At 45.4% G+C, this 121,896-nt stretch overlaps 1 protein-coding gene and 1 pseudogene across 2 annotated transcripts; both read left to right on the plus strand.

Moving 5' to 3' along the window:
• The first annotated feature begins 30,679 nt into the window (after window positions 1-30,679).
• Window positions 30,680-117,769, plus strand: LOC142365626 (LHFPL tetraspan subfamily member 2 protein-like). Of its 2 annotated transcripts, XM_075446605.1 has the most exons (3): window positions 30,680-31,537; window positions 49,736-50,464; window positions 117,513-117,769. In XM_075446605.1, the coding sequence occupies exons 2-3, from the start codon at window positions 50,038-50,040 to the stop codon at window positions 117,767-117,769; spliced, it is 684 nt and encodes a 227-aa protein (XP_075302720.1). In that variant the 5' UTR covers window positions 30,680-31,537; window positions 49,736-50,037. The 2 variants fall into 2 exon arrangements, with proteins under 2 accessions (XP_075302720.1, XP_075302719.1); XM_075446604.1 differs by lacking the exons at window positions 30,680-31,537; window positions 117,513-117,769 and adding an exon at window positions 58,095-60,240 and having other exon boundaries at window positions 50,376-50,464.
• Window positions 117,770-117,819: 50 nt separating this feature from the next.
• Window positions 117,820-121,066, plus strand: LOC104331105 (uncharacterized; annotated as a pseudogene).
• Window positions 121,067-121,896: the final 830 nt, after the last annotated feature.

Genomic DNA, 121,896 nt, shown 5'->3' on the forward strand with positions numbered 1-121,896 from the left:
ACCAGGTTTGCCAAGCTTGCGAGCCTAGTAGGTAAAATGTAATTCCAGCAGGGGGAGATTGTGACCACAGACTCACTGGCCCCCTACTCAAGTAATACCACCTACTCAAAAAGGAACAATAGAAGAGGGTGACTGAGTCTGCGCAATAATTTGCATAGGAAGCGAGAAAGTTTACACCAATTGCCAAAGAGAATAACATTGAATATACATAAATAAAATAAATATGTATATTTCTGATCTATATAAACTGCATGGAAAAAGTATGAGGTATGCATGTTCTGTGGAATTATTCCTCGTGCATCCAGCGCTGCAATAAAGAATGCCTGCCTTTTAACACTACATTGGTGTTACGAGGTTTTATTCCCGGATTTTCGGTGACAATGTTATCATATCGTAAGTCGATATTACACAGTACAGCAAAATCATAAACCTGGTCTTTTTCCCAGCGATGATGAACAGCAACACAGTGAACACATACTGCATGTAAGGGTTTACATACCACAACCATTTTACCAAAAAAGAGCAACATTTTTGACTGGCGACTATTTAAGTAACACAATAAATGCGTATAACAGATTATAACAAATTCTAAGAAAGTTGTTTTAACACACTCTGCTCAGCCCTGCCGTTATCCCCACCCCACGCCTGGGTGCCAAATTTAATGTTGCAGTTTGGCTGTGGCAGGCAGCAAAGGGCCACGTGATCACTCTACCACCCCTCCTCCTTCGGGGGTGGGGAGGAGAATCGAAAGAAAAAGGCAAAAACCTCATGGGTCGGGAAAACAGCAGTTTAACAGTACATCAAACAATGGGAATAGTAGCAACAACAATACAGATAAGGAGAAGATACAAAACAAACAGCAAAATGGACAGAGCAACTCTCATCGTCTGGTGCCCTGCACGCTCCTGAGCTATGGGTGCCTTTCCCCCTGGCCAGCTCCCCCCACCGGAATCCAGCATGACAGCACATGGTATCGAATACCCTGTTCTGTTTGGCCAGGTTGGGTCAGCCCGTTCAGCTGGGTCTCCTCCTGGCTTCTGGTGAAAATTAACCATGTCCTGGTCAAACCCAGGACAGATACCGTTACAGATAATATGACTTATTTTATAGTTATGTGACTTATTTTGTAGTCACGTGCCTTGGACCAGTTAAGAGCCCTATAATGCTTAGCAACATAACAAAAACACTCGCATGTGCATGCAGAGGGATCTGGACAGACTGGATTGATGGGCCGAGGCTAACTGTATGAGCTTCAACAAAGCCAAATTCTGGGTTCTGCACTTTGGTCACAACAATCCCATGCAATGCTACAGTCTTGGGGAGGAGTGGCTGGAAAGCTGCCTGGCAGGAAAGGACCTTGGGGTGTTGGTTGACAGCCGGCTGAACATGAGCCAGCAGTGTGCCCAGGTGGCCAAGAAGGCCAACGGCATCCTGGCTTGTATCAGTAATAGTGTGGCCAGCAGGAGTAGAGAGGTGATCGTGCCCCTGTACTCAGCACTGGATTACTGTGTTCACTTTTGGGCCCCTCACTACAAGAAGGGCACTGAGTTACTGGAGTGTGTCCAGACAAGGGGAACGAGGCTGGTGAGGGTCTAGAGAACAAGTCTTACGAGGAGTGACTGAAGGAACTGGGGCTGTTTAGCCTGGAGAAGAGGAGGCTGAGGGGGGATCTTATTGCTCTCTACAACTATCTGAAAGGAGGTTGTAGTGAGGCAGGTGTTGGTCTCTTCTCCCAGGTAACTAGTGACAGGATGAGAGGCAATGGCCTCAAGTTGCGTCAGGAGAGGTTTAGATTGGATATTAGGAAAAATTTCTTCACAGAAAGAGTGGTTAAGAATTGGAACAGGCTGACCAAGGAGGTGGTTGAGTCACCATCCCTGGAGGTGTTTAAAAAACATGTAGATGTGGCACTTGAGGATATGGCTTAGTATTGTAACCAAGGTGATGGAATCAGTTAACCATAAACATGAACAATGCTGCTAGCTATGTCCCTTGTACAGCCCTACCCGTCTGGACATTAGGTCTGGGAACAGAGGGTCTAGTCCCTAGGTAATCATTAATGTTAAACAATAGTGGTGGAGGGGGATTTTTAATAGAAATAGCATTACCTAATAGTTGCAGGTGCATTTGTGGTATCTATCTATTGTGTAAATTAACTGAAGCAGAGAGTCTTACATCTCCCACCAAAGAAGTTAGTTTTAATTAAAACTAGGAGTCGCCTAGAACCGGTCAGGACGACCCATGCCACAGGGACAAGAGCCAGAAGAGGACTGAGCTTACGCAGAAACAGGGGTCAATCAGCGGACACCGTGATGAAGAGGATGAGCCTTCATCTTGGGACCCCCGACGACCACCACTAGGAGGCACTGCGCAAGCACGGGTGGGAGGAGCATATGGAAATGGACTACATTTTACTATGAAAGGAATAGGTGATGTAACTTGATGAATATGTATATTTTGATCTATATAAACTGCATAGAAAGAGTACGAGGTATGCACGTTTGGTGGAATTATCCCCCGTGCATCCAGCGCTGCAATAAAGAATGCCTGCCTTTTAACACTACATTGGTGTTACGAGGTTTTATTCCCGGATTTTCGGTGACAGTAGTGTAACCACGGTGATGGAATTAGTTAATCATAAAGCACGAACAATGCTGCTATGTCCCTTGTACAGCCCTGCCCATCTGGACATTAGGTCTGGGAACAGAGGGTTTAGTCCCTAGGTAATCATTAATGTTAAACAATAATGGTGGAGGGGGATTTTTAATAGAAATAGCGTTAGCAAATAGTTGCAAGTGTATTTGTGGTACCTATCTATTGTGTGAATTAATTGAAGCAAAAAGTCATACATCTCCCCCCAAAGAAGTTAGCTTTAATTAAAACTAGCAGGTGCCTAGAACTGGTCAAGATGACCCGTGCCGCAGGGACAAGAGCCAGAAGAGGACTGAGTTTGCGCAGAAACTGTGATGAAGAGGATAAGCCTTCATCTTAGGACCCCCGACGACCACCACTAGGAGGCACTGCACAAGCGAGGGTGGGAGGAGTGTATGAAAATGGACTGATTTGACTATGAAAGAAAGGGCTTATGTAATCAAATGAATATGTATATTTTGATCTATATAAACTGCATGGAAAGGGTATGGGGTATGCACGTTCGGCGGAATTATCCCCCGTGCATCCGACGTCGCAATAAAGACTGCCTGCCTTTTAACACTACATTGGTGTTACGAGGTTTTATTCCCAGATTTTCAGTGACAGTAGGAATGGTAGTATTGGGTGGATGTTTGGACTCGATGATCTTAGAGGTCTTTTCCAACCTATGATTCTATGATTAAGAATGTGAAGCTAACTTGAATTACTTCCGCAACTATCTGTAGCAGTAGGTGGGAAGCCAATGTCGAGTGTTAAGTGTAGTGGTGATGGTAAAATTGCAAAGGTCAGATGCTGCGCTAGACATCAGTGTTCAACATTTCTGGAAGACAGCAGGTGTTAATGCGGTTGAGGAATGTTAGCATGGGCACTCTGGTGGTTGATAACGAGACTAACCTCTTAAAATTTGGAGGCTTGATCTTCTCTTTTAATAGCTGAAATTTCACCAGCCAATTGCCAGTATTTTTGCCACAGGTTGATACATGGGTGTAGTTATTGGACCATGGTCTTTTGTCATCCCAGCTACTCTGGAACCTGCCAGTTGATGTGAAATATATTCTGCTATGTTATATGTAAAGATAACTATGAAGATAAATGTTTTGACCAGCCAGTCTGTTTCCTCTTCAGGTTGCTAATACTTATCTAGCTTTCCTGCACAGTGTTCCAGCTGGCAGTGGAGGATGTGCTTCTGGCCTTGGGAAGAACTGGGAGAATATAAGGTGAAGGAAAGCAATCAGAGTGTCTTTCTGAAGGTCTTTCCTCATGTCCTGATGACCCGCAGAGAAGGAAAGCTGTGGTAAACTGGATACACTGGTAAAACCAGCGTTGCTGGTTTTCAATGTCTTTGTTAACAGTCACAGTAAATAGGAAGTTATGTATTTGTACTGCTTTTCCTTTATGAGCAACCTCTTTTCTGTGTCTTTGCCTTTTTTTTTCTATTTTGTATAACTTATCTGTGTATGTATGCTCATTCAGAGAATTTTAAGGCGATTTTTAAAGCACTAACTCAAAATTGCATCCCACTCCCATTTAACAGAAATAGCAGTGGACCTATTTTCACTTTCTTTCCTTTTGTCTATGATGCCGTGAAAAGCCAGAGTTGAAGACTCAATAGTCAGAAGGCTATTAAGGCACACAGGGGATCACTCCTTCAAACATGTGCACCGAAAAGACACAATTACTAGTTTATTTTCTGTATTAACATACATATTCATTACATTTCCAAGAAATGCTTATCATAGTAATGGTTTTTCGAAGAACTCATTAGTAGGTGTTAATGTCCTTCAATCCTTGGGGGTCTTGAGATCACCTTGCAGCCTCCTTATCTCTGTAGTTTGCATGACTGTTCTCCCAAGGCCGAGCCACCTAAAGGGATTATTCAGGAGTCTCTTATCTCACAACCGTCCCAATTATTCACAAAGAACCAAGACTTACTTTGGTTGTGCAATGATTCTGATGACCTGAAGTGATAAGTTTGTCTACATCCCCTACATGTTACATTTGTTACATTCACAGGTATCAATTGTGGCAGCATGCCACAATAAGTTACCGCAGTCAAAAAGCAAGCAAGCAAAGCAAAAGAAAGCAGACAGAAGCAGAAGCACTTTACTGGGTAATCATAACATTTTTATATCCCTTTGTCCCCCACCCCCAGAGTCTCATTGGTGAGGGTCTTTTGGCATGTGGCTCCTTTGTTGTTCTGATTGGTCATCATGCCTCTGTTCACTCGACCTTTACACTTATCAGAGAGTTGGATTTTCCCATCCTGTTTCTTTGTTCCTTTCCTCCTGTTTTTCAACCACAGGTGCACAATATAACTAGCTCAAGGATATAGCTCTAATCCATCAAGATCGTCAAGGCCGCCCTGGCCCAGCTGACTCCCACATCAATCCCTCCTTTTCTTTTGAGGATTTGTAGCTAGAAAGCTATGAATCCTCACTGTTGTGTTTTGTAGGTATTATTTTCAAATTTCTTCAGTCTTTCATTCCAAGGGTCCGGGAAAAGTATTTTCCGGTTTCTATTTGGTGCCTAATGATGTTCCTTTTCCAATCACTGTATGTCTCAACTGAATCCTGACAACACCAAAGGAAACATTTGAGAGATATGCAAAGAAGTATTCCTAAAACCATCAGTGTGATTGTTCCCATGAATAATTGTTTCAACCATTCTGAATTAGGGAGCCAAGATGTTACTTTATCCCATAAATCTTGAAACCCCAAGGAAGTATCATCCAAAGATACTTCATGGAATACTCGTGTTTTCCCCCAGAGCGTATTCAAATCTGCTTCTATCTGTCTGTCTGTATTGATATATGCACAGCAACTGGTATTAATGATCGTACATACTCCCCCTTCTTTGGCAGTCAATAAATCTAATGTCATTTGATTCTGTAGCACAACTTTACTAAGGGATGATATTTCTGTCTGTAAAATTTCCATAGTATTTATTGTTAGATTTTCCATATTTTTAAAACTGTGGAAATGTTTACTATGGCTTTCTCTAGTTCGCTCTACTCCTAGCCACGGTAAGAACCATCTGACAAAGCTATGAAATTTTGTTCCCCTACTTACAAGTGGGTTGTCTTCCTGTTTGGCTCGTCTCCATGATGTTCTTAATATGCCTCTAGGTATTTGGGACTGGTTATATATTTGTCCTGGCTGACTAGGTGACCTATGGTACACATTCCCTTCCAACCCGCAGGGAGTTGCTTTCTGTTAATGCCATCACTGCATAGCCACCAATACCCATTGGGTAATTTAGAGGGCCTGTCGCGTTAATTTGGCAGAAAATAAACCCCCTTGCTTTCTAACGCTCTTCACCGAAATGAGAGGCTAGGTGCGGCTAGGTTTAAATTCTGAGTGATGTCCAATTTGCCACTACCAGTCCAGTCGCGTTTAATACGTATATTAAACTACCACGATTCTGGATACACTAATAGCAGGTCTGCACCTTCAGTCCAGTCGTGCTCATGAACTAGCACGGCCGCATTCGGTCGCGTTCAGTGAGAAACTGTGACAACTGGCTACTGAAACAGGGCAGTTTTATTTGTGCAACAGGTATATAGGTTTTTTGAATTGCCGGTGATAGTGACTGTCTGCAAGAAAGCACGTGCAAATATAAAACGCGTGAAAAGGTTATAAATAATACAGCCTGGCTATAAACATTAGGGAGTAACTATTCCCGAGAAAAGCGCTTAGTTTAAGTCTCACCCAAGGCGTCCCAAGGGGGGGAGAAGCAAGGCTCAGCCCGTCGGCCAATCCTGGTTGTCGGAGGCAGTCTGAGGTGGAGTTTCCCTTGACTTGCTCACGGTGTTATCTTCTTTTCCTCCAAAGATCTTCTTCTCCGAAAATCTACGGTGTTATCTTCTTCTCCGAAAATCCCCCATTTCCCTGGCTATTTTTATATCCTTTCTACCTTTAAGGTGGAGTTTGAGTGACTGTAGTCATACATACCTTTTATCATGATTGGTATAAAATTCTCTCGCTTCACGTTTAAAGGTATAGTTTAAGAAAAATCGAGAGCGCAGACTCGAAGAGGGGTGGTCGCACCTCGGAGGCGGGTAGCCTTTGGGATGGAGGTGTGTTTTGGTATTAAAATGATATTAAAACGAGCATAGTTCACGAGAGGATAGCACTTTGGCAAGGTTTCGAAAACCTGTTGGCTCAGGGGGCCAGATGAGCTGCTTATCAGTTCTAGAGAACCATTTCTTCCCGCTTTATCATCACGGAGCAGGGCCACGGAGTCTCCACTCCGTTCCGTCCTCTATGGTACATTGCAGGGAGTTGCTGTGTGAGTGGATTCCTTGCATGCCTGCTGCAGCTGTGTCCCATCCTCAGAGCTCCTTTTGATTTCATGCTTTTCCTCAATGGGTGAACACTGCTATGTTTTTCATATAAACCTTAATTTTCAGATGTAAAACATTAATTTTACTAATAATTCCACAGGGCCCATCAGCGGCTGTGAGATTAGCTCTGTAAAATGTTCCGCACTTTACCCAGCCAACTGATACACTCCTAAAATAATCCCAGTTCGAGGGGCTATACGTTCCTAATTGGGTTCAGCTACAAAAATCATAACTATGTATCACACCTGTTCCTTTCAGATCCCAAGTTCCTACTTCTACTGTAGTTTTGTTGATCCAACAATCATTCCACCTGTCCCTTCAAGTACAATTTTTGTATATACAGAAGGGGGGTTCGGCACAAAAAAAGTGTTGGATCTTGCTTTCCATAAGCAACTATTATTGCTGACCAATATCTGGGTGTTTTTATCTAATATCTGTAGGTCAAATCTTGGTCCAGTCATGTAGGTCGAGTTGTCGTAATCGCAGTATCCTCCATCGTGTCGTCTCCAAAACTCAGGCCAAGTATTATTTTCCCAATTCCAATGAGTAGATCCTACCCCGTATAAAGGGAGTCTCATGTCACCTTTTGGTAAGGCAGTACAAATCCAACAATCTTTAGCTCCCGTGGCATTTGCTATCATCTGAATTGCATTGTAATAGAAGTTCTCACTCCAAGTGTTCACTAATAAGCCCAGGTTTAACAAAGTTACCGCCGTAATCGTAGTTTAAAACCACCAGCCTTTTCGACCATCCATCCTGGTTTAGGAGCCTTCTTCACATGAGAATAATGGATCCAGGCCGGTTGTTCTCGAATCTTGGTCACAGTGAAAGTACAAAAGTGAAAGTCAGCAATACCTGGTAAGGTCCATTCCACTTCTCTCTCAGTGGAGCACCTGAAAAATTCTCTTAATATAAACTTAATCTCCAGGGCTAAATGGATGGATCGAGTGATCTACCCCTTTAGCCCTGGTATCCAAAACATTTTTACTGATCTTTTCTAATTGTTTTCTTAAGGATATAATATAATTCTGTAGATACTGAATTCCCAACTGGTTCAAATCTTCCCTTTGATATTTAGCCTGATATGGTCTCCCATATAGTATCTCAAAAGGGCTCAAATTTTCTTTGGCCCTAGGTTTTACACGTATCCGAAGTAGTGCAATAGGCAATGCTTGGTCATCTTTCCTACTTGCCCACTGTCTTATGGTCTGTAGGGCATATGTAACTGCCAATCGATTCCTAATAGTTTGCTGACCTTTTGCACTACTTCTGCACAAAATGTGTCCCCCTATCTGAGAAGATAATTGTCGGTACCCCAAACCGAGGTATTATTTCATATAATAATACCTTAGTTACTTCCCTTGCTTTATTTGTTCTACAAGGGAATGCTTCTGGCCAACCTGAAAAGGTATCCGTAAGCACTAATAAGTACTTATACCCTCCTTTTCTTGGAAGTTCAGAGAAATCAATTTGCCAATGTTCTCCCGGTACACTTCCCTTCCCAATACTTCCTAATTGTACCCGGTTACCTGTATTGGGGTTATTTTTTAAACGTTTCACACTGTTGGGTTACTTGTCAGACTGTAGTATACTAATTTTCTCCCTATTAATTTCTGATTTAAAAATTTATACAGAGAGTCCGCTCCCCAATGTGTCCTATTGTGTTCTTCTTTAACCACCCCCCATATCTGTTTAGCAGGGATTATGATTCTGCCATCACTTGAGTAGGCCCATCCCTGGGATGGAACTTGTCCTCCTAATCCCTCTATTAATTCTTCATCATCTTTAGAATACTCAATATTTTTTGGTCATTCAGGTTTCTATTTCTGTTATCTGGAATTAAGGCCAAAATGTCTTGCATTCTCTCCTCTGCCTGTTTAGCTTCTCAGTCAGCCAACCTGTTACCTCTTTCCTGGTCAGTGTTACCCTTCAGGTATCCTCGGCAGTGCATGATGGCAACTATTGCTGGTAGTTGGACGGCTTCTAACAGGTGAAGGATTTCCTCAGCATATTTAATCTGCTTCCCTTATGCAGTTAGTAGTCCTCGCTCCTTCCAAATTGCCCCATGAGCGTGGACAACTCCAAAGGCATGTTTGGAATCTGTCCACATTTTTATCCTTTTTCCTTTTGCTAACCGCAGAGCCCTAGTTAGGGCAATAATTTCAGCCTTTTGAGCTGATGTTCCAGCAGGTAGTGACTGAGACTCAACTACTTCATCTGTTGTTCTCACTGCATACCTGGCCTTTCGAATACCTTGTCGGACAAAGCTGCTTCCATCTGTGAACCAGGAGTCCTGGGCATCCTCCAGGGGTTCTTCTTCCAAATCTGGTCTGCTGGAGTACACTGTCTCCATGGTTTCTAAGCAATCGTGTACCAATGGTTCAGAGATTGACCCACTGAGAAAAGAAGCTGGGTTCGTCACATTAGTTACTCAATATTAATATAATCTGATTCAATCAGAAAGGCCTGGTATTGTAGAAATCGGGACGGGGAAAGCCAGTGGTTCCCTTTTTGTTCCAGTACAGCTGATACTGTCTATGAGACCAGTAGTGTGCTCTTTTGGCCCAAGGTAAATTTTCGGGCTTCCTGAATATTCAAGACCGCCGCTGCCACAGCTCACAGATATCCTGGCCATCCTTTGCTTACTTCATGCACAGAATCACAGAATCACAGAATGGTAGGGGTTGGAAGGGACCTCTGTGGGTCATCTAGTCCAACCCCCAGCCGAAGCAGGGTCACCTACAGCAGGCTGCACAGGACCTTGTCCAGGCGGGTCTTGAATATCTCCAGAGAAGGAGACTCCACAACCTCCCTGGGCAGCCTGTTCCAGTGCTCCATCATCCTCAGAGGGAAGAAGTTCTTCCTCATGTTCAGACGGAACTTCCTGTGCCTCAGTTTGTGCCCATTGCCCCTTGTCATGTCGCTGGGCACTACTGAAAAGAGCTTGGCCCCATCCTCCTGACACCCACCCTTCAGATATTTGTAAGCATATATTAGGTCCCCTCGCAGCCTTCTCTTCTTCAGGCTGAACAAGCCCAGCTCCCTCAGCCTCCCCTCGTAGGAGAGATGTTCCAGTCCCCTCACCATCCTTGTAGTCCTCCGCTGGACTCTCTCCAGTAGCTCTTCATCTTTCTTGAACTGGGGAGCCCAGAACTGGACACAGTACTCCAGGTGGGGCCTCACCAGGGCAGAGTAGAGGGGAAGGAGAACCTCCCTCGTCCTGCTGGCCACACTCCTCCTAATGCACCCCAGGATCCCATTGGCTTTCTTGGCAGCCAGGGCACACTGCTGGCTCGTGGTTAACCTGTCGTCCACCAGGACAACCAGGTCCCTCTCTGCAGAGCTGCTCTCCAGCAGGTCCGTCCCAAGACTGTACTGATGCATGGGGTTGTTCCTCCCCAGGTGCAGGACCCTGCATTTGCCCTTAATCTAGCTGTTTAGACAAATAGGCCACAGCTCTTTTGTAGGGTCCCAGCTGTTGAGCTAGGATCCCCAGAGCTATGCCTTGTCTCTCATCAGAAAACAGCCAAAAGGGTCTAGTAACATCAGGCAGCCCAGAGCCAGGGCCTTCATTAGTTCTTTCTTAAGTGTCTGAAATGCATTCTGAGCTTCTTTGGAGCAGATCAGTCGGGTGGGTAACACTGTCCAGATAAGCTGGATATTTTTTCTACCTGTGGTAGGATTTTCCCACTCAAATGCAAATAAATTCTGACTTTCTTTGGCTAAAGGCAGACAGAACAATGCATCCTTTACATCCAATACTGTAAACCATACTTGCTACCACAGGGTGTATGTCCTCAACAATCTTAATCACTTCTCTAAATCCTGTACTATCCGATAAGTTCCATCTGTTTTTTGGTTGGGTTTTTGTTTTTTGGTTTGTTTTTTTTTGTTGTTGTTGTTGTTTTGGTTTTTTTTACCGTAATATAGGAGTATTGTATTCTGACTCACACTCCACTAGTAGTCCATACTGTAAAAAGTTACCTTGTTTTCCCCCCTTTTTCATTCCATCTTTCTGTCTCTTAACTTCTAGGAACTCTTTTGTTTTATTTTTTCTGTTTTCTTCATTTAGAGCAGCAGCTAGCAAAGCAACTTGTAACTTGATACCTTTCTGTCCTAATCAGTTTACACAACCCTTTGTAAAATCCAGAGGGGTTTTCCTTTGTTTTTTTTTTCTCAGTACCACGTTAAACTTTTCATCTCCTATACTTCTTAATTGTCTACAAAACCACATCAATTCTAACAGAGTATCATAATTTAATTGTTTGCTTGTGAGGGGATCACCTCCCTCCAAAGATCATGTTACAATAAAATAACTTCTCAACCGGTCAGTTAACACAACAAACACACACACACACATCCTAGAAGGGATCTTTTAAAATCCTTTTGTTTACAAACTGTGTATCACTTAAGTACAACAATATATACAGGCAAACTACTTCAGTTAACATGTTTATGTATATATATACATAGAGATCTTTGAAAACAATATATACAGTACATTTAATACATACCCCAAAATCAGAGTCCCTAAATGATCGATCAATGGCAATTAACTAGAGAACTTGTAACCCCACAGTATATACCAACTTGTAAGTATTTTAAAACCAATCCCCAAATTCCCAATTCAATTCCTAAATCATGCCGGTTTTCTTTAAGTAAACCAAACCCCATACATTATTAAGATGTTGTTGAGTGAGGGGTCTCCCCCTTCTTTTCCCAATGTTTCAATATACATCCTGGGAGAGACTCTCAAAATCCCCTCCCCTTGCGGGAATACCCTGCACTGATACTTAGGAAATCATAAATCATGGCCCCAATGAATCAGAGTTGAAATACAACAGTCCCAAGTAAAAAAACAGAAATAAGCAGAACGTACCAAACGTACATGGTTTTTTTCTTTTTTTTTTTTTTCCCCTCTCTGTTTTCACGGACACTCGTTTTTCCAGTGTCCCCTCTGCCTACACCACTCGCATTGGTCTCTTTCCAAGGGCCTCTCAGGTCCTTCACTTCTGAATCCTTCACTCTCTTGTAACGTCGCTACCAACATCCGCTTATCTTTCCTACAACTAAACGCCCTCCTCGCTTTCCAGATTCCTGCTGTCTGCCACTCTCAGTTTCTGCAACTTTCTCCGGCCCTCTTTTTATCCAGCTTAGTACATCTCTGCCCTATACTTCATGACATCTCTCTAACCTTCCTTTTCTACAGCTAACACTAGGGGGTCCCGTGGGACCCTCAATCCACAGTCCTCCTATATCCTTCCAACAACAACCAGAAGAGTTTAGTAATATCGGGGCAGACCCAGAGCCGGGGCCTTCATCAGTTCTTTCTTAAGTGTCTGAAAAGCGTTTTGAGCTTCTTTGGACCAGATCAATCGGGTGGGGTTGTTTTTCAAAAGTTCATGTAAGGGTCTCACTATTATTCCTTAATTATAAATGCATAACTGGCACCAACCTGTCAGTCCCAGAAAGGTCCTGAGCTCTTTTACCGTCTGAGGGAGGGGAGTCCTGCAGATGGCTTCTTTCTGTTCTGTTCCTAGTTCTCTTTGTCCTCCAGACAGCTTGTATCCAAGGTAGGTTACCTGTTGCCGCACCATCTGAGCTTTCTGTTGAGAGACTTGATACCCATTTAGTCCCAAAAAGTTTAACAAACTGATAGTCCACTGTATACAGTCAGGTTTTGTTTCTGCTGCTATTAATAAATCATCTACATACTGTAAAAGGGTTCCATCTCTGGGGGGAATGTTCCATGCTTCAATTTCTCATGCTAGCTGATTTCCAGAGATCGTTGGGCTGTTCTTAAAACCTTGGGGTAACACTGTCCAGGCAAGCTGGGCTTTTCTACCTGTGGTAGGATTTTCCCACTCAAATGCAAATAAATTCTAACTTTCTTTGGCTAAGGGCAGACAGAACAATGAATCCTTTAAATCCAATACTGTAAACCATACTTGATTATCTCATAATTTAGTGAGTAAAGTATAGGGATTAGCTACCACAGGGTGTATGTCCTTAACAGTCTTATTCACTTCTCTTAAATTCTGTACTAATTTCCATCTGGGTGTTTTGGGTTTTTTTGTTCATGTTTTTTTTTTTTTTTTCCCCCCACTGGTAATACAGGAGTATTGTATTCTGACTCACATTCCACTAGTAGTCCATACTGTAAAAAGTTATTAATTGGTTCTTCTATTCCTTTTTGGTCCTCTAATTTTTTTGTCCCTTTTTTGCTGGGGAAGACTACCTTGTTTCCCCCCCTTTTTCATTCCGTCTTTCTGTCTCTTGTAAGAACTCTTTTTCTTTTTTTTTTTTATTCAGAGCAGCAGCTAGAAAAGGAGCTTGTAACTTGATACCTTTCTGTTCTAATCACTTTACACAACCCTTTGTAAAATCCAGAGGGATTTTCCTTTGTTTGTTTTTTCAATACCGCGTTAATCATTTTCAGGTTCCATGATCCCTGCTCAGGGACTGGCTGCGAATCGGCCATCGGGTGGTGAGGAAAATTCTATTGTATATAGTTTGGTTTGCATGTTCATTATTATTGTTATTATTATCTTTAGTATTATTAGTATTAGTATTTCCTTTCTTGTCTTATTACACTGTCTTTATCTCAGCCCACAAGTTTTACCTTTTGTCCATTCCTCCTCCCCATCCTGCTGGGGGGGGGGGGGGGGGTGTGAGCGATCAGATGCCTAGTGCTTAGTTGCCAGCTGCCGGATTAAACTACAACAGTCTTGCAAATTGAGCTGACAAAAGCTGTGCTTTGTGTGATATATTCTGCAGACCTTGTATTAATAATTTCCCCTTTAAACTTTGTCAAGAAACTTCATTCTTCTTTGAAAATGACTTCTGTAATTGTAGTTGAGTGTTTGAAGAGCATTTTTCACCTACTGCCATTTCTCTTAAAAATGTATATATCAGTTTAGATTGGTTTCTTTCATCTTATTTTCTTTGTGAGTCTCATGTAATAAGAACTTCTGTTGAAGTGATTTGGGAAATTGACGTTTAGTTCGATTTTGCTTTAATTTTAGTTTGATTTTGTTATATAGCTTTGCAGCCATATCGAGAAGAGGATTAAACCTCTGACATTTAGTTTGGTCCTATTCTTTGTAATCTTGCTAACAAGGACTGCTGTGAGCTCAAATGTAGATAACAAGGACTGGTGCCAGACAGGTAAAAGAGACAGGGACTGATAAGGACTGATAGCCCTATTGTCTGTAAGAAGCCCCCCTCTAGCTGAAACTGGTTTGGCGGCTTGGAACTCAGCCAACACAGACAACTCAGCAGTTTTGGGCCAAAGGTGAAAAGTACACAGCGAGGAAGACTACGAGCCTTCATCCAGAAGGCCCCCACAGACGACCACCAGATGACATTGCACAAGTGCTAAAGAGGGGTGGAGTATGATGATGAATTCCTGGAAATAATTATAATAATCACACCTATTCCCAGAACTAATTGTAATAATCCAGCCCACTTAGATAAACTTGTAATAAATAGGTGCATGCTTTGTGACTCAGCGTGCAAGTTAGGAGGAGTGATCCCCCTTGCACCCCATGCCGTAATACAACATACCTGCTTTATAACTCTCCGTGAGTTGTGGAGTTTGCTTCTGCACATCAGAAGGACCTGTTTTTTCTTCCCTGCTCTCCCTAAGTGTCTATGAAATAGAGGGGTAAGTGGGAAGGAGGAAAGGAGAAGTGAAATGTTAAAATGATTTTGGAAAATGTAGTTACTAACTTTTGATTAAAGAGCCTTTACACACAGCTCACACATGTTTGCAAGGATGTGAATACTTCCTACTGATTGCATTCACGGCTGAGGTCGTGGAGTAAGTTCAGCTAAGCAAGGGGAACAGTTCAGCTGTTCAAAATGCAAGTGTGCCTCTGAGAATGCTGCAGCCTGACAGGGACCCTGGCTTTGAAGCCATCTGTATGACTGACCTAGTCAATGATGTTGCTGAAACTTCACATCTGTTATTTCTTACTGCCTACTTTTCTGGCAACAGTCAATCTTCATTTTTTCCATTATAGGCAGCTGCTGGATCTAAAAAGAACTTGAGCTTGTGTTCAGATGTGCTAAATTGTTTTACCTTTCTTTTTCCCCTCCTTCTTTCTACCATGTACTACAGCACACTGACTTCAAAAGTGTGGGATCTGTGTGTTGTGCTCTCTAGACGTGTCTGAAGATAAACGGATGTGTTAGTCTGTGCATGCAAATAATTTCTTAGAAGTGGGGCCATCATAAAGTCTGGGAAAAGAGATATTCTTAAGAATAAGCAGCAGTCAGTGAAAGACTGAGAAGGACTGATTGTCAGGAATCACCATCATTATCGTTAAAACCTGCTTTCTGCCCTGGCTGTGATTAGGGTTACCTTATGCAGAAAGTAGAGCAGTGCACAGAGCTCAACGGTGGAGCCTAGTACTTTATGTCCAAATAGAACTGAACTGTTTGAAAGAAATAGTTCCTTTTTCATTTCTTGAGACTGACTAACCCTTTGTCTCATGGAGGAATTCGTTTCTTATATCCTTCTGATCCTTTCTAGCTTAAGCTATTGGAGCTGTTACATTACTTTCTAAAGCTATTAAAAGGAGGGAGGTGTTAGGGCCTCTAAGCAAGCTTGCAAGTAACCTGCTGATGACTGTTCAAACCCATGTGTCTAAACACATTGTGGAATTGAAGCATATGAAAACAATATGGGGGTTTATTTCCATAATTTGTGCAGGCAGACCATGGAAAAACTATTCAATGAGAGTTATTAACTGAGAGTTATCCCTGCGGATAATTTATGTGTGTGTATGTGTGCATTGGAAAAATTGAGATTGAGAAGAACAAAAAGAAATTCTGTACTAGGGAGCTTAAAAATATCCATTGAAATCCAACTAGTTTTCCAGATTGTGTTGAGCATATTTCTCTCTGGAAATTGGATACAGTTCACATCCCTTCCTGAAACTGTCAAATCCTTTAGGGGTATGATAATAAAGTAGTCTTGCATGCATATATCTTGAGATTGCATTAAATATAATGTCATTAAAGCATTTTCTAGGTCTTCCTCCCTGGCATTCTCACCAGTCCACCCTCTGATGGTTGGTTATCAAGCTGGTTTTATTTGTTACTGAATTTTTTTTGATGACTGTTTTCCTGGCAGCTGGAGGGACTCCACCTCAGAGGTACTGCTAGCTTACTAATGCTTGTGAAATATAGAGGGGATGCTGCTTAGCATACAGATGTGATATCTAGGTGAACCAATAGAATTGACCAAATGTCATGATTCTCACTCGGAAAGTCCTTATCCCATTTATTTTTACTTCTTTTAATCACCAGTCTGTGTGTACACTTCCTTCTTATTAAAGCAAATCAGTGAACAGAAATAGCACACTTTAATTTTGTGCTACAGTTCAGCAAATGATTTAAAGAAATCATCACTTCTGTTTTAGGATCTAACAAAACAACTAACAATTTTTTTTAATAACTTTTTCTTGGATCTGGAACTAACTGTGAAATGCAGTCTGTGATAAACAGCAGTTTCCTGATCACAAGTCTTTCATGTAGGGTACAGGAAGGTCAATGGAAAGGGAGAAAAAGTGTAGCAAAGATGGAGGAAACAAATCTACATGAGACATCAGCTGTGGCAGTAACTCCTTTCATAGAATCATAGGTTGGAAAAGTCCTTTAAGATCATCAAGCCCCTTCCCCTATGTAGATTCTCTGCTTTATATAACACTTGTAACAGTGATACATGACTAATGTTGCTCTAGGTCTAAGCGTAGCTTGTTTTCATTCATGCCTGTCCTGTATTCTGATGGTCTTGCAGTGGTTGTCATTCACTGCTGTGCCTGTTGCAGCTCACCTGTCACTCATTAATGAACCATTGCAGACCTATGTACTGTGCAAGTGGGGAAGAAGGTGTTCATGGTGAATAGAGATCTTTTTCTGTTCCATCTTGGCTGTGCTATGGAAGTGTTCATTCTAGGCAGACCAGAAATGAAAATGAGATAAATAAGTAAATAAAAGCTCAGAAAAAATAGAGTAACTTCTTAAAAAAGTATTGGAGGTACTTGAGATGTTTGGCTTTATTAACCTGAAATAATATGAAATGACATTTCATGAGATGACGGTCTAGCAAGGCTAGAACTTAAAAGCTATTTCTGAGCCAAAATATGCATATAGATCCTTAGTGCTGTTTTCAAATGCACCTGGAGGCACAGCTTAGAATTTCATACCTACAGAAAGCCTGTCAGGAGTCTTGGGGTTTTCCAGATATTTGGATAGCCTTAAAAGAAAATCTGGTTACATTGGAGAACTTTTAATAATTTTACTCGTTACAGCATCAAATAGCTCTACATACCGGTAGCAATCTTGTAATGCTGATGGAGTTTGATTCAGAATGATTATAAAGTGTAATTAGGATATGTTTAAAGTGTTTTGCAGTCATTAGAGAAAAGGAATTATTTGACTGATAAATTCTTGGCTAACATTATGGAATGTAGTAATAGGTGTCCATAATTGTGATGGTCTAAGGAAACATCTAGAAAGAGAAGAGGTGACTTCAGATAATAGGCCTTCTTCAGTGATACTCTAGAAAAGGGAAGAGTTTCTGCATTCACTTATGAGTACCAGAGTCTCAACTTATCTGTTAGGAACATTTCTGTTTTAAAAGTTGACTTTGTAGAATGTCACAAAGCTTGGTGAAAATTATAGGAGCAGATGAAGAAAGGGATGAATAGCAAACAAAACAGTAAAAAAAAAAAAAAAAAGCCAGCAAATAAAGAGTTCTTAAAGAAACAAAGGTTGAAAGCTGTTAATTCCCTGGCTCCCACAAGGTAAATAACACTTGTTCCTCCCAACCCTTAAGATAGGAGCTAATAAACTCTCGGGTATCCAAGTGTGAGGCAGAGGGAGAAACATCCATAAGTGTCTGTGGAACTGGGATTGTTACCAAGCTGGGTATCACTTTGTTCCATTTTCACTGTTTCTTTTGGAAAAAAAAAAAAAGTTACTTCTAATTTAAATTCACTGAAGTATTCCGCATAAGTGAAGAGCTGATTTTGCTCAATTCTTGCAATACTTCCCTTTTCATAAAAATATTTTGTATCTGAACAGGGACTTTGATTTCAGTTTTTTTTACTACTTAAGGCTAAGCTCCCATCTTAAAGGGTGAGAGGAATAACAAGTGTTATTTACCTTGTGTACTGAGTCTGGCTGAGATGGAGTTAACTTTCCCCAGAGCAGCCCTCATACTGCTGTGCTGTGTATTGGTAGCTAGAAAGGTGTTGATAACACATCAGTGTTTTGGCTACTGCTGAGCAGTGTTCCCACAGCATCAAGGCTGTCTCTCCAACATTTCCCCCCCCTCACCCCCAAAGTCTAGTAGTCTGATGGTGGTCAAGATCTTGGGAGAGGACACAGCCAGGACAGCTGACCCAAACTGACCAAAGGGATATTCCATACCATATGATGTCTGCTCAGCAATAAAAGCTAAGAGAAGGGGGGTGGGGGCATTGGTTATTACAACGTTTGTCTTCCAGGGCAACCGCCAGGTATACTGAAGCCCTACTTCCTGGGAAGTGGCTGGACATCGCCTGCTGAGGGGAAGTAGAGAATAAATCTTTTGTTTTCCTTTCCTTCTGCATGCAACCTTTGCTTTTGCTTTATTAAACTGCTTTTTTTTTTTTTTTTCCATCTTATTTTCTCCCCCTCATCCTGCTGAGGAGGGGAGTGATAGAGCAGCTTGGTGGGCACCTGGCATGCAGCAACATCTTGTGAGAGCCAACTAAAAATTGCTGACTTTGTAATGTATCATACAAAAATTATGTTTTCACTTTAAATTAGCGATTCACTCCATATTTGCCATGATTGTAATCCTTCTACCTTCTTCCAGGATTGTTAAATTTGCTGACTAGAAAAAGTCTGAAGCCTTTGCCCCCTGCTTATGATTGCTGTTGTGACAGACCAGCTGATGAGTGCTTTGAGCTCAGCCCAGTTGCTGAGGCCACCAGCTTCATTTAGGGTTTGTTCTCACAGCTTAATAACTGGATTTTGGTGAGAGTCACTGAGTCAGATGCAGTCCATTTGTTCTGCTAACAGCCCAGCTGTGGGCAGAAATGTATATTTGCAAAATGTGTACATAAAATCCACTTTCCTGTCGTTCCTTGCAACAACAGGTTTAACTATTAAAGGCTCATAGGAACCAATTAGATAAACAGATGTGAAAGGGAGCCAGTTTCAGGTCTTGGTGGGAAGTGATAATTTGAGAGGACTTGTGTAAGGGCTTGCTGACACCTAAGTGATGGGTGTCTGGCTTTGAGGGTGTGGGTGCCATGGAAATTGCATCACTCTTCTCCCCTGTTTGTAGAAATAGCAGCCAGAGCACGATCTTACTTATTTTAGCAAATAACAGCATACTCTAGAAGCTCATACTTGGTCTTGGTTTTGTGGTTCCCTTTCTGCATTCAGCTCCATGCAACCCTTAAATTCATGCTTGCTTGAATCTGTCTTGTGGAGAGACTTTACTTTGGGATCTTTTTGGTTTTCCTTGTTAAATGACAAGTTAGATAAAATGTGGGACATCAAAACTTGATGTGACAGCGATCTGTTAGTTCATCTACTTAATCCATTGCTGAAATGGAATTGCTTCCTGCTGGGTACAACCTGAGAGTAAGTTTTAACACTTTCAGTGTTGGAAATGAGGAGAGGAGAAGCTTTTTTTTTTTCTTGTCTCTCTACTGACTTGAACTGTTTTGGTTATTGCTGGAATAGCCGTATATGCTTCAGACGATGGTTAGGATTTACAGAAGGTTATGTGAACGTTGAAAACATTGTAAACATTGTTTGCAGCAGTTGCTTTTCAAAAACTTAGTAAAAGTTTCGAGGATATTCAGAGGAGCTGAATTTTAAAATGTGTTAAGTATATTTGCACTGCAAGTACTTCTGTGCTTTCCCTCTCTCCTTCCTATTTAGACAATGTTGATTCTTACATGACCACTTGCATCTTGAATAGCATTTGAATGGTCTTGAAATCATGCAACAGAATAGCAGTTTTTAGCGACAGAGGCCCAGCCAGTGTTGTTTTCTTACTGATACTACTGCTAGCTTGAAACAGCATTTTTTCTACCACTAGAATACTACTTCTAACAAAATAGGAGATTATTTTCGTAATTTTACGACAATTTTTAGAGTCGTTACATGATCCACCTGGATTTAATGCTTGAAGTCAGAAACAGCTGTGGCTTTTCAAGAGCTATTCCTATGATGTTTCTGTGCATACAATTAAGTTTGAATGAAGGAAGAATATCTCTGTATCTGTAGTAATGTTGGTACACCTCTGTCCAGAGTCCACTGAAGGTAGGTGAAAAACTCCCATTGGCTTCAGTGAGCAGTGACTACACCCTTAGACATGGAGTATATGTTGAAACGCACCTCATTCTAAAAGACTCTTCTAGAACTTCACAGAATTTATCATGTTATTTGAAAAAGCCTGCAATGAGGTTGTTACTAGAACATTATTAAGTAGTTTTATTTCTTTCACCTCATTGCATTCGAAGCATTTTTTTTCGTCTCTAGAGTCTATAAATCACAGGGATAAAAGAGGCCCAGAGACAAATTTAACAAATATTAGCATCAGATGTTTTAGAAGTGCTTGGAGAAGAAGAGAGCAGAGAGAGAAAACAGTAGATAAAAAGTTGGATCTTTTGTCGTTGCCCTAATTATTTTTGGAACAAAAGCAGTGTGTTTTTTTTTTCTTTGGGACATGAGTGTATTTAGATAGAAAAATCTGTTGAATTGTGAGCTGCTCCAATTCTCCTTTTCTTTTTTCTTTTTTCTTTTTAATTTTTATATATTTTTTGGTAGTTTACAGCTTACAACTTCATTTTTTTAAATTCTGTGATTTGAGGAAGAAGAAATAGAGCTAGTCAGACTCAAATCTATTTCTAAAAGTCATAACAGTGTGATGTTTCTATGGCATAGTCTAGAACAAAGTCTGTTGTGTAAAACTTATAATTTGATCTAAATTTATGATAACAGAATAGATGTTTTTGCTATGGAAAATTATTTAAACAGTGATGGAATGGAGTTGGTTTGATGTTTGCTGAAGTGCAATGAAGTGCATACTGTAGTAAAGAACATATTATTTTAATTAAATGGATGAAAAAGTCTTTGTGATATCATTATTGTTATTATTATTATCGTCATCTTTTGGTAAAGGTCTAGATTGAGTTTTCCAGTTGCTAAAGCATTTTGCTGACTTGTGCATGATGGCTTACGGATGCACAATAAGGGTTGATGGCAGCTATGCTGATTAACATACTGCCTTTATAATTTTAACAAAATAAGAGGCATTGTCCCAGATCATTATCATCATCCGTAATTCTTAAATGTTAGCACTAGTGTTATCTAGTACTACTGTTAGCTGTTGCAGGACAGAATTGCCTGCTTGCTCCTTTTAAAAGCTGAATTGAATTGTATCCCTTTGTTCCAAAGGGGAGCACAGCTTTTGGAATAGAGCAATCCTTGGTAGCTGACTTGTCCTTTCTAAAGGATAAAAGGCTAAGGGGAAAGTATAGTTTTGCAGAAGGAAAAAACAACACCTTGGAACTCTAAATCACACAGACTTTTCAGAAGTTGTGTGCAGCCTATTAAATACTACTGAATCAAGTGCAGATTCCAGCCTTTTCTTTGCTGAGTGGAAAGACTTCCTGCAGCAGTATTAGAAAAAAAAAATCTGTGTTGTTCAGCTTCTGCATTTTTTCAGCCGTAGTAGGAATATCCTCTGGAGTTTGCAGTGTTGTAGAAGCTATAAATTATGTAGCTTCTGTCACTACACAATAGTACAGTATTTCCAGCATAGTATTTTGTTTACCTGTAGCTGCCACCTTTCAAGTGCAGAGTTGCTTCATGCAGTCCTTTGTTGTTCTGTTCTGTTCTAAGCTGACATTTACAGGTTACAAAAAATAATTAGTACCCAAACATTTAAAAGTTTGAATGATTTCTGTTTCCCATATAGACTAAGGCTTTTAGTTGTAGTGGAAAGGGTTTTTTTTTGTTTGTCTTGGGTATTTTGTTGCTTGGGGGGGGGGGGGGGGGGATTGTGTTTTTTCTTTTAAAGCAGAATTCCAAAATTTCTGAAGGAAGGAAGAAGAGCTCTCTGACAGACAAAAGTGTATTGTACGATGATGCTAAAAATTGCTAGAAATACTTCCAAAAATCTTCCTGCTATGTTGGTTAGAAAATTGGGTCATCTGTGTGCTTCATTACTTGGTTTGATTTATATTGCCTAATTGCAGCTAGATTTCCGGGGCTTTAGAATTGTTCATTCCATTAGAAAAAATAGTTTTTTGTTTAAAGAAGAACAATTTCTAGCAGGAGGCAAAGAAGGCTATATATACACCTTCATAAAATAGTCACTGAAAAATAAATGCCTGTATGCGTACTCAGAGGCCATTGTTGTGGGTTCCTGGCTGGAAGCAGAGTCCTTGAATAAAATACAGCAATCACTGAAGCTGGGTTCCTCAGTGTCGTGTTAAAAGGGGTAAGGGAGTCTGATAAGCGGCAAAAGGAGAGCCCTCCCATTGAGTCACGAGGTTCAGAGCAGACCCCCTTGCGTTCTAAACTTTCTCTCAGAGGAGAGTCTAGGTGTGGCTGGATTTGCTCCGAGTCACAGACTTGGTCAACGATTTATGTCTAAAGGGTTAAGTGTGTAGCCACTTATCAGATTCAACTTGCCTGCCAGAGCCCTTCCAAGGACTTTCGCTGAAACAGCTTCCCAAAGTTGAAACAATAGGTAATTTATTCAAGAGACAGGTATCACAGATTCGGAATTGCCATTGATAAATGCACTGTCTACAACAGTTGAGCTCAAAGTAATAGTTTAGTGCTTTAGTTAACAATGTGTTCCCCGAGATACATCTGACAAAGTAAGTCAGAGGCGCAACTCTTACCAAAAAGGCGTCCCTTCTTGGGGGGGGAAGAGAGGTTCAGGCCCGTCGACCTGTCCGTCAGGTGAAGTTCTTGCTTGGCTCCTCCTCCCAAAGAGAGTTTTCAAGTGCCAATTTTTATATGTTTGGAAATCTTTTTGCGAGGTGGGACTAAGTCAATTATTGTGTATCGATTGGCTCTTGGCATGGAATGTCGTGTCGTCAGAAGCGGGACTCAGCAGTGTGACACACCTATGGAGCAGACATCTTGATATGCGCTTCCGGGGGCCATCTGTTCTTTATCCGAAGCAACCTCTGGCTGTGCGGCCTCCACCGCACCCCACAGATCACTTGGTTTACAGTGATGGGCTATCCCCCCTTACTTTTGTCTGATAACATAAGCACAAGTTAATTGCCCCATTTGTTAACTCTTCGGATCTTGACACACAAGTCCGAGCATGTCTTTCATCTTGCATTGACAAGTCCAGCAAGACAATCAATTACACTCAGTACAATCTGTTTTGTTTGATTTTTTTTTTTTTTTTTTTAGTAAGAATAGAGTGGCTGCATTCTACCTCGACTTCAGCAAGGCTTCTGACACTGTCTCCCACAACATAACTCAGGAAGTGCGGGCTAGATCAGTGGTCAGTGAGGAGGACTGAGAACTAGCTGAATGGCAGAACTCAGAGGGTTGTCATCAGTGGCGCTGAGTCTAGTTGGAGGCCTGAAGCTAGCGGTGTTCCCCAGGGGTCAGTCTTGTTCAACTGCTTCATCAATGACCTGGATGAAGGGACATAGTATACCCTCAGCACGTTTGCAGATGACACAAAACTGGGAGGAGTGGCTGATACACCGGAAGGCTGTGCTGCCATTCAGCGAGACCTGGACAGGCTGGAGAGTTGGGTGCAGAGGAACCTGATGAAGTTCAACAAGGGCAAGTGCAGGTTCCTGCATGTCCTGGGTTTGTCCAGGACAGGGTTAATCTTCACCAGAGGCCATGAGGGGACACAGCTGGGTGGGCTGACCCAAACTAACCAGACAAAACAGGGTATTCAATACCATGTGATGTCATGCTGGGTTCAGGTTGGGGAGCTGGCCGGGGAGGAGGGGAGTCACAGCTCCAGAGTGCACAGGGCATCAGGCGATGAGAGTTGCTCTGTGCATTTCGCTGTTTTGTTTTGTATATTCTCCTTATCGGTATCATTGTTGTTCCTGTTTACTTCGTTTGCTGTTCTGTTAAACTGCCCTTATTCCAATCCACGAGTTTTTTGCCTTTTTCCTTCCATTCTTCTCCCCACCCCAGCAGGGGGAGGAGCGATAGAGCAACCACGTGGCCCTGTGTTGCTGGCCACGGCCAAAACTATAATAATGTGCAGGTTTATAAAAGTTAAAAAAATATGAGATATGCAAATGTTTGCTCTCTTTCTTTAATTCACAAGTGACAACTAATCAAAGCTTTGCCTTCTGTTTTTCAAGTAAAAACCTCTGTGCAACAAAAAAAAGGTTGCAGTGATGAAATCAATTGGACTTTTTCTTTTCTCCAATCTAGTTTCCTTTATTCTGAAGCCAAGTAAGCAAGTGAGCAAGCAAAAGGAGCGAGAAAGAGCAGAAGCAGCCCTTTTTAGCAGTAAAGAGCATATATTTACATCCACAGATATGGGTCTGAGCTATGAAGCCAAACAGGATGTTTCCCTCCTTTCTCACACTCCCTAATCAGAGAGTTATTTTTCTCACACAATCATCCCTCATGACTGTCTTCAGTCACAACCAATCATCCAGGTGCTTCAGGCCGTTTTCCAGCCTGACCCTTTCATGCATTCATGCATACAATAGCTATTAACCCGTGTGGCCTGCTCAGATCTCTGCATTACCGTGCTTATTCTTGATTAATCTTCCATAGGTTGTGTATAGCTCTGTCATCTCACCCTTTTTTGTTTAGGAACAATGGGTTCATTTTCAGGGTAGCAAATACCTTGGCTTTGGTCTTCTTTAGGTCTTGAATCATTCCCCAGAGGATTTGGAGGACTGCAAGATTAAAAACAGCACAAGCACATCCAAGTCCCACAAAGGCTCAATTTCTAAGATTAAGTCCTGAGAACCAATTTGTAGGATTTAGCCATTTTACACTATCTGAAATATCATCCATGACACTTTTATGAGTAAGTTCCTGCAATGCTGAAAATTGACCTTGCAGAGCTAATGTAAGGTCTTGAACCATACCATTTTCATTGGCTGAAAATGCTCCTTGAATATGAAGTTTGACTTGATCCCATCGATATAAGCTATCGTTCTGTTGTAATGGTGTAACACATAAATTTGTGTCCTTATATGCCCAATCACATTGTAATTTAAGTCGATTCGCTAAAGCCGCTTGCCTGTGTCCTAACTAAAAAATTGCAACTTCAAGAGCATCTAAACAAGCTAAAATTTGCTGATCAATTCCTGCTTGTAAAGCTAAATCTTGTTACATTACTTAGCACAGAAGCTACCTCATGTGCAGCATGAACAGACTCTGCTAAAGCCGATGTAGCAATTGCTGCTGAAGCTAATTATTGCTGATTTGATAAAAGCTATAAGCCATCCAATAAAACGACGCCATCATTGCCTAGGTTGCTTTAGAGCATTAGCTAATTGACTTAGACCAGAATCCCCTTTCCACGGTCTAGTCATGTTCACTGGGAGCCAAAGTTCACCTCTGCATCTCATTGGTAAGATAACTGTAAGATTATATGTTGTTACATTTTGATTCGTTATACAACTAAAATATAAAGGATTATTTAGGCTAACTACAAATGTATGATTCTTTTTACTAATGTTTGCATAAGAAGCGGCAGCAAACATATGAGGGTGTGATGTGCATTACTGAATCATTGTGAAACTGTGTTAAATTAAGACTATATACACCTCCATTCGTTCTCCTGTAATCTCCATGTGCTACATGTTGTATTTGAAATGGCAGTGCTAACTGCCAAATCCTAGTAAACAAGGGGCTGAGAGTGTAATTTATTTGTGCCTGAAAGACAGATCCCGAAAGACCACCCTCAGACCATTTTAAAGTTTCATTTGTTATAGTACTAAAGTTAATTGGTTTTGAAGAATTTGTGAGTAAGTGTCCTCATGGACCCCAATCCCAAAATAGTAAATCACTCGTCTGTTGTGATGCAGGGATGTCTAATCTGCATGGCGACCAATACAAATTTTGCACATCTCTTGTTGTGCCTCAAGGAATTTCGCACACTTGCTACAATGTGTGCCCAATATGTATATTGACCTTGCACAGCAACACACATAAATGAAAGAACACAAAATCCTCTTACAGTGCTGTTGCTGGAGATAATTGCCAAATATGCCAAAAATGTATTAATCGGAGTGGGTGGTGTGCCCAATGCAGCCATCATAGCACTTGCGTTTTGCTGTAATTTTTTCAGTTTTCCCCATGTAATAGGATCATCCAGGGTGGATCTCTTCCGCTTCCATGTCGGAGGTTGCTCCTTGAGTGTGAGCATGGTCATCTCTGGCATCGGATTCTGTGTTGCATTTTTCCAGCTCATGATATGGTTTCATGTATTTTGCTGGTAACCATTGAGGGCCTGTTCAGAGAAGAACACACGCATACCCCCTTCCCCACATTATCAGTTCTACAGGACCCTGCCACTGTCCTCCTGCCACTGGATCTCGGTACAGTACTTTAGATCGCTGAAGTAACAAATCAGGAATACGAAAATGTTTCTCAGTGGCTGTATGAGACAAGGGTGGAGCTGATCGATTAAAAAAATTGAGTGTATATATAGCATTATCTAATTGTTCTTGGGGTGCCATATTCCCCCTTTTTTTTTTCCGAAGCATGTTTTTCAGGGAGCTCTGCGCACGTTCAATAATGGCTTGACCTGTGGGGTTATGAGGGATACCAGTTATATGAGTAACTCCCCATTGTTGCAAAAATTGTTCTGCCGAATAAGACACATACCCAGGGCCATTGTCAGTCTTCATAGTTTTCGGGATTCCCATTATTGCAAAGCAACGTGTCCAGTGTCTATGTACATCTTTACTTTTTTCTCCGGTATGAGCTGAGGCACATAGCATACCAGAAAAGGTATCAATTGAAACATGTACATATTTGAGACGCACAAAGGGAGAGTAATGCGTTACATCAGATTGACAGATTTTGTTTGAACACAAACCACGGGGATTTACCCCAATGTCAGAGGGTAAAGAGACAAGTTGCTGACGTTCAGGGAAGGTACAGACAATGTCTTTAGCTTGTGACATAGTAAGATTAAATTATTTACTCAAAGCAGCTACATTTTGATGGAAAAATGAGTGTGATGCTCGGACATAATAAAATTGTAGAGAGGCCATTGTAAGAATCTGCCATGGCATTGCCTTCAGCAAGAGGACTAGGAAGATTAGCGTGTGATCGAATATGCACTATATATAGCAGATGTTTCTGGGACTCAATTACTCTTATTAGTTTTACAAACATCTGAAATAGAGATCTCTGCTGTACTTCCTTTGAAAAGGCATAGGGTATTTGTTTTGTTATTCCTACTACATATTCAAAATCGCTGACAATATTCAGAGGTTCGTTGCAAAAGTACTATGATGTTTGAGGTGGAATGAGAATCGGCTGAATGGCAGAACTCAGAGGGTTGTCATCAGCAGCACTGAGTCTAGTTGGAGGCCGGTAACTAGTGGTGTCCCCCAGGGGTCAGTACTCAGCCCAGTCTTGTTCAACTTCTTCATCAATGACCTGGATGAAGAGTTAGAATGTACCCTCAGCAAGTTTGCTGATGACACCAAACTGGGAGGGGTAGTAGACACACCAGAAGGCTGTGCTGCCATTCATCAAGATCTGGACAGGCTGGAGAGTTGGGTGCAGGGGAACCTGATGAAATTCATCAAGGGCAAGTGCAGGGTCCTGCACCTGGGGAGGAACAACCCCATGCACCAGTCCAGGCTTGGGGCGGACCTGCTGGAGAGCAGCTCTGCAGAGAGGGACCTGGGTGTCCTGGTGGATGACAAGTTGACCATGAGCCAGCAGTGTGCCCTTGTTGCCAAGAAGGCCAATGGCATTCTGGGGTGCATTAAGAGGAGTGTGGCCAACAGGTCGAGGGAGGTTCTCCTTCCCCTCTACTCTGCCCTGGTGAGGCCTCATCTGGAGTACTCTGTCCACTTCTGGGCTGCCCAGTTCAAGAAAAATGAGGAGCTACTGGAGAGAGTCCAGTGGAGGGCTACGAGGATGGTGAGGGGACTGGAGCATCTCTCCTATGAGGAAAGGCTGAGGGAGCTGGGCATTTTTAGCCTGAAGGAGAGAAGGCTGAGAAGGGACCTTATAAATGCTTATCAATATCTGAAGGGTGGGTGTCAAGAGGATGGGGCCAAACTCTTTTCAGTGGTGCCCAGCGACAGGACAAGGGGCAATGGGCACAAACTGAAGCACAGGCAGTTCCATCTGAACATGAGGAGGAACTTATTCACTTTTAGGATGACGGAGCACTGGAACAGGCTGCCCAGAGAGGTTGTGGAGTCTCCTTCTCTGGAGATATTCAAGACCCGCCTGGACAAGTTCCTGTGCAGCCTGCTGTAGGTGACCCTACTTCGGCTGGGGGTTGGACTAGATGACCCACAGAGGTCCCTTCCAATTCCTACCATTCTGTGATTCTGTATCATAGAATCGTAGAATCATAGGTTGGAAAATACATTCAAGATCATCAAGTTCAACCGTCAACCCAACACCACCATGCCTACTAAACCATATCCAGAAGTGCCACATATACACATTTTTTAAACACCTCCAGGGATGGTGACTCCACTGCTTCCCTGGGCAGCCTGTTCCAATGCCTGACCAGTCTTTCAGTAAAGAAATTTTTCCTAATATCCAATCTAAACCTCCCATGAGGCCATTGCTTCTCGTCCTATCTCTAGTTACCTGGGAGAAGAGACCAACATCTGCCTCACTACAACCTCCTTTCAGGTAGCTGTAGAGCGCATTAAGGTCCCCCCTCAGCCTCCTCTTCCCCAGGCTAAACAGCCCCAGCTCCCTCAGCTGCTCCTCATATGACTTGTTCTCTGGACCCCTCACCAGCTTTGTTGCCCTTGTCTAGACACGCTCCAGCAACTCAGTGCCCTTCTTGTAGTGAGAGGCCCAAAAGTGAACACAGTGTTCGAGGTGCGGCCTCACCAGTGCCGAGTACAGGGGCACGATCACCTCCCTACTCCTGCTGGCCACACTATTCCTGACACAAGCCAGGATGCTGTCGGCCTTCTTGGACACCTGGGCATGCTTCTGGCTCATGTTCAGCTGGCTGTCGACCAACACCCCAAGGTCCTTTTCCACTGGGTAGCTTTCCAGCCACTCCTCCCCAAGCCTGTAGTGTTGCATGGGGTTGTTGTGACCCGAGTACAGGACCTGGCACTTGCTCTTGTTGAACCTCACACAGTTGTCCTCGGCCCATTGATCCAGTCTGTCCAGATCCCTCTGCAGAGCCTTCCTACCCTCCAGCAGATCGACACTCCCACCCATCTTGGTGTCACCTGCAAACTTACTGAGGGAGCACTCAATCCCCTCATCAGAACATTGATAAAAAGATGTTTAACAAGACTGGCCCCAAAACTGAGCCCTGGGGAACACCACTCGTGACCGGCTGCCAACTGGATTTAACTCCATTCATTACCACTCTCTGGGCTCGGCCATTCAGCCACTTCTTTATCCAGTGAAGAGTACACCCATCCAAACCACGGGCAGCTAGTTTCTCCAGGAGGATGCTGTGGGGAACAGCGTCAAAGGCCTCACTAAAGTCCAGGCAGATGACATCCGCAGCCTTTCGCTCATCCACTAGGCGGGTCACCTGGTCATAGAAGGAGATCAGGTTGGTCAAGCAGGACCTGCCTTTCATGAACCCATGCTGGCTGGGCCTGATCCCCTGGTTGTCCTGCACATGCCCAGTGAGACTACTCAGGATGAATCACTCCATAATCTTGCCTGGAAGTGAGGTCAGGCTGACAGGCCTGTAGTTCCCAGGATCCTCCTTCTGGCCCTTCTTGTAGATGGGTGTTACACTGCCAAGCCTCCAGTCATCTGAGACCTCCCCTGTTAGCCAGGACTGCTGATAGATGATGGAGAGTGGCTCGGCCAGTTCCTCAGCCAGTTCCCTCAGCACTCTTGGGTGGATCCCATCCAGCCCCATAGACTTGTAAGTGTCTAGGTGGCATAACAGGTCATTATCTGCTTCCTCCTGGATTATGGGAGGTTTATTCTGCTCTCCGTCCCTGTCTTCCATCACTGGGGGCTGCCTACCCTGGGAATAACCAGTCGGACTATTAAAGACTGAGGCAAAGAAGGCTTTAATTACCTCAGCCTTCTCCTCATCCTTGTTGGCAGTATTCTTCCTCGCATCCAATAAGGGATGGAGATTCTCCTTGGCCCTCTTTTTGTTGTTAATGTATTTGTAAAAACATTTTTTGTTGTCCCTTACAACAGTGGCCAGCCTGATTTCTAGTTGGGCTTTGCCTTTCTAATTTTCTCACTGCTCAACCTAACGAGACCCCTGTACTCCTCTTGAGTCACTGGATCTTTCTTCCATAAGAGGTAGACCCTTCCTTTTTTTCCTGAGTCCCAGCAAGAGCTCCCTGTTCTGCCAGGCCGGTCGTCTTCCCCGTCGGTTCGTCTTGCGGCACATGGGGACAGCCTGCTCCTGTGCCTTTAAGACTTCCTTCTTGAAGAATGTCCTGCCTGCCTGGACCCCTTTGCCCTTCAGCACACTCTTCCAAGGGACCCTCTCAATCAGCATCCTAAACAGGCCAAAGTCTGCCCTCTGAAAGTCCATGGTGGTGGTTTTGCTGGCCCCCATCTTTACTTCACCAAGAATCGAGAACTCTATCATTTCATGGTCACTAAGCCCAAGATGGCCTCTGACCACCACATCTCCCACCAGTCCTTCTCTGTTAGTAAACAGCAGGTCAAGCGAGACACCTCCCCTGGTAGGCTCCCTTACCAGCTGCGTCAGGAAGTTATCTTCCACACACTCCAGGAACCTCCTAGACTGTTTCCTCTCTGCTGTGTTATATTGTGGAGGAATGGCTAGCGGAGCAAGGGCATTTCGACATAGAAAAGCTAAGTCATCAGGATCTCAAGAAGTATCGAAAACAACTAGTTTAGGAACCAATCAGGGACAAGGTCAGACTGTCCTTGTTTAGCAGACAGGCACGGTATCAGGAACTTGTGGTTACGAAGTTATGAGAAGAATCCGTTAGAACAGGATGTCGAGGCGGGACTTGACTTTTAGACTAACAGCCAATAAGGAGCTTAGCTTTTGCAATATGTATGAGCTAATTAAGACTGTTATAAATTGCGTAACCAAACTGTAATAAACGAAGCTTGCTGATCTCTCATATTGAGTGACTGCTTCTTCCCTCCGTTCCGGCAAATGGCACGACAAATTGGCGCCCGAACAGGGACACCGGCGACCCGATAGCGGAGTCCGGGAGCCACGGTCGGCGGAGAAGTTCCGTGCGGTCCTGTAAGCAGCGCAGGAAGCGAAAGGGATACCCTCCCCGCGCTCGGGAGCACCTAGAGAGGCTGTCCCGCCGCCACGCGCCGCCGGAGTCTTGCAAAGGCTGCAACAGCGCGCTGATTGAGGTATGAATAGACAAGCGGCGTATAATCTGCTCAAATGCTTCTTAGAGAAGCGGGGCATTGATAGAATAGATTTGAAAAAGGAACTTCCTGATCTGTTAGACTATGGCGTACTTAGGGGGGTCTTTACCGACCCCAATACGGTCTTCGAGGAGGAGGAGTGGCGAAAGCTAGGGAATAAGTTGTTTGATGCCGTTATTAACGAAGAAAAGGCAGCGAAAAAATTGATGAAACCATGGCGAGCAGTAACAAATACTCTCACCATGCATAAAGCTGAACAGCGGGTCGCTGCCGCTGCGGCCGAAAGGTGGAGTAGTGCGGCCCCTGCTGGAGTGTCCTCCACACAGCCAACGGCCCCTGATTGTCCCTTGCCCCCTTCGGTACGGACCGTAGTCGTCCCGCACAGCTCCTCCGCTGGGACTTGGGACTTGTCCCGTCTGGGCTCTGCGTTGGAGGGCAATTCAGCGGAGCCTCCGCCGTCAGAACGGGTGACCCAGGGGGAAATGGCTGCGGCGGACCTTCCTGCAGACACGAGCAGGGCGATGAAGCCAGGGCCGGATGCTGATACCCCGGTGTCCGAGCGTGGAAACAATCCTTTTTTGAGCCATAGGACAGCGGATTTAGTTTCTGAGCGCCAACGGTGTTGGCAAAAGGTTGCAGAGGCTGCTATGAGCGAGGGGGACCGAGAGGTTGCAATCAGCCTCATGAGTGAGGCAGGGGCGTTTCCCGTCATATATCAACCAAATGAACAGGGCAATTTAGTAGCCACCCTCCAGAATCTAGACTGGAAGTTACTCTCACAGCTACGTGCTACGGTTAACGAGTCAGGGGTAAAAGGGGAACCTACACAACAGATGCTAGACTATCTCTGGGGAACCAATATTTTACTCCCGGGGGATATACGGAGCATTATGAAATTAATCCTTACTCAGCATCAGCAGCTACTGTTTAATGCACATTGGCAAGCAGCTTGCATGAGGTCTGTGGCCACGGCTAGACAACCAGGTGACCCCTTACATGGAGTCACACTCGATGAGCTTATGGGTTTTGGCGCGTATCTCCGTTTAGAAGCTCAGGTATTAATAGGCCCAGATAAAGCCAAAGAAGCAATGTTGCTTGCGCGACAAGCTTTTAACCAGCTCAAAGAACCAGGGGGAATTCCTTCTTATATGGGAATTAAACAAGGTAGGGAGGAGCCTTTTGGGTTATTTATCGACAGAGTAGCTGGTGCCATACAGGCGGCAGGTGTTCCTGAATATTTGAAGGGTTCCATTCTAAAGCAGTGTGCAATTCAAAATTGCAATCCTGCCACCCGAAATATCCTAGCTACTCTTCCTGGAACTTGGACTATTGAAGAGGCCTTGGAGCGGATGGCACAGGTGCCAGTAGGCCCACAAGCCATGTTAGTAGAAGCAGTGAGAGAGTTAGGGAAAACTTTACAGGAGCATACCCAAGCATCGCACAGCCAAATTATGGCAGCCCTTGCACCTTTGCAAACTCCGGTGGCTCGTACGGCGCCCCGCCGACCAACCCGCCTCCGATGTTTCCGCTGTGGTTTGGCCGGACACTTGAGAAGAGAATGCAAGGCGGGACCGGTCTGGTGTAAGCGGTGCAATTCTGGCTCACACGCCGAGACAATCTGTCGACGAGGCGGATCGGGAAACGGGGTGAACAGCGGGAAGAGCCGCCCCGCGTCGACACAAAATGCGGCCACTTACCCAGTCGCCAACAACAACAACCCTTTCCTCTCCAACCCGCCACCAGCGGAAGCCTCGGGTTGGACTTGGCAACAGCAATAGACTGCACCCTTTTGGATTCCAAGCCCGCACAAGTTGCAACTGGTGTACAAGGACCCATCAGAGTGAACGACCAGGCCGTCGGAGCATTATTAATTGGTCGCTCCTCTGCTACAATGCTCGGTCTCACCGTATTGGTAGGCCTAATCGATAAAGACTATCATGGGGAAATACAAATAATGGTTCAAACGCTGTTTCCGCCCTTATTTGTTCCCAAAGGATCGAAGATTGCACAGTTGATCCCCATACCCCACTTAACTGAAAATGTTGCCCCCGTGCAAGTGACGCCGAGAGGCAGTGGGGCTTTCGGGTCAACGGACCAAATGGCTTTCTTAACCATCGGACTGAGACAACAACCCCGACGAACAATCACCGTGCAGTATGCGGGACAAACCATCACCCTCTTTGCGCTACTAGATACTGGTGCAGATGTCTCTATCATTAGTGAGCATCATTGGCCACCTAACTGGCCGTCCCGCACTACTGGAGCCACTGTAGCCGGAGTCGGAGGGCTTACTCTGGCTCGCAAATCACCCCTCCTTCGATGGACTATAGATGAAAAGGTTATCAGCTGTTGCGCCTCCATTATCCCGCTGCCCGAAGGAGTGCAAGCTCTGGTGGGGCGCGATATACTTGCTCAGATGGGAATGGTCCTAACTACCGAGACCCCAGCCCCTTTTTAGGTACGGCCATTGCTTGGACTTTCCCAATCCCACTGAAATGGAAGACCGATTCACCTTTGCATGGATCTAGAGGATAACTCCAGCTCCATACACAGAGAGATTAAACAGCTGATGGATCATTCACAAAAGATACAAAAAGATGTTGGGTTCTTTGGCCTAGAAGGCATAGCTAATTGGTTGGGGTTGGGAGGATGGCTCAAAGGGATAATTCAAAGTCTATTGTTGCTATTAATAATTGTTATAGTAGGGCTTGTTATATTTAGTTGTACAATATCGTGTGTTAAACGGATAATAATACAAACTACACACAATATTTGGCTTGCACAAAATAAAAACGGGGGAATTGTGGAGGAATGGCTAGCGGAGCAAGGGCATTTCGACATAGAAAAGCTAAGTCATCAGGATCTCAAGAAGTATCGAAAACAACTAGTTTAGGAACCAATCAGGGACAAGGTCAGACTGTCCTTGTTTAGCAGACAGGCACGGTATCAGGAACTTGTGGTTACGAAGTTATGAGAAGAATCCGTTAGAACAGGATGTCGAGGCGGGACTTGACTTTTAGACTAACAGCCAATAAGGAGCTTAGCTTTTGCAATATGTATGAGCTAATTAAGACTGTTATAAATTGCGTAACCAAACTGTAATAAACGAAGCTTGCTGATCTCTCATATTGAGCGACTGCTTCTTCCCTCCGTTCCGGCAAATGGCACGACATTATATTTCCATCAGATGTCTGGTAAGTTGAAGTCCCCCACGAGAACAAGGGCTAGCGATTGTGAGACTTCTGCCAGCCTCTTGTAGAAAACTTCATCTACCTCTTCATCCTGGTTGGGTGGTCTATAACAGACCCCCAGCAGGATGTCTGCCTTGTTGGCTTTCCCCCTCATCTTTACTCATAAGCATTTGACCTTGTCATCACAATCATTGAGCTCTATACAATCAAAGCAGTCCCTAACATACAGAGCCACCCCACCGCCTCTCTTTCATCGCCTATCCCTTCTGAAGAGCCTATAGCCATCCATCGCAGCACTCCAGTCATGAGAGTCATCCCACCACGTTTCTGTGATGGCGACCAAGTCATAGCTGTCCTGCTGTACAATGGCTTCTAGCTCCTCCTGTTTATTGCCCATGCTGCATGCATTGGTGTGGGTGTAACACTGCCCCTAGTTCCACAACCTGTGTTGAACCTTCTATGGTATGAACTTTGTGTTTCCACTCACCTTGTTCCTTCCACGCCAGTACTGCCTCCTGAGATTGTGGAATCGGCCCAAATGAAATAACTGACTTAGGATGAAAAGAAAATTGCTTTAAATTCTGTAACAATTTACAAGGTGGTAGTGTAAATAAAATCTGACCTAAAAAATCAGCCATGGCAATTTGCATTGAAAGGGAATTCATAAGACAAAAGTCATAATCTTGTTTTGAAATTGGCAGATATATGCAGTCAGGATCGTTTCCTGGTAAGGTTTGAACTCGTTCTCTTCCTTTCCTGATCAACAGAATAACAAGTTCAAGGAAAAGTGAGATCGTTTTTTGCATTGTATTTGGCAAAAATACCCATTCCAGATAGTAGACTCTTTTTTCATTTGTTTCAGTTTGTCCAATGACCCCCACTGGCTGAGTTTTGGTTTCTATAAGGAACAGACACGTTGGCAAATTAGGAGGAATGAGATCAGCCTGTAGATCAGCTATTTTATTAGCTACAAAATTCAACTCCTCCTTTGCTTCCGATGATAACGTGCGTGGGGATTGCAGGTCACTGTCTTCTTTTAATGTATTAAAGAGATGGGTCAGTTCATGATTAGCGATACCGAGCATAGGACGGACCCAGCTGATCATTCCTAAGAGTTTCTGTCATTCATTTAAAGTGCGCACATTAGTATTCAATTGCAATCTCTGTGGTTTTATACTTCTTTCAGTAAGAAACCAACTGAGATATTTCCAAGGCAATGAACACTGTATTTTTTCAGTCGCAATTTGCAGACCACAGGCCTCCAACAACTATAGTAAATGTGCTACTGTGTCATTCAAATAGTCAGTTTTCTCTGCACAAATCAAAATATCATCCATATAATGATAAATAATACTCCGACTAAACCTGTCTCTTGTTGGTTCTATTGCAGCAGCAACTACCATTTGAAATATTAAAGGCTTAAAGAATGGCCTAGTTTCAGCATTACCAGTCGCACCAACAACTTTGATTTTCTTGTTACTAAGTTCAAAACCTGTTTCATTCAAAACCGAGTAAGCAGCCCCAGTGTCTACTAAGAATTCTATTTCAGTTTGATCTTCCCCCAGCTGTATTTTAACCAGAGGTTGTGCTGGGGAAGATTCCTCTGGTCTCCTTCATTCCTCAGAGTTAACTGCATTTAGTGTTGTTAAAGCAGAGTCGGCTCTTTCTATTCCCTGTCAGGAAGGGCAGTTTGCTTTTCAATGTCCCTGCTTTTTACAGTAAGTGCATTGATTTCTCCCCACTACAGGATTAGGAAGACCTCTACTTTGTCCTCTTCCTCAGAGTCCATTTCTACTTTCTCGAAATTTTTTCTATTTACTTGCCCTTCTTTGCTGGGGAAGACTACCCTGTTCCCCTCCCCTTTTCATTCCGTCTTTCTGTCTCTTGACTTCTAAGTACTCCTCTGCCTTTTTTTCATTCTGAGCAGCAGCTAGCAAAGAAGCCTGTAACTTGACACCTTTCTGTCCTAATCACTTTACACAACCCCTCCTAAAATCCAGAGGGGTTTTCCTCTGTTTTTTTCAATACCGGGCTAAACCTTTCATCTCCTATACTTTTCTGTCTACAAAATGGCATCAATTGTAACAGCATATCATAATTTTAGTTCCCTTTTTAGGCTATTTCTCGCCATCGTCCAAATCATACATCATTCACTAAACATTACAGAACACATCAACATATGGTACTTCACTGGCCACCAATGAATACAATATTCGATTAATTGCTTCCTTGTGAGGCTATCACCTCCCTCCGAAGCTCATGTTACAATAAAATAACTTCTCAACTTCTCCACCGATCAGTTAACACAACACACACACACACACATGTCCTAGAGGGGACTTTTTTAAAATCCCTCTGTCTACAAACTGTGTATTACTTAAGTACAACAATATATACAGGCAAACTACTTCAGTTAACATGTTTATATATATATATATATATACATAGAGCTCATTCAAAACATTATATACAGTATATATAATATATACCCCAAAGCCAGAGTCCCAAAATGATTGATCAATGCCAAATAACCAGAGAACTTGTAACCCCACAATATGTATCAACTTGTAAGTACCCTAAAACCAATTCCCAAATTGCCAATTCAGTTCCTAAATCGTGCCAATTTCCCTTTAAACAAACCAAACCCCTTACATTATTAAGCTGTTTTCGAGTGAGGGGACCTCCCCTACTTTCTCAATGTTTCAGTATACATCCTGGGAGAGACTTTTTCAAAATTCCCCCATGGAGAAGATCTTGTACCCATACTTAAGAGATTATAAACTGCAGCCCCGATAAATCAGAGTCCAAATACAACAGTCTAAAGTCAAAAACCAGAAATAATATCTGCAGAACGTACCAAACCAAAAAGTGCAAAAGCAGTCACTTAAACCAGATAAATCTGTCAGATCACAGAAACCAGATCACACAGTTACAAACACTATGACAACAAACACACAAAACACACAATTATAGTCATGACACAACACACACTGGCACACTGAGTTTTTTAACATAAATCCAAATATTACAAACAGACAGAGACTTACAAACAGCAAAGGAACCTGTCCTTTGTCCGGTCTCCGGAACTTGTCTCCATGCTGAAACAGCTATTCGAAACGTTTGTTCTAAAACTCATCTGTCTAGTCCGACCTGGGCTTGTGGAGTAACAAACTGTCCTGTCCCTGTCAGCATATCTGGCCAAGAAAGGGTTATTAGGCAACATCAGAATAGGCACTTGGTTATGTGATAACAAAACAGGAGCTGTCTGTCGTATAGGACTTAACAGTGGAGGCAAGGAGGGGGGGGGGGCAGCGCCCGGCGTTGTGGTGGCTACCACAATCACTGTCTCAGGTTTTACAGGTATCTCTGGTAATGGGGGATACGTGTCAGGATCAGTTGGCCCTGGATCAAACAGATCATCTGGTTTATTTTCAGCAATGTGTTCATATACATTCCGTTCTTCCTCCTTATCTTTCTGTACATTCCGTTCTTCCTCCTTATCTTTCTGTATAACAGTCTCCGCTGGCTGTAAATGCACTAAAGCTGAGTATATAAATCGCAACATCACCATAATAGAATCTGGTAAATCAAAACCCAGTTTACTTCTAGTTTGTAAATGTTCTCTGACTCATTCCCATATTGTGCTATCATAGGTGCCTTCACTAGGAAACCAGTTACAATTCTCTTTAACCCATAGTAACAACTGAGCTATTTATTTTTCTGATAAACAATATCGTGAAGCACATAAAACTTGCTGCACAACTTTTAAATATAGCTTATGCTCTTGAGAACCTGTTTGTCCCATACTAACACAATCCCATAGTTATCTCGTTCAACGAGCACTACTGTCCCAGTATAGGGATGTGGCCACAAATAATTAAACTTTATTTACTCACCCATCAGATTGTGTGATCGCCATTTGTGTCTCACATGGGGGACCAAATGCTGTGAAAAAAAGGTTGCGGTGAAGAAATCAGTCAGACATTTTCTTTTCTCCAATCTAGTTTCCTTTATTCTGAAGCCAAGTAAGCAAGTGAGCAAGCAAGCAAGCAAGCAAAAGGGGTGAGAGAAAGCAGAAGCAGCCCTTTTTAGCAGTAAAGAGCATATATTTACATCCACAGATATGGGTCTGAGCTATGAGGCCAAACAGGATGTTTCCCTCCTTTCTCACACTCCCTAATCAGAGAGTTATGTTTTTCACACAGTCATCCCTCATGACTGTCTTCAGTCACAACCATCCAGGTGCTTCAGGCCGTTTTCCAGCCTGACCCTTTCATGCATTCATGCATACAGCTATTAACCCGTGTGGCCTGCTCAGATCTCTGCATTACCGTGCTTATTCTTGATTAATCTTCCATAGGTTGTGTATAGCTCTGTCAGCTCTGCTCTGGAATTTTGTTTTAGTAGGCAATAATTTGATAAAAACATGAAGGTGGATGGAGGGGAAGGGAATCCTTTGCTTATTCTCTGCTGTTTGAAGCTCTGCAACCACTGCAGTTTTAAAGTGTCTTCTCCTGTTTTGTTATCTGATTCTGAAGAGTTTTGATGACTCTGAAATGTGTTGCATTTGAAAAACAGAACAAAGACACACTGAAGTATCCAAGTGTCCTTCCCTCTTCTTGGTCCAGGTGCTTCCCCCGGTGAGTATGCACTGCTTGCCAAAAACCACTGCCATCAGAGCTTCTCGTGGTCTGCAGAGAAAGCTTACTCCTAACCTTTTAGGACAACTTGTCTTTCCTAAGTACCTAATCCTTGTCCCTGTTGTCTTGTGACTGGGTAATGTGATGAACGCACCTCTTCTTAGGCTTTCAAGTCATGTGTAAGTGTGTGGAGATAGAAATGCAGAGGTGCAGCTTTAGCAAGGTGGGTTGGTGTTCATGGTGGTACCTCCTGAGATACCTGCTTGGTGTCTGGTCCACCACTTTGAAGACTGAGTGGAAGTCAGCAGGAGCCTGCCCTCTCCTCCTGAGCTGCAGCTCCTGGAGGAATGCACCACCTGCAAGGGGGCCAAATGGGAGGAGAAGTTTATTTACTCACATTTATCACTCACCCAGAAAATGAATAATCTTGAATGCTCATCCCTCCTGCCTCTGTGTTTTGGTGGCCACCTTGCCCTGTGAGGCAGGGTGAGCCAGCAGTCGACCAGCTTACTTGTCCAGTCACACCTAAGGATGGGAGCTGCGTAAAGTGGGAGCTCATGTCAATCTGGATGGGGGTCAGCTTGAGGTAATTGTATCTTAGTGTGTGAGCCCCTCTGTTTGTTTTAAATAACGAGTCTGAAAACATCAACGTAAATAGGAGCCTCTTCCACTCTCATAGTTCAAATCATTTTCACAGTGTTTATAACTGCTAACGAACAATGTTTTGGAGAAAGCAGAACCAAGGCTCCCAGGATTTGCACATTTTAGGCTATGAGATACTCAAGCTTGTATATTGTAAACAAGGTTTAGAAACTCCTCCACATAGTTGTGCTTTGGACTGTAGCAAGCTTTAGAAGAAAAGGTCTAATTGTGCCTGGATTTATTTTATAAATTGAGACTGTTTCAACAGTCTGAGTGGCTTTCTATTCAGCTGTTTGTTTAATCCAAGCCAAAAGCCACTTATCTAAAGATGATTTATTCTCACTCTTGAGCTGACAGTACCAGGCTGGGAAGGGCAACAGCTGAATTGTAGGGTGTCCTGGGTTTGGCTGGGATAGGGTTAATTTTCACAAGAAGCTGTTTGGGCTGACCCAAACTAGCCAATCAAATGGGATATTCGTTACCATGTGATGTCATGCTCGGTATTTAAGTGGGGGAGCTGGCTGGAGTAGGATGATTTGCTACTCAGGAGCAAGCTGAGCATTGGACGGTGAGAACATTGCACTCTGTATATTCTTTTTATTAGTTTTATTGTTGTTATTTTCTTCTCCCTATGCCATTCTGTTAAGCTGTTTTTATTCCAAACCATGAGTTTTGCCTTTTCCTTCTCATTCTCCTCCTCATTCTGCCAGGGAGGAGGGAGGAGAGAGAGAGCAACTGCATGGTTCTTTGTTGCCAGCTGAGGCTAAACCATGACATAGGGTTTAGTCCAAGCCCCCATTTTTGGTCAAAATCATAAGAGCATCGTGAAGGACTGGCCATAACATCGTTCTAAAAGGTACTTGTGGGGATATTGCACCTTGATTGCAGGACACCTTTTTAAAATAAACAACAGTAGTATATGATTGACTCAGATTTCAACTTTACATCTGTTGCTTCTTATTTGCCTGGTACTACATACTACAACATCGAACTAAAGGAGACAAAATTCAGTTGTTGGCAAAGTAGCTTAAGTCCAGGTATCTGTGTTGTGGTTTAGCCCCAGCTGGCAACAAAGAACCACAGGGTCACTAGCTCCTCCCTGGTCCGGGGTGGTGGTGGTAGGGGGAGGAATCGGAAGAAAAGCAAAACTCATGGATCGGGATAAAGACAGTTTAACAGAACAGCAAAGGAAGAGAAAAATAAGAACAATAATAGTGATAAAAAGAATATACAAAGCGAGGGATACACAGTGCAATTTTCTCACTGCCTGATGCCCAGCCTGCTCCTGAGCAGCAATTCCCCTCCCCGGCCAGCTCCCCAAGCTATATAGTGAGCATAATGTCACATTATATTGAATATCCTGTTTGACTAGTTTGGATCAGCCCTCCTGGCTGTGTCTCCTCCTAGCTTCTTGTGAAAATTAACCCTTTCCTAGCCAAACCCTGGACATCATCCACCCCTTATTCTATATGGTATATACGTCATGCCCAGGTCCTCCATTTTCCATTTAATCACCACCATTTTTCCTGTTGTCCTGGTTTAGCCCCAGCCAGCAACAAAGGATCATGTGCTCTGTTGGGGGGGGAGAATCAAAAGTAAAAGGCAAAACTCGTGGGTCAGGATAAGGACAGTTCAACAGAACAGCAAACGAAGCAAACAATGACATCAACAATACTGATAAGAAGAATATACAAAACAAACAACGGAATGCACAGAACAACTCTCACCACCCGATGCCCAGTGTGCTCCTGAGTGGCGAATAACCTCCCCCCATCCAGCTCCCCCACTCAGAAACGAGCATGACCTCACATGGTATCGAATACCACGGGTTTTTTTGGCCAGTCTGGGTCAGCCGGCCTGGCTGTGTCCCCTCCTGGCTTCTGGTGAAAATTAACCCTGTCCTAGCTGAACCCAGGACATTATCCACCCCTTATTCTACACCATCTATGTCATGCCCAGGTCCCCCATATTCTAGTTGATCACCACCGCTTTTCCTGTCTTTAATACATACAAACAGATATCATTCCCTTAGTTTATGGATCATCCGTCTAAAGTGTCCATTGAGTTCATTTACACCATGGCTTTGGGCTCCATCTCTTGTAACAGTCTTTCAGGGCAGGAGAGATGATGTGTGTTGTTGGATAGTCACATGCTGCATCTGGAGCTTGCAGCTGGTGTATCTGGCATGGCCCGTGCCCACAGTCTATGGGATGAAGATGTCAATATTGGCGAAGTTATTGGGTGCCAGTTGTTGAAGCCAGGTCCAGTCCCACCACCGCTGCACTTGGTTTCATCAAAGACCATCCTTCACTAGTTTGGGTGATTCTGACTGTGATATCCTTGATATATAACAACCATAGTAGTGATAACAGACAGTGACAGGGTCCTTTAGCAGTCAACATCATACAACTTAATTTATTGGATCTTCTTGCCCAAAATCAAATCCCCCTGAGGTAAACATCGGACGTCCGCATCCTTCTGTATCACCCACCAAGTGCACCCAGGTCCTCAAGGAAAAGCAAACCCATGGACAGGTTTGCCTTTGCCTGAGGCAGGACTAACCCAGACTGTCTTCCCTAACATATCCTTCATGTGCACTATGGGGACTTTATCCCCTTCTACGGGGCGAGGAAGTTTTGCTTGGGCAGGGCCAGCCTGGTTGGTGGATCCTCTGGTGTTAACCAACCAGGTGGCTTTTTCAGAATGAGTATCACAGTTCTTGAAATTCCCACTCCCTCCATTGCTCTCAAGGTGGTTTTAGCAGTCCATTTGATTTTCCCGGAGGCTGGTGCCTGATAGGGCATGTGATACACCCACTCAATACCGTATTCTTTGGCCCAGGTGTCTATCAGATTGTTACGAAAGTGAGTCCCGTTGTCCGACTCAGTTCTTTCTGTGGTGCCATGTCACCACAGGACTTGCTTTTCAAGGCCCAGGATAGTATTCCAGGCAGTGGCACAGGGAACAGGATATGTTTCCAACCATCTGGTGGTTGCCTCCACCATTGTAGAGCACATAGCGCTTGCCTTGGCAGGTTTGTGGCAGTGTGATATAGTCAATCTGCCAGGCCTCCCCATATTTATATTTTAGCCATCGTCCCCCCTTTTGCAGAGGCTTTACCAGCTTGGCTTGATTGCAGCGCATGTTTCACATTCATGGATAACCTGTGCAATGGCGTCCATGGTCAAGTCCACCCCTCGGTCATGAGCCCATTTATAGGTTGCATTTCTTCCTTGGTGGCCCGAGGTGTCATGGGCTCACTGAGCTATAAACAGTCCTGTGGTGAATGATTGCACAGACCCCAATCTTGTGCTCGATCAGAATCATTTTATTGCTCAAGTGAATACCTTATATACTAATACAATAGTTACTAGAGCCAATCAGCTTTGGATTGGTGGCTTTGTGAATGCCAGTTCACGGTTGCTGTTTTCCAGGATCTTTTGCAGCTGGATGTGTGAAAACAGCTTATCTCATGAGAACAGAGAAGGGAGGCGCAGGATGGGCTGATCCTTCAGGGTCATGAGACAGTGCTGTTCTGTCTCAAATTATATGGTTTCCCACAGAGTTCACCCTTATGTTGCCAGTCCAGCTCCACCTGAGCCACTTCAATCTTGGCAGCCTGATCCACCTGGTGGTTCTATTGATGTTCCTCAGTGGTCCGACTCTTAGGGATGTGGACGTCCATGTGGCGCACTTTTACAACCAGATTCTCTAGCTGGGCAGCAATGTCTTGCCACAGTGAGGCAGCCCAGATGGGTTTGCCTCTGCGCTGCCAGTTGTTCTTCTTCCATTGCTGCAGCCACCCCCACAAGGCATTGGCCACCATCCAGGAGTCGGTGTCAAGATAGAGCACTGGCCACTTCTCTCAAATGGCAATGTCTAAAGCCAGCTGGATGGCTTTCACCTCTGCAAACTGGCTCGACTCAACTTCTCCTTCAGCAGTCTCTGAATTGTCATGTAGGACTCCATACAGCAGCCTTCCACCTCCGCTGCTTCCCCACAATGCGATAGGACCCATCTGTGAACAGCGCATACTGCTCCTCATTTTCTGTCAGTTTATTATATAGTGGGGCCTCTTCAGCACGTGTCACCTCCTCCTCTGGTGATACTCCGAAGTCTTTGCCTTCTGGCCAGTCCATGATCACTTCCAGAGTTCCTGGGCGACTGGGGTTCCCCATTCAGGCCCGCTGTGTGATTAGTGCGACCCACTTACTCCACGTAGCATCGGTGGCATGATGCGTAGAGGGGACCCTCTCTTTGAACATCCAGCCCAGGACCGGCAGACAGGGTGCTAGGAGGAGCTGTGCTTCAGTGCCGACCACTTCTGAAGCAGCTCAAACGCCTTCATATGCTGCCAGAATCTCTTTTTCAGTGGGAGTATAGCGAGCCTCGGATCCTTTGTACCCCCGGCTCCAAAACCCCAGGGGTCAACCTGGAGTCTCCCCTGGTGCTTTCTGCCAGAGACTCCAGGTTGGGCCATTGTCCCTGGCTGTGGTGTAGAGCACGTTTTTAACATCTTGCCCTGACCGGACTGGACCAAGGGCTGCGGCATGAACTATCTCCTATTTACTTTGTTCAAATGCCTGTCGTTGCTCAGGGTCCCATTCAAAATCATTCTTCTTCCGGGTCACATGATAGAGGGGGTTTACAATCTGGCTGTAATTTGGGATGTGCATCCTCCAAAACCTCACAACACCTGAGAAGGCTTGTGCTTTCTATTAGCCAGTCTGTGGAGACATAGTTGCTATTTTGGGGTCTGACGGTGCCCATCCTCCCATTTTATTCCCAAAAACTGGATCTCTTGTGCAGGTCCCTTGACTTTACTTCGCTTAATGGCGATACTGGCTTTCAGAAGGATCTGAACTATTTTCTCCCCTTTCTGAAAAACTCCCTCCGCTGTGTCGCCCCATATAATGATGTCATCGATGTACTGCAGATGTTCTGGAGCTTCACCCTTTTCCAGTGCAGTCTGGATTAGTCCATGGCAAATGGTGGGACTGTGTTTCCACCCCTGGGGCAGTCGATTCCAGGTGTACTGGATGCCCCTCCAGGTGAAAGCAAACTGTGGCCTGCACTCTGCTGCCAAAGGGATGGAGAAGAATGCATTAGCGATGCCAGTGGTGGCATACCACTTGGCTGCCTTTGACTCCAGCTGATACTGAAGTTCTAGCATGTCTAGCACAGCAGCGGTGGTGTGACTTCATTCAGGCCACGGTAGTCTATTGTTAGTCTCCACTCTCCAGTAGATTTTCTCACTGGCCATATGGGACTATTAAAGGGTGAGTGAGTCTTTCTGATCACTCTCCTTTGCTCTCCAGTCGACGGATCAGCTTATGGATTGGGATGAGGGAGTATCAGTTGGTGCGATATTGTCGCCAGTGCACTGTTGTGGTCGCGATTGGCACCTGTTGTTCTTCAACCCTCAGCAACTCCACAACCAAAGGATCCTCTGAGAGACCAGGCAAAGTAGACAGATGTTTCATTTCCTCTGTCTCCAAAGCACCTATAACAAAAGGACATCGGTACCCTTTTGGGTCTGCTCTCTTGAGCAGAAAAACGCTTACCCCTAATAGCTGAGACACTGGTCCGTACAGGTGGGGAGTAGGACATAATCTCTTTGATTTGCTGGACCTCCCGGGACAATTTCTCCACAGCTGAGACGAGGGAGGAAGAGAAACTTTCTTCATATTGCTGGAGTCATCCAGCCACTTCATCCAGCATTGGTGCCTCTTCACCTTTCCAGTCCATTACTGTCAATGAGTGGCATATGACAATGGTGCGCTCCGTATAAACTTCCTCCACATGGGTTGTGTGCACTGGACTTCATCTGGGTCTGTAGGTAACTGCACATTGTCCAGGTCATAATAAACCATCTCCCGCATGGCTAATTCCCTCAGGTACTGGATACCTCTCTCCATGTTGGTCCACTTCCCTGGATAACACACAAGATCCTCACTGAAGGGATACCTTTCCTTCACGCCTGACAGAAGTCACCTCCAGAGGCTGAGGGCTTGTTCCTTTTTTCCAATGGCCTTGTCAATGCCCCCTTCCCTGGCCAGGGATCCTGAGCATTGGAGCAGCCAGGTGACAATGTGCTCCGCTGGGTGGCAGCTGAAATATTTCCGCATAACTCACAGCTCATTCAGGGACAGGGATCGGGTGACTGTCTCTGGTTCTGCCTCCTCCTCCTGTTCTCATGGTGGCCCGGGTTCATCGTCATCCCTTACTGGGTGAACTGATTTCTTTGTGTATTTTTTTTTCTGTATTGGCACGACTGATACCAGCACGTGTTGGTTTTCTGGCTTAGCTGCAATGTCTGTCACCATGGTTTTAGTAGCTACCATACCTGTCACCAGGCTTTGAGTAGCCGCAGTGCCCATCGTAGGGGTTGGGGAAGCCATAGTGCCTATTGCAGGGGTTTGAGTAGCTGTGGTGCTTGTTGCAGGAGTTTGAGTAGCCACGGTGCCTGTTGTGGGGGCCGAGGTAGCTGCAATGCCTTGTCATGAGGGCTGAAGTAGCTGAAGTGCCTCGGTCTGTTTTCCTTCTCTTCCCCTTGAGGGTGCTGCATAATTTGAGCAGTGTTTTGTAGATACTGGCCAGGGCCCAGCACAGTGCGGTAAGTTGTGCCTCTTTGGAATGAACACAGCATTTTCCTTTCAAATATTCTGTCACTTTATTAGGGTCTTGTACTTGTTCAGAAGTGAAGTCCCAAACCTCAGGGTAGATCTCTGGGTGATATTCTTAAAACATTTTTTTGTAACCTTATACGAGACCTGAAACGCATTCAAGAGACATAGGAATAAGAGCATGCTGGCTTGAACACCCCAAGGATACTCAAAATTCTCAAAAGCTGTTGTGACTAGCCTGAAGGAGAAAGAGGGGGTGAAAGAGTGGGGGGAAGTATCCCTTCCGTCTTCCCCATAGATTGGTTGTGATTTCTAATAAATTCCAAGAGATGGCGCCCGAGGTACAGGCATGACAGCAATGCAGCATACAAATACCAGCCTAACCTCATGTCCAGTGATGTTATCATATAAATCGATATTACACAGTACAGAAAAATGATAATCTTGATCCTTTTCTCAGAGGATATAAACAGCACTATAGGGAATACATACAGCAAGTAAGGATTTACATAAAAAACCCATGTGACCAAACAAAGCAACATTGTGACCAGTGACTATTTAATTAATATAATAAATGCATATGACAAATTATAACAAATTTGTTTTCAAATTTTCTGGTCAGATCTGTCATTATCCCAACACTTCGTGCCCGACATTGGGCACCAAAAAGGACTGTCATGGTTTAGCCCCAGCTGGCAACAAAGAATTACCTGGCTGCTCGCTCACTCCTCCCCCCCACTGGGATAGGAAGGAGAATCAGAAAAAAAAGGCAAAATTCGTAGGCTAGGATAAAGACAGTTCAACAGAACAGCAAAGGAAGAGGAAAATAATAACAATAATACCAATAAAAAGAATATAGAAAGTGAGGTATACACAGCGCAGTTTTCTCACTGCCCAATGCCCAGCCTGCTCCCGAGCATCAGTTCCCCTCTGTTGTGGTTTTACCTCAATTTGCAGCAAAGAACCACACAGTTACCCTCTCACTCCTTCCCCCTACCCAGTGGGATGGGGAGGAGAATCAGAAGGAAAAAAAAAAGCAAAAACTCATGGATTGGGATGAGAACAGTTTCACAGAATGGCAAAGGGAGAAGAAAACAACAACCAATAATACTGAAAAAAAAGCATATACAACATGCAATGTTCTCACCACCCAATGCTCAGCTTGTTCCTGAGCAGCAAAAGCCTCTCCTCCAGCCAGCTCCCCACTTCAATACTGAGCATGACATCACATGGTATAGAATATCCCATTTGATTGGCTGTTTGGGTCAGTCCAACCAGCTTGTTGTGAAAATTAACTCTATCCCAGCTGAACCCAGGACATCCTGTCCCTAGCCAGCTCCCCCAACTATATAGTGAGTGTGATGTCAGTCACATGATATCAAATATCCCATTTGACTAGCTTTGGTCAGCTGTCCTGGCTGTGTCCCCTCCCAGATTCCTGTGAAAATTAACTCTATCCCAGCCAAAACCAGGACAATCTGTCAGTACCAGAGGAGTCTGCAGATCTAGATATGGAAGAAGAGTAATGCGAATAAAATCTTGTGGATGATCACTACAACTAATATGGGAGAGAGTAGAAATTGCTGGATGATGATTCTGAATGTTTGAAGATGTGGGTGTGCTTTTTATTTTCCATTCAGTGGGACTAGGATTCAACCACTGGGCTCAAAACTCCTAATAAATTAAATACCAGCTCCACAACCAAAAATCCCAAGACACAAACAAGGATGTCTGGTTTTTTGGCATCTGCTGACCCCTTTGTGTTTGGCAGCAGTGCAGCGGTGATGTCCAGATATGGTTCTCGACTCTTGCCTCCAGTTGAATGTTGGTATCTTTTTTTGGGAGGAAAGCCTCCCGAAGGGATAACATGAGGGCATTTTCCTGCTCCCCCTCCCACTTCTGAGTGACATGGTTTCATTTCAAGAACAGAGCTGTGTGTGATGACCTGTTTGTTATTTTAAGGCCGATATTTGGATACGCTTTAGAAGTATAGCGATCTCTGATTGCCTCTTGTACTAAGATAAGTGTAACTCTGGGAATGTAATCAGCTACTGTTCAAAGGCAGCATAAAGGCTTGAGGAAAGCCCTAGGGAATATTTTACTGTGATCCCAGCTTGCAGAGGGCAGTGGAAGCAGAGGATTGAGAGGAGTGAGGAAACTCATGGGTGACTGGCAAGTCCTTTTACTAGGACTCTTGGCTGCTTGGCAGTGACCAGGAAGTTTTTCCACAGATTCCTATTTACAGTGGCATAGGTCACCTGAAGGCTGCTGGTTTCAGCATCATTTCAAGACAAGATGTGACATACCTGTAGGTGGATCGTTTTTCTGAACCGCTGGTGTAAAGCTGGCTACAGAACCCAGGGAACCACTGGTTCTGCAAAACCTGAGGAAGCACCGGTTCTACAAAACCTAGGCTTTAAAAGGATGGATTGTGTCACCATGTTGCGGAGTGGGCTGTCCCAAGCTGTAATCCTGGTTACCTCCTCTCGAGGCTGAGGCTGAGTCAGCTGCAGTCAGGAGAAGCCCAGAAGGTTGCAGGAGCTCCTTGCACTGCGGGTTGGAAGGCAGTTCCTTTGTTGCCCCTCGCATCCAGGTGTCTGTGGCATATGGAGCTGTGCCTGGCTTCCTTTCTGAAGGCATGCAGTGCTGCCTCCCCAAACTGAAGGCAGGGCAGCAAGCCCACTGATCTGCACATCTGTGAAACTGCTTAAATATGTATGAACATTTTGCTGGGTAACTGCCAGCAAACTTGGTAATTTTGACCAGAGGAAGATGACAGGGGGTGTGGTGGTAGAAGTGGGTGGGATCGCTGAGTGTTACTGAGACCTTTGCTTGCAAAGCACTTGACAAACACCCACAATTGGTTGGGGCAGAACAGATACTGTAAGTACTGCCAGGAAGAGGGAGATTAATTGCTCCCTTGGGATGAACTCAGGAGGTTTCTAGCAGGCTCTGTTTGACAGATTCTCGTTAGAGCTGTCGCATGTTGATGTGGATCTGTGCGAGATCTTGGCTTGTTGTGGGGATGGAAATGAAAACTTTTTTTCACTGCTGATGTGTTGTTTCTTTTTTTTCTTGTAGATATGTGATATCAAACAGTGGGCAGTCCTTGTGGCCTCCCCCGCCAGCCTGCAGCATTATGTGCCAGTACGAATGTTAAGAAAGAAAAACGTACTTCAGAGATCAGCATCCCAGAAAGAAAAAAGGAGGAACTAAACAGAAAGAACAAATTACTGTACTGCTTGCAAAACTTGGGGCCATTCACTTTTTCTCCTGAGAAATTTCTCCTTGGGTTCTTTTTTCTTTCTTAATTGAATTTTTCCCCCTTCGTGCTTGGATTTTAAGACTGTCAGCTGCACTGATCATGAGCACTGGACATCAATATGTGTCATGTCATTGTAACATGTCGGTCAATGCTATGGACTCTCTTGAGTATTGTGGCTTTCACAGAGCTTATTGCTTTCGTGAGTACAGACTGGCTGATTGGTAAAGCGAAGCCATTGAGCTCCAAGGAGATGGACAACAGAACGGGGGGGTCACAGGAGCCTTACCATCCAATGCTGGGCATCTATGGGCGCTGTACAAGAATCTCCCACATGCAGCTTTCAAGACGAGACACACTTTGTGGTCCTTATGCAGAAAACTTCAGTGAGATTGCCAGTGGGTTCTGGCAGGCAACCGCTATTTTCCCAGCCTTGGGAATCATGATTCTCTGCACCATGGCATTTGTGTCTGTCATTACTACGTGTGTGCAGAGTATTATGAAGAAAAGCATTTTTAATGCCTGTGGGCTGCTACAAGGGATTGCAGGTACGTGTACTTTGAGAGCAACTAAGGATTTTAAATTTTGTGCCATTCAGCTGAAGAAACATAGTGATTCTGTCCAGTCTACAGACTGTGTTAGGCAGACCCAAAGTGGTTCTATATGTTGGTGTTTATTCAAATACAGCTGAAATTTATATCTACACAGCATGTAATACATTGACATTGGCAGCAGGAATGCAGCCTGGTGTGTGCTAAAATGAACTGACCAGTGTTGCTTTTGTTTGTTGTTTATTTTTTTCCCCTCTGTTTGAATTTCTTTCAGTAACAAAAACTTCTCTCCTTTGTTACCAGCGGAGAGCAAAGTTAATGCTCTTGTTAAGGCAGTCTATCTCCCGCTCGCTACTTTAGTAATTTTTCCATGGACTGAAAGCAGTTCACTCAGTGTCTCAGACATTTCATGACTGTGGTGAGAGCAAATACCACCCCAGGTATAAGAACAGCCTGCAGAGTTGCACACTCGCAGTTTCATGCTAAGCAGCCTTCTTCAAGGCTGTGAGCTTGACATGCCATACCTTACAATAAACCCTGCCTTTAGCCAGCTTATTGTTCAGCTGCAGTTTCACAGCCTGGTGAGTCTCAGCTGTGGTTGGCCTGAAAAGGTGAATTGGTTCTAGAGATTTAGTGTTTCTGCTTAAACCTGTGGATTTTATGCAGATTAAATGACTTTTACGTAAACCAACACTGGACAGCCCTAGTCAGAGCAGTATTTGGCTTGCTTTACTCACCAGTGAGCCATGGGGAAAACCTGTCCCATACGTGAGTTTTTGTCTTTTGTGCTATGTGATTGTGGTCATCTGGAGGAGGAGAGTGTTCTTCTGCCTTACCTCTGGCAGCCCTCAGAGACCTGTGAGGAGGGAAGGAATGAACAGGGCCACCTCCTCTTTCCCTCTTGGTGATGCTCTTCAGCAGATGTTTTCAATTCATAAAATGATTTCATTACAATAAAAATTAGGAGCTTTAACTTGTTTGCTCAAAATGAGAATATGGCTTCCCCCATCCTCACCTCTACTGAGGTAACCAAACACGTCTGCGGTGGCCGTACCTAGACAGGAGGTGTAACAGTAGGTGTTCAAACCTTTATGAAGCTGATTGGTTTCATTTGCTTAGTTGATGCCTAAATTAATCTTATCCTAAATACATGTGGGGAAGCAGGCAAAAACTGAACTTGGTGCCCACTGCAGCCCTCTGGAGTCAGCGATACGGGCCAGGGACTGGCTGACGCCGGCTCCTAAAGCACTAGCACAGTGACTCTCACCATCCTCCGTTTCATGCAATTTCAGTATAAAAGCATGCTGCTCATTTTGCATCACCCACAATGAAAGATTCATGCTTCTGGGGCAGAAGTAGATCCCTAAGTTGGCTCAAGATGCTTCTGTTCAGATGAGGCATGCAATTAGCAGATTAATTATCTTATTTATCTGCTTTATCCTTTAGATAAAAATTATCTGATTTATCCTTTAGATAAAAGTTACAGCTTTTGCTGTAGTCATTCCTGTTGTACAGGATTTACCAGCACCAGTGCAACAAGTAAGCAGCTCTGCAGTACAGATTAGAGCCAGGAGAAGGTTTTATCTCCTTGCTTTCTTACCCCATACTTCAGAAATAATTCATGAAACCTGATTTTCAAGAGATGATACTACTTCTTTTCTGTTGGAACTGTATTTGTATGGGAAAGATTGGTTAGCAGCATAAGCAGATATTTGGCACATCAGACTTGAGTTGATTGAAAAGATAACTTTACTTACCACTCTGATACCATCTCAAAATATCTAGTTGAACATCAAGATTAGCAGGAAGTAGATTCTTTTTTCCTAGAAAACTATTCTGGAGACCATGTATTTGTGAAAAAATATGTGCAAAGGCAGTTTTATATTTTATTATCATAGAATCATAGAATCATAGAAAGTTTTGGGTTGGAAGGGACCCCTAGAGGTCATCTAGTCCAACCCCCCCCCCCCGGAGCGAGCAGGGACACCACTAACTAGATCAGGTTGCTCAGAGCCCTGTCCAACCTGGTCTTGAATGTTTCCAGGGATGGGGCCTCCACTACCTCTCTGGGCAACCCGTTCCAGTGTTTCACCACCCTCATTGTAAAGAATTTCTTCCTTATATCCAGCCTAAAGCTACCCTGTTTTAGTTTAAAACCATTACCCCTCGTCCTGTCACTGCTGTCTCTACTAAAAAGATTGTCCCCATCTTTCCTATAGGCTCCCTTTAAGTACTGAAAGGCTGCAATAAGGTCTCCCCGCAGCCTTCTCTTCTCCAGGCTGAACAAGCCCAACTCTCTCAGCCTGTCCTCATAGGAGAGGTGCTCCAGCCCTTGGATCATTTTTGTAGCCCTCCTTTGGACCCGCTCCAACAGGTCCATGTCCTTCTTGTGCTGAGGGCTCCAGAGCTGGATGCAGTACTCCAGGTGAGGTCTCACCAGAGCAGAGTAGAGGGGCAGAATCACCTCTCTCGACCTGCTGGCCATTGTTCTCTTGATGCAGCCCAGGACACGGTTGGCGCTCTGGGCTGCCAGCACACATTGGTGGCTCATGCCCAGCCTTTCGTCTATCAGTACCCCCAAGTCCCTCTCAGCAGGACTGCTCTCGATCCTTTCATCTCCCAGCCTGTAATAGAACAGTTTGACTTGGAAGGGACCTTTAAAGGTCATCTAATCCAACCCCTATCAAACCAGATATACCTGTAAAGGTGTGGAGTCCTGGCTGGACGAGAGGGGACATAGCTTGGTGCGTTGAGCAAACCAGGTTCCGATCCGGAGGTGAGCCTTGGGAGCGGCGGACACGGAACCCTGCTGGGAAGGGAGAGCGACGAGCTCGGGACACTGGAGCAGGGGGAACGTCACCGTTTCCTGCCACACTGTCACTTCCTTCCTGCCACGCTGTTGTTTCCTGCCACAGCACTGTTTTCACATCGAGATGCAGCTCTGCACCAATCACAACGAGTTGCAGTAGTTTTGCCTATATATGGATTGGGGGTCTGACTAATCAGATGCTGTAATAGTTTTGCTATATAAACCTTGTTTTTGCTGACTAATAAAGGTGAACGATCATACTCATATTGGGGTCACATCGTTACAATGGATCCGTAACCCACGCCAACATTTGGTAGCAGAGGATGGACGGTTTCCCCCTGCAGGAGTGCCTCGGTCTGCGGTGAGCAGCTAGAGAGGGGGTGTGGGAGTAACGGCTGGGAGGGTCCTGCCTGGGTGCGAACGCACAGGGCAGACACGGACGGCCGACTCCCAGAAATTTTCGAGCCACACTGGGGCTGCCTGGCGCAGCTAAATTTTAACGTGGAGGCCGTGGTCGCAGGCATGGAGGTGGATGCTGCGGCAACGTTGCTCGTCGGTATTCTCTCTAAGAGAGGAATAGACGCAACGGCAAACCAACTCATGAAGTTGATTAAACTGGGGCAACGATGGGGTCACTTTGCGGATACCCCACTACTGTTTTCTGTCTCGGAATGGCAAGAGTTAGGAGAGACAATGTGGGAAAGGACAATAACCAGGGAGGAAAAGGAGGAAAAGGAGATAAAAGCCGTCTGCGAGCTCTGCTGAACAGTATTACAGACCTTAAAAGCCATGAAAGCTGAACGAGAGGTGGCGTGTGCTGCAGCTCAGATGCTAGCTCCGGAGCCCGGGAAAGATCACGCGCCTAAGCCTGGGACATTATCACAGGTTTTCGGGCTACCTGCCGTTAGAGGGATGACTGGGATCACTTGTAACACAATTGCCGAAATTCGAGCGAGTGCGGAGTGCAGTTCCGGTCTCGGCACAGAGGGGGGTGGCCCACCAAAAGTTGCCGCTAGAGAGATCAACTCGAAATGCGAGCCGGACGCGGTAGTATGACCACCCCCGGGGAGAGGGGAGGAGTCGGGCGCGGAAGTACGACTGCCTTCCGGAAGAGGGGAGGAGCGGCTGCCTTCCGGAAGAGGGGCAGGAGTTGAAGACATGGTGTCCAGGGTCGAGAGGGCTGGAGAACAAAAGCAACAGGCGACGGTCACTGCTGCCGTGCAAGGCGCGGTCAGAGAAGTTGTCCAGCCGCTTGCAGCTGCAGTGCAACAAAACAGTACTCTGCAGGTGCAATCGTCAGTCCGCCGTATTTGCTATCGGTGTGGGGAAAAGGGGCACGTCAGACGTTGCTGCCGTGGCGCCGTCTGGTGTGAGAAATGTCAAAAGGATACCCATGCCACAAAAGTATGTTCGGGAAACGAGAGGAGGAGCGCGGACAGAGACCACGTGTGGAAACAAATGAATCCTCTGAGCAAAGCAAGTTTTTCACAACAGCCTCAAGCCGCAACCAGAGGCAGCTTGGGAATCGACTTGGAAACCACAATAGACGTTGTCCTTAACGACACGACCGTACATGAGATCCCTAGCAATGCGGTCGGGCCAAGGATTAATTCAAACGGCAGAATGAAAGGACTTTTAGTGGGACGTTCTTCTGCCGGCGTTAAGGGACTGCTAATTGTTCCTAAGGTTATCGATGCAAACTATGTGGACCAGATTCATATTATGGTCCATACTCTTTGTCCTCCTTTGTTTGTTCCAAAAGGCAGTAAGATAGCACAGGTTCTGGTGACAGGCAGCTCAATTGACCATTCTTTAGCAAAGACTTCCCGTGAAAACCGAAGTCTTGATTCCACAGACCCTGCAGTTTGTTTTACTACGAAGTAGGACCATCGGCCTAATATGCGCGTTGTGTTGAGTCAGAAAAATGCATCAGTACAAATCTATGCCATGCTAGACACCAGAGCTGACATCACAATCATAAGTACGGGTGTTTGGCCGGAGGAGTGGCCACTAAGTGTTCCCACAACGGCTATCGCAGGTGTGGGGGGACACTCCGCTCCCATGATGAGCCAATACCCTGTGCAAATAACCTTTCCTGAAGGGCAGGAGGTCAGTTTAGAGGTCTATGTCATGCAGCTGCCCGAAACTCTTTCAGCCCTAATTGGGCGCGACGTTTTGAGTCAAATTGGAGTTGTACTAACTACTACCCCTTTTTAGTTATGGGCACTGGCGAGCAGTCGCCCAACCCACCGCTAACCTGGCTTTCTAATGAACCCGTGTGGGTTGACCAGTGGCCCATGGCAGAAGAGCAACTGCAAATAACAAGGCAATTGGTAGCAGAACAACTCGCTGCAGGCCACATCAAGCCTTCAGTCAGCCCATGGAATACCCCCATTTTCATCATTCCAAAAAAGAGCGGCAAATGGCGCCTCTTACACGACCTACGTAAGATTAATGAGCAGATGCAACCCATGGGAGCCGTACAACCTGGAATGCCATCACCTGCTATGCTACCGTTGGGTTGGCACGTAATCATTGTTGACTTAAAAGACTGTTTTTTCACTATACCTTTACATCCGCGAGACACTCAACGGTTTGCCTTTTCGATACCGGTAACCAACAAAGCAGCACCTTCAGAGCGATATGAGTGGGTTCTCTTGCCACAAGGCATGAGAAACTCACCCACGCTGTGTCAACTTTATGTGGCTTGGGCCTTAGCTCCACTCAGGGAGCAATGGCCGAATACAATCATTTATCATTATATGGATGACATCCTCTGCTGTCAACAGGAAGCGTTCAATGATGATTCCTTGACACAGCTGAGTACTGTTTTAGCCAGCAAGGGCCTTGTTATTGCCCCGGAAAAGGTTCAGCGATCTGCACCATGGAAGTATTTGGGGAGGCGCATCTCTGATGCTAAGATCCAACCACAAAAGGTGGAGTTAGCAACAAATTTGCGCACATTGACTGATGTACAGACTTTACTTGGGGATATCCAGTGGGTGCGCAACTGTGCTGGTATTTCCAATGCTGACATTGCACCATTGACATTACTACTACGTGGCTCACATCCCAGCACAGCAGTCACCCTATCACAGACGCAGCAAGCAGCTTTGCAACACATCGTACAGAAGCTTCAAACAACCTGGACTGCTAGGCGATTGCTAACCCTACCTGTTTCCTTGCTTATTTGTAACCCTGCCGAGTCACCATATGCCCTTGTTTGTCAGTGGCAAAACAAGAAGGGGGAGACTCATTCCTGTACAGCATCGTTGAATAGTCCTGATTTTGCCACTGACAAGCCTATTAGGGGCGATGATCCATTTTACATACTAGAATGGGTGTTTTTAAGTGTGCAGCCAAATACTAGTACACAGACACGATCAGAAGCTGTGGGAGAGCTAATCAGAAAAGGTAGGACGAGGATAGTGGAAATATCAGGGGAAGAGCCGCAGGACATCAGTATACCGGTCAAAGCAGCAGATTTGGAATGGTGGTTGAGGCATGCTCTACCCATACAGGAAGCTCTGTTAGGCTATGGTGGGAGGATACATTCCCGACAGCCGCAAGGGAGATTGTGGTAGTTCTTGAAGCGTAATCTATGGCTTGAGAAGTCCAGAGTTCAGGAGAAGCCACTGGCCGAAGGAATCACAGTGTATACAGATGCAGGCAGGAGGCTGCGTAAGGCAGTTTGTGTTTGGCAAGAAGGGGGCCAGTGGTGTCATCATATGATACAAGGACAGGATGGAGATTCGCTACAAATTTTAGAGCTGACTGCCATAGTCTGGGCTTTAACTAATTGGTTAAATGAGCCTTTAAATGTTGTAACTGACTCCCTTTATGTAGCCGGGATAGTGCCTCGAATACCGGATGCCTTGCTTAGGGAGGCAGTCAATCCTAGATTAGGCAAGCTGTTTATCCAGTTGCGGACCGTACTGTCTCAACGGCCCGTACCTTGTTGCGTCATTCATGTACGTAGCCACCAATGGGATCTGGGACTAGGGCACGGCAATCAGATTGCTGACAACTTAGTCAGTCCCGCATGCCCTATGCCTCCAGTAGACAAGTTTCAGCAGGCCAGACAGAGTCATGAGAATTTTCACCAAAATGCAAGAGGTCTGCGAAGGCAATTTGGACTGACAGAGAATGAGGCTCGTTATATTGTACAGGCCTGTCCTAAGTGTGGAAACCAAGGACCAGGTATAGGCCAAGGGGTCAATCCAAAAGGGCTGCAGGCACTTGCGCTGTGGCAGATGGACGTCACGCACTTCTCCGAATTTGGGCGGCTGAAGTACGTGCATGTCACAATAGACACCTTTTCAAAAATGATATGGGCCACTGCTTTACCTGGGGAGAAAGCGCAACATGTTTGTAAACATCTGCTTTCGTGTTTTGCAGTACTGGGGGTCCCTGAAGAAATTAAGACCAATAACGGACCTGCCTATGTCAGTCAAAAGCTGAGATCATTCTTGTTGACGTGGGGAATTAAGCACACCACGGGAATTGCGCATTCTCCGACAGGGCAAGGCCTCATAGAGCGCACTCATCGCGTGCTGAAAGACTACTTAGATAAACAGCGAGGAGTTGAAACAGAAGCGCAATCAAGGTTGCATCGAGTTCTTTTTACTTTAAACTATTTGTGCCTTATGGGTGATCAGGAGGCACCGCCTGTTGTGGTGCATCACCAGAACTTAAAATTCAATAGTGCAACGACTTTACCGCGGTTTAAAGTGATCTATAGAGACCCGACTACTGGAGAGTGGGCTGGACCCGTACCAGTGATATTTAACGGTCGAGGTTATATGTGTGTTTCCACAGATCGCGGTCCAGTCTGGGTGCCTAGCCGAGCCGTGAAGCCTGCTTTGAATCAGCAAGACAAGTTAGCCGAAGAGCAACAAGCAGACTCTCACGAGCAGAGCAATCAAGTAGAAATAACCTGAATAGAGGGAAGAGTATATGAGTGGTTACCAGGAGGTACTTGTCACCGATACCACCTGTGATGTTTTGTAAGATCTGTAAGCCTCGGGTTTTATGTCATTGTTACACTTGCTAACCATAGCGGCGGCGGCGAATACCGTTTGCGAAGCATCGGTGTGATCAGTGCCTTTAATAGGGCACAGCGTAGCTCGCGCTTTAATTGTTACAAAGCTCAAGACAGAAGGAAGCGATGCTTATCTCTGTAGCCGCTTGAAGTGGGTAAGGTTAGCAAACCAGAGAGCTAAAACCATATGGGTAAGTAGTTCTTTTAATATAGCCAAAGTAAGTTAGTGCCCGCTGTTTGGACCGTCCCCAAAGCGGAGGGGGAAAGATGAGAGTGCGATGCTTACATCAGTTTTGAAGGGAATGGCAGGAAAACGAGTGGTTACCCTGTTAGCCGCACTCTTTACATGTTGTCAGATTATAGTAGGCGAAGAAAACCTTTACCGCATTGAGCCCCGACAAAATCTATGGGTTACCTGGGCGAACAAACGGGCCAATCAGCATTTTGTTTGTCTCTTGCTTCCGCAACAGAACCTTTTTGCACCTGTCTAATAGGAGTACCTAGTTACAGTGTTACTCATTTTGCTAATTATAGTGCAGGCAGATGTACAAAGGAGATTCAAGTGAGTAATTGCAGTGCCAAACTCATACAAGGTCTGAATCGCACATTGCCCTGGGATCCTCAAGAGTTGAACTTGCTAGGGTCGATGAGGATTGGTAACACGACCAAAAACTGGACTCAAACTTGTTTTCTATTTGCAGGGCCTGCTATTGCTAGGCCTAACCATCGCCATTTCTTCAACCGGTCAGGGTGGACCAATGTCACTCCAATTGCTTCTTATTATGACTATCAGGGCCACTCTAGAGCTGTCACCTTCTGTGGCACCAATGATACGAACAAAAGAAGCCCCCAAAGTCTGGGCGCCTACAGGATGGAAGGTGATTCTCCCTTGTGGAATAATGCTACGCCTAAAGCCTTGCCTCCTGACGTGTTTTTAATCTGTGGCGACAGGGCATGGCAAGGAATCCCTCGTAACGTCTATGGCGGCCCGTGTTACTTAGGTCAGCTGACATTGCTAGCTCCAGATCGACAGTGGTGGAAGAAGGTAACAACTCGTCCCAAACGAGGTGTTACGGGTCTTCCTCCTGACTGCGATGATCGAATCACTCTCCCAAGTACCACCGAGCGAGTATTTATGGCATTACTGGTGCCCGGTGCTGCCACCGGCGCAGCGTTAAACCAGCTAGGGAAATTGACATGCTGGGCAGAGAAGCAAGCCAGTGTTACCACAAAAGTCTTGCAATCCCTGCTAGAAGATCAGAGTAGTCTACGACATGCGGTATTGCAAAATAGAGCCGCAATTGATTTTTTACTGCTGGCCCAGGGACATGGTTGTGAGGATTTTGAAGGCATGTGCTGTATGAACTTGTCCGATCATAGTAAGTCCATACACAAGCAATTACAATGGCTCGAACAGCACGCCAATCAAATACAACAAAGCCAGGGATTTTTTGATGGATTTCTCACCTCGCTCTTTGGTAATCTGCCCGCTTGGTTTAACAGTTTAATTATAGAAATTTTGCGTATAAGTATCGTGTTACTTGCTGTTGGAATTATAATATGTATTTGCTTTAGCTGTCTTAAAAAGGCTCTCTCCAACATGACGAAGCATGCCTGGCTTGCTCAAAAACAAGAAGGGGGGATTGTGGAGTCCTGGCTGGACGAGAGGGGACATAGCTTGGTGCGTTGAGCAACCCAGGTTCCGATCCGGAGGTGAGCCTTGGGAGCGGCGGACACGGAACCCTGCTGGGAAGGGAGAGCGACAAGCTCGGGACACTGGAGCAGGGGGAACGTCACCATTTCCTGCCACACTGTCACTTCCTTCCTGCCACGCTGTTGTTTCCTGCCACAGCACTGTTTTCACATCGAGATGCAGCTCTGCACCAATCACAACGAGTTGCAGTAGCTTTGCCTATATATGGATTGGGGGTCTGACTAATCAGATGCTGTAATAGTTTTGCTATATAAACCTTGTTTTTGCTGACTAATAAAGGTGAACGATCATACTCATATTGGGGTGACATCGTTACAACGTTTCCGTAACCCACGCCAACATTAAGGGACTTGTGGCTTGAAGAATTGAACAATATGATAGACAAAGCATTTCTTACATGTTAAGGGATAAATCTGTCTTTTTTGGAGCTGTACTGAGGATAGAAGCACTTCCCTTCTTATAATTGAGATAAATAATGACACAGCATGAAACTGGGCAATTGAAAGGTCACATTACTGAAACCGTTACTATGAGAAGTATGCCTGCCAGTATTTGCAGCCAGGTGTCTTGTGGTTAGCAACTCATTTTCTCAAGATTAATTTTATGGGGTCCAATGCTACTTTTGTGCCAGCAGCATTAAAGCATCTGCTTACTTAGTTGAAAGTATTTTCCTTATGACTTACCACAGCTGTTAATTTAAACTTTCTCAGTTCTTGACTTTTGGAAAACACTTAAGCAATTTGTTCAAGAAGGACAGTTGCTGGTATGGCTAATCCATAGAAGGATTATGATAGCTAGACTAATGCCCTGATGGGAGAACAAGATACAACCCAGCCTTAATCATAGAATCATAGAATAGTTTGGTTTGGAAGGGACCTTTAAAGGTCACCTAGTCTACCCACCTGCAATGAGCAGGGACATCTTCAACTAGATCAGGTTGCTCAGAGCCCTGTCCAACCTGACCTTGAATGTTTCCAGGGAGGGGGTATCTGCAACCTCTCTGGGCAACATGTTCCAGGGCCTCACACCCTCGTAGTGAAGAATTTCTTCCCTATATCTAATCTAAATCTACCCTCTTTTAGTTTAAAGACTTTACCCCTTGTCCTATCACCACAGGACCCTGTAAAAAGTCCCTCTCCATCTTTCTTGTAGGCCTCCTTCAGGTACTGGAAGGCCACAATAAGGTCTCCCTGCAGGCTTCTCTTCTCCAGACTGAACAGCCCCAACTCTCTCTGCCTGTCCTCATAGGAGAGGTATTCCAGCCCTCAGATCATTTTTGTGGCCCTCCTCTGGACCCACTTCAAAAGGTCCATGTCTTTCTTGTACTGAGGGCTCCAGAGCTGGATGCAATACCCCAGGTGGGGTCTTACCAGAGCAGAGTAGAGGGGCAGAATCACCTCCCTTGACCTGCTGGCCATGCTTCTCTTGATGCAGCCCAGGATACGGTTGGCTTTCTGGGCTGCGAGCGCACATTGCCGGGTCATGTTGAGCATCCTGTACTTCTGGCGTGTCAACCGTACCACTCAGCTTGGTGTCATCTGCAAACTTCCTGAGGGTGCACTCACTGATGAAGAGATTAAACAATACGGACCCCTGAGGGACACCACTTGTCACTGATCTGCATCTGGACACTGAGCCGTTGGACCACTATCCTCTGGATGCGACCATCCAACCAATCCCTTTTCCACCAAACAGTCCACCCACCAAATCAATCTTTCTCCAATTTAGAGAGAAGGATGTTGTGGGGGACCGTGCCAAAGGCCTTACAGAACTCCAGATAGATGACATCCATAGCCCTTCCCTTTTCCACTGATGCAGTCACACCATCACAGAAGGCCACTAGGTTGGTCAGGCAGGACTTGCCCTTGGTGAAGCCATGCTGGCTGTCTCGAATCACCTCCCTGTCCTCCATGTGCCTTAGCATAGCTTCTAGGAGGATCTGTTCCATGATCTTCCCAATCTTAATCATCTTAAGTGTAAGATCATTCTTTCAAATGTGAACAGTGATGCTTTTTTAATAAGAGTAGGAGAAGAATTCACAAAATCATTTTATTTATCAGTCTATATCAGTCCAATATCTGCAAGTATGTCAAACATCTCATTTTCAAAGATGAGATGCACCCACATTAGAGTCATGTACAGGAACTCAGGATCTTGCAGACTTAATCTTATTTAAAATCTCTGTATCTTTTCTGTGGAGACTTATTATAATTAAAACATACAACAAGTTACTTTATTCCTGGAATTCAGAATGAAATAACAATAACAAATACTGGATATATCTTTTCAATCTAGCAACATTGGTTGTGACCTGGATGTTGCCTATGGTGAAATTACAGAACGCAGAGCCACAACTCTTCTGTTGTGACACTTGGAGAAACATACAAACTCTCATTTAGGTCAACAGGAAGGAGCCATTCACATATCTGGTCCACAGAGGCTTTTTTTTTGTTTTTGTGGAAGAAAATTAGAAATACAAAGTTATAAAAGAAGAAAATATGGCTCTTGTTTAAACTCCTGCAACTCCTTTGTTACAGAGCAACACTTTCTACCACTTATTTTCAGACTGCAGTGTCTTTCATTCTGGAGCTGAGAAAGCTTTGGTGAGAGCAGAGGGAAAGGAGTCCTGGCATATTAGGAAGGCAGCTCAGTTTGGGAATTCAGTTTTCTTTATTCCTGCTTTTCCGTGCCAGAGCAGGGCCGTATTGCCAGGCAGGTTTAACAAAAGGAGATAAAATAGCTCCTGTTATCTAAAGTCTTTCCAGAGTGTTGTTGATGGCTGATTATTACCTCCTCTTGATAATGCAGGTTGGCAGTGACGAGACCGCCGAGAGAAGTCCCAAGGCCACCAAAAGGAACTTCAGGCCACTGAGGGCGATTGGTTGAAGGATCAGGGGTGCAGGTGGTGTTTTCGTCAATCCCATCAGTGGCAGGGAAGAGCACTGAAAGGGGCAGGAAAGCTCACCTGATTAACAGGTGGCTCAGAGACTGGTGCCATCGGTCAAATTTTGGCTTCTTTGATCATGGGGAGGTATACACAGCACCGAGCCTGCTGGCAACAGGTGGATCGCAGCTATCACAAAGGGGAAAAAGAATTCTTGGCCATGAGCTTGTAGGGCTCATCAAGAGGGCTTTAAACTAGATTCGAAGGGGGAAGGGGACATCGCCCAGCTCACTTAGAGATGAGCCCAGGCGTGGCATGCCAGTGTCGGAGGTGAGATCGACAGCCCAGCTCAAGTGCATCTACACCAATGCATATAGCATGGGCAATAAACAGGAGGAGCTGGAAGCCATTGTACAGCAGGACAGCTATGACTTGGTCGCCATCACAGAAACGTGGTGGGACAGCTCGCATGACTGGCATGCTGTCATGGGTGGCTACAGACTCTTTAGCAAAGACAGGCCAACCAGGAGAGGTGGTGGAGTTGCTCTGTATGGGAGGGAGCAAATGGAATGCACTGAGCTCTGCCTGGGGGCAGATGAAGAATGAGTCCAGAGCTTATGGGTTAGAATTAAGGGACAGCCTCATATGGGTGATGTTATTGTGGGTGTGTACTACAGGCCACCTGACCAGGAGGAGGAAGTTGATGAGGCCTTCTACAGGCAACTTCAAGCAGCCTCACAGTCACAGGCCCTGGTTCTGGTGGGGGACTTCAACCACCCTGACATCAGCTGGGAAGACCATACAGCTAGGCACGCACAGTCCAGGAGGTTCCTGCAGAGCATCTATGATAACTTTTTGACACAGGTGGAGGAGGAGCACACAAGAAGTGTGCTGCTGTACCTGCTTGACCTGACAAACAAAGAGGGACTGGTTGAGGATGTGAAGGCTGGGGGCAACCTTGGCTGCAGTGACCACGACATGGTGGAGTTCAGGATCCTGCGTGGAGGAAGCAGGGCGATAAGCAGGATCAAAACCTTGGACTTCAGGAGGGCTAACTTTGGCCTCTTCAAGGAGCTACTTGGAGGAATCCCGTGGTTTAGAACTCCAGAAGGTGGAGGGTCCAAGAGAGCTGGTCGCTACTTAGGCATCGCTTCCTCCATGCTCAGGAGCAGTGCATCCCCCTGAGAAAGAAATCGAGCAAAGGAGGCAGGAGACCCGCATGGATGAGCAAGGAGCTTCTAGCAGAGATCAGGTGGAAGAGGAAGGTCCATGGAATGTGGAAAGAGGGACAGGCCACTTGGGAAGAGTACAGGAATGTTGTCAGAATCACAGAATCACAGAATAGTAGGGGTTGGAAGGGACCTCTGTGGGTCATCTAGTCCAACCCCCCTGCCGAAGCAGGGTCACCTACAGCAGGCTGCACAGGACCCCGTCCAGGCGGGTCTTGAATATCTCCAGAGAAGGAGACTCCACAACCTCCCTGGGCAGCCTGTTCCAGGGCTCCGTCACCCTCAGAGGGAAGACGTTCTTCCTCATGTTCAGACGGAACTTCCTGTGCCTCAGTTTGTGCCCATTGCCCCTTGTCCTGTCACTGGGCACCACTGAAAAGAGCTTGTCCCCATCCTCCTGACACCCACCCTTCAGATATTTGTAGGCATTTATAAGGTCCCCTCTCAGCCTTCTCTTCTTCAGGCTGAACAATCCCAGTTCCCTCAGCCTCTCCTCGTAGGGGAGATGCTCCAGTCCCCTCACCATCCTCGTAGCCCTCCGCTGGACTCTCTCCAGTAGCTCTTCATCTTTCTTGAACTGGGGAGCCCAGAACTGGACACAGTACTCCAGATGAGGCCTCACCAGGGCAGTGTAGAGGGGAAGGAGAACCTCCCTCGTCCTGCTGGCCACACTCTTCTTGATGCACCCCAGGATCCCATTGGCCTTCTTGGCAGCCAGGGCACACTGCTGGCTCATGGTTAACCTGTCGTCCACCAGGACACCCAGGTCCCTCTCCGCAGAACTGCTCTCCAGTAGGTCCACCCCAAGCCTGTACTGGTGCATGAGGTTGTTCCTCCCCAGGTGCAGGACCCTGCACTTGCCCTTGTTGAACCTCATCAGGTTCCTCTCTGCCCAGCTTTCCAGCCTATCCAGGTCACGCTGAATGGCAGCACAGACTTCCGGTGTATCTACCACACCTCACAGTTTGGTGTCGTCAGCAAACTTGCTGAGGGTACATTCTAACTCTTCATCCAGGTCGTTGATGAAGAAGTTGAACAAGACTGGGCCCAGTACTGACCCCTGGGGGACACCACTTGTCACCAGCCTCCAACTAGACTCAGCGCCGCTGATGACAACCCTCTGAGTTCTGCCATTCAGCCAGTTCTCAATCCACTTCACCGACCACTCATCCAGCCCACACTTCCTGAGCTTCCCTAGGAGGATATCATGGGAGACTGTGTCAAAAGCCTTCCTGAAGTCGAGGTAGACAATATCCACGGCTCTCCCTTCGTCTACCCAGCCAGTCATGTCATCGTAGAAAGCTATCAGAATGGTCAGGCATGATTTCCCTTTGGTGAATCCATGCTGACTACTCCTGATAACCTTCTTTTCCTCCACTTGCTTCATGATGGCCTCCAGGATAAGCTGCTCCATCACCTTTCCCGGGATGGAGGTGAGGCTGACCGGCCTGTAGTTCCCTGGGTCCTCCTTCTTGCCCTTTTTGAAGATTGGAGTGACATTGGCCTTTCTCCAGTCCTCGGGCACCTCTCCTGTCCTCCAGGACCTCTCAAAGATGATGGAGAGTGGCTCAGCAATGACATCCGCCAGCTCCCTCAACACTCGTGGATGCATTCCATCGGGGCCCATGGATTTGTGGACATCCAGATCACTTAAGCGATCCCTCACACAGTCCTCCTCGACCAAGGGAAAGTCGTCCTCTTTGTAGGCTTCTTGTCTTACCTCCGGGGCCTGGGATTCCTGAGGGCCAGTCTTAGCACTGAAGACTGAAGCAAAGAAGGCATTCAGTAGCTCTGCCATCTCTGTATCCTCCGTCACCAGGACACCCGCCTCATTCAGCAGCGGCCCCACATTGTCCCTAGCCTTCCTTTTGCTGCTGATGTAGTTGAAGAAGCCCTTCTTGTTGTTTTTGACATCCCTTGCCAGCTTCAATTCCAGGTGAGCCTTGGCCTTCCTCGTCGCATCCCTGCATGCTCTGACCACATTCCTGTACTCTTCCCATGTGGCCAGTCCCTCTTTCCACATTCCATGGAGCTTTCTCTTCTGCCTGATCTCCGCTAGAAGCTCCTTGTTTAACCATGCAGGTCTCCTGCCTCCTTTGCTAAATTTCTTTCTCAGGGGGATGCATTGCTCCTGTGCATGGAAGAAGTGTTGTTTAAAGAGCGACCAGCACTCATGGACCCCCATGCCTTCGAGAGCCCTAGCCCACGGGATTCCTCCCAGTAGCTCCTTGAAGAGGGCAAAGTCAGCCCTCCTGAGGTCCAGGGTTTTGATCCTGCTTATCGCCCTGCTTCCTCCACGCAGGATCCTGAACTCAACCATTTCATGGTCACTGCAGCCGAGTCCACCTCCAACCTTCACATCCTCCACCAGTCCCTCCTTGTTTGTTAACACGAGGTCCAGCAGTGCGCCTTTCCTTGTTGGTTCCTCCACCACTTGCATCAGAAAGTTATCATCGATGCTCTGTAGGAACCTCCTGGATTGCTCCTGCCTAGCTGTATGGTCTTCCCAGCTGATGTCAGGGTGGTTGAAGTCCCCCATGAGAACCAGGGCCTGTGACTGTGAGGCTGCTTGCAGCTGCCTGTAGAAGGCCTCATCAACCTCCTCCTCCTGGTCAGGTGGCCTGTAGTATACACCCACCGTAATGTCACCCTTATGAGCCTGTCCCTTAATTCTAACCCACAAGCTCGCAACTCGTTCCTCATTTGCCCCCAGGCCAAGCTCAATGCATTCTACTTGCTCCCTCACATATAGAGCAACTCCCCCTCCTCTCCTTGTTGGTCTGTCTTTCCTAAAGAGTCTGTAGCCATCTATGACAGCATGCCAGTCATGCGAGTTGTCCCACCATGTTTCAGTGATGGCAACCAAGTCGTAGCCGTCCTGCTGTATAATGGCTTCCAGCTCCTCCTGTTTATTGCCCATGCTACGTGCATTGGTGTAAACACACTTGAGCTGGGCTGTCAATCTCACCCGTGGCCTTGGCACTCCAAGCCTGGGCTCATCCCTAGTGAGCTGGGCAATATCCCCTTCCCCCTTCGAACCTAGTTTAAAGCCCTCTCAATGAGCCCCGCCAGCTCGTGGCCAAGAATTCTTTTTCCCCTTTGTGATAGCTGCGATCCACCTGTTGCCAGCAGGCTCGGTGCTGTGTACACCTCCCCACGATCAAAGAAGCCAAAATTTGACCGATGGCACCAGTCCCTGAGCCACCTGTTAACCAGGTGAGTTCTCCTGCCCCTTTCAGTGCTGTCCCCTGCCACTGATGGGATGGAGGAAAACACCACCTGCGCCCCTGATTGTCAGAGCATGCAGGGATGCAATGAGGAAGGCTAAGGCCCTCCTGGAACTGAAGCTGGCAAGGGATGTCAAAGACAACAAGAAGAGCATCTTCAACTACATCAGCAGCAAAAGGAAGTCTAGGGACAACGTGGGGACGCTGCTGAACGAGGTGGATGTCCTGGTGACGGAGGATGCAGAGAAGGCAGAGCTACTGAATGCCTTCTTTGCTTCAGTCTTCAGTGCCAAGGCAGGCCCTAAAGAATCCCAGGCCCTGGAGTTAAGAGAGAAAGCCTACAGAGAGGATGACTTTACCTTAGTTGAGGAGGACTGCTTGAGAGATCGCTTAAGCAATCTGGACACCCACAAATCCATGGGCCCCGATGGAATGCACCCACGAGTGCTGAGGGAGCTGGCAGATGTCATTGCTGAGCCACTCTCCATCATCTTTGAGAGGTCCTGGAGGACAGGAGAGGTGCCCGAGGACTGGAGAAAGGCCAATGTCACTCCAGTCTTCAAAAAGGGCAAGAAGGAGGACCCAGGGAACCACAGGCCGGTCAGCCTCACCTCCATCCCGGGAAAGGTGATGGAGCAGCTTATCCTGGAGGTCATCATCAAGCAAGTGGAGGAAAAGAAGGTTATCAGGAGTAGTCAGCATGGATTCACCAAGGGGAAATCATGCCTGACCAATCTGATAGCTTTCTACAATGGCATGACTGGCTGGGTACATGAGGGGAGAGCCGTGGATGTTGTCTACCTCGACTTCAGGAAGGCTTTTGACACAGTCTCCCATGATATCCTCCTAGGGAAGCTCAGGAAGTATGGTCTAGATGAGTGATCAGTGAGGTGGACTGAGAACTGGCTGAATGGCAGAACTCAGAGGGTTGTCATCAGCGGCACTGAGTCTAGTTAGAGGCCTGTAACTAGTGGTGTTCCCCAGGGGTCAGTACTGGGCCCAGTCTTGTTCAACTTCTTCATCAATGACCTGGATGAAGAGTTAGAATGTACCCTCAGCAAGTTTGCGGATGACACCAAACTGTGAGGAGTGGTGGATACACCAGCAGGCTGTGCTGCCGTTCAGCGAGACCTGGACAGGCTGGAGAGTTGGGTGCAGAGGAGCCTGATGAAGTTCAACAAGGGCAAGTGCAGGGTCCCTCACCTGGGGAGGAACAACCCCATGCACCAGTACAGGCTTGGGGCGGACCTGCTGGAGAGCAGCTCTGTGGAGAGAGACCTGGGAGTGCTGGCGGATGACAAGTTGACCATGAGCCAGCAGTGTGCCCTGGCTGCCAAGAAGGCCAATGGGATCCTGGGGTGCATTAAGAGGAGTGTGGCCAGCAGGTCGAGGGAGGTTCTTCTTCCCCTCTACTCTGCCCTAGTGAGGCGCCACCTGGAGTACTGTGTCCAGTTCTGGGCTCCCCAGTTCAAGAAAGATGAGGAGCTACTGGACAGAGTCCAGCGGAGGGCTACGAGGATGATGAGGGGACTGGAGCATCTCTCCTATGAGGAAAGGCTGAGGGAGCTGTTCTTGTTTAGCCTGAAGAAAAGGCTGAGAGGGCGCCTTATAAATGCTTATAAATATCTGAAGGGTGGGTGTCAGGAGGATGGGGCCAGACTCTTTTCAGTGGTGCCCAGTGATAGGACAAGGGGCAATGGGCACAAACTGAGGCACAGGAAGTTCCGCCTGAACATGAGGAAGAACTTCTTCCCTCTGAGGGTGACGGAGCACTGGAACAGGCTGCCCAGGGAGGTTGTGGAGTCTCCTTCTCTGGAGATATTCAAGACCTGCCTGGACAATGTCCTGTGCAGCCTACTGTAGGTAACCCTGCTTCGGCAGGGGGGTTGGACTAGATGACCCACAGAGGTCCCTTCCAACCCCTACCATTCTGCGATTCTGTGAGTCTCTGATCTGGGAGGCTCCTTACTGTAGGCGTGGGTAACGGACCCGTTGTAACGATGTGACCCCAATATGAGTATGATCATACAGCTTTATTAGTCAGCAAAACAAGGTTTATATAGCAAAACTATTACAGCATCTGAATGGTTAAATCCCCAACCCATGTATAGGCAAAACTACTGCAACTCGTTGTGATTGGTGCAGAGCTGCATCTCGATGTGAAAACAGTACTGTGGCAGGAAACAGCAACGTGGCAGGAAGGAAGTGACAGTGTGGCAGGAAATGGTGATGTTACCCCTGCTCCAGTGTCCCAAGCTCGTCGCTCTCCCTTCCCAGCAGGGTTCCGTGTCCGCCGCTCCCAAGGCTCACCTCCGGATCAGAACCTGGGTTGCTCAACGCACCAAACTATGTCCCCTCTCGTCCAGCCAGGACTCCACAATTCCCCCTTCTTGTTTTTTGAGCAAGCCAGGCATGCTTCGTCATGTTGGAGAGAGCCTTTTTAAGACAGCTAAAGCAAATACATATTATAATTCCAACAGCAAGTAACACGATACATATGCGCAAAATTTCTATAATTAAACCGTTAAGCCAAGCAGGCAGATTACCAAAGAGCGAGGTGAGAAATCCATCAAAAAATCCCTGGCTTTGTTGTATTTGATTGGCGTGCTGTTCAAGCCATTATAATTGCTTGTGTATGGACTTACTATGATCGGACAAGTTCATACAGCACATGCCTTCAAAATCCTCACAACCATGTCCCTGGGCCAGCAGTAAAAAATCAATTGCGGCTCTATTTTGCAATACTGCATGTCGTAGACTACTCTGATCTTCTAGCAGGGATTGCAAGACTTTTGTGGTAACACTGGCTTGCTTCTCTGCCCAGCGTTCCGTGTTCACCAATCTACTTCTGTAGCAGTGTTCCGTGTTCGCTACTTTCAAGGTCTATCTCCGTTACCAAGCCTGGGTTGCTCAACAGCACCAAACTATGTCCCCTCTCGTCCAGCCAGGACTCCACAATTCCCCCTTTTTGTTTTTTTGAGCAAGCCAGGTATAGTTGATGAGGTTGTTGATGATGATGAGAGCTGACATAATTTTGGTCTTCAGCTTGCTACCACTTTTTCAGAGGCCCACACAAACTACAATACTAACAGATATAAGAACACATATGCTAATTGAAGACATAGAGATGTGAAGTGCATACCACAACCTGCTGGATATAAAGAAAGATTAAATTAACTTGAGAATGATATATACTGATGGTACATCTGTTACCTAGCATATGGGTGTAGATTGATTTACTTGCATTCAATTTTCTTGCTGGATTTACTTGTATCCTATTTTCTTCCTGTGTGGATGGTGGGACTAAAGTACCGCTTGACCACAACATATCATTATTGTCAATGGGAGGGAATGCATCTCACCACGTCAGGCGTCGAAATAGCAGTGTATCAATAATATGAGCTCAGTAAATTTGCACTTGGGTTATAGGTATACTTATCACATACACAAACATCCCTAACATTTAGTATTGGCTATCGATATTAATTACCTAGGTTAAGATCAATGTACCTAGAACTATGACTCATTAACTATATAGGCTAAAATTAATGTACATAAAAGCATAAAGCTGCAAACATCACCACATCTATTCCCTGCTGCATCAAATGCTTCCGAAGTTTTGATAAATCAGAGTCCAAATACAACAATCTAAAGTCAAAAACCAGAAATAGTCAATACCTGCAGAACTTACCAAACCAAAAGACACAAAACAGTTACTTAGTCCAGACAAATCCTTTAGATCACAGAAACCAAATAAATCCATCAGATCACAGAAATACAAACACTGTAACATAAAACCACACGTTCATGGTCGCGACCACACACACACACACAGGCACACCAAGTTTTCAGCATAAATCCAAATATTGCAAAGACAGGACTTACAATAATATTCAACATTTAACAGACAAATTCCCAAGCCTCAGTTTCAGGAAGAGTACTCTCTTTTCAATTCAGGATTAGAAAGGACACTTTCCCTTCTCGTCAGGGATATAGCTCAATGCTGTGAAGCTTTTACTATGACTAACAAATAGGCAACAAGAAACAATACTGGAAGAATGCCTTTGCCTTATTAATGGTTCGTGCTCAGAACTTTTTGGTCCAGTGATCAGAGGTTCTCCCCGAGAATCCCTCGGTGCCGGCTGGAGGTCCTGCAATCCCTCGGACCATTGAAGTTCAAGAGCAGCGTCCTACCTGGGTACCCAAAATCTATTACTAGAAAGCAGCAAAATAGTTCACTTTCTAAAACTTAATGTTGGAGTTCTAGAAAGCAGGCATTCTTTACTGCAGTACTGAACGCACAGGGAATAGTTTTACCCAAATGTGTGTACCGAAAAGACACTCTTACTAGATATTTATGCCATGTTAACATACATAATCATTACATTTCTGCAAAGTACTTATCATTCTCCATTTCTCTCCCCCCCCTTTTTTTTTTTTCTATATATATATATATATATTAATGTCTTTTGTACATGCATATTGGCACCTCTAGGCAGTTGTCAGGAGCCCTAAGGTGAAGGTTTATACTTTTCCTCACGGTGTCTGCTAGTTGACCTTTGCTCTTGTGCAGACGCAGTTCTAAAATCGCGTATACCGTGTCCTCCAAGATTGCTTCGTTATACAAAAGCTGTTGTGGGAGATAATTGCCAAATATGCAAGGAATGTATTAATTGGTGCAGGTGGTGCACCCACTGCAGTCATCAGAGTACTTGCGTTTGCTGCAATTTTTTCAGTGTTCCCTGTGTAGTAGGATCATCCAGAGCGGATCTCTTCTGCTTCCACGTCAGAGGTTGCTCCCTGAGAGTGAGCGTGGTCACCTCTGGCATCGGATTCTGCGTTACGTTCTTTCAGCTCATGATATAGCTTCACATATTTTGCCGGTAACCATCGAGGGCCTGTTGAAAGAAGAACACACGCATACCCTCTTCCCCACGTTATTAGTTCTATAGGACTTGTCCATTGTGATTCCCCAAATTCTTTATACCATACTTTTGGTCGAACCACAAATGGAGGGACCATCCCAAATTGACGGTCAGCCGCTGTTGTAAATAATTGATCATCAGAACGATTTAAAAAATTAAGTACATTAACTGTTCCTGTGGGGTAACACTGCCCATAGGATTCCCCCTTTTTTGTTTATTTAGCATAGCTTTGAGGGTCCCGTGGACACTTTCGACAATGGCTTGTGCAGTAGAAGAATGTGGTATACCTGTAACATGTTGTATACTCCAGTCCTGTAGGAAAACAGAAATTGTCCGTGAAACGTTCCTTTTCTCCCGTATGTGCCGTGGCTACCAGAAATCCTGAGAAAGTATCCACACTAACATGTACACAACGCAGTCGACCAAATGTTGATATATGTGTAACATCACTTTGCCACAACTCATCAGCTCGTAAACCACGAGGGTTCACTCCTGCACACGATGGTACGGGTGTAATACATTGACAATCAGGGCATGCATGAACATTTTTTGTGGCTTGCCCCTGGGGCAAAGCAAATTGTTTATGCAAGGAAGAGGCATTTTGATGAAAGAAGTCATGAGATAATCGGGCTTGCTTGAAACTGTGTGGCAGTACTACTGCCATTGTAAATTTATCTGCTACAACTTTTTCTTCAGTTATTGGTTTTAGTAAAGTAGTATGTAACTATATATGCATTATAAAATATACACGTACACGATTTTCTAATTTCAATAGCAATTGCATCTGCAATGCGTTGAACAATACTCACAACATATGCAGAATCTGTGACAACATTGAGGGGTTCAGTCGAAAACAATTCAAAGACGTGCAAGGCCACTGATAGCTTAAAAATTTGTGTGGATCCTTCAACGACTAAAATAGATGATTGCTAATCTGATGAATTTGTTTGTTTCCGAAACACGGTTCATGCTCCTTTAATAGGAACAGAAACACATCCGGTTTTTGGCTGCAATGAAATTTGAGAGAGGGAATGTAACAGCTTATGTTGTCGAAGGGTATAACATATGTCATTTAAATAATCAGCTAGAGCGGCTTGCAGTGATAAGGATTCACTGTTTAAAGCCACAAAGTCATTTTTAGCCAGCAGCAGGCAAATAGTATCAACTTGCTGACAGTGATTCCAACCTTGTGCTATTAAGGACACTATTATGTCTACCTTTGAAGTCAATGTTTTCATGGGCATATGAGACAAAAAGATTCATTCCAGAGTCTTCAACTTCTGCGTGTTAACACACCACTGATCGAAAAGAGGGTAAGGCTGTAAAACAAAACCTTCATAAATGATATACAAATTTGTTAGCAATTCGACATTAATTCTGAAGGTAAAGGCAATTGCAATTCTATCTGAAATCTTTTGTAAAACAGTTTTTGCTTTTGTCATTGATCTTCAGGAAAATAATAAATCTGAGTCCTTTTTGACAAAGTAAATAGAGGGGACAAATCTTCAGCCGTAAAGTCAATATTTTCACCTTTCAGCAGAGTGAATAACATCATCTAGGTAGACTATCTGAACCTTGGAAAGATAATAAAGTCCAGCTGTTTGTTCACAAGGAATTCTACTGCAGTAATTGAATTGTATACGTATTTTGTAACCAAGTCCTTGAATGTCAGAAAGATGGTTCTCGCCACGCCGCTTCTGGGCTGGCTGGAACGGGCCGGTGCGCTGGGATCGAGGGAAGGGGGGGGGGGAGGGAAAAAGGGGGTGGGGGGGTGAGGGAAGAACCGTGCCGCCGGTTGCCCGGGGGGAGCCATGTGCCCCACCAGGTGTAAGGTTTGCTGACCTGTTCGATGGGGTGACTGCTGGCGCGGCGACTGTACAGCATCTGAGGGACTGTGCAGTTTTATGTTGGAATTCACCTCGTTTTGATCTCAGGTCGGGTACGCCAATTGCTGTCAAGAGACCCTGTTGTGCACTTTCGGGATGCTGGATTTTTACACCCCACTTCCCATTTCTCTGGATTCAAAGGATCGTCAGGTTTTGGCAGATTTACTTCCCACACTTCTCATGTTCGGTAGGAATTTCGTCGTATGTAGGGTTAAATTTCAACAGACTGCTGCTCTGTCCTTGCTTTTGAGATAAGGACAGAGGTATAGCAGCTGCTTCTAAGATAGTCTCTGTAAGTTTTAGAGCATTTAAAGCTGTATGCACTGATTTCCAAGTAATGATTTCCTCAGGGATTTTAAACTGCAAGACTTTGTTCTTTCAAACTTCACTGTAAAAAATTCTTTAATGGAGCCTTCGCTCCTTTTCTCAGTGACTGTCCCATTCTCCAGCGAGCCGGGGGGGGGGGGGGGGGGGGGGGGGGGAAACAGACCTGATTCCTGCTCAGGGTCTGTTAGACCCAGCCCCTGCTCACGGCTTTCTTCAGGTGGTAACTTAGTGGCCACTCCTCCGGCCAAACACCTGTACTTACGATTGTCATCCATTAACCTGTTCCACAGGACAGGCTGAGGCTTGTGTACCTCTGATAATGGTGGCAACGTTCCACTGTCCATCTAGGATGGCATCTCTTGTAACACCGCTCCAGCGGGTAGGTGTGATCTGTGCCAGAGGCCCAGCTAAACATCTCGGAGAAGAAGCCTCATTTTCCCGGTGGGGGGGTTGGTAACGATTGACATATGCTGGAACTGCGAGCTCTTGTCTTGAAGATGTTGCAAAACTGACTGCAACAGATCGCATGGTTTTTGGGTGGTTTTGTTTTTTGTTTTTTTGGTGTTTTTTTTTTTTGCAATTCGTTCTGGCCGGCATCAGAGGGCGTCGGGAGTGGAGACGCCTCGCTGGAATGTGGCAGGGGTGGATAGAGAGGAGGGGCCGATGTTGCAGGCCGCGCCCCAGGAGGGGCCGATGTCGTAAGCTGCACCCCTTCTCCCTCCCCCTCTGGGGGTGGTACTAGCCGCTCCTCCCCTCTTCCAAAAGACAGTCGCAGTTCCGCGCCCGACTCCTCCCCGCTCCCTGGGGGTGGTCATACTACCGCGTCCGGCTCACATTTCGAGTTGATGTCTCTGGCAGCAACTTCCGGTGGGCCACCCCCCTCTGCGCCGAGACTGGAACCGCACTCTGCACTCGCTCGAATCTCGGCAATTGTGTTACAAGTGATCCCAGTCATCCCTCTAACGGCAGGTAGCCCGAAAACCTGTGATAATGTCCCAGGCTTAGGCGCGTGATCTTTCCCGGGCTCCGGAGCTAGCATCTGAGCTGCAGCACACGCCACCTCTCGTTCAGCTTTCATGGCTTTTAAGGTGTGTAATACTGTTCAGCAGAGCTCGCGGACGGCTTTTATCTCCTTTTCCTCCTTGTCCTCCCCCGTTATTGTCCTTTCCCACATCATCTCTCCTAACTCTTGCCATTCCGAGATGGAAAACAGTACCGGGGTATCCGCAAAGTGACCCCATCGTTGCCCCAGTTTAATCAACTTCATGAGTTGGTTTGCCGTTGCGTCTATTCCTCTCTTAGAGAGAATACCGACTAACAACGTTGCCGCGGCATCCACCTCCATGCCTGCGACCCCGGCCTCCACGTTAAAATTTAGCTGCGCCAGGCAGCCCCAGTGTGGCTCGAAAATCCCTGGGAGTCGGCCGTCCGTGCCTGCCCTGTGCGTCCGCACCCAGGCAGGACCCTCCCAGCCGTTACTCCCACGCCCCCTCTCTAGCTGCTCACCGCAGACTGAGGGACTCCTGCAGGGAAACCGTCCATCCGCTGCTACCAAATGTTGGCGTGGGTTACGGAAACGTTGTAACGATGTGACCCCAATATGAGTATGATCGTTCACCTTTATTAGTCAGCAAAACAAGGTTTATATAGCAAAACTATTACAGCATCTGAATGGTTAAAACCCCAACCCATATATAGGCAAAACTACTGCAACTCGTTGTGATTGGTGCAGAGCTGCATCTCGAAGTGAAAACAGTACTGTGGCAGGAAACAACAACGTGGCAGGAAGGAAGTGACAGTGTGGCAGGAAACGGTGACGTTCCCCCTGCTCCAGTGTCCCGAGCTCGTCGCTCTCCCTTCCCAGCAGGGTTCCGTGTCAGCCGCTCCCAAGCCTCACTTCCGGATCGGAACCTGGGTTGCTCAACGCACCAAACTATGTCCCCTCTCATCCAGCCATGACTCCACACCTTACTGGTCACCCCCCTCTCACCACTTTGTCTTTTCACGATCCAGTCTTCTAGTTCAAATGGTGTTTGTCTAAAAGTGCTTGTGACAGAATCACAGAATCACAGAATCGTAGGGGTTGAAATGGACCTCTGTGTGTCATCTAGTCCAACCCCCCTGCCTCCGCTGGACTCCCTCCAGTAGCTCCTCATCTTTCTTGAACTGGGGAGCCCAGAAGTGGACACAGTACTCCAGATGGGGCCTCACTAGGGCAGAGTAGAGGGGGAGGAGAACCTCCTTCGGCCTGCTGGCCACACTCCTCCTAATGCACCCCAGAATGCCATTGGCCTTCTTGGCAGCCAGGGCACACTGCTGGCTCATGGTTAACCTGTCGTCCACCAGGACAACCAGGTCCCTCTCCGCAGAGCTGCTCTCCAGCAGGTCCACCCCAAGCCTGTACAAAGAAGCATAAAAAAAAAAAAAGTATTTAAAAATCGTGTTACATCAGTTGGGAGACCAGCTGTGTACCGGCTGCATGCCAAGGGGTGTCTCTGGTTTGGTCAGGTGAATGCATGGCTGCATTTTGTTGTCGTATGGCTTAGCAGACTGGGCCACTGGCAGTTATGCCTTTAACAGCTGTACGTTCAGTCAGAGAAGGCAGAGGCTTTTGTCTTGAAAGGCTGCTGCAGGCAGGCTGGAAGTGTTAGGTTCCTCCAGCCACTTTCAGCTTGGGCTGAACACTGGAGGTTCCCTCCATCACCCCAGCAGTTTCTCCTCCAGCATTGCCAGAGACATGACTGAGCTTCTTTTCGCAAGAAACCTTTGTTGAGTCCCACTTCAGTATTCTCCTCTCATCTTCCAGCACTGAGGTTTCCTTAACATTTGACCCTACTTTATTCCTGCCCAGCATTTCCTCTTGTACCCCTGCTTTGTCCTGTGAGGCTATTCTTTTTTCCCCTGGCACTTGCCCTGCTCAGCACCAAGTATTGAAGTCTCTTCCACAGCACTTTCTCTTTTCAGGTATCCTCACAAGCTCTCCTGCATTCATTCTTCTGTCCTCTCCATGATTTCTTATTTTTCTCTTGTATTACTGTTCATGCCTTCTCCTGGTCCCTGCTGTGGTACCTTGGGGGGGTTGTTCCTCGATCAGAAACTACTGCAGTACCTGGGAAATAGTTCGGTTACAGGAGTACAGCTTTACCCTCAAATGCAAGGAAACTTCTTGACAATTTTCTAAAATTAAGAGGTGAAATCCAGTTTGAAGCCAACTGTGTCTGTAACAGTCCATCTTTACTGCTGGAAGGGTTTGTTTTACATCTCTTGCATTAAGAAATAGTTCTGCGTGTTATACTTATTGGTCATCATTTCCATTTGGGAGTTTGAGTGATTACAAGATGACCTGAGCAGAATGTGATGGGAACCATCTGAAGGGGAAGAGCTGGAGCTGCTTGTGTGGGTGTACAAAGTAGGATCCAGCTGTCCAGGGGAGCTGGGCAATTTCTGAGGACTTGTGATGTGTGGGGCTGTGCAGCTGCATGCTCCTGGCTGCTGGGAGGTAAGGAGGCTCTTGGGAGTTGCAGAGGAGGAAGCGAGAGGTCAGCTAGGACTTTCCTCAGAGAGGGGAGAAAACACAAGAAAGCAAGTTCCTGCAGAGGGGTCGTGAGGCTGCTAGAGCTCTCTGATGTTCAGAGCATGACGTGAAAGGTTATGATAATTGCACAGTAGTTTAGGATATTCAGTTGTAGGCAGCAGCATGCTGTAAAGATGAATTATTTTGTCCAAGAAAGGGCCAAACTGGCGAGCAAGGAAGAAAGCACCTTATGAGCTCATGTTGCTGCCGGTGGGTGATGGAAGCTGTTGCTCAGCTGGAGAGCCTGGGAAGTAGGAGAGCAGAGCAAGAGCAGTTTTGCCTTCGAAGGCAGGGAAGCTTCTTGTCTGTCTTTCTAAAATGCAGAGTATACATTTTTCAAAAAGCGTATTTCCTCTTGGATTCAGCTTAGAGTTTTTCTTTTCTGATGCCAGAATTCTGAATTCTTGGGGTGGGAAAAAAGAAAAAAGGGGAGAGGGCAGAATTTCTAATGAAAATCCTGACAGTCCAAACTGCTTTCTGTGGTATAATGTTTCCTGTAACCTATATGGCCAAATGCCAGCATGACATCTAGTACACACTTGGCTGCTGAAAGTTCAAGCTAAGGGGACTACTGTGTTAGAATATGCCAGGGAAGGAAAATGAGTTCAAGTGCTAAACTGCCATTGAGCATGAGGGAGAGTATTAGTAACTTCAAAGAAATAAATTGAAGGTTTCAGTGTTTGGTTTGATTTGGTGGTCGACTTATCTCCTGTGGTACCAAGATAGGCACGTGGGAACCAGTAGACACCCAGTAGACTGTAAATATAATAGAAAAATAGACAAAAATTTAGGTTTTCACTGATCAAGTTTGACAGCTGATGTTCTCAGCAAGCATAAATTTCTTCCTTCAAACGGTGCTCAGTATGAGACTCTCTCATACCCACTGAGAAATATTTTGCTGTGGCACATGTGCATGTCAAGGTCCCTTACCTCTACTGGTGTAGGTAATATGCTGACAACTTCTTTACAACCCCTTGTCCTGATGATGCAGAGTAAGAGAGCACTGGGAAGTGAATCGAGACAGCCAGCATGCCTTCACCAAGGGCAAGTCCTGCCTGACCAACCTAGTGGCTTTCTATAGAATCACAGAATCACAGAATAGTAGGGGTTGGAAGGGACCTCTGTGGGTCATCTAGTCCAACCCCCCTGCCGAAGCAGGGTCACCTACAGCAGGCTGCACAGGACCCCGTCCAGGCGGGTCTTGAATATCTCCGGAGAAGGAGACTCCACAACCTCCCTGGGCAGCCTGTTCCAGTGCTCCGTCACCCTCAGAGGGAAGAAGTTCCTCCTCATGTTCAGACGGAACTTCCTGTGCCTCAGTTTGTGCCCATTGCCCCTTGTCCTATCACTGGGCACCACTGAAAAGAGCTTGTCCCCATCCTCCTGACACCCACCCTTCAGATATTTGTAGGCATTTATAAGGTCCCCTCGCAGCCTTCTCTTCTTCAGGCTGAACAATCCCAGTTCCCTCAACCTCTCCTCGTAGGGGAGATGCTCCAGTCCCCTCACCATCCTCGTAGCCCTCCGCTGGACTCTGTCCAGTAGCTCTTCATCTTTCTTGAACTGGGGAGCCCAGAACTGGACACAGTACTCCAGATGAGGCCTCACCAGGGCAGTGTAGAGGGGAAGGAGAACCTCCCTCCTCCTGCTGGCCACACTCTTCTTGATGCACCCCAGGATCCCATTGGCTTTCTTGGCAGCCAGGGAACACTGCTGGCTCATGGTTAACCTGTCGTCCACCAGGACACCCAGGTCCCTCTCCGCAGAGCTGCTCTCCAGCAGGTCCACCCCAAGCCTGTACTGGTGCATGAGGTTGTTCCTCCCCAGGTGCAGGACCCTGCACTTGCCCTTGTTGAACCTCATCAGGTTCCTCTCTGCCCAGCTTTCCAGCCTATCCAGCTCTCGCTGAATGGCAGCACAGCCTTCCGGTGTATCTACCACTCCTCCCAGTTTGGTGTCGTCAGCAAACTTGCTGAGGGTACATTCTAACTCTTCATCCAGGTCGTTGATGAAGAAGTTGAACAAGACTGGGCCCAGTACTGACCCCTGGGGGACACCACTTGTCACCAGCCTCCAACTAGACTCAGCGCCGCTGATGACAACCCTCTGAGTTCTGCCATTCAGCCAGTTCTCTATCCACTTCACCGACCACTCATCCAGCCCACACTTCCTCAGCTTCCCTAGGAGGATATCATGGGAGACAGTGTCGAAAGCCTTGCTGAAGTCAAGGTAGACAACATCCACGGCTCTCCCTTCGTCTACCCAGCCAGTCATGTCATCGTAGAAAGCTATCAGATTGGTCAGGCACGATTTCCCTTTGGTGAATCCATGCTGACTACTCCTGATAACCTTCTATGATGGCGTGACTAGATCAGTGGACAAGGGAAGAGCTATGGACGTGATCTATCTGGACTTCTGTAAAGCCTTTGACACAGTCCCCTACAACATCCTTCTCTCTAAATTGGAGAAATATGTATTTGATGGGTGGACTGTTTGGTGGATAAAGAATTGGTTGGAAGGTCACAGCCAGAGGACAGTGGTCAACAGCTCGATGTCCAAATGGATGACAGGGACAAGTGGTGTCCCTCGGGTCTGTACTGGGATTGGTGGTGTTTAACATTTTCATTAATGACTTCGACAGCGAGATCGAGTGCACCCTCAGCAAGTTTGCAGATGACACCAAGCTGAGTGGTACGGTTGACACACCAGAAGGATGGGATGCCATCCAGAGGGACCTGGACAAGCTGGAGAAGCGGTCCAGTGTGAACCTCATGAGGTTCAACAAGGCCAAGTGCAAGGTCCTGTGCCTGGGTTGGGGCAACCCCTGGTATCAATACAGGCTGGGAGATGAAGGGATTGAGAGCAGCCCTGCCGAGAAGGACTTGGGGGTACTGGTGGATGAAAAGCTTGACATGAGCCACCAATGTGCGCTCGCAGCCCAGAAGGCCAACCGCATCCTGGGCTGCATCAAGAGAAGCGTGGCCAGCAGGTCAAGGGAGGTGATTCTGCCCCTCTACTCCGTTCTCGTGAGACCCCACCTGGAGTACTGCGTCCAGCTCTGGAGCCCCCAGCACAAGAAGGACATGGATCTGTTGGAGCGGGTCCAAAGGAGGGCCACAAAAATGATCAGAGGGATGGAGCACCTCTCCTATGCGGAAAGGCTGAGAGAGTTGGGGCTGTTCAGCCTGGAGAAGAGAAGGCTCCAGGGAGACCTTATAGCAGCCTTTCAGTACCTGAAGGGGGCCTACAAGAAAGATGGGGAAAATATTTTCAGCAGGGCTTGTTGTGACAGGACAAGGAGTAATGGCTTTAAACTAAGGGAGGGTAGATTTATGTTAAATATAAGGAAGAAATTTTTTACGATAAGGATGGTGTAACACTGGAACCGGTTGCCCAGAGAGGTAATGGAGGCCCCATCCCTGGAAACATTCAAGGCCAGGTTGGACGGCACTCTGGGCAGTCTGATCTAGTTGAAGATGCCCCTGCTCACTGCAGGGGGGTTGGGCTAGATGACCTCTAAAGGTCCCTTCCAACCCTAAGCATTCTATGAATCTATGATTCTAAGTGTTGTGAAACACTCTGGGTCTTCAGCTCTCCTTTTGGGGACAGAATAATTGACACAGCCTGATATTTCCTTCCCTAACTCAGGAACCTCTTGAATTTACTGTCCACAGTTTAGTTACTTGTTTAGCAGTTTCAAGTCTGTTATTGGGCTATCCTAGATTAAAACCACTTGATGCTTCATTGGCTTTTGAGGCCAAACGTGGGCAGTGATCAGCCTTCACAACTGTACCTGAGTGATGTCCCAGCAAGCAGAGAGGTCTTTGTTCACCGCTGCGTTGCTGAAAACTCGTAAGCATTTGGCTTTTCCCCTGTACAGTGTTTGATCTTGACTTAATTGCAGGGCTAGCATCTGTGGGAACATTCTATATCAACGAAGGTCCTGATGTCCTTGAGAGCTTCTGAACAAGAGAAAAATAAGGACATTATCACTTTCAACAGAGGACTTTGGCAGAACGCCCGGAGCAAATGAAGGAGAAATCATGCACATCTAAGCTAGCCAATTGAATGTTTAGAATAGGCGTGTGAACAATGTATGTTAACCAATAAGCATTTGGGTTGGAGCGCGTGGACAGCTTTGTAAGGGTATAAACCGCAGCTTTCTGATAAATAAAAGGTCTTTGATTTGAATATTGGAGTCCATGTCATCAATCTCCTCAAACATCTGCTGCACAGGAGCCCCTGTGAAGTGCAGTGGCATGACTCCACATGGCTGATGGCTAGCAAAGGGGCTTCAGTGTCATTTCAGGGCTTGGGACTGATCTTTGAGTCTCTGCATTTCCTTCCCTCCCAACTAATGGGGACTCTCACCACATATATAAAATTTGTTAAAAGTTAATGGGGAATTTGCCCTCCCCTCTCCTAAAAACAGGTGTCTACAGGCTCACGCTTCTTTAAAGAGAAGTCCAATCAGTAAGATCACACCAATATAAAAAAATAAAAAAAAATCACAAATCCCCCATATGCTGTCATTCTGCCAAAGCAACCCACACCAGAACTTATAAACTGACTTATTTTTGGCTTTTTCTGTGGGCAGCAAAATGTACTTAATAGTCTGAGTCTCCCACCAGTAGCCTTCCCTTCTACCTCCTGTCACACAAATCCCCTGCACTGTATTCCTGTCCCTATTTCCACACCCTAACATCAGTAATGCCATCAGAAGTATTAATTTTACATAGGTTTGGTTATGAACAAGCATCTTTGATTTGCTTAATAAATGGGAAAAGATGCATGAGCAAATGGCATAGTTAATTTACTGTTGAAAAGAGCAGGGATCTTATCCTCTTCCTCAGCTTGGGGTAGGCAGTGGTAACCTCTTATGGTAACCGCTTCCCCTTATATGACCCTAAGACAATTTTAAATTTAAAAATAGTCTGCACACTTTTTGAGAGATCATCTGGTTATAATTTTAAACAACTAATTCTCCTGCCTTAGCTTAGGGTATCCCAGGTACATTGAAATCTGCATATGGCTGCAGTCCTCTGCAGTGACTGCGGGTATGGAGGTATAGACTTTGCCTTAGGGCATTGTCCATGAGCAACCCTTCCCAGTGTTGACAGCCATGCTTCCAACTTATCTCAAATCCCCTCTGCTTGTGTGAACCTGCACTAAGTATGATGTCTGAGTAAGCTTTTTTTAAGCATTGATCTTATTGTTAGGAATTTTTCTTCTGTTTGTTTTGCAGCATTTCCGGGAGGGCCAGAGGTGATCTCCAAGGCGCTTGGGCTTGCAGCGTCCCCTTTCTTTTTGCGCAAAGACCTTCTTGCCTCTGGTCAGCTGCTTGTGTTCAGTGGGGCCTACAGTCATCCAGGTGGATGGCAAGTGGCTGCAGAGGCAGGTCTTGGGCACCACGCTGAGGGTACTGTTACCAGCTCTCCCTTCAGCACCTTGGCCCTACCCTCACCCCTTTTCCTATAGCCAGTGTGGAGTGCTGTGACCACCGCATCAGCTGGCCTGAGCCTGCCTCGTTAGCTCTGACCTGATTAAAATGGGATTACTGAATCATTTCACAGGGCTGAAGGCATCTGCTATACAGCTGCTGAGTAGGAGGCCATTGCTTTGGTTGTCGGTTGGTGGATGAAGCAGTCAAAAGTGCATGACCTGGTGGTATTCCTGTTGGGTAGGGGTTTGTCAGGGAAAGTTTGCGTATGTGAAAGCTTCCTTGGGTTAAGCTAGCATAGTGCATTTGTACAAATATTTTAAGCATGAAATTATTCATGTAGCATATCGACACATTTGGAAATATGAGCAATAAAGGCAGGTTTATTTTGCCTGGCTGGCGCAATGCCCTTGGGCTGAAGTGTTAACCTCTTGTGGTTGTGCAGAAGATGAGAATGATCAGGATCTCTGCCACAGAGGAAGCGACCTGCCTGCATTGCCTGCATGGTGTTGGACAAGGCTAATCCCTCTCTGCCTTTACCCTTTTTTCTCTTCCTCTCTTAAAATGTTGTTGCTCGGTTATACTGCTCCATGGGAGCCTGTTACATTGCCACATCATTGATCACAGCTACTTAATTTCTTGTTTCTTCAGCAGCATTTAAAAGCTTTTTTTGCTTTTTTGCTAGGAAATGAGAAGAGAGTTTCAGGCTTTGCAATGGAAATTGGCTTTGTTGGTATATGCTGTTGTTTAATATGGCACAACAACAGCTGCACAGGAGACTGTCAAAACTAAATAGCATGCCTTCACTTAGCTAAACAAGCATCTGCCTAACCCCTGTCTTGAGGGTTGTTTCCAAGGATGGAATGAAAAAGCTTTTACTCAGATCTGACCCCAGCACTGACCAGCCTATAATGTGTCATACAAATGCCCATAACAATAAATCAGTCTGTTGATTTTCGATGATGTTAGCCTAGCAGCACTACTGCAGTGTATAAAAACTAGGAGGAGCAATTGCTTTCTGCAGTTCCAGGCCCTTAGAAGGGGAAAAGTTCTTGGTGTACAAATACAAAAAGGATTCTCCTATAGAAAAAGCATTACTGAATTGTCACACAGTGTGTATTCTGTCATATTCATATTGTTATTTCACAGTATGCTGCATTGTTTTGCTTTGATGTTTTAGGAGAAAGGAGTTGCTTTTACATCATTTGAATATGGAAGGGCTGATGTTTAATAGGTTGTCTATGTTGTAATCAGGAAGTCTAATTAATAATTTTAGTCCAATAATCCAAATAAAATCTAAACCTCATCTGAAGTTTTTATTTCTATTTGAAAACAGGTAATTAGGGATTGATAATAAATGTTATGTGGTCAAATTGCCTTCAGTGAAACATGGGAAAATATTCTCTGCTGACAGACTTATACCAAAGAGTTTTAGATGAAGTCTCTGGATAAAAAAAGTAATTTAAATAGTTTTCTGTTGTCACTCCAAGGCATCTGGCAGCATTGTGTAGCAGTCTTTCAGACCTTTTTTCCAAGGAATCCTAAGAGAGAAGGTAACTGAGAGCTGGCAACAACTAACAAGAAGGAAAACACAATTATGAAAAATTATCGTACAGATTTAAAGAAGTGAGATAAAGCTAATTAAGAAGTAGGAACAAGAGTATGCATACAGCAGAAGCTGCACCCCCCCTAGCAGTGCAGCTGTGCTCAGAGAGGGGGATAAATCTAGAACAGAGCCAGCCTGAGCTCTGCAAGCCTGTAAAGGAGCACAGTGGAAAACAGCCTGTAATGTTTTCAAAATGAATTTGTTCCTCCCAGTAGGTGGAACAAACAGTAACTAATCCACAGGTAGATTGGCTGTGAATTAAAACTCTCATTGACTGTACGTTAGCACTAGGAACTGCAGAAAACTTCCTTGCAGAAAACTTTTCTTCAGACAGAGCACCAGATTTTTGTTCTCTGTTCTTTCTCTTGAAGATTGGCTTCTGTTCAAAGACACTGGGACAAGAGCAAAAACTGATTTATTAAAAAGAAAAATCTGTATCATTAATACTTACTCTCTTCCTGCCAGATTTGTCTCAAGGCAAACTGTCAACAGGAGATAATTGTTGCTTCATCAGATTATTCTAGCATAAAATTATACAACACAAAACTGAATTTTTGTGCTTCTATGACTAACAAAAGCTTAAGTGCTTTAATCTTAACCTACAGCATTAAATGGCTTAGAAAGCAGCACAATGCAGATTAAATACAGAAGTAATATTTGAATGAATCAAGTGTAAGAACTGAGTGAAATTCAAGAAACCTGGCAGTTATAATAGTTAATTGATCCAGAAAGCAACTTTTATACGCAAATCAGTAGATTGTGCTAGGAACTGGTCTTGTGTTCCTGTGTACTATGAGTGTAAATGAATGCCAAGGATAAGGCGTTTTGCCCCCTTTCTGGCCCCTTGAAAGCTCCAGGCCATGCTCTCTGACATCTTTCATTCATCAGTGGGATACTTTGCTTCTGGATCTGTGCCTGGATGGGATACTTTGCTCCTGGCATCCAGTGCCCCTCTCTGCCACCGCCCTGGGGACTCTTCAGAAAACAAAACCATGCACCCCCATGCTGCTTTGTGTTGTCCACAAGCAACTGAAAAACCATTTATCTTCTTCGACATTGTGGTGAGTTGACTTTGGCTGGATGTCAGGTGCCCACCAAGCTGCTTTATCACTCCCCCTCCTCATCTGGACAAGGGGAGAAAAATACAATGAAAGGCTTGTGGGTTGAGATGAGAGAGAGAGATCACTCACCAATTACTGTCATGGGCAAAACAGACTCGACTCGGGGAAATTAATTTAATCCATTACCAATCAAATCAGAGTAGGATAATGAGAAATAAAACCAAATCTTAAACCACCTTCCCCCTACCCCTCCCTTCTTCCTGGGCTCAGCTTCACTCCTGAATTATCTACTTCCTCCCCCCCGAGTGACACAGGGGGATGAGGAATGGGAGTTGCAGTCAGTTCATCACATGTTGTCTCTGCCGCTCCTTCCTCCTCACACTCTTCCCCTGCTCCATCATGGGGTCCCTGCCACAGGAGACAGTCCTCCACGAACTTCTCCAATATGGGTCCTTCCCATGGGCTGCAGTTCTTCAAGAACTGCACCAGCATGGGTCCTTTCCATGTGGTGCAGTCCTTCAGGAACAGACTACTCCAGCATGGGTCACAGGTCCTGCTGGGAGCCTTGATGGGGTCACAGCTTACTTCAGGGCACATTCACCTGCTCTGGCATGGGGTCTTCCATGGGCTGTAGGGTAGATAACTGCTCCGCCATTAACCTCCATGGGCTGCAGGGGGACAGCCTGCTTCACCATGGTCTTCACTAGGGGCCGCAGGAGAATCTCTGCTCCAACGCCTGGAGCACCTCCTCCCCCTCCTTCTTCACTGACCTTGGTGTCTGTAGAGTTCTCACTCCTTTCTGGCTGCAAAATGCCCTTACGCAGGTGGTTTTTTTTTTTTTTCTTCTTAACTATGTTATCACAGAGGTGCTACCACTGTTGCCGATTGGCTTGGCCTTGGCCAGAGGTGGGTCTGTCTTGGAGCCGGCTGGCACTGGCTCTGTCGGATGTAAGAGAAGCTTCTGTCAGCTTCTCACAGAAGCCACCTCTGTAGCCACCCTACCCCCCACCCCCCCCCGCTACCAAAAAGTTGCCATGCAAACTCATTATAGACATTTTTCTTGTCTTGTTGCAAAGGCTGTAAAAGAAAAACTTAGTAATCGTCAGGCTATGGATGTGATGAAACGGTTGCAGGTGTGCTGGTTGGGGTTGTCTCACTTCTGCCTCGTGCTCTATCTCTGTGTGTCTCGTCTCAAAAGTAGGTTGTCAGCTATTGCAGGCGGAAACTGTGAGCAGAGCTGCCAGGCTGTGGTAGTGCAAATAAATAACCAAAATGAGAGATCTACAGGCAGACAAGGACACCTGGCTACAGAAAGGCAGGGATATAGGCAATTAAGCATAAACTTCTGTCGAAGAAGCAGAGATGTAAGGGACCTGGACAGGTTTTGCCCTGTGGACACTGGTATGAGATATCAGTGCTGAGGGTTTAGCATGTTTTTTCCTCTTGTGGATCATCTAGCCACAAACTGGCCTGTAAGTGGTTTTTGCTCAACTGCAGCTGCTTGAATGTGTGTTAGATATAGATCAAGGCTACAGCGTTAGCCATAGAAACAGCCCTCTGGCTTTTTTGTGTTGCATAAAATGGTTCTGCGGTGCTCCTTAGGTCAAAGGTGGAAGAGCATAGACTGCTGAACTATTCGTATCACATTTAACCATTTTGCCTATTTAAAAACAGACTTTGCCTTTCCAAGCAGTATCATAACCTCTCCTGCCCTTGCTACCCCTGCTATATCTTACCCTGTTCTTTCCACACAGGCATTTTTCCTTCCCTTCCCTCTGCATCTGTGTTCCCAGGAGCACAGAGGTGGTTCTTTTTTGGGGGGGGTCTCTGGAAGCTGCTGCTCTGGTTACAGGTGGTTGGACAGTTAAGTGCTTTGGATTGCTGGCTTCTGCTTTAGCCCACAGTTTGCTCTGTTGGTGAGTGGTAAAGCATCTTGTGTGTATTTTGTTTAAGCTGCAGCAATCATTGAAATGAGCTCTGTAGCTCTTTTGTAGTTACTAGGAAGCAGGAGGCAAAGCTCCTCTTAAGCTTTTTATACAAGCACTCCTTTTTGGGCAGGGAGGGAGAGTCAGGAAGGGATCTTTGTACCTACGAAGCTCAGCCATTGTGCCAGGTACTGGAGCTTTGAACTCGTTAGTCAGCATGAAATCCAAAGAGTGTCATTTCTGTTGTGGGTTTATTGAAATGCCTTAACTGAATCATCTTTATTGACTTTTCCTAGCAAGTAGGAACCAGGTATTAACGAAATGAGAAATTATGATAAATATTAACGATAGTGAGAAGAGGTGCATGTCCTGAGAAGCATTCTGTCTGCACTGAAATGGAGTAGAAGGTAGGTTCAGTAGTGAAAACATTACTTTTTTTTTCTTTCATTATGCTAGGTCAGTATAGGATTCAAAAAGTTAGCTATCTAAAGAAAAAAAAAACAAAACAGGTGAGAATCTGACTGTATTCACAGCCCATAATCAAGACTTTTCTCCAAATTTTGTTTTCAACTGTGAGAAAACAGCTGTACTTTATCAAATCGTGGGCTGCAGACAATATTTCTCCAGGAATTTTCTATACTCTTAAAAAAATGAAATTAATTCAGTAAAGTCCTGATGAATACACTTGACAGTGCTGCAGCCTTTTGAGGGGGCTGAGTTTTGGGTTGGGGCATAGATATCATGAACCAGTAGCTTTCAGGAGTTGTTCAGTGCTCTGTTTTTGGTAAAAAGAGATGGATGTAACTTCTCAGTCCTGCTTGTGACTCATCCATTGTTGGGGTTGATGTAGCTTGAGAGTTAGCATGACTAGGCCGCTTAAGCAAAACAGTTAGCATAACTGAACAGGCCGCTGGAAACAGCAGCTAAGAATAGCAATTGAGAAAGTGCTGATAGTGCACATGATGTGGGTTAGCAAAAACAAGATGTGTTCAAGGACGTGGAGGCAGTCTGTTGCTATTGGCGTTAGTGCATAGTTACCAATCATAAGGGAATGTGGGGCGCGTGAACAGCGTGTGATTTATGTCTGTAGCCTATCCAAATAAGCATGATCGCGTCTACAGATATGAAAAATGTCTATAACCACGCAAGCGGAGCAATAAAGTGAACTGACTGTGCATTGCATCAATGTGTGAGAGTCATTCCTGTCCCTGCACGGATGCTGAAACTCGGCAATCCATAAGCCAGGTTGACGTGCGGAAAACAGACTCCACAGTCTGTAAGATTGTAAAGTAGGTATGTTTATTTGGCGACGGGCGGCACGGGGGGTAGTCCCACCAAAGTCGTGCGTGCCGGGCAGTAACTTGCCTCTTCAATTTATACAGTCAAGTATTACATATTCATCAGATTTCCCAATCCACCTATACATATGCATGACCCAACTGCGCTTGCGCAGTGCCTCCTGGTGGTGGTCATCGGGGGTCCCAAGATGAAGGCTCATCCTCTTCATCAGTGTTCACTGATTGACCTTTGTTTCTGGGCAAACTCAGTTCTCTTCTGGCTTCCATCCAAACTGCAAGGTCAGTCTTAGCCGGTCCTAGGCAACTCCCCAGCCTTTATCAGGAACTACCCCCTTTGTAAGGAAATGCAAGACTCTCTGCCTCAGTTAATTTAAGCACTATCGGTTCTCTGCACAGTAACTATCAGGCAGTGCTGCTTCTACTAAATTCCTTAACTATTAGGCAAGGCTGCTTCTACTAAAATCCCTTTAACCCCTTCCTTCAGTCCCCCCTTTTCTAAAAGGTTAGTAAATTCTTTTACTATTGTTAATTCTATTATAGTACATCGTTATTTAACATCTTCTCAAAATACTTATCGGACTCCAGCTTTTGTTGTAATTGGTTCCTTTTTCATTCACTATAAGAATCTCCTGTACTCTTGCAACACCAAAGGTTACACCTAATTAAAATCAACGTGATGTAACACCTTGGTCTTTTCCCAGATTTTATTCAAATTTGTTTCTGTTGTACAGGTTCATCTAGGCCCCTCCCTCGGGTCTTAACTACATGTTTCCTGATTTTGTTTAATTGCTTGCCCAATGCCCCTAAATAAGAAGTCCCATAGGGTCATCCATACAGGATCTCAAAGGGGCTCAGACCCTCTCTCACCCTTGGACGCAAGAGGGCCAAAGGGAGGGACTGAGGCCATGTTAAATTTGCTTCTTGCCCTAACTTCACAATTTGTTGCTTGATTAAGTGGTTCATTTTCTCCCCTTGGCCGCTTGACTGAGGGTCGTATGGGGTGTGGAGCTGCCAATCTATACCCAGGTGACGGCTGATTTCTTGTACTCTTTTAGAAACAAAATGTGGTACTTCAGTTACTTCCCGAGCTTTAGCCGTCCTGGTTGGGAATGCTTCTGGCCAACCTGAAAAGGTATTGGTTAATACCAATAGATATTGGTAGCCCCCCTTCTCCTGGGAGTTCCATGAAATCAATCTGTCATTGTTGTCCAGGCCCATTACCTTTTTCAATCTGACCCATCTCTGGTTTAGGGTTATTTTTGGATTAGTCTGGAGGCAAAGATCAGACTGTTGAGTCACCTGTCTCACTGAGGTGTATAGGTTTCTGGCCACAATCTCTTTAATTAAGTGTTTGTACAGAGTCTCTGTTCCCCAATGCCTATTCTTATGTTCTTCCCTTACTAAATGCCATATCAGACAGGAGGGAATTATTACCCTCTCTTGGTAATGCAGGTTGGCGGGGACGAGATAGCAGAAAGAAGTCCCAAGGCCATCAAAAGGGACTTCAGGGCACTGGGGCGACTGGTTGAGGGATCAGGGGCGCAGGTGGTGTTTTCCTCCATCCCTTCAGTGGCAGGGAACAGCACTGAAAGGGGCAGGAAAACTCACCTGGTTAACAGGTGGCTCAGGGACTGGTGCCATCGGTCAAATTTTGGCTTCTTTGATCATGGGGAGGTGTACACAGCACCGGGCCTGCTGGCGACAGGTGCATCGCAGCTATCTCAAAGGGGAAAAAGGATTATTGGCCACGAGCTGGCGGGGCTCATTGAGAGGGCTTTAAACTAGGTTCGAAGGGGGAAGGGGACATAGACCACCTCACTAGGGATGAGCCCAGGCTTGGAGTGCCAAGGCCAGGGGTGAGATTGACAGCCCAGCTCAAGTGTGTCTATACCAACGCATGTAGCATGGGCAATAAACAGGAGGAGCTGGAAGCCATTGTACAGCAGGACAGCTATGACTTGGTCGCCATCACAGAAACGTGGTGGGACAACTCGCATGACTGGCATGCTGTCATGGATGACTACATGTGGAGTCCTGGCTGGACGAGAGGGGACATAGCTTGGTGCGTTGAGCAACCCAGGTTCCGATCCGGAAGTGAGCCTTGGGAGCGGCTGACACGGAACCCTGCTGGGAAGGCAGAGCGACGAGCTCGGGACACTGGAGCAGGGGGAATGTCACCGTTTCCTGCCACACTGTCACTTCCTTCCTGCCACGTTGCTGTTTCCTGCCACAGTACTGTTTTCATTTCGAGATGCAGCTCTGCACCAATCACAACAAGTTGCAGTAGTTTTGCCTATATATGGGTTGGGGTTTTAACCATTCAGACGCTGTAATAGTTTTGCTATATAAACCTTGTTTTGCTGACTAATAAAGGTGTACGATCATACTCATATTGGGGTCACATCGTTACAACGGATCTGTAACCCACACCTACAACTACACACTCTTTAGCAAAGACAGGTCAACAAGGCGAGGTGGTGGAGTTGCTCTATATGGGAGGGAGCAACTGGAATGCATTGAGCTTGGCCTGGGGGCAAGTGAGGAACGAGTTGAGAGCTTGTGGGTTAGAATTAAAGGACAGGCTCATAAGGGTGACATTACAGTGGGTGTGTACTACAGGCCACCTGACCAGGAGGAGGAAATTGATGAGGCCTTCTACAGGCAGCTGCAAGCAGCCTCACAGTCACAGACCCTGGTTCTCATGGGGGACTTGAACCACCCTGACATCAGCTGGGAAGACCACACAGCTAGGCAGGTGCAATCCAGGAGGTTCCTACAGAGCATCGATGATAACTTTCTGATGCAAGTGGTGGAGGAACCAACAAGGAAAGGCACTCTGCTGGACCTTGTACTAACAAACAAGGAGGGACTGGTGGAGGATGTGAAGGTTGGAGGTAGACTCGGCTGCAGTGACCATGAAATGGTGGAGTTCAGGATCCTGCGTGGAGGAAGCAGGGCGATAAGCAGGATCACAACCTTGGACCTCAGGAGGGCTAACTTTGGCCTCTTCAAGGAGCTACTGGGAGGAATCCTGTGGGCCAGGGCTCTCGAAGGCACGGGGGTCCAAGAGTGCTGGTCGCTGTTTAAACATCACTTCCTCCATGCTCAGGAGCGGTGCATCCCCCTGAGAAATAAATCTAGCAAAGGAGGCAGGAGACCTGCATGGTTAAACAAGGAGCTTCTCGTGGAGATCAGGCAGAAGAGAAAGGTCCATGGAATGTGGAAAGAGGGGCAGGCCACTTGGGAAGAGTACAGGAATGTGGTCAGAGCGTGCAGGGATGCGACGAGGAAGGCCAAAGCCCACCTGGAATTGAATCTGGCAAGGGATGTCAAAAACAACAAGAAGGGCTTCTTCAACTACATAGTTGGCGTGGGTTACGGATCCATTGTAACGATGTCACCCCAATATGAGTATTGATCGTTCAGCCTTTATTAGTCAGCAAAACAAGGTTTATATAGCAAAGCAATTACAGCATCTGATTGGTTAGACCCCTAACTATATATAGGCAAAACTACTGCAACTCATTGTGATTAGAGCAGAGCTGCATCTCGATGCGGAAGCAGTGCTGCGGCAGGAAACAACAGCGTGGCAGGAAGTGACAGTACGGGAAGTGACAGTGCGGCAGGAAATGGCGACGTGACGGTCCCCCTGCTCCAGTGTCCCGAGCTCATCGCTCTACCTTCCCAACAGGGTTCCGTGTTTGCCACTCTCAAGGCTCACCTCCGGATCGGAACCTGGATTGCTCAACAGCACCAAACTATGTCCCCTCTCGTCCAGCCAGGACTCCACAATTCCCCCTTTTTGTTTTTTTGAGCAAGCCAGGTATAGTTGATGAGGTTGTTGATGATGATGAGAGCTGACATAATTTTGGTCTTCAGCTTGCTACCACTTTTTCAGAGGCCCACACAAACTACAATACTAACAGATATAAGAACACAAATGCTAGTTGAAGACATAGAGATGTGAAGTGCATACCACAACCTGCTGGATATAAAGAAAGATTAAATTAACTTGAGAATGATATATACTGATGGTAAATCTGTTACCTAGCATATGGGTGTAGATTGATTTACTTGCATTCAATTTTCTTGCTGGATTTACTTGTATCCAATTTTCTTCCTGTGTGGATGGTGGGACTAAAGTACTGCTTGACCACAACATATCATTATTGTCAATGGGAGGGGATGCATCTCACCGCGTTAGGCGTCGAAATAGCAGTGTATCAATAATATGAGCTCAGTAAATTTGCACTTGGGTTATAGGTATACTTATCACATATACAAACATCCCTAACATTTAGTATTGGCTATCGATATTAATTACCTAGGTTAAGATCAATGTACCTAGAACTATGACTCATTAACTATATAGGCTAAAATTAATGTACATAAAAGCATAAAGCTGCAAACTTTATCCCATCTATTCCCTGTTGCATCAAATGCTTCCGCAGCCCCGAGAAATCAGAATCCAGATACAACAATCTAAAGTCAAAACCAGAAATAGTCAATACCTGCAGAACTTACCAAACCAAAAGACACAAAACAGTTACTTAGTCCAGACAAATCCATCAGATCACAGAAATACAAACACTGTAACATAAAATCACACGTTCATGGTCGCGACCACACACACACACACAGGCACACCAAGTTTTCAGCATAAATCCAAATATTGCAAAGACAGGACTTACAATAATATTCAACATTTAACAGACAAATTCCCAAGCTTCAGTTTCAGGAAGAGTACTCTCTTTTCAATTCTGGATTAGAAAGGACGCTTTCCCTTCTCGTCAGGGATATAGCTAAATGCTGTGAAGCTTTTACTATGACTAACAAATAGGCAACAAGAAACAATACTGGAAGAATGCCTTTGCCTTATTAATGGTCCGTGCTCAGAACTTTTTTGGTCCAGGGATCAGAGGTTCTCCCCGAGAATCCCTCGGTGCCGGCTGGAGGTCCTGCAATCCCTCGGACCATTGATGTTCAAGAGCAGCGTCCTACCTGGGTACCCAAAATCTATTACTAGAAAGCAGCAAAATAATTAACTTTCTAAAACTTAATGTTGGAGTTCTAGAAAGCAGGCATTCTTTACTGCAGTACTGAACGCACAGGGAATAGTTTTACCCAAATGTGTGTACCGAAAAGACACTCTTACTAGATATTTATGCCATGTTAACATACATAATCATTACATTTCTGCAAAGTACTTATCATTCTCCATTTCTCCCCCCCCCTTTTTTTTTTATATATATATATATATATATATTAATGTCTTTTGTACATGCATATTGGCACCTCTGGGCAGTTGTCGGGAGCCCTCAGGTGAAGGTTCATACTTTTCCTCACGGTGTCTGCTAGTTGACCTTTGCTCTTGTGCAGACGCAGTTCTAAATTCACGTATACCGTGTCCTCCAAGATTGCTTCGTTATACAAAAGCTGTTGTGGGAGATAATTGCCAAATATACAAGGAATGAATTAATTGGTGCAGGTGGTGCACCCACTGCAGTCATCAGAGTACTTGCGTTTGCAGCAATTTTTTCAGTGTTCCCTGTGTAATAGGATCATCCAGAGTGGATCTCTTCTGCTTCCACGTCAGAGGTTGCTCCCTGAGAGTGAGCGTGGTCATCTCTGGCATCGGATTCTGCGTTACGTTCTTTCAGTTCATGATATAGCTTCACATATTTTGCTGGTAACCATCGAGGGCCTGTTGAAAGAAGAACACACGCATACCCTCTTCCCCACGTTATTAGTTCTACAGGACCTGTGCATTAGGATTCCCCAAATTCTTTATACCATACCTTTGGTCGAACCACAAATGGAGGGACCATCCCGAATTGACGGTCAGCTGCTGTTGTAAATAATTGATCATCAGAACGATTTTAAAAATTAGGTACATATAATGCTTTGTCTAACTGTTCCTGTGGGGTAACACTGCCCATAGGATTCCCCCTTTTTTGTTTATTTAGCATAGCTTTGAGGGTCCCGTGGACACTTTCGACAATGGCTTGTGCAGTAGAAGAATGTGGTATACCTGTAACATGTTGTATACTCCAGTCCTGTAGGAAAACAGAAATTGTCCGTGAAACGTTCCTTTTCTCCCGTATGTGCCGTGGCTACCAGAAATCCTGAGAAAGTATCCACACTAACATGTACACAACGCAGTCGACCAAATGTTGATATATGTGTAACATCACTTTGCCACAACTCACCAGCTCGTAAACCACGAGGGTTCACTCTTGCACACGATGGTACGGGTGTAATACATTGACAATCAGGGCATGCATGAACATTTTTTGTGGCTTGCCCCTGGGGCAAAGCAAATTGTTTATGCAAGGAAGAGGCATTTTGATGAAAGAAGTCATGAGATAATTGGGCTTGCTTGAAACTGTGTGGCAGTACTGCTGCCATTGTAAATTTATCTGCTACAGCTTTTTCTTCAGTTATTGGTTTTGGTAGAGTAGTATGTAACTATATATGCATTATAAAATATACATGTACACGATTTTTAAGTAGTGTAGCTAATTCCAATAGCAAGGAAAAAAAATTGTTTGTTATTGACTTTTATCATTGCATCTGCAATGCGTTGAACAATACTCACAACATATGCAGAATCTGTGACAACATTGAGGGGTTCAGTCGAAAACAATTCAAAGGTGTGCAAGGCCGCTGATAGCTGAACAATTTGTGTGGATCCTTCAACGACTAAAATAGATGATTGCCAATCTGATGAATTTGTTTGTTTCCACACAACTACAGCTTTATGTGTTTTTCCTTGATTCGTCCAGTAACACTGTTCGTGCTCCTTTAATAGGAACAGGAACACATCGGTTTGTTGGCTGCAATGAAATTTGGGAGAGGGAATGTAACAGCCTATGTTGTGGAAGGGTATAATATATGTCATTTAAATAATCAGCTGGAGCGGCTTGCAGCGATAAGGATTCACTGTTTAAAGCCACAAAGTCATCTTTAGCCAGCAGCAGGCAAACAGTATCAACTTGCTGACAGTGATTCCAACCTTGTGTTATTAAGGACACTACCATGTCTACCTTTGTGGTCAATGTTTTCATGGGCGTATGAGACAAAAAGATTCATTCCAGAGTCTTCAACTTCTGCGTGTTAACACACCACTGATCGAAATCAGGATAAGGCTGGAAAACAAAACCCTCATAAATTATATACAAATTTGTTGGCAATTTGACATTAATTCTGGAGGTAAAGGTAAGTGCAATTTATCCGAAACTTTTTGTAAAACAGTTTTTGCTTTTGTCATTGATCTTCGGGAAAATAATAAATCTGAGTCCCTTTTAACAAAGTAAATAGAGGGGACAAGTCTTCAGCCGTAAAGTCAATTTTTTCACCTTTCAGCAGAGTGAATAACATCATCTAGATAGACCATCTGAACCCTGGAAAGATAATAAAGTCCAGCTGTTTGTTCACAAGGAATTCTAGTGCAGTAATTGAATTGTATACATTTTTTCTAACCAAGTCTTTGAATGTCAGAAAGATGGTTCTCGCCGCACTGCTTCTGGGCTGGCCGGGATGGGCCGGAGCGCTGGGATTGAGGGAAGGGGGTGGAAGGGGGTGGGGGTAGGGGGGAACCGTGCCGCCGGTTGCCCGGGGGGAGCCATGTGCCCCACCAGGTGTAAGGTTTGCTGACCCGTTTGATGCGGTGACTGCTGGCGCGGCGGCTGTACAGCATCTGAGGGACTGTGCAGTTTTATGTTGGAATTCACCTCGTTTTGATCTCAGGTCAGGTACGCCAATTGCTGTAGAGAGACCCTGTTGTACACTTTCGGGATGCTGGATTTTTGCACCCCGCTTCCCATTTCTCTGGATTGAAAGGATAGTCAGGTTCTGGAAGATTTACTTCCCGCATTTCTCATGTTCGGGAGGAATTTTGTCGTATGTAGGGTTAAATTTCAACAGACTGCTGCTCTGTCCTTGCTTTTGAGATAACAGTGGAGGAGTAGCAGCTGCTTCTAAGATAGTCTCTGTAAGTTTTAGAGCATTTAAAGCTGTATGCACTGATTTCCAAGTAATGATTTTCTCAGGGATTTTAAACTGCAAGACTTTGTTCTTTCAAACTTCACCGTAAAAGTTTTTTGATGGAGCTTTTGCTCCTTTCTAGGTGACTATCCCATCCTCCAGCGAGCCGGGGGGGTGGGGAACAGACCCGATTCCTGCTCAGGGTATGTTGGACCCAGCCCCTGCTCACGGCTTTCTTCAGGTGGTACATTTGCAACAAAAGGACTTTTCTGAATGACTCTGGCCACTTTTTTTTTTTTTTTTTTTTTTTTAAGTGGAGGATACCGCGGTACAGGATTTGGGGACGTGGGACGATCGGAAGGGGCAGCGGTGGCGCCCAGCCGACCTGCGGGTGGTGGCGCCTCAGCGAATCCCTCTCCGCGGCGCAGTGGCAGTGGTGGTGACTCTGGTGGTGGGGGTGGAAACCCCTGTGCCAGTGGGTCTCGCCGCGCGTACTGCTTTTCCTGGACAGCAGGTTTCCCTGCCTCCACGGGCTGCCGACTCGGACCCCCTCCTGCTTTCACAGGTGGCATAGGGAGGCTAGTACCCTGAAACAGCAGAGTTGTTGCCAAGCAGGTCCCTCCCTCGGGTGTTAATGTAGCGAAAGCAGAATTAACGGCTTAAGTCCTTTCTCCGTGCAGCAGCAACAGAAACTTCAAGGTAGCTGAGTCATATTGTAACCCTCTCAAGAAGAGGATGGGTTGGAGGAGCTTAACCACTGCTGACTCTTCCTATATCAGTGTGGACCCCATCTCCTCCCCGGCCCAATCAACTTCACGAGTTGCTTTGCCGTTGCATCTATTCCTCTCTTAGAGAGCATACCGACGAGCAACATTGCCGCAGCCTCTATCTCCGTGCTTGCGACCATGGCCTCCACGTTCAATTTTAGCTGCGCCAGGCAGCACCAGTGGAGCTCGATTAACTCCTGGGAGGTGGCTCTCCGTGTCTGCCCTGCGACTCTGCACCCAGGCAGCACATCCCAGCCGTTGTTCCCACGCTCCCCCTCTAGCTGCTCACCACAGTCCCAGGGATTCCTGCAGGGAAACTGTCCATCCTCTGCTACCAAATGTTGGCGTGGGTTACGGATCCATTGTAACGATGTCACCCCAATATGAGTATTGATCGTTCAGCCTTTATTAGTCAGCAAAACAAGGTTTATATAGCAAAGCAATTACAGCATCTGATTGGTTAGACCCCTAACCATATATAGGCAAAACTACTGGAACTCGTTGTGATTAGAGCAGAGCTGCATCTCGATGCGGAAGCAGTGCTGTGGCAGGAAACAACAGCGTGGCAGGAAGTGACAGTACGGGAAATGACAGTGCGGCAGGAAACGGCGACGTGACGGTCCCCCTGCTCCAGTGTCCCGAGCTCGTCGCTCTACCTTCCCAACAGGGTTCCGTGTTCGCCACTCTCAAGGCTCACCTCCGGATCGGAACCTGGGTTGCTCAACAGCAACAAACTATGTCCCCTCTCATCCAGCCAGGAATCCACACTACATCAGTAGTAAAAGGAAGGCTAGGGATAATGTGGGGACGCTGATGAACGAGGTGGATGTCCTGGTGACAGAGGATGCAGAGAAGGCAGAGCTACTGAATGCCTTCTTTGCTTCAGTCTTCAGTGCCAAGGCAGGCCCTCAGGAATTCCAGGCCCTGGAGTTAAGAGAGGAAGCCCAAAGAGAGCATGACTTTCCCTTGGTCGAGTAAGACTGTGTGAGGGATTGCTTAAGCGATCTGGATGTCCACAAATCCATGGGCCCCGATGGAATGCACCCACGAGTGCTGAGGGAGCTGGCGGATGTCATTGCTGAGCCACTCTCCATCATCTTTGAGAGGTCCTGGAGGACAGGAGAGGTGCCCGAGGACTGGAGAAAGGCCAATGTCACTCCAATCTTCAAAAAGGGCAAGAAGGAGGACCCAGGGAACTACAGGCCGGTCAGCCTCACCTCCATCCCGGGAAAGGTGATGGAGCAGCTTATCCTGGAGGTCATCATCAAGCAAGTGGAGGAAAAGGAGGTTATCAGGAGTAGTCAGCATGGATTCACCAAGGGGAAATCATGCCTGACCAATATGATAGCTTTCTACGATGGCATGACTGGCTGGGTAGACGAAGGGAGAGCCGTGGATGTTGTCTACCTTGACTTCAGGAAGGCTTTCGACACTGTCTCCCATAATATCCTCCTAGGGAAGCTCAGGAAGTATGGGCTGGATGAGTGGTCGGTGAAGTGGATAGAGAACTGGCTGAATGGCAGAACTCAGAGGGTTGTCATCAATGGTGCTGAGTCTAGTTGGAGGCCTGTAACTAGTGGTGTCCCCCAGGGGTCAGTACTGGGCCCAGTCTTGTTCAACTTCTTCATCAATGACCTGGATGAAGAGTTAGAGTGCACCCTCAGCAAGTTTGCTGATGACACCAAACTGGGAGGTGTGGTAGACACACCGGAAGGCTGTGCTGCCATTCAGCGTGACCTGGACAGGCTGGAAAGTTGGGCAGAGAGGAACCTGATGAGGTTCAACAAAGGCAAGTGCAGGGTCCTGCACCTGGGGAGGAACAACCCCATGCATCAGTACAGGCTTGGGACGGACCTGCTGGAGAGCAGCTCTGCGGAGAGGGACCTGGGTGTCCTGGTGGACGACAGGTTAACCATGAGCCAGCAGTGTGCCCTGGCTGCAAAGAAGGCCAATGGGATCCTGGGGTGCATTAGGAAGAGTGGGGCCAGCAGGTCGAGGGAGTTTCTCCTTCCCCTCTACTCTGCCCTAGTGAGGCACCATCTGGAGTACTGTGTCCAGTTCTGGGCTCCCCAGTTCAAGAAAGATGAAGAGCTACTGGAGAGAGTCCAGCGGAGGGCTACGAGGATGATGAGGGGACTGGAACATCTCTCCTACGAGGAGAGGCTGAGGGAGATGGGCTTGTTCAGCCTGAAGACGAGAAGGCTGCGAGGGGACCTTATATATGCTTACAAATATCTGGAGGGTGGGTGTCAGGAGGATGGGGCCAAGCTCTTTTCAGTGGTGCCCAGAGACAGGACAAGGGGCAATGGGCACAAACTGCGGCACAGGAAGTTCCATCTGAACATGAGGAAGAACTTCTTCCCTCTGAGGGTGACGGAGCACTGGAACAGGCTGCCCAGGGAGGTTGTGGAGTCTCCTTCTCTGGAGATATTCAAGACCCGCCTGGACGGGGTCCTGTGCAGCCTGCTGTAGGTGACCCCACTTCGGCCAGGAGGTTGAACTAGATGACCCACAGAGCTCCCTTCCAACCCCTACCATTCTGTGATTCTGTGAATGATTAATTTTCCCTGTGGGGTTTGAGTCCACCCCTCCTTATTATATGACCCTTCTAGATCTGTGATAAGTTTCTGGTCTTCCTTTGTATATTCTGGCTTACCTTCTAGGGAGATTTTTCCATTAGGGATTAAAGCCCTTTCAGTTTTTTCCTCTGTTTTGCTCACCTGTTTTGCCTCTCTGTCCGCCAGCTCGTTTCCTTTTTCCAATTCTGAGCTCACTTTCTGGTGCGCCTTAATATGCATGACTGCCACTTTCTTGGGGAGTTGAACTGCCTCCAGCAGTGTCAAAATTTCTTCTGTACGTTTGATGTTTTTCCCTTGAGAGTTCAATAATCCTCTTTCCTTCTAGATCGCTCCATGTGCATGCACAACTCCAAAGGTATACTTCGAGCCTGTTTATATTTCTGCGTTCTGCACAGAAGTGTTTATGGGCAAAGGTCCTGACTCTATGACTTCTTGACTGGTGGTGACAGCATACCCCGCGTGTCTCTTACCACTCAGAACATAACTGCTTCCATCCGTGAACCAGTTTTCTCCATTTTCCATAGGGCTGTCTCCAGGCAGTTATGATGTACTGGTTCTCCTGTGTTTCCTCTGAGAAAGGAAGCTGGGTTGACAATGTTAATAACTATAATCTCTACATCATCCTGTTCTACCAGTATGGCCTGATATCTCAGGAATCTTTGTGGAGAAAGCCTTTTGCCTCCAATACTGCGGATACTGTGTGGGACACCAAGACAGTCATTTTCTGGCCCAAGGTAAATTTTTGGGCTTCCTGTATATTTAATATTACAGCTGCAACCACTCACAGGCATCCAGGCCAACCCTTCGCAGTTGCATCCAGAGGCAACTGCTCACCGGTATGGACCTAGGTCTTGTGCTAGTATCCCCAGCGCAATCCCCTGTTTTTCGTGAGAGAAAAGGAAAAACGGCTTACGCACATCTGGGAGCCCTAAGGCTGGGGCCGACATCAGAGCCTTTTTCAGTAGTTCAAAGGCTTGCATGGTCTCCTTGTTCCATTTAAGGTGATTTTGTCCAGTAGCTGTTAGTGCATATAGTGGTTTAACAAGTAGTCCATAATTATAAATCCACAGCCAGCACCACCTGGTCATTCCCAAGAAAGTCCGTAGCTCTTTCACTGTCTGAGGTCTCGGAGTTTGGCATACTGCCTCCTTACGGGCCTGTCCCAGAGTTCTTTGTCTAGCGCTAATCTCATAGCCTAAGTAAATTACCTCGCGCTGTATTATTTGGGCCTTCTTCTTAGATACCTGGTACCCTTGGAGCCCCAAGAAATTTAGTAGACTCACCGTCCAAGTGATACAACCGTCTTCAGTTTTGGTGGCAATCAGGATGTCATCCATATCGAGTTGATTGCCGAAGATGGTAGGGCTGTTCTTAAATCCTTGTGGAGGCACCGTCCAAGTAAGCTGAGTCTTTCGACCACTTTTGGGGTTTTCCCATTGAAATGCGAATAATTTTTGACTGGCTTCATGGAGAGGGAGGCAAAAGAAGGCATCTTTCAAATCTAAAACAGTAAACCAGGTTAATTCGGGAGCCAATATGGTTAACAAATATATGGGTTTGCTACTACCGGGTAAAGGTTCTCTGTTATTTTGTTTACAGCTCACAAGTCCTGGACCACCCGGTACAACCCGCCAGGTTTACGGACAGGTAGTACAGGGGTGTTAAAATGCGACTCGCACTCTTTCAATAATCCTAATTGTAAAAATCTATCTCTGGCCAGATTCCTTCCTTATCTTCCTGTTTTAGGGGATATTGCTTAACTCTTACTGGTTGCCGGCCTTTTTTTGAGTCTAACTTCAATGGGTGGAGCATTCTTCGCTCTTCCAGGCACATCAGTGGACCATACCCCAGGGTATATCCGGTTTAGGATCTCCTCGGGAATTTTTCCTTTTGTGGGAGGACTGGTTAGAAATAGACTCAGTATCTGAATATATTGTTGATCCTTCACCTCCAGAGTAATTTCTCCTGTTTCAAATGTAATTTTTGCACCTAATTGTTCCAACAAATCCCTTCCCAGGAGTGCCTTTGGGGAGTTGGTCATATACAAGAATTTGTGGATGCCCCATTGTTTTCTTAATTTGTACTTTAAAGGTTTACAAAAGTATGCCTTTTCACTTTGGCCAGTTGCCCCTTTTATCATGATATAGTCACTCCCCAGGGTCATCAAGGCTTAATTCAAAACTGAGTATGTTGCCCCTGTGTCAACCAAAAATTCTACCTCTTGTTGTTCCTTCCCTAGCTTCATTATAACCAGTGGATCTGCTAGGGTGGATTCCCCAGGTCCCCGTCAATCTTTCTTAACATGAGCTACCATTCTTCCTGTCCGATGATTTAGTTCGTTTCCCTTATTTCTTGGACATTCCCTTTTCCAATGACCAAATGTAGGGTTTCTGGAAGAACAGGGACATATTGTGAGCAACCCAGAAACTCTGAATATGGACTCGGTCAGTTTGTAATAGCACAGACTTCAAGCAGCACAGGCCGGCTGTGGGAAAACAAACCTTTCTCAGGCCGGCTGTGGGAAAACAGAACTTTCCCAGGCTGGCTGTGGGAAAGACAGTCGTTCTCAGGCCAGCTGCAGGTAAACAGTCGTTCTATGAATACTGACCAATCATAGTTTGAGTATTGATTATGTAACCGGGGTGTTTTATTGATAGATGTTTTTATGTATAGTAACCAATCATAGCTGAGTGTTGCACTGAGTGTTTATGTATAGTGACTAATCATAATTGAGTGCTGTCTATATAATCTAGATTCTCTGCTAATAAAGTTGACTGTTATGGATCATATTGGTCGAGTCCTTGATCCCGCTGCAACAAATGGCACCCGAACAGGGACCCTCAGATCGGCATTAGCATCAACGGGTGATTTTTCCAGGAAGACCGAACCCTGAGGGAGCGGAACCCGGCCAAAGGTGAGTGCTGCCCCGGCACTCGGGAGTCGCTAGCGCACAATTGGGAAAAGAAATCCCGGAAATCCTGCCCTGATCAAGCAGGTGGCCGGGGAGGAGATGGGGTCCACACTGACAAAGGAAGAGTCAGCAGTGGTTGAGCACCTCCAACACATCCTCTCTGTGAGAGGGTTACAATATGACTCGGCTACCTTGAAGTCTCTGTTGCTGTGGGCACGGAGAAAGGACTTAATCCCCTCAGTTAATGCTGCCTTTGAAGTTCAGACTTGGGCGGATATAGGAATGAAACTGTGGGAAGAAATTAGGATGGGATCCAAGGAAGCGAGCAAATTCTCCACGTTGTGGAGGCTAATACATGAGACTTTTAAAGCTATGATAGCTGAGAGGGGAACCGCTGCCTCTACTTTCGCTGCGTTAACACCTGAGGGAGGGTCCTGCTCAGCGATTAGTTTGCAGTTTGCAGGTCCCAGCACCCTCGCGCTGCCTGTGAAAGCAGGAGGGGGTCAGAGTCGGTGGCCCGTGGAGGCAGGGGAACCTGCAGTCTAGGAGAAGGAGCACGCGCGGCATGGCCCGCTGGCGCAGGAGTTTCCACCCCCACTGCCAGAATCGCTGCCACCGCCACCGCGCCGTGGAGAGGGGTGCGCTGAGGCGCCGCCGCCCGCAGACCAGCCGGGCACCGCCACTGCCCCTTCCAATCATCCCACGTCCCCGAATCCTGTACTGCGGTATCCTCCACTTCCTCCACCTACGCTACCGTCTCCCAGGACTCCAGTGACTCGTTGTACAGATGAAAAGGTTACGGACACGTTGCTGCCGGAGCCACCAGTCCCTAACCCATATAACCCATTTTCTCTTCCAGCCCCACCTCGCGCCATGCCGTGGGATGGGGGGTTGGGAACCGGGGGAGGGTCGGGAGTACAGTGGAGAGGGACAGCTAAAGTGGTGTGTGAACTGTAAGCGGGATAACCACAATACCAGTGAGTGTAAAAACTCGGGAAACAGATCAGTTGTTCGACTTAGATGTGTGGCAGAGAATCGTGGACTCTGTGCATGCAGGTCGGCAACAAAGAGGAGCGATAATTAGCTCCTACTTTTTTTCGAGCTGTTGTTAGCCTGACTCAAAAGTAATGGAGTGCCCGCGGAATCACCACGTGTTTTTGGTATTTTAACTTGGAAGGTGTCAGGAGAATTACCTTTTAAACATACTTCAAGGGGTGACGTAAATGGGAGTCGAGTATTAACAACTTGGTGTTTGGTTTATGAAGCGTTAAAAGATGTGTTAACAGAGAAAAAAGTGGCCAGAGTCATTCAGAAAAGTCCTTTTGTTGCAAATGTACCACCTGAAGAAAGCCGTGAGCAGGGGCTGGGTCCAACAGGCCCTGAACAGGAATCGGGTCTGTTTCCCCCCCCGGCTCGCTGGAGGATGGGACAGTCACCTAGAAAGGAGCGAAAGCTCCATCAAAAAAAACCAAAAAACAACAACAAACCATTGAATTTTGAAAGAACAAATTGTTGCAACTTAAAATCCCTGAGGAAATTGTTACTTTGAAATTAGTGCATACAGCTTTAAATGCTTTTAAGCCCGCAGAAACTATCTTACTAGCGGCTGCTACTCCTCTGCCCTTATCTCAAAAGCAAGGACAGAGCCGCAGTCTTGTGAAATTTAACCCTACATACGACGAAATTCCTAACCCAACACGAGAAATGCGGGAGGTAAATCCGCCAAAACCTGATGATCCTTTAAATCCAGAGAAATGGGAAGTGGGGTGCAAAATCTAGCATCCCGAAAGTGTACGACAGGGTCCCTCTACAGCAATTGGCGTACCCGGCCTGAGATCAAAACAAGGTGAATTCCAACATAAAACTGCACAGTCCCTCAGATGCTGTACAGCTGCCGCGCCAGCAGCCACCGCATCAGACGGGTCAGCAAACCTTACACCTGGTTGGGCACGCGGCCCCCACCCCGGGCAACCGGCGGCGCGGCCCGCGCCCCCCTTGCCGAGCCCAGCGCGCCGGCCTGGCCCGGCCTAACCCACAAGTGGCGTGGCGAGAATCATCTTTTCTGACATTCAATGCCTTGGTTGGGAAAAAGTGTGCATAATTCAATTACTGCAGATGGTCTATCTAGATGATGTTATTCACTCTGTTGAAAGGTGAAAATATTGACATTACGACTGAAGAGTTGTCCCCTCTATTTACTTTGTTAAAAAGGACTCAGATTTATTATTTTCCCGAAGATCAATGCCAAAAGCAAAAACTGATTTTACAAAAGGTTTCAGATAGAATTGCAATTGCCTTTACCTCCAGAATTAATGTCAATTTGCCAACAAATTTGTATATAATTTATGAGGTTTTTTGTTTTCCAGCCTTATCCTCTTTTAGGTTGGTGATGTGCTAATGCGCAGGAGTTGAAGACTCTGGAATGGATCTTTTGGTATCATATGGCCACGAATATATTAACCACTTCTCGGAAATGTAATGATTAATTATGTTAACATGGCATAAATATCTAGTAGGAGTGTCTTTTCGGTACACACATTTGGTAGAACTATTCCCTGTGCGTTCAGTACTGCAGTAAAGAATGCCTGCTTTCTAGAACTCCAACATTAAGTTTTAGAGAGTTAATTATTTTGCTGCTTTCTGGTAATAGATTTTTGGTACCCAGGTAGGACCCTGCTCTTGAACATCAATGGTCTAAGGGATCGCAGGACCTCCAGCCGGCACCGAGGGATTCTCGGGGAGAACCTCTGATCCCTGGACCAAAAAAGTTCTGAGCACGAACCATTAATAAGGCAAAGGCATTCTTCCAGTATTGTTTCTTGTTGCCTGCTTGTTAGTCGTAGTGAAAGCTTCAACATCAGGCTATATCCCTGAGTAGAAGGGAAAACATCCTTCCTAAAACAGAATTGAAAAAAAAGTACTCTTCCTGAAACCGAGGCTTGGGAATTTGTCTGTTAAATGTTGAATATTATTGTAAGTCCTGTCTTTGAAATATTTGGATTTGTGCTGAAAACTTGGTGTGCTTGTGTGTGTGTGTGGTCGCGACCACGAACGTGTGGTTTTATGTTACAGTGTTTGTATTTCTGTGTTCTGATGGATTTATTTGGTTTCTGTGATCTAATGGATTTGTCTGGACTAAGTAACAGGTTTTGTGTCTTCCAGTTTGGAATAATTTCTGCAGGTATTGATTATTTTCTGGTTTTCTTTTTTGGCTTTAGACTCTTGTGTTTGGACTCTGATTTAGCAGGACTGCAAGCATTTGATGCAACAGGGATTAGATGTGCTGATGTTTGCAGCTTCGTGCTTTTATATACATTAATTTTAGCTATACAAAGTTAATGAGTCGTTAAGTGATTAATATGGTTAGCCAATACTAAATGTTAGGGATGTTTGTATGTGTGATAAGTATACCTATAACTCAAGTGCAAATTTACTGAGCTCATATTATTGATACACCATTATTTCGATGCCTGACGCGGTGAGATGCATCCCCTCCAACTGACAATAATGATATATTATGGTCAGGCGGTGCTTCGGTCCCACCATCCACACAGGAAGAAAATTGGATGCAAGTAAATCCAGAAAGAAAATTGGATGCAAGTAAATCAATATACACACATATGCTAGGTAACAGATTTACCATCAATACGTATCATTCTCAGGTTAATATGATCTTTCTTTATACCCAGCAGGTTATGGTATGCACTTCACATCTCTATGTCTTCAGTTGGCATTTGTGTTCTTATGTCTGTTTTTTAGTATTGTAGTTTGTGTGGGCCTCTGAGAAAGTGGCAGCAAGCTGAAGGCCAAAATTATGTCAGCTCTCATCATCAGCAGCAACCTCATCAGCTGACCTGGAGTGTAAGTTGGCTACGGATTGGACAAAAGTAGAATAGAGACCCTCGTGCAAGTAGCTGCCTGATCGGGATAGAAAGTTCCCAGGAACTAATGTCCGGGTACATGATCATCTGCACAAAACCGTGTTCAGCTGGAACCACCTAACGTTTCCGGCGTCTCGAGAATTGCCTCCTATCCTAACTCATTTTCTGTCATTACAGAATGCTGATATACGACCTAAGGCAAAGGTGCTGGCACAGGATTTGCAATCGGGAGCTTGGACAGTGCCATGGGAACCATTGATGTGGGGGCACGGGTATGCTTGTGTTCCCACAGATGTAGGACCTAAATGGTTCCCAGCGAAGTGCATTAAGCCGGCGCTAGACAAGCAACAGACAACCATAAAAGACTCTAAAGCGCCTGCTGAAACATCAGAAGACATTTTGAGTGATAACACACTGTTTGATGGCAAGTGATTTGTTTGAGACTGTAAGGAGTGGTGTATCAGGCCTCACTAGGCTGCGGATGTCTATACGTTTAGTCTGTAAGCGCTGTTGTGGATATATTATTGCACGTGGTATATTTTGTAAAAGGCATTTGATTTATTTTAATGGTAATTAACACATTTATCTGAATCGTACCTTAACACCATTGTGCATTCGCTGTAAAAGAATCGATACCGTAAGTAAGATCTATTCAATCCGCTATTTTTGCTGTAACACAGACCGGTATATAAGATAGAAATGATAACGATCCTCTTAAGCTTGATTTGGTGTATGCAAGCAGTATGGGTGCCACTGCAACCAAAATGAGTGTGAGGGTCACGCTAGCAGACCTGACAAGACCGTATTCGATTTGCCTGTCCATAGCATCTCCAGGGAACCCCCTTTTCCCACATGTCTTGTCGTTGTCTCTTTAGATGCATGGCCCATACCATCGGCACTGACCAGTGTGGTCCCCCCGAACAACGGCACAGTCACTGATATGTGGGACCTATGGACTGTTCAACCGCCGTTGGCCCAGTTAGAGCCTCAAGAGATAGAGTTACTTGACTCCATACCAAAGGATTTTTGTTTTATTTTTTAGCTATATAGGGAGATTACTGCTTTTAACACCAAATCAAATCATGATAATTGGCCACCGAAATACACAATACCGAGGGAAAAGGGCAATTCATACTTTTACCTCAGATTGCAAACACAATGTCGAATTTTGGAATAACGGTGAAATAATCACTGCATCATTTTTAGCCCCCAGGATTGCAGCCTTTCAGGCTCTGGCTACCCCAAAGGAATTGGGATGTGGGTTAACCAAGAAGACTGATGTTACTTCTTAGACCTTAAGTAGTTTGGTTTTAAATGATGATTTTGGTTAAACACGCAAATTTACGAAATCATGTGACAATTGATTTTTGCTTTTAGCACAAGGACATGAGTGTGAAGATTTTGAAGGAATGTGTTGTATGAATTTGTATGACCACTCAAAATTGATACATCAACAATTGAGTGAGCTACGCAAAAATTTGAACGTTATAGAGGTAGAGTCAAGACTGACAGACTGGCTCAGTCACCTGGGCATCAGTGGGTGTTGGATCTGGTCAAACAGGGAATAGCGATGTTGATTACGATTCTGATCGTGCTATGCATTTTTGGATGCTTGATAAGTTGTGCCATAATGGTGGTTAAGAAGACGTTTAACGGTATCTGGGTTGCTCAAAAACAAAAAGGGGGATTTGTAGGTTTTCTGGAAGAACAGGGACATATTGTGAGCAACCCAGACACTCTGAATATGGACTCGGTCGGTTTGTAGTAGCACAGGCTTCAAGCAGCACAGGCCTCAAGACCTTTCTCAGGCTGGCTGTGGGAAAGACAGTCGTTCTCAGGCCAGCTGCAGGTAAACAGTCGTTCTATGAATACTGACCAATCATAGTTTGAGTATTGATTATGTAACCGGGGTGTTTTATTGATAGATGTTTTTATGTATAGTAACCAATCATAGCTGAGTGTTGCACTGAGTGTTTATGTATAGTGACTAATCATAATTGAGTGCTGTCTATATAATCTAGATTCTTCGCTAATAAAGTTGACTGTTATGGATCATATTGGTCGAGTCCTTGATGCCACCGCAACAACCAAACCTCTTACACAATGCACATTGGTCTCTGCCTAATCAGGACGGTTCTCGTCTAGGTTTTCTCTCTCCCTCTTCCCTGACAATTGTTACCATTCTCCTTTGTCCTTGTTTGCACCTTTCCTCTCAGTTGCTAAACACTTTCTATGCTTCATCCAGTAAGACTTCCAAATTTCTCCCTTCTGTGGGGCGCAACTTCTGGAGTTTGTGCCTAATGCCTACCGTAGACTGCCCCAAAAATAGGGAGACTAGTTGTATTCCTACCTCTGACCCAGGGTCCAGTGGTGTGTTACGGACTCGGAAGGATGCTGTTTAACTGCATATAAAGCTGACCAATTTATATTTTTGGGAATGGCCTTCTCCATTCCTTTAAAAAAATCTACTCTCAGTATGCCTGCAACCTTTCCCTGTGAACAGACCTGTTAGCATCCCAATTCGGGTCTTGGAGGGGGAAATAATCCTTAACCTCACCCCCCCTCTCTTTATAGTGGTTTTCAGCCAAATCACCTGCAGTTTTCAGAATTAACTGTTTCTCTGTTTCAGTTACATCATCCTAGTCAGGATTACGTTGTTTTATCATAATTTTAAAATGTTTAGCGACCCTTGCTGGGTCGGTCCGATATTCCTGAGCCACCCTTTCCCAGGCTTCTAGATCATTAGTGGAGAAGGGTACTTTAACCAACGTTGTTCCACTTTCAGGTCCTACTGCCTCTCGAAGAGGTGCTTGTAAAGCTGTTGAGGTAGACTTCTTCCTAGTCCGGGAAGACACAGGGCTATTTGAAGGAGTGGAGGTTTTGTCCGAGTCCGCGTCCTGTTCCTGTGACCGAGGGGGAGTCTTGAACAAGTCAGTTAGATCCTGTTCTGGCGCCTGGTGAATTTTATTAGCTTTAGTACATCTTTGCCCAATGCTACATGCCGAACAACACCGCCTCAGTTTACCTCTGAGTTCTTTATTATTTTCTCGCTCAAGTGCGAGTACCATAGGGTCCTGTGGCGGTATTATTCCACAGTCCCTTTGTCACTCCGGATGGTTTCGGAGGGTGAAAAACATATCCGCATATGAGACCTCATCCCATTTTCCTTCTCTCCTCAAAAACAGCATTAGCTGCAAAAGGGTATTACAGTCTATTGACCCATTTAATGGCCACTTGGCCCCATCTTCCAATTTACATAGAGGCCACCATTGATTGTAAAATTTGACAAGGGTCCTTTTACTTTCTATGCCTCCGGTCCCAACAATGTCTTTCCAGTGAGCAAGTACACAGCCTAAAGGACTCTTTTTCAAAATTCCTCCCTGAGTGTTACCCATTTCACGACTTACTGCCCCTTTAATTCGACTTTTGCTATTCTTTTAATAAATTTCTACACGAATCGTTTCTTACAACTCATTATAGTTTCCTCCCAATCTTTCTCCCACACATCTCAAATTTCCGGAATCAAATTTTCCCTTCCACACACCAGCTTCACTACCTCAATTTCTTGGTGAGTTCTTTCCCAAATATAAAACCGTGGGGTCCGGGGAAGGCACCTAGGACACTGCACTCCTCGCCTGTTAGATACACAATACCACTTTTTAAGCCACCTTCCACCCTGTGGGAGTCACGTATGCCCCTTTCAAATAAAACCTTTCTTCTCCCCTTTGTATCCAATCCCCCCCCTCATTCAAATACTCCCAAGGTTCGAGCCCAAACCACCTAAGGATTGATTTCCTTCGCTCTGCCACTTTAATAATTAGCCAGTTCCCGTTCCCCGTCACTTAGGAGAGTGGTTAGGTACTACGGCAGATCAACTTGCAAGTTAAAAAGATTTACAAGCTTTATAATCGTTCCAAGCGCTTTGTCTGTCTCTGGCCATGCTCTTTGTGGAGTTACAGAATCGCAGATCGGGACTCCCACTCACTTCACAGCAATGATGTGTCTCAACCACACATACACACGCACAAAGACAATACTTCTAACACAAAATCCCTGGGCATTCAAATTATAACATTATCGCTTGCAGCTAACATTCATACAAAACAACCCAAATGCGATTGCAGTTAACATTCATACCGAAAAAACCCGAACACAATTGCAGCTAACATTCATACAAAAACAACCCAAATGCCATTGCAGTTAACATTCATATAGAAACAACCCGAGCACAATTGCGCGGAGGTCCGCTTACCCTTCTCCTGCTTCTTATATACCAATCATTAGCAGGTCTGTCCTGGCTCCTGACACTGGGATGCAGCGGTAACCTCGGATTTGCTCGATCTACCCTCAAGATCGCTAACGGCCGCTCTATTGGTCAGCAAACCCCCCTCCTTACCAGGGTACCCTTTCCCACAGGGACTATGCTGCACGCCAGACGTCTCTGCGCGATTTACCAGCAGCCCCGGCCATGCGTACGACTTACCCTTCGCGTACAACTTACAGGCCCTTCCCTACAAAACATACCGTTCATATCTGCGGCTTCAGGAGGTTGTTGTCTGCTCTCCGGGTGAGCGGCCGGCAGCAGAGGCTTCTCCGAGGAAAGTGCCCAGGGCATGCCTAGGAGCGTCTGCTCCGCAGTCGCTCCCACGGCCGAGTAGAGATCTCCTGGCTGGCTTGCCAAAACCGACGTGCGGAAAACAGACTCCACAGTCTGTAAGATTGTAAAGTAGGTATGTTTATTTGGCGACGGGCGGCACGGGGGGTAGTCCCACCAAAGTCGTGCGTGCCGGGCAGTAACTTGCCTCTTCAATTTATACAGTCAAGTATTACATATTCATCAGATTTCCCAATCCACCTATACATATGCATGACCCAACTGCGCTTGCGCAGTGCCTCCTGGTGGTGGTCATCGGGGGTCCCAAGATGAAGGCTCATCCTCTTCATCAGTGTTCACTGATTGACCTTTGTTTCTGGGCAAACTCAGTTCTCTTCTGGCTTCCATCCAAACTGCAAGGTCAGTCTTAGCCGGTCCTAGGCAACTCCCCAGCCTTTATCAGGAACTACCCCCTTTGTAAGGAAATGCAAGACTCTCTGCCTCAGTTAATTTAAGCACTATCGGTTCTCTGCACAGTAACTATCAGGCAGTGCTGCTTCTACTAAATTCCTTAACTATTAGGCAAGGCTGCTTCTACTAAAATCCCTTTAACCCCTTCCTTTAAGGTTTGCAGTTAAACACAAGCTCTCTAGGTTTGTTAGTGATGAGGGGGGTAAACTTTAAAAGTGGTGGCATCAGCTACATTTACATTTCAGATTTGTTTTCTTACTTCAGTGATGGTCATTTTTAACTACCAAAGGGCTTGTGATCATTAGAGAAAAAATGGCAACTGGACCATACCAATGTACAATCAGGAAAATACATCATGTAGTCATGCTGGTTACGCAGAACAGTAAACTAGTGATGAACAGAGGAGAAGGAACTGCTGTTTTTTAGTCTGAAGAAGCTGCTGGGCTCAGCAGGACGAAAGCACAGCTTATCCAGGTCTGTCCAAGATAAAGCAATACTTTATACTTAATGTAGTTTGGCCAATCAGCCAAGAAACACTGCATAAAATTTGTCATTGGTTCTTAAATGTTAGCAGTGATGAAATCCCTTCACAGAGAATGGATATCACTCACTAATGGATTTTGCTGCCACAAATAATGACATTTAGTTCATTCATGCTTGTGGCATTGTGTCATCATTAGAAAAACGCTGGAGGAAGGACGTTCTTTTGTGAACTGTCTGGCATTGATAGACATTCATTTTAGACAGTTGGATGATTTTTTTGCATTTTGTGTATATTAAGTGCTTACTAGCTAGGACCCATTTTTTATTTCTCAGTGAGGAAGGTTTTTTGCATTTGGCTGAATTTCTTTAAACAAACAATTAAGAAAACCTAACATACTGCAGAATGGGCTAGTCTAACCGAACTGAAGAAGATGCAAACATGTCTTTATAGCTGTTCTTGGTAATCTGTTAGTATGGGGTAGAAGACTGCTTTATTACTTAGTAGAAATTTTGGGTTTGGCTGAAATCTATGGATGAACCAGCACCCTACATGTGGCATATGATGGCACGGACTCAGCTTGTGGTACAAATGAGAAAAAGTTTATTTTGCAAGCAGTGCTTTATACATCTTTACCCGGACCTTAGTATCCTCGGAACTTTCTATCCCGATAAGGCAGCTACTTGCACAAGGTTCTCTATTCTACTTCTGTCCATCCGTAGTCATATCACGCGTCAGGTCAGCCAATAAGGCTGCTGATCACGCGCTGTCCATGTGCTGGCTGACAGTACACAACCGCTGTTTTTTAACTCTTTATCATGTACTCACTCCTTCAGCACATCCACAAGTCCCGTTTACTTCAGCATTTTTCTCTTCTGTTTATTACAGCAATCTGCTTTTGTCCCCATCCTCTACAACTACATAAAAAGCACAACTTTCAGCCCACTTCTAGAAGATGACCTTTACCAGCTATTTTCCTCAAGGTGTCAGGTTGAATAAAGGGCTTTACAGTGCAGGACAACTAAATCGATAATGTTTATGGGATCTGGAAGGCTGTATTCATTTTCAGTATAAACTGGTTGTGTTTAAGCAAAAACTATTTTGCATAATTATTCCTCTTCTTATAAGTAAAATTTTAAAGAAAAAAGAAAGCAAATTTTGATACCTATGAGCTGTCTTGATGTTTATTTACATACCTTGTAGGAAGGAGATCTGGTTTTAACTCATTGTGTCCCACAGAAGCCACCCATGTAGCCCCTCTGCTACCAAAACCTTGCCACGCAAATGCAATACACAGCGCTCATAGGAAAGCATTGTAGCCACTAGTATATTAGGCATTTTGATTAAATCTCTCACCTTTGTACAAAGACACATTATGTGTACAGGGACTCTAACGTGACTTTTAATTTCCTTAATGAAGCCCTTCACTGCTAAGATACAGACTGGTCCTCATAGGAAAGTGTGGGAATCATCTGGGTTGCAGGTGGCCTTGATGATCTTGATGGAATAGAGCCATATCTATGAGCCAATTATTTTGTGCACCTGTGGTTGAAAAACAGAAGGAAAGGAATGAAGAAACAGCATGGGGAAATCCAACTCTTTGATAAGCATGAAGGCCGTGTGAATGGATGCATGATGACCAATCAGAAGAACAAAGGAGCTGCATGCCAAAAGACCCTCACCAATGAGACTCTGGGGATAGGGGACAGGGGGATATAAAAATGTTGTGATTAACCAATAAATTTCTCCTGCTTCTGCTTGCTTCTGCTTGCTTTTCTTGCTTTGTGACTGCTGTAACTTATTGTGGCGTGCTGCCACAAATGGTGCCCCGTGTGAGGCTATCTTGCTGAGGCATTGACCGCGGATGGTGAGCAGTGACAGCAGAGCCCAACGAGGCTGTTGGATGGACGAGGAGAGTCCGTAGCCAGCCGGCAATTTTGACACCTGGAGAGGTGAGCCGTTGGGAACGTGCGTGTGCTGTAACACAGATCGGTATACAAGGTGGAAATGATAACGATCCTCTTAAGCTTGATTGCATGTATACAAGCAATATGGGTGCCACCACAACCAAAAACAAGTGTGTAGGTCACGCTAGCAAGTCTAACAGGACAAGATTCAATTTACCTGTCCATTGCATCCCCAGAGAACCCCCATTTCCACATGCCTTGTTGGTGTCCCTTTGGATGCATGGCCCATACTACCGGCACTGACCAGTGTGGTACCCCTGAACAACGGCAAAGTCACTGATATGTGGGGCCTATGGACGGTTCAACTGCTGTTGGTCCAGTTAGAGCCTCAAGAGACAGAGTTACTTAACTCCATACAAATGGACTTTTGTTTGTTTTTTAACTATACAGGGAGAAATCAAAGACATGCATGGAGCGTTAATACATTGAACATTATATATCGCAATGCAAGCGCTTGGTGCAACTATACCACAAGTAACATATCTAAATCGACTAATCAACCACTTGCTTTACCCCATGGAGTATTTCTCATTTGTGGGGATAGTGCTCGGCCGGCCATCCCATCCCATGTAAAGGAAGGTCCCTGTAGTCTAGGGAGATTAACGCTTTTAACACCAAATCAGACCATAATAATGGATCACCGAAATACACGATACCGAGGGAAAAGGCAATTCATGCTTTTACCTCAGATTGCAAAGACAATATTGAATTTTGGAATAGTGGTGAAATAAGCACTGCATCATTTTTAGCTCCCGGGATTGCAGCCTCTCAGGCTCTAGCTACCCTGAAGAAACTGGGATGTTGGCTAGCCAAGCAGACTAATGCTACTTCTCAGGCCTTAAGTAGTTTGCTTTTAGATGTTGATTCGGTTAGACAAGCAACCTTGCAAAATCGCGCAGCAATTGATTTTTTACTTTTAGCACAAGGGCATGGGTGTGAAGAATTTGACGATATGTGTTGTATGAATCTCTCTGATCACTCGGAATCTATTCATCGTAGCCTTCAACGGCTGAAAGAGGAAGTTAAAAAGCTGCAGATTGATGATGGATGGGGTTGGATAGAAAGTCTTTTTAGTGATTGGGGAATTAGTGGTTGGCTTAAAGGTTTGATGAAGATTGAGTTAATTCTATTGTGTGTTATCTGTGGCCTCCTTCTCATCATTCCGTGTTTGCTATCCTGTCTGCAAAGGGCCCTGCAGATGATGGTAAACACTGCATTTTTGGTAGAAAAACAAAAAGGGGGAGATGTGGGAATCTCCTGGGCCATGGGTGGCCTTGATGGTCTTGATGGAATAGAGCCATATCTATGAGCTAATTATTTTGTGCACCTGTGGTTGAAAAACAGGAGGAAAGGAATGAAGAAACAGCATGGGGAAATCCAAGTCTTTGATAAGCGTGAAGGCCATGTGGACGGACGCATGATGACCAATCAGAAGAACAAAGGAGCCACATGCCAAAAGACCCTCACCAATGAGACTCTGGGGATAGGGGACAGGGAGTTATAAAAACGTTATGATTAACCAATAAATTTCTTCTGCTTGCTTTTGCTTGCTTTGCTTGTTTTGTGACTGCCGTAACTTATTGTGGCATGGTGCCACAGGAAAGATAACTACCAATATGAGAGACAATCAGATGGGCAAAACATCTAGTTTGAGCTTTTATCTTCCAGGCTGAGGCACAGCAGGGTGTTCAAGTGGTTTAGCAAAATCAGGAGTTGAGGCTTTTGCTCACGCATCACTAGAAATGTGCTTTCCTTCTGCAGCAGCTGATCACCTGTTTAGAGGATCCCAGTGTTACCTATGCACTGGCAGTGAGTGTTTAGATCTGTTAGTTTGTGGCTGACTCCAGAATCCCTTCACTGGAAAAGTAGCTTATTGAACTGGCCGTATTATTTGTCTGCTATGTCCTACTGTGGCCAAATAAGCAAATGCAGTTTGAAATTTTATTTTTTCCAGGCAAGAAAATAAAGGTAAGAAAAATCCAGAGGAAAAAGGTAAAAATGTTTATGATGAATGATTAAATAAAGCTGAAAGAGGGCTAGCTAAACACGAATTCAAAAGTGGATGCAAACATTCCTAAGTATTTGAAAAGTGGAAGTATAAACAGTAGGTATAGATGCTCAAATGTTTTGCAAGCTCTGTGTACCTAGCAATATAGTGTAAAATCAAAGGATGTAGAAGGAATGCAGGGATTAAAATTAAGAATAAAGTCATTATCATATGAAATAGAGCTTTCATATGAGAAAAATCGTAGGGTAGCTCCAAGTTTAGATAAAACACTGCACGATATATATATACTAGGGAACAATCAGTAAAGGAAGGATGGATGGGGAAGAGTTATCTTCTTCCAATCCTGGTACTTGTGAGTGAGTAGTCACCATGATAACCATTGCTACATGTACTGTGTTTGGTGTCAAATTGATCATTTGTTTAACTTCGCTTTTCTTTCTGTTTTTATGTCTAGGCCTCTTCCTTATCTTAGGCTTGATACTTTATCCTGCAGGTTGGGGATGCCAGAAAGCAATAAGCTGTTGTGGACCTTATGCTTCTGCTTACAAACTAGGAGACTGCTACTTGGGCTGGGCTTTCTACATAGCTATTGGTGGCACTATTCTGACGTTCATCTGTGCAGTGTTCTCAGCAGAAGCTGAAATAGCCAGATCCAGTGACAAAGTGCAAGAAGAACTAGAAGAAGGAAAAAACCTTATCTGCCTCCTTTAACTCCAGTGAGATAAACACCAGCACATGGATCTTAACTTGCTTTCCATTGACTGGACAAGCAGATCTGCTTACCTGTTTCCACCATTTGTGTGATCGAGCCCCATGCATTCCAGCTCTGAACTACTGAAATGGTCTTTCTTCCTTGCTGGGCAATGAGGATCAAAGGATCCCAAGAAAGCAAAATGTAAATACTTGGGGAGTTTTAGTTTCATTCTATTATCAGGACATGGTGGAATTTATTAATCCGATTGGGGAGGTGCAGAATTACGCGTATATAGCAGGAATGTTGTTGTTATAACTAACAAATTCTGATTGATCAGATTGCCTTACCTACTTTGGTCACTTTGAAGAATTTGCATTTAAAATAATAAAAGCCAGCACATTTTTTTTTTTCTTATACAAAGGAGAAGCCTATTTTAATTAGGCTTTGTTTCCAAGGGCTCCCCTCACCTGTGAATATTTCACCACCACCTGATTTGGTACCATACTTTTCACTGAGCTGCTTTTTGATACTGAACTTCCTTAAAGTACAGTGCCTTACCTTGGATAGTAAGTATATGAAGGAGGGAGCAAAGTTGATGTGACACCATTGACATCAATATTTAAGCAGTTAAAGCTGAGACCCTGCCAGGTTTCTTTGTCTTGAAACTTACAGTGCAAGGTGTGTGCCACTTGTTACTTAGCAGGTAAATGATTCTGGTTTCATTGACTAGGCAAAGAAGCTGTTGTTACAGTGGATTTCACCCGATTCTGATAAAATTGTTAGAAATACCATTGTTAGAAATATTTCTACAGCCTTTATTAGAAACTCCTGAAATCCCAAGCAGATGTCCACTCCCCATGGCACAGCTGGGCATTATGTTGTGAATGTAGTATGGACCCTTTTCCAACTAAATCAGCAGAAATAAAACAGACCTTGCCACAAATGACATTCCTTCCTCAAAGGCAGTTGTTTGTATTACTTGTGGCATTACATCACTTACTAGAACTATTTCTGAAAACAAATTCAAAAGGTATTTAAAAAAAAAAGGAATTATGCAACTGTGGCTTAGGAGCATTGGGAAGAATTAATCTGAGAAGTAATTCTAATGAAATGTTAAGTGAATTTTAAACTTCTCTTCTTACTTCTTGGTGATGTTTAACATCATCCAGTGCCAGTGTTGTTCTCCATCACTTCACTGTATAATATGGAGCAGAGATTCTCATTTATGCCTGGTCAGTCCATTAAAGTGTGCCATTAGTTATTTATAGATATAAAAAAATTGTTACTGTACAGTAGATATAGCTAGTTTCAATACACTGCTCAAGTCATTCACAATACAAGACTTGTTCAGCAGTTACGACTGCAAGCCCAGGGCTAGCCTCGAGCATGGGCAAACACCAGCAGTCGCGGTGTTTGAGCATCCCTTCTGTGCCTGCTGTGCAGCACAGACACCGCCTCAGCCCAATCAAGCTGTGGAGCAAACCAGGCCCAGCTCCCAGCTTGCGCGCATCTGTGCCCAGCGTGCATTCAAGCCACATGCTGGATGGATGTGGAGGTGATCTCTGAGCCACTGTGCAAAAACCAAGGTCAGTTTCTGCTCATATTAAAAAGAGATTGCTTTAATCTAGCTGCCTCTTGCATTCACCTGCTTCTGCAGCCCACTTCCACTGTATTGTAGTTTAAAAAGGATAATTAACATTTAAGTATTTAATTTTAAAAAACAAAGTTATGATGGACTGGAACCATTTATGCCAACTGCCTGCACGAAGCAAGATTTTAACAAATCATAATTAATAGCACAAAGCAATGCCTGAGGACAAAAATCACAGCCAGCATGTCCACACCTGTGTTTTTCATCTTGCCTTCTTTTTTCCTATAACACACAAACATACCATCTGAAGAGCATGCACTTGGCTTGTCCAGCACAGCTGCAAAGTGGTTCAAACCATCCTTCTGATGTCCGTCCTGAGCCCCATACTGGAGTGTGCGCTCCAGAGTCTGGGGCACTAGCTTAGCTGTGCTTTGGCTTAGAAGCAAATAATGACCATCCTTCATATACGTTACTATCTGACCTCTGCTATGATCTACAGAGCGCTTACAAAAAATGTAATAGTGGGGTTTTTAAGTACAAAGGAAGTATTTTCAGTGGCATGTGTTGCTTTTGTTTGCATTTGTAACCAAGAAGAACCAGCTTTTTGGGGTGCATCAAGAAGAGTGTGGCCAGCAGGACGAGGGAGGTTCTCCTTCCCCTCTACACTGCCCTGGTGAGGCCTCATCTGGAGTACTGTGTCCACTTCTGGGCTCCCCAGTTCAAGAAAGATGAAGAGCTACTGGAGAGAGTCCAGCGGAGGGCTACAAGGATGGTGAGGGGACTGGAACATCTCCCCTACGAGGAGAGGCTGAGGGAGCTGGCCTTGTTCAGCCTGAAGAAGAGAAGGCTGCGAGGGGACCTAATAAATGCTTACAAATATCTGAAGGGTGGGTGTCAGGAGGATGGGGCCAAGCTCTTTTCAGTGGTGCCCAGTGACAGGACAAGGGGCAATGGGCACAAACTGAAGCATAGGAAGTTCCGTCTGAACATGAGGAAGAACTTCTTCCCTCTGAGGGTGACGGAGCACTGGAACAGGCTGCCCAGGGAGGTTGTGGAGTCTCCTTCTCTGGAGATATTCAAGACCCACCTGGATAAGGTCCTGTGCAGCCTGCTGTAGGTGACCCTGCTTCGGCAGGAGGGTTGGACTAGATGACCCACAGAGGTCCCTTCCAACCCCTACCATTCTGTGATTCTGTGATTCTGCTTGTTGCTGGTATACCATCATGTTGCTCTGCAACAGCGTAATCAACTAACTTGCAAGAATATTCATGTTTATCACATAGCACAGATAGAAGACAGGTTGGGAAAAAATACAGAAAAAAAGTCAGAATTTCTTTTTCTCAGACTTCTAATTTTCTAGCAAGTGATAAGATGGTGCATATTGCAGATTCAGGTATAGGGTGCGCTCGTTAAATTAGACAGCTATTTAAAGTTGTTCCTGAATTTCATCTCAGCAGTAGCTTTCAAAGATGTTATGGAAAAAAACAAAAACAGAGAGAAATCAGCTTAAAGCTAATTCAATTAATTTCATGAGGGGGCTGCGGAGTGTAACTACTTCTTAATGTACATGCACTGCATAAGAGCTATAAGAACTTGCTGTGGATTCTTTAAAACCTGTGTGCCAATTAGTTCAGTTTAACTTTGGTTTTGTGGTATTGAAGAATTCTTCAAATATTTGTGGTTTGATTGATTTTGTAAACTTATACTCTTTAAAGTGCCATAGACCTTTTTAAAAAATTGTAGCATGTTTTTATATATATTTTTATATATATGTAAACTTGTGTGAGATGTGCAATAATAGGAAAGGGTTTTGGTTTTGGGTCTTTTTGTTTGTTTGGGGTTTTTTTGCTTATTTTTTATGGTTTTGGTTTTAAACAAGATATTTGAAAAGTGACTTCCAAGGGAAGAAGTGGCTAGAGTTTTGATAGTATGGACAAACTAAGCGTAATGCAACAAAATCACTGATTTTGAAGATGAATACAACAGTAGTAACAGTAGCTTAAAGATTTAAACAAAAACCTATACTAGATTGATTTGAAATACTCAGATCTATATAATACAGACAATTAAACTGTGAAGCTGTATCCATCTCTGGCAATATAGAATATAAAAACTGAAAAGGCTCAACAAGTTTTCTTTATGTGCTTTATTTATAATGTGACACTGCAAAAAAACATTCCTATTGAGCTATTTCTGGGTTGTCTATATCACCTTTTAATCTATTTTACTCAATGAAGTTCTCTGGATTCTGAGATTTTTTTTTCAGCCAAATCATTTCCATTTTGCATTGTGTCCTGGGTTCGGCCAGGACAGGGTTAATTTTCACCAGGAGCCAGGAGGGGACACAACTGGGTGGGCTGACCCAACCTGGCCAAACAGAACAGGGTATTCGATACCATGTGCCGTCATGCTGGGTTCTGATTGGGGGAGCTGGGAGGCGGGAAGGCAGTCACAGCTCGGGACCGCACGTGGCAGTGGGCGGTGAGAGTGGCTCTGTGCGTTCTGCTGTTTGTGTTGTTACTGTTGTATTGTTATTATCCGTATTGTTGTTGT

The sequence above is a fragment of the Opisthocomus hoazin genome, chromosome W, assembly GCF_030867145.1.
Source record: "Opisthocomus hoazin isolate bOpiHoa1 chromosome W, bOpiHoa1.hap1, whole genome shotgun sequence".
NCBI lineage: Eukaryota > Metazoa > Chordata > Aves > Opisthocomiformes > Opisthocomidae > Opisthocomus > Opisthocomus hoazin.

Coding starts and splice junctions, on each gene's coding strand:
- LOC142365626 (XM_075446604.1), top strand. CDS start 58,724: ATGGGTTACCTGGGCGAACAAACGGGCCAATCAGCATTTTGTTTGTCT.